Source organism: Bombina bombina, chromosome 2, assembly GCF_027579735.1.
Source record: "Bombina bombina isolate aBomBom1 chromosome 2, aBomBom1.pri, whole genome shotgun sequence".
Classification (NCBI taxonomy): domain Eukaryota; kingdom Metazoa; phylum Chordata; class Amphibia; order Anura; family Bombinatoridae; genus Bombina; species Bombina bombina.
In genome coordinates this window covers 1106809276-1106953454 of record NC_069500.1, presented here as the reverse complement: position 1 = coordinate 1106953454, position 144179 = coordinate 1106809276, and positions in this window count along the sequence as shown.

Below are 144179 nucleotides of genomic sequence, written 5' to 3'. Positions count from 1 at the left end.
GGGATGTTTGCTCACAGTTCTTGTGATCATTTTGACCCCACGGGGTGAGATCTTGCGTGAAGCCCCAGATCGAGGGAGATTATTAGTGGTCTTGTATGTCTTGCATTTTCTAATTATTGCTCCCACAGTTAATTTCTTCACACCAAGCTGCTTGCCTATTGCAGATTCAGTCTTCCCAGCCTGGTGCAGGTCTACAATTTTGTTTCTGTTGTCCTTTAACAGCTCTTTGGTCTTCACCATAGTGGAGTTTGGAGTGTGACTGTTTGAGGTTGTGGACAGGTGTCTTTTATACTGATAACAATTTCAAACAGGTGCCATTAATACAGGTAATGAGTGGAGGACAGAGGAGCCTCTTAAAGAAGAAGATACAGGTCTGTGAGAGCCAGAAATCTTGCTTGTTTGTAGGTGACCAAATACTTATTTTCCACCATAATATGCAAATAAATTCTTTCCAAATCAGACAATGTGATTGTCTGGATTTGTTTCCACATTTTGTCTCTCATAGTTGAGGTATACCTATGATGAAAATTACAGGCCTCTCTCATCTTCTTAAGTGGGAGAACTTGCACAATTGGTGGCTGACTAAATACTTTTTTGCCCCACTGTATATACACACACACATACATATACATCTTTAGACATGTATGTATCTCTATGTTAAAGCCCTTTGCCTGCTTTTTTTTTTACACCTGAGACCTCATATCTTTGAGCCCTTATAAGTTTTTTTGTGCAATATATATTTTTTTATCATTTTTATTAGATGGTGTTATTATGCACTTTCAAATGTATTTTTGATGTGTTTTGTGACACTTTTATGTTTTCCTGAACAGTTAACTAGAGCTGTGAGGTCGCGCTAACCTGACGGGTGTTAACTTCAATAGTTCTCAAGTGATCACCTTTGTGCGACGTGTGCAAACAAGCGCCATAAACCCTTTCTGCTTACGCATAACTGTTAGTACTCCACTCATAATCTGGCCTATAGTGTTTCTGATAGTAAGCAATCATAGTACCGTTAAAATGAATGTAGTAACTAAATTGTGATAGATTATGCTATTTATTGAAACCCCGCTTGCACACAAACTCCACTCGACTTCGGCTCTTTGCACGCGTTGGTTATTGCGTGTATTACAAGTTGAAAGTAAAGTTTTTCCGCTCGCGTGCTAACCTGAGTTGAAGTAAGAATATTGCAACCACATTAACATACTCACTCCATAGACTTAAAAAGAGAGGGAAAAGCGAAAAAAACACACAACCATACTTGCGCGCTAATCCGAATCGCCATAAGCCCCCTACTCTATTAACTCCTAAACCATCACACAGCCCACTACGAAGTACCCCACTACACTATTGCAAAATACCCACTAACATCTAAACCCCTTAACCATGTAACCCTCCTAAACTAAGTTACCAGAAAAAAACTAACATTGCATAAAAAAAAAATACCGTTACAGAAAATAAAAACATAACATTACAGATAAAAACAAATAAATTGCCAAAAATAAAAAAAATTAGTTATACTTATTCTAAAACTAAAGACCCACTTAAAAAAAAACACCCCAAAATAAAAACCCTATACTAACACTAAACTAAACTATAGCAATGGCCCTTAGAAGGGCTTTTTGTAGGACATTGCCCTACAGTGATTAAGCTTTTTTTCACAAAAAAATACAAACCCACTCTACAATACAAGTAACACCCCCCCCCCCCCCCCTCCAAAAAAAAAAAAAAAAAAGTTTATTTTTTGTAAAGGTAGCTTTTTTACATGTAATGTTATTTTAATTTTTTTCTTCATGTAATTGTATTTTTTTTTTCTTTCTGGTAATGTTAGTTTGTTTTTGTTTTTTGGTAATTTAGGGGGTGTTAGGTTAGGGGGAGTTAGCTGGTTAGGGGTTTTAGTTGTTACTGGTTATTGCGATTGGGGTTGTGGTGGTTTAGGGATTAATAATGTAGAGGGGTATTTTGGAATGGGGTTGTGATGGTTTAGTGGTTAATAGTGTAGAGGAGTATTTTATGATGGGGGTTGTGTCAGTTTAGGGTTTAATAGTGTAGAGGGGTAGTTTTCTATGTGGGCGTGAGGTGGTTTAAGGATTAATAGTGTAGTTAAGTGCAACTATTTCCTCTAGCCAAACTCTTTACACAAACGTTCAGGTCACATAAGTTTGAGTGTTAAGTGCATGATAAAAAGGAAATACAATAGCACTTGCTTTGAATTTCAAATGAGCAGTACATTTATTTTTCTGTTAAATTTAAAATGTAACTACATTTTCACTCCCCGGTATCATGTGACAGCCTCAGCCAAAGTAAATATAAAAAGATTGTGATAATTGAAATAAACTGGAAAGTTGTTTAAAATTGTATGTTCTATCTGAATAATGAAAGCTTAATTTTGAATTTAGTATCCCTTTAAGAGTTAAGGGATTGATTCTGTGTACATAAGTTTGCAGAAGAATAATGTGATTACAGCCTTTTTCTCAACTTTGTTTGTTTATTTCATAATTGTTTGTGCTGTGAAAAAGAGACATGGGCCTCTACTTATCAAGCCGTCAACCGCAAATACGCTGGAATTCCGCAGCGTATTTGTGGCGAGGCTGATTCGCCTTAGTTATCAAAGGCTAGAGACCGGCAAAAGTAGAATATAGTGACGTAAGCTTCGATCCGCCGGACTCAGTCCGACACAGATCGATTCTTATGTCACTACAGATGTTCCGAACGCAAGTTCGGCACAATCTGACTACTTTTGGTAGTTATCAAATAACTAGCAGGTACGCTCTGCACTATTCCGGCCCAGCGTACTTGGTTTTCAATCGCCACCTACATTATACCTATTAACCCCTAATCTTCCGTCCCCTATACCGCCGCCACCTATATTAAAGTTATTAACCCCTAACCTGCGGATCCCGGACCCCGCCGCAACTAAATTAAATTTTTAACCCCTAAAACGCCGTTCCCGGACCCCGCCGCCACCTATATTAAACTTATTAACCCCTAAACCTAAGTCTAACACTAACACCCCCCTAACAAATATTATTTTAATAAATCTAAATACATATTACTATTATTAACTAAATTATTCCTATTTAAAACTAAATACTTACCTTTAAAATAAACCCTAAGATAGCTACAATATAACTTATAATTATATTGTAGCTATTTTAGGATGTATTTCTATTTTACAGGCAACTTTGTATTTATTTTAACTAGGTTGAATAGTTATTAAATAGTTAATAACTATTTAATAGCTACCTAGCTAAAATAAATACAAAATTACCTGTAAAATAAATCCTAACCTAAGTTACAATTACACCTAACACTACACTATCATTAAATTAATTAAATTAATTAACTACAATTAACTAAAATTAAATACAATTAAATAAACTATAGTACAAAAAACCCCCACTAAATTACAGAAAATAAAGATTTTTTACAAGAAGTTTAAACTAATTTCACCTAATCTAAGCCCCCTAATAAAATAAAAAAGCCCCCCAAAAAAATAAAATGCCCTACCCTATACTAAATTACAAAGTAATCAGCTCTTTTACCAGCCTTTAAAAGGGCTTTTTGCGGGGCATTACCCCAAAGTAATCAGCTCTTTTACCTGTAAAAAAAAATACAACCCCCCCAACATTAAAATCCATCACCCACATACCCCTACTCTAACCCACCCAAACCCCCTTAAAAAAATCTAATACTAACCCCCTGAAGATCACCCTACCTTTAGCCATCTTCACCCAGCGGGGCCGAACTCTTCATCCAAGCGGGGCAGAAGAGGTCCTCCATCTGGTAGAAGTCTTCATCCAAGCGGCGTCTTCTATCTTCAATCATCCGGAGCGGAGCGGAGCCATCTTCCAACCAGCTGACGCGGAGCCATCTTCTTCCAACGACGTCCTAACACCGAATTAAGGTACCTTTAAGGGACGTCATCCAAGATGGCGTCCCTCAAATTCTGATTGGCTGATGGGATTCTATCAGCCAATCAGAATTAAGGTAGGAAAAATCAGATTGGCTGATTCAATCAGCCAATTGGATTGAAGTTCAATCCTATTGGCTGATTCAATCAGCCAATCGGATTGACCTCACATTCTATTGGCTGTTCCGATCAGCCAATCTGATTTTTCTAACCTTAATTCCGATTGGCTGATAGAATCCTATCAGCCAATCGGAATTTGAGGGACGCCATCTTGGATGAAGTCCCTTAAAGGTACCTTCATTTGGTGTTAGGACGTCGTTGGAAGAAGAATCTCTGCGTCGGCTGCATGGAAGATGGCTCCGCTCCGGATGATTGAAGATAGAAGATGCTGCTTGGATGAAGACTTCTACTGGATGGAGGACCTCTTCTGCCCTGCTTGGATGAAGAGTTCGGCCCGGCTGGGTGAAGACAGCTAAAGGTAGGGTGATCTTCAGGGGGTTAGTGTTAGTTTTTTTTAAGGGGGGTTTGGATGGGTTAGAGTAGGGGTATGTGGGTGGTGGGTTTTAATGTTGGGGGGTTGTATTTTTTTTTTACAGGTAAAAGAGCTGATTACTTTGGGGCAATGTCCTGCAAAAAGCCCTTTTTTAGGGCTGGTAGAAGAGCTGATTACTTTGTAATTTTGTATAGGGTAGGGCATTTTATTTTTTGGGGCGGGCTTTTTTATTTTATTAGGGGGCTTAGATTAGGTGTAATTAGTTTAAACTTCTTGTAAAAAAAAATTATTTTCTGTAATTTAGTGTTTTTTTTTTTTTGTACTATAGTTTAGTTTATTTAATTGTATTTAATTTTAGGTAATTGTAGTTAATTTATTTAATTAATTTAATGATAGTGTAGTGTTAGGTGTAATTGTAACTTAGGTTAGGATTTATTTTACAGGTAATTTTGTATTTATTTTAGCTAGGTAGCTATTAAATAGTTATTAACTATTTAATAGCTATTCTACCTAGTTAAAATAAATACAAAGTTGCCTGTAAAATAAAAATAAATCCTAAAATAGCTACAATATAATTATTAATTATATTGTAGCTATCTTAGGATTTGTTTTACAGGTAAGTATTTATTTTTAAATAGGAATAATTTAGTTAATAATAGTAAGTTTTATTTAGATTTATTAAAATAATATTAAAATTAGGGGGGTGTTAGTGTTAGACTTAGGTTTAGGGGTTAATAAGTTTAATATAGGTGGTGGCGGTATAGGGGGTGGCAGATTAGGGGTTAATAAGTTTAATATAGGTGGCGGCGGGGTCCGGGAGCGGTGGTTTAGGGGTTAAAAATGTAATTTAGTTGTGGCGGGGTCCGGGAGCGGCGGTTTAGGGGTTAATTAGTTTAATGTAGGTGGCGGCGGTGTAGTGGGGGGCAGGATAGGGGTTAATAAATGTAATGTAGGTGGCAGTGGGCTCAATTCCTTGGATATCTTTTTATATCCCTTACCTGTTTTATACAGTTCAACTACCTTTTCCAGTAGACCCTTTGACAATTCTTTTGCTTTCCCCATGACTCACACTAATTACAAGATAACAGATCACAAATGAGGATGGTTACCTTTAATAGCCATTCAAACCCCTTTGTGTCAACTTGTGTGCATGTTATCAGGCCAAAATCACCAGGGTATGTAAACTTTTGATCAGGGTCATTTGGGTAGTTTCTGTTGTCATTATGATTTAAAAAGAGTAAACACAGTTGATTGATAATAAATGTGTTCAGCCAAACACTAACCATGAAGGAAAGAAAAGTTTTTGTGTTATCATTCATATTCTCTGAAAAATGGCCAAGAAATCATAAATTCTGCAAGGGTATGTAAACTTTTGAGCACAACTGTATATATATATATATATATATATATATATATATATATATATATATATATATATATATATATATTATATATATATATATATATAATATATAGAGAAAATAACTAATTGTGTAAACCATTTACAAATCTAAACAAGTCAGAAGACTTGCTTTAAACCCAGAAACTCTCTGACTACACTGTTTCCAATGCAGCAAAGGAATCTGGGTAAGATATGCAAATGAGGTTCACAATGACTCACCTTATTACTATATTAATATATATATTCAGAGATAAGTAGATACAGTAGATACACACACACTAATTATTTGGCCTTTAAATCATGGTATTATGTATCCATACACTTTTATAATAATATATGCATTAATGAACTGCTTTCAGCAAGATTGTTTCATCCATAGCAAGTTTTCTCTCTGCATTCCTAAATGAAACCTTATCTTGTCGTATTCTCTTTCAGACCTAATATACTTCTTATCTTACTTATACAAACACGTTCCCTATATATGTAGTTGTTTATAGATCATTAGATGTTGCTTTACTTATTTCTGGTTTCCTGTGCTGTTGCATATGGAAAACTTCCTATGTAACACAGCAGTACTTTTCCATTTACTTGCAAAGTTTTATTATAAAAACATCCACTTTATACAGACAATGCTTCGATCACAACCACATAATGCATATTCTCTATTTAAATATATTCAAGGTACCACCCACTAATTACCTTTAACTCTTTATTGTATACATATTAAACTCTTTACATGTACTGGTGCCATCTACTTGTAAAGACCATATTAATTTATCAAAATTAAAAAAATTACATATCTGCAAACTCCTTTACCTCTTTCTAGTTGCATCACTGTAGAGCAGTGCTTTCCAAACTGTGTGTCGTGACACTTTAGTGTGTCGGCAGCAGTGTGTAGGTGTGTCCCAGCTTCAGCACAATTTTTTTTAAATTTATTTTGGTTTCCGACTTTACGCCTGCTTGCTATACATATCACGTAGTTGACACGTGATTGATACCTAGTGGGTCACAGATCATCTTAACCTATTGGTGCAGCTCAGTGGGAACTGAAACTATTCCCATTGGCGGCACATTCTCTCCTGACTGCACGTGTAGTCTCCTCAAATCGGCTTGTGATTGCATGTGTAGTCAGTGAGTGGGACAGCAGTGTGTTTGCAGCGCAGTCAGTAGTCAGTCGGACTCGCGGAGCTCTGAGGGCGGCAGCTTAAACGCTGAGCTGAAGTCAGAAGTCAAAGTATTTTTTGCAGCTAGCTCCCAGCAGTGCATTGCTGCTCCTGTTCTTGATATATGGATAGGAAGTTTAAAGTTTTAGTGGAAGCTTAAAAATGCTTGATGATGAAATGCGAGTGTCTATCTAATATTCCACCAAATATTCAGAAACTGTGTTCATCCCATCAACTTCATACATCCCATTAAAATATTAAGTAGCTATTGGTGATATTATTTTTTTAATTCTTGCACATACTTACATACTGTTACTTGTAAATACAGTTTGTTATTATATAATTTATGTATGTGTCCGTATATCTTAAAACAAATTAGTTTAACCTCCTGTTTGCTAGTACAACTGAACTACTGTGTCGCGAAATTATGTACGTCTAAAATGTGTGTCACCAACATGACAAGTTTGGAAAGCTCTGCTGTAGAGGATCATGTCCACCCGACATAACTAAATGCCGACAGCATATCTGATCGGGATGATTGCAGTCCGCCACCTCATCGTACATCGTATCATCGTATCATGTCCGCTCGCACTTTGATAAATTGACCTCTAAGAGGGGATAACCTCTAAACATACATACCAGGTTATACAAACCCATACCCTGCTACCTGCCTCTTATCACACCAGTCTTGTTATCTAAAGCCAAACTTGCCTCTGAGCCTTGTAACAGCTCGGCAGCTCAGAAGAAGCATAGTGTATGATCTGCTAAATGCACCACAATAAATACATATGATTATGCTTTACAAGCCAAATTGAATTCAAACTCAAACTATATTTTTCTTATGTCAACAGAAAACAATTCTTACACATTATAATTTCCATTTCTTGACCTATATTTCATTACATCATTCATCAAGTGAGATTGTTAAAGCGTCATAAAGATGTTTTTATGTGCACTGACTATATTTAGGGGCCGAATTATCAAGCTCCGAATGGATGCCCCTGTTTCCGTGTGAGCCTTTAGGCTCGCCAGAAATAGCAGTTATGAAGCAGCGGTCTAAAGACTGCTGCTCCATAACATGTCCGCTGCCTCTGAGGCTCCGGTCTTCAATCCACCCAATCCTATACAATCGGTCTGATTGGCACCCCCTGCTAGCGGCCATTCATATGCTGTCTGCGTTTATTGATGTGCAGTGGACATGATACGCTACATCGTATCATGTCCGCTCGCTCATTAATAAATAAGCCCCTTAAACTCTAGTTTGCAAATGTTCAATATACAAAGTAAAGGTTCAAAAATCCTTTAAGTTGTATGTTTTTTTCTCTCATCAGTCAAAGAGATGTGCCCTGGAAAAATAAAAAGCATCTTTGATATTTGTAACTTAAAGGGACAGTATACACCAATTTGCGTATAGCTGCATGTAATAGACACTTCTATAGAGAATAGTATGCACAGATACTGATCTAAAAGTCCAGTATAAAACCATTTAAAAACTTACTTAGAAGCTCCCCGTTTAGCTCTGTTTAAAAGGTAGCTGAAAAGCCCACTGCAAGTGGGAAATAGCAGACAATCCCCCCCTTTCTTTTCATATGAAAAGACCCTTTACACAAACATAAGCAAGTTGGAGTAGGTATACCTCAGTATTCTCCTAAAACTTTGGGGCTTGGCTAGGAGTCTGAAAATCAGAGCAATGTTATTTAAAAATAAGCAAAATTATACATTTAAAAAAAAAAAAAACTGTATGGGCTATATAAATGGATCATCTACAAAACATGTATGCAAAGAAAAATCTAGTGTATAATGTCCCTTTAAGGATTGAGCAGCACCCAAGAGGAAGCTTACATGTATCTGACATCACAGTTTGTTCTGAAGTGTGCAACATAGAATACAGAATGGCTTTCGAGACTGCAATTTTAGTTTTCTTGTTGTAGACAGATAAACAGACTGTCTATAAGAAAAATTAATAGAATATCTAAAAAGTGTAATCTAAGTAAACAGATATTCTTCTTGGAATAACTTGTTTTATAAAAATACGTAGGCATTTTACAAGTGTGCTGGTTCAAAAATAAAATCTCAGATGAATATATTTGAGCCAAAAATATTTGACAAAGGGTTAATCATAGCAAACATTTATGTTTCATCTACAAGAAATAAAGAAAGAAAAAAAAAGGTCTATCTGGATCGTTTTAGTATAAATTTATACTGTAATATATATAAATACTGTATATTCCAAATATATCAGAGAAAAATTATAGTGGGATGTTTTAACTCTTATGTACTGATGCAAGGATAGTATGATCTATTGTCAACGTTCTGTCTGTTTTTCATTTTTGTGATGGCAACCCAAAAAGTGGGATTTAACCCCTGGTGTGGGTATCTCATCCTTGATTTTAAATTGGTTACAAGTTAAGGCTTTGCGCTATTATTTTTTAATATTTTGCATAATAAGTATTATCATTGAAGCGTAAAAGGCGATTGCTCTAGCGCAATCACGATTTCGCTGCACTTGTAATATCAGTGGAATGAAAATGGCTTGCGAAAACACGATTGCGCTAGCACAAAACTGTTTGCACCTTACTTGTAATCTAGCCCAAAATGTATATCTTTATTAAGATAGACATTGGTTGTTTTTTTTTGTAGAGTTGTCTAAAAATCTCATATGGCCATTTAAACCTTTCTTGTCAGTAATTCAAATACTACTGAACACATTTGTTTAGTTTGTATCAGTGGTGGTCGTAGGGGTTGCTGGGAAGTGTTGTACGTCCATATACATTACAATAGGACTATTATACTACAGAAGTGCTGGCTGCCCTAAGTATGCAGGGTACAGATTGTTTTTATGTTTTCAGTATTTTTTGCAGATCAAGAAGAGAAAGAAGGGAGAAGAAGGATTTAAAATTAAAACAGGTAAGAATGTATGTCTTGCACCCTTGATATTTTAATTGATGGTCAAAGTTTTGCACCACAAATTTATGGTCTAGAACCACCCACATCCAAACTACAATGGTAAATTGCAGCTATTTAAAGAGGACAATAAATGTTTCTTGCTCTTATTTAGCTAACTATGCTTGATCCAAGGTTTCTAGAGAGGCCAAAATGCTAAGAATTTGCATAGATTTTAAAATCTAGGGTAAAAAAAAAATGGCTATTTAATTTGCAGCCTTATGAAAGCATAGGTTAGACACCTCTAGTGAGAGTGGAACAAGCACAATTTTGACATGCAAACGGGTTTTTTAATACACTTATTCCATTAAAAAAACCATAACAATTTGAAAATTTGCTTTTAAATGGATTTTTCTTACATGATTCAGATCAATTTAAAAAAAAAATGTTTCACACATTCTATTATCAAATTTACTTTGTTCTAATGGTATTATTTTTTTAAGACAATTTATTGGCCAGTAGTGTGCATGTGCATGGGGTATTGTATGATAGCAGAATGCTTTTAAGCACTTTGTGGTAGCAGTGTTTCCACAATGTATAACATTGTTGAAAATATTCTTGCAAACCAGCTGCCATATAGTGCTCCAGATATGTGCATGCTCCTAAACCTACCTACTTGCCTAACAAAGGATATCAAGAGGACAAAGAAAATGTAATAATATAATTAAATTTGATTTTTTTATTTTTTTTTAAATGGGTCCGCAAATACATTCCAATAAAAAAAAAGAAAAACTGCATAAATTAATTTACTGTTGATGAATGCTTTAGTATTAAGCTTGTGTAACCCAGATGATGACTAAAATATGTTTTCGTTTGATTCACACTGGGACATACATTACATCATGCACCATTACTTTTTTACATGCCCGCAATTTCAAGCCAATTTTATGTACTTTGTTATTATTACATTTCCTCAATTTGCTGAAAGCTAAAAATTTGTTTAAGGCTTTTATTTTTCCTTAAAGCTTTTTTTTTTGTGGCTGTGATCATATTTATTAACTGTTTAGCACATGCTTTCAAATGATGTGTCATGGTTTTGTCAATTATGATTCTATATTTTGTGTCTAATTATTTTTAAATTGTCAATCCCAAGTTTACATTTCAATTATCTATTTCAAATGGCATTAAAGGGATATAACATTAAATACATTTTTTTTTAAAATTAAGCAAAACTAATTGAATTACCTTTGTGAAACCATCACTGACTCCTTTTGAAAGGGCCATAATACCCACATTTTTAAACACTTGAAAGTGATGCAGCATAGCTGTAAAAAGAAAGATATTTTATCTCAAAAGTTCCTCAGTAGCCACATCCCATTGTAAAGGATTTCTAAGCAGCATATTAGTGTGTCTGTCCTGGGACAGCTGAAAGGATGAGCCTTGTGCACTCTCATATTAATTCCCTATTCAGATTAGGGAAGTTTACAATGAAATCTCATGAGAGTTAAGTCAAATCTCATGAGATCACAGTAAAAGAGTTCATGACCTCAGCACTGCTGATGCTGATTGGCTGCTGTTCATTTCTTCATTTTTTTTTTTTTTACCTGCAGCTGGGAGCAGCTGAGTATAACTTTTTACACAGAACTTACTCTGCTGAGCTGAGGAGATTGTGAGGTAAAATATCTTCCTTTTTTACATAAAGATGCTCAGGTGATATTTTCCTGTCAGCTTTTTGCAGTTATACTGCATCAGTTTCAAGTGATTTAGCATATGAATATTATGTCCCTTTATTAAAGACACTGCTGCATCTGCTCATTTCTGTTGTGCTTCAAATGTGTATGGTTATGAATCACTGTCATATCAGTCCTAAATTGGCCACAAGCTAAAGCAAACCTTGAGTGTTGCTGATTTAAGTGGTCAGTCCTGTAGAAACCAATGGACCTCATATTGATTCATATCACTATGAGCTTTACTGTGGCAACATCCATCATGAGTTAAAATATTATAAACATTTAGGGCCAGATTACAAGTGGAGCGGTAGTTAACGTATTACAAGTTGAAAGTAAATTGTTTTCGCTCGTGTGCTAACCGACGCGTGTAAAAATCAGAACTTAGAATATTGTGCGTGGAAGTCAATAGAACAAAAAAAGTGGAGAAAACATCTAACAACCTACGCAAAACAGATCGCATAGTCTCACGTGCGCTTTCGCAACATGAAAATATAAATATTTCACATTCCAATGTTCTTCCCATAGCACATTATGTTCTATTTATTCATAAATACATATTTATAGATACAGTATATCTGATTTTTTGTTGTTGTAAAAATACATATTTACACCTACTGTATATATACATGATTATATATAGGTATAGATATATACAGATATATATAGGGATATCTATTTTAAAAATAGCTAGCACATATTCTGTTATGTGTAGAACATTGGAATGTAAAATATTTACAGTAAATACACAGTATAACACTTTATTAAAAATGAATATTGCATGAATATGATTTTACATGTTTTCAGCCACTTAACTGCAAAGGGCTCCAATGCACTTATATATATATATATGTCTATATGTGTACATATGTCTATATGTGTACATATGTATTTATGTGTTTAATTGTGAATATGTGTCAGTAAATATATATATATATATTTTATATATATATATATATATATATATATATATATATATATATATACCGTTTATACACACATATAAATACATAAATACACATGTACATGCATATATACACACACACACACACACATATATATATATATACTGTATATATATATACATACATATACATATTTAGACATGTATATGTATGTATCTCTTTGCCTGCCTTTTCTTCTAACACCAGAGACCTCACATCTTTGAGCCCCTTTTTTGTGCAATATTTTTTTTATATATTTTATTAGTGTTATTATGAGTGTAACTGTACTTTGTAATGTATTTTTTATGTGTTTTGTGAAACTTTTTTGTTTTGTTAAACAGTGTTCCAGAGTTCCGAGAACGCACTATCCAGATGAGCATTAACTTCAATTGCGCTTAAACGATCGCGTTTACTTTCAATTGTAATACGAGTAAATAAAACGACACGCAAACATTCGTGATAGACCCCTTTTCGCTCTCACGTAACTGTTAGCGCTTCACTGGTAATCTGGCCCTTAATTAAAAAAAAACGGTGAAATTCCTTATGCATAGCTTATGATACTTAAATCTGGTGTGTAAACTGCAGATTCATCAGCAATATAAAGTATCCTTTAATTATATCTTGATAAAAAATAATGATATCTCTAGTAGTGCACAGAGCAGATTCTTTAACAGAAAGACTTGATGCATGTATTTTGAATACTATATTTATCAGAATAGCTATCATTAAAAAGTATAAAGATACATATTTTTAATTGATACATACTGATATTAGTTATTCCTGAACATATCTAAGATTGGAGTGTGAACAATATAAAGTAAACGTTTGCTGTATCTCTAGTAGTGTGTGACCATGGTCATTTGTCCTACATTTCTTGCAATGTTTTATCTTGATACAGAATGTGAGCTCAATCCTATTGGCTGATTGGATCAGCCAATAGGATTGAAGCTCAATCCTATTGGCTGATTGCATCAGCCAAAAGGATTTTTTACCCTTTAATTCCGATTGGCTGATAGAATTCTATCAGCCATTCAGGAATTCAAGGGACGCCATCTTGGATGACGTCATTTAAAGGAACCTTCATTCTTCAAGATCCATCGAAAGAAGAGAATGCTCTTCGCCGGATGTCTTGAAGATGTAACCGCTCCGCGTCGGAAGGATGAAGATAGAAGATACCGTTTGGAAGAAGACTTTTGCCCGCCTGGAGGACGACTTCTTTCCACTTGGATGAAGACTTCTCCCGGCTTCGTTGAGGACTTCTTGCCGCTTGGTTGAAGATTTCTCCCGGCTTGATGAGAATGGATGTCCGGTTTTCAAAAACTGTAAGTGGTTAGTGTTAGGTTTTATTAAGGGTTTATTGGGTGGGTTTTATTTTTAGATTAGGGGTTTGGGCACAGAAAAAGAGCTAAATGCCCTCTTAAGGGCAATGCCCATCCAAATGCCCTTTTCAGGGCAATGGGGAGCTTAGGTTTTTTAGATAGGATTTTTTGGGGGGGTTTGGTTGTGTGGGTGGTGGGTTTAACTGTTGGGGCATTGTTTGTATTTTTTTTTCCAGGTAAAAGAGCTGATTTCTTTGGGGCAATGCCCCGCAAAAGGCCCTTTTAAGGGCTATTGGCAGTTTAGTTTAGGCTAGGGTTTTTTTTATTTTGGAGGTTTTTTTTATTTTGATAGGGTTATTAGATTAGGTGTAATTAGTTTAAATATTTTAAATTTCTTTTTTCTTTTTTGTAATTTAGTGTTTATTTTTTTTTAATTTAGGTATTTGTATTTAATTAATGTAATTTATTTAATTGTAGCGTAATGTTAGGTGTTAGTGTAAGACAGGTTAGGTTTTATTTGACAGGAAAATTTGTATTTATTTTAACTAGGTAGTTAGTAAATAGTTAATAACTATTTACTAACTAATCTACCTAGGTAAAATAAATACAAACTTAGCTGTGAAATAAAAATAAAACCTAAGATAGCTACAATGTAACTATTAGTTATATTGTAGCTAGCTTAGGGTTTATTTTATAGGTAAGTATTTAGTTTTAAATAAGAATTATTTAGTTAATGATAGTAATTTTTATTTAGATTTATTTTAATTATATTTAAGTAAGGGGTGTTAGGTTTAGGGTTAGACTTAGGGTTAGGTTTAGGGGTTAATAACTTTAGTATAGTGGCGGCGGTGACGTTGGGGGCCGCAGATTAGGGGTTAATAATATTTAGATAGTGTTTGCGATGCGGGAGTGCGGTGGTTTAGGGGTAAATATGTTTATTATAGTGGCAGCGATGTCCGGAGCGGCAGATTAGGGGTTAATATTTTTATTTTAGTGTTTGCGATGCGGAAGGACCTCGGTTTAGGGGTTAATAGGTAGTTTATGGGTGTTAGTGTACTTTGTAACACTTTAGTTATGAGTTTTATGCTACAACTTTGTAGTGCAAAACCCATAACTACTGACTTTAGATGGCGAAACGAATCTTGTCGGTATAAGCTGTACCGCTCCCAGGCAAAACTCGTAATACCGGCGCTTATGGAAGTCCCATTGAAAAAGGACTTTTTGAAAGGTGCAGTAGTTACGTTGCGTTACGGCCAAAAAGGTGTGCGGTACAGCTATACCTACAAGACTCGTAATAGCAGCGGTAGTGAAAAAGCAGCGTTATGAGCCATAACTCGTATTGTAATAATTGTCACTATATTTAACGGCATACTTTTGATGTTCAAACAGATATCACCTCACACTAGCACCAAGGGGTTCCTAACAATATCTGACGTTCACTTTACATCCCCTTAATATACATGGCCCATTCTAAACACACAACTCCACGACAGTCAACCCTCATATATCAAAATACAAAAGGCCTAAACTCACCCCAAAAACGATCTAAAGTCTTATCAGATTTGGCTAAAAGACACGTTGACATTCTCTTCTTGCAGGGGACACATTTTAAATACAGCAAAGAGCCAAAATATTTTGGGAAAATCTTTACTACTCACTATCATACCTCTGGACCAATGGAAAAAGGAGGAAGAAGCATTTTAATAAATAAATCCCTTCCCTTCGCACTTTCACGTAGCATCACTGACAAGGAGGGCCGAATTTATAGGCCTAGTAGCTCTGTTGTATGGCAGACCTATAACGCTGATCAATATACTGTATATGCCCCAAACACTAACTAAGCCTATTTCTTTAAAAATATATTTATAGATCTTGCGACAGGCCCAGTATTCTTGGCTGAGGACTTTAATACTCTGCTGCAACCTATGCAAGACAGCTCCAACCCTAATATAAAAGTTCCCAAAAAAGTTACCACTACTCTATGGAATGGATTAAAAGACCTTAATCTATACGATACCTGGAGATACACCAAGACACTAGAGATTTTACTTTTTTTTTGCACCCTAATAAGACATATAGTAGGTTAGATTACATCTTTATGGACCAAAAAGACTTATTTCCAAATACATTGTTGCAAAATATCCCCTACTTCTTGGTCACACCACTCTGCAGTTAAACTAAAAAATATCCTGGCCACTGAACCATGCCTTTGGAAATTAGACGACTCACTCTTAGACTACTTGCACAACCACTAGCATAGCCAACACAATTACAGAACACTTCAATATCAATGTAAACTCAATCAATAATAATAACTACACTGTTTAAGAAGTGCATAAATGAATCAAATTTAAGGCTAAGCATCACCAAAAGTATCGTAAACAATATAATGACCTAACAGACCAATTCGCACTAGACCTTGCATTAAAAAAAGACCCAACTAATCCTACTATCATAAAAGAACTACAATCAGTACACACAGAACTAGATCACCTCTTAGACAAAGAATATCAGGCCCTACATAAGAAAACTAATAGTATGTTTTACTTTGAAAACAATAGAGCCGGGAAATTATTAGCAAGAGCACTGAAAAACTAAAAATTTATATATATACGAACTACGTATACCGCACAAAAAGCCTCTTAAAACAACAAAAGATATCTTACATTCTTTCCATGAATACTATACAGATTTATATTACTTAAAACAAGAACCCCCCTTCCAAGCTCATCTCTCTAATTTATTGACATATAGGGCTCCATGTACAAAGCAGCGAAAGCTGCTCTGGAGCCTTTGCGGGGCAGGTTCGCATATGCAAGCCTGCTTCCCGTAATGTAAGAAGCAGCGGTCATTAGACCGCTACTTCCTACACCCTACGCCACGCTCGCTCTCGGTGATTGACAGCCCCTTCAGTCGCGTGATTGTTCACGCGATTGAAGGGGCGGGCATTACACACTCCGATGAGTGTGTAATGATACATACGGGCAAGCAGATCAACAGATCCGCTGCCCGTGTGTAGCGGAGGCGGGAGGACAGCTTCGCTAGTTAAGAAGCTGTCCGCCTGTCGTTTAGTACATGGCGCCTATGATGACTGCAACCTCGGACCAACGGCAACAACTTAACAGACAGATCACTGTTCAAGAAACCATGACAGCAATTAAAACACTGAAAAATAGGAAGAGCCCGTGGATTCATGGCCAGATACTTTTGAACATTTTCCTCCATTCTAGCTCCCTTTCTTACCACAGTATTTAATGAAGCAAGTAATGACAGCCCATTCCTGCCCTCGATGCTAGAGGCACATGTAGTGGTGATCCCTAAACCAGGTAAGCCACCAACAACACACACACATTTTCAACCAATTTCCCTCATAAATACTGGTGTCAAATTATATGCAAAAATTCTAGCTTCTTGTATAAACTCGGTCCTCACTTTTTTATACAAATTAATCAAGCAGACTTTACCCCTACCACAGAGGTTAGAGATAATATGAATCAAAATACTAACCCTCATGGAATATGCAGACAGACAATGCATCCCATCAGTATTTCTCTCGATGGAAGCAGAAAAAGAATTCAACCGGCTAGATTGGCTATTTCTTAAACAAGCAATAATTACATTCGGATTTGACCAAGACTTTGTCAGAAAGATTTTCACCCTATACAACGCTCCCTATGCAAAAATCAGACTAAATGGCTCTTTTAATCTGTTCCAGATTTCAAATGGCACAAGACAAGGTTGTCCCCTGTCTCCCCTGCTATTTATAATTGCTATGAAAATCCTAGCCTCAACCATAAGACATAACCCGAAATATCAGGACTCACTATAGGCCCTACAGAATACAAACTCTCTCTTTACACCGATGATATATTTCTGACCCTGACAGAGCCTGAAAAATCAATACCTTCTCTCATCCAAACATTACACCATACGGCACATAGTTCAATTTTAGCATCAACATAATGAAATCAGAGCTGTTAAGCATTGGCTTATTACACCTGACAATGGACAATATTCAACAACAATTTCATTTTCGTACCCAATATAAAGCTATTAAATATGTAGGAGTCCATATGTCACTGCATAAAGATGACACAATATCTTTAAATTATACCACACTGGAAACCACCATGCAAAATACATTACGGTCTTGTGGAACCAAACCCCTTTTGTAATGAATAGACTGGTAACGTGAGAGTTAATCTTTAGTAAGTGGAATCTCAGCTGTAGAACTAATGTCTTGTGTTACTTGTAACTAAGTGGTTGATATGTATCACAGTTCACCAGAATGTTACAAAGTAGAATGTAACACCAATTAGTAAAATTGTGAGTTAGTCTGGAATATGTTGCAGTACTGATAGTGCAACACTTAACTCTAGCTATAGTATAAGGAGCTCTGTGGAATAGAGTCAGTATCTCCACAGTGTATACTATGTGAGTATCACTTGTACCCTAGTAATGCAGAGCTCTGAAAGAGAAGTATTCACAGTGGTGTCTGGAACCTGTTACGTCACAGGGGGCGTGGCTCTAACACGCCGATTGGATTACCAAGTCTCTGGCTATATTTGTCTTCTCTGGTATGTTTTATACTAGGTACTCACTGACAACTGCGTAGAAGGATCTGGCTGAGCCTTTGAGATGAAGGATACAGCTTATGCTGTGGAGTGACAGTGCCCGATACCTGTTACGTCACAGGGAGTGTGGCCTAATGTCGCCGTTTGTTTCAAACAAGATACGGCTTAGTAAGTGCAGTTACCACTTGAGCTGGAGTTGCTATGAGGTCCTTCAAATGCGAGAGGCAGTCTGTTTAGGGTAAGGAATCCGGTGGTGGAGATGTGAGTCAGAGAAGGTACATGTTACCCTGCTATCCAGTGAGAGGTGCTTGCTGCTGTGGTGAATAGCAAGGGGCTCTGGATGTTGTTCAGGGTAGGATAAAAAGGCAAAGGTAAATCCTTGTGGGTGTTTATATCCTATGCAAAGGAAAATTTATGTAGGTAGCTGTAGATCAGAACTTGTAAATTCACTTATGGAGAGATGTGCAGCGTCTAGCATATCTCAAGCAACAAAATACTAAGCACCTGTCTGGTGTTGATTGACAGGCTTTATAGAGGAAGTGGGTGGAGACAGGTAAAAGGTAGAACCCTGACATCACCCCCTCGTCAAAGAAGTGCTCCCAGAGCTTGAGGTCTAGGACGGTCATAGTGCCTACGGTGAAAAAGAGAGACCAGGGCAGGAGCATTCAAATGAGAGGAAGGTTCCCAAGAATCCTCATCGCTTGTGTACCCTTTCCACTTCACTAGATACTCCAAGTCTCCACTCCTATATCTGGAGTCTAGTAAGGTTTGGACTTCAAATTCCTCAGAATCCAGTATCTCCGAGGTAGGTGGAACCACGATGGTGGAATCTCTCATTCCGTGTGCCGGTTTGAGTAACAACACATGAAAGCTGGGATGTATCTGCATTGAGGCAGGTAAATCCAAGGTTACTGTGTTGGGGTTAATCACTTTGAGAATGGGGAAGGGACCCAAGAAGAGTCTACCCAATTTCTTGCTTGGGACCTGTAGCTTCAGGTTCTTTGTGGACAACCAGACAAGATCGCCTACCGCGTAAGTAGGTGGAGTACGATGTCTCAGGTCATAAAGTTGTTTTTGCGACTTTTGCGCTTGTTTGATGCTGGAACGGAGGTTCTGGAAAGTCTCTAATAAAGTATTAGTCAACTTGTCAACCTTAGGGGAGCTGGAGATTGTTCCAGGAGAAAACTGAATCGTAGGATGGAATCCATAATTGGCATAAAACTGAGTCATTTTTGTGGTTGCATTCACAGAGTCATTAAAGGCAAATTCCGCCATAGGGAGATATTGAACCCAATTAGTTTGGTGTTGAGAACAATAGCCATGGATGTACTGTTCCAGCCATTGATTGGCACGCTCTGTCTGGCCATTGGTTTGGGGGTGGAAAGACGTACTGTAACAATGGTCTAATTGTAAAAGGTTACATAGTTGTCTCCAGAACCTTGACGTAAATTGCGTACCATGATCCGAGGTTAGAACCCGTGGTACACCATGTAGCCTGACTATATGTTTTAGGAACAATTGAGCTGTCTCCGATGATGTTGGGAGCTTGTGGAAGGGGATAAAATGTGCCATCTTACTGAATAGATCTATTGCCACTAGGATGGTATTCTGTCTATCTAGAGAGAGGGAGTTCCACAATGAAATCTAAACCCACACGTTGCCATGGTTTCTCTTGAATCTGTATGGGCATGAGAAGTCCATAAGGGGATCTTTTTTCAGGTTTTGTTGTAGTACAAATGAGACAGGAATGGATATACTTAGAGACAGCGTCCTTCAGGTTTGGCCACCAGAATTCTCTTGCTATCTTTTCGGTGGTTAGATTAATCCCTTGATGACCAGAAGTAGGTGGATCATGTAAATGCTCTATCGTAGATGTTCATAGAGTAGGTGGTATGTAAAGCTTATCCCCATGGTAGTACATTCCATTTGGTCCTTTGGTGAGCTTATAGGTTGATAGCTGTTTGTCTTCTGCTAAAGCTTTCTTTATTTCCTTGGTAAAATTATCGGTTAGTCCAAGAAAACGTTCACTGGGAATTATTTGTCCTGTTGCTGTTGGTGTTACTGGTAAGGTGTTTTTACGGGACAGAGCATCCGCTTTGCCATTCTTCCTTGCAGGTTTGTAAGCAATGATGAAATTGAAACGGGTGAAATAGAGGCACCAACGGATATGTCTGGAGGATAGGGTCTTGTTTGATTGTAAGTATTCCAAATTTTTATGGTCGGTGTATATAGTTACAGGTTCTACAGTCCCCTACAGGAGATGTCTCCAGTGTTCCAGTGATCACTTGATTGCTAGAAGCTCCTTCTCTCCGATCGGATAATTCCGTTCGGCGGAATTCATGACCTTTGAAAAATACGCGACAGGATGAATGGGTTCAGAGAGTGATTGTCGTTGAAAAAGAATGGCACCAATAGCGTAATCTGATGAGTCAACCTCTAAGATGTAAGGTTGTGAAGGATCGGGGAAGCGAAGAATAGGTGTAGAGATGAATCTCAGCTTTAATGTATTGAAAGCTACTGTAGCTTCAGCGTTCCATTGGAAAGGGGTTGTAACCCCTGTGAGTCGAGTTAATGGTTTAGCGACTCGAGAGAAATTTTTTATGAACTTCCTATAATAGTTTGCAAACCCTAAGAAGCGTTGTAGTTCCTTCCTGTTCTTAGGTCGGAGCCAATCCCTTACTGTCTGAACCTTTGTATCTTCCATCTTTATTCCTTCTGGACTGATGTAGTAACCAAGATAGGATAATTCTTTTGTATGGAAGAGACACTTCTTAGGTTTTGCGTATAAGTGGTGTTCTCTTAATCTTGTCAATACCAACCTAACGTGTTTTATATGATCTTGTAATGTGTTGGAATAAATGAGAATATTGTATAGATAAATTACTATACAGATATCGAGAAGATCTGTGAAGACATCGTTGATGAAGTGTTGAAAAGTGGCAGGGGCATTGCATAGCCCAAATGGCATGACCAAGTATTCAAAGAGGCCATACCTAGTACGGAAAGCAGTTAGCCACTCATCCCCCTTTCTGATACGAACGAGGTTATACGCCCCTTGGAGATCCAGTTTAGTAAAGATCTTCGCTTGATAGAGTCTTTCGATTAGTTCGGGGATGAGTGGCAAAGGATATCGATTTTGACCGTCTTCTTGTTCAATTCGCGATAGTCAATTATCGGTCTGAGACTGGAATCCTTATTTCTCATGAAGAATATGCCACCACCTGCTGGGGAGGTTGAGGGTCGGATGAAGCCCTTACACAAATTGTAATCAATGTAGGACTTCAGGTGTTCTAATTCCGGCTGGCTAAGAGGATAGAGATGTCCGTAAGGTATCATTGCTCCAGGTTGTAGTTCTATGGGACAATCATACTCCCTGTGTGGTGGTAGGGAATCCGCTTCCTTTTTACTGAATACATCGGAGAAATCAGCGTATTCCTGAGGGAGAGTAGTGGTTGGATCAGTTACTTGTAAAAGGAGACCCCTGTGAGGGAAGCAAGTTTTGGTGCAATAAGGAAAACCCAAGGTGACCTGTAAAGCAGTGGCGTCACTAGGGGAGTGCGGGGGGTGTGGGCTGCACCTGGGTGACACCTTCCAGGGGGTGACACTACCAAAAAAATTATTATTTTTTTTTTTAATTTTATTGAAATTCAAAGAAATACATGTAGAGATGCATAGATTTTTTTTATTACAGGGGCAGGCACTTGTGAACATTAATGGGACTGGGGACTGCTAGCCTAAACCTGCCTGCCTATCTGTGCTCACTGCTCAGTGATGTGTGGAGCAGTGGAGTCACTCACTGCTGTGTTGTCTCTCTAAACGGGAACTGGGAAATCGTGAGGGGGATGCCTGGCACCTGACCGCATGACTGTCTGACAGTCTGTAAAGTGAAGGAGCCACGTATGATGCCCACCAGACCGTTACGGTCACGGTACACTAAGTGCACACTGAAGAGGTAGGAGGGGAGGTCGGGCGGCGGTCCGGGGGTGGGCAGAGTGCAGAGGTGATTGGCCACAAGAAGCGGTAGGCACGCGGCCCGGGGCTGTGCACTGACAGACTTGGAACTTAGTAAGAGAGCAGAATTTTCATAGTTTGCGTGCCTAAACCTTTTCTTTATTGGTTTATTTTAGAGTGCTCTGTTTATGTTTCATTTGATGCTCTGCTGAGCCAGGGAGCAGCTCTAGACATGAGCTTTATAATTAATGCAGTGCAGTTTACATATTTAGTATGTGTGTGTGTCTGAGTTTTTGTGTGTGCGTGTCTGAGTTTTTGTGTGTGTGTGTCATTGTTTTTGTGTGTGTGTGTGTCTCAGTGTTTTTGTGTGTGTGTCTGAGTGTGTTTCCAAGTGTTTGTGTGTGCGTCTGAGTGTGTTTTTAAGTGTGTCTGAGTGTTTGTATGTGTGTGTGTGCCTGTGTTTTTGTGTGTGTCTGCTTTCTGGGGGGGGGGGTGACACCATAACTTACCGCACCGGGTGACACCAACCCTAGTGACGCCACTGCTGTAAAGTCTCCCAGTTTATCTGGGGTTGGTGTAAACATAGCCAATTCAAGCCTAGAACAATTGGAAATAACGGGGAAGGTAATACATCGAAAGTTAACAACTCTGTATGTCCAACAGCTGTTGTGACCTGTATAGGAATGGTGTTGTGTGTGATCGGACCAGTGGTGATGGTGGACCCATCAATGACTCGAATAGAGACAGGGTTTTTTTTACACACCAGTGGTATTTTATTTTGTACAGCAAGGTTCTTATCTGTATAGTTGCCAAATGCTCCTGAATCGATAATGACTTCAGTGTTCAGACTGCTTAGCTCCCACTGCAAGAGTAAAGAAAGGTGACAATAAGTGGGTTGTTTTTCAATTGGATGAGTTGAAAAAAATTGGACTTACTTTTCTTGGAGTTAAGAAGGAGATTACAATCTTTCACTGTATGAGAGGGATTAGCACAATACATGCATAACTGGAAAGTCCTTCTTCTTTCTTCAGGATTTAAGTGGCCTCTAATTACTCCTAGGTCCATTGGTTCTGTTCCGGTTTTGTTAGGGATGGCTTGGTGATATTTTGGCTGGGTTGAGCTGGTAGAAGGTTCAGTGTAATTTCGTCATTTCTCCTCTCTCTTAGCCGTCTATCAATTTGGATGACAAGTTTCATCAAACCTTCAAGGGTTCTTGGTAGGTTGGTTCATGCCAATTGGTCCTTAACTTGGTCCGATAGTCCCAGGCGGAACTGATTTCTCAGTGCTATAGTATTCTACTGAGAATTTGTGGCATACTGCTTGAACTCTGTAATATACTCCTCCACTGCACGGCGTCCTTGCTTAAGACTTCTCATCTTTGCCTCTGTAGTGAGCTGAACATCAGTGTCTTGATAGAGTTCATCCATAGTTTAATAGAAATCATTCAATGAAGAGAGTATGGGGTCATTGGTCTCATAGCAGGTATCTGCCCACACTCTGGGCTCACCTCTTAAAAATGAGATTAAGGTGAGAACCTTTATCCTGTCGCTGTTATAGGTTTTAGGTTTCAAGTTAAACATGAGGTTGCAGGCATTCTTAAACTGCCTGTAGGACTTGCGATTCCCTGAGAATGGGTCAGGTAATGAGACCTGAGGTTCAAGCTGAGCACCCTTAGCAGTGATGGAATCCTTAATTATGGCACGTAGGGTTTGGTTCTCTATCTGTAGTACCCTGAGACCCTGACTTAGCTGGTCAACTCTCTGTGAGAGGTTACATACAATTTGTGGGAGTTCTGCTGGATCCATGGGGGCTTAGTATTATGTAATGAACAGACTGGTAACGTGAGAGTTAATCTTTAATAAGTGGAATCTCAGCTGCAGAACTAATGTCTTGTGTTACTTGTAACTAAGTGGTTGATATGTATCACAGTTCACCAGAATGTTACAAAGTGGAATGTAACACCAATTAGTAAAATTAGTAAAATTGTGAGTTAGTCTGGAATATGTTGCAGTACTGATAGTGCAACACTTAACTCTAGCTATAGTATAAGGAGCTCTGTGGAATAGAGTCAGTGTCTCCACAGTGTATACTAGTGTATACTCCACTTGTACCCTAGTAATGCAGAGCTCTGAGAGAGAAAGTACCTTAACACACAGTCTTTTACATGTCTTCTGATTATCGTACTAGTTGTCACTTTGTAATATATTTCTTATACCTTAGTTAACTAATGTGCTTTGTAGGGCTAGCTATGTGTCTTATCTAGAAATATATGAGAATAGCTGGTCATGGTGATCAATATGTTTAGTTAGTTATAATAGTATCCCATTGATTCAGTGCATCTTTGAAGCTCCTCCTCCATCTCAGCTCCATGAATCTAGTAGAGACCAATTTCACCCAGTTTCCCCCAAAGCTTCCCCTATACTGTACAGTGCCTATACCTGTTGGTCCAAGAGAGGCCATTGTTTATTATTTGGGGTATTCATATTTGATTCTTAGTTAAAAATGTTTAAGGGGACACTTACTCTCACATATAAGAAAAACTGATGTTTATTGATGCTCAATATTGTCATGTGTGCAGCACTATAGTATGACACCATTATTCCAATGTATTCCCCAACACCAACTTATTTATGTGTAATTACAACCTGGTTCACTGCTATGTCCTGTTGTATTTTGGCTTCATTTGTGACAATCCTGTATTGTTTTTGATTTTTAACCTCAATAAAAAATAATTATAAATAAGAAAGAGGCTTAAAGGGAGAGGTTTCCAGATTATCTATAATAGATTTAAAATGAAAATCATATGGAAAAAGGTGGCATAACTCTTAACCCATTAATTAACCAGTATCCAAAATGTTTTCTACTATGAGATGTATGCTGTGTAATATGTAGAATTGTAGTGATGCACAAGTTATTGGAAATAAACTACATACATTGTTTCATTAAAAAAAACCACATGCAAGTATCTACCATATACTCCCCATTAACTCCTTTATCAAGTAACCCTTCCTTCCTACTGCACACTCTCCTCCCTAAAACATCACTGCCAAGTATACATGGCTCAGTGCCACACCACATCTTATACCAAGATAACAAACTTAAACCACACACTAAAATTGTTCCATTACTGGGACCACATTTCCAAATCTAGTATACACATCTCCAACTATCACACTATTTATCGACCTGTCCTCACAAATCCCAAATTAGGCGCTCGTTGGCAAATTTTGAAAACATATGCTTCCACCCCAACCGAGCAAGGTAATATTGTCCCTAATACACAAACAAAGCTTATTATCTCACTCTACATCACATCCCACATATGTGAGTAAATGGGAATATGAAAGTGGACACTCCCTACCCCAAGCAGCTTGGGGGAACATTTTTAGAAACATAACCAAATCAACCTCATCAGTCTCAATATTAGAGAAACTCCTATGCAGATGGTACTATACACTAGCTAGTTTACATCTACTATTCCCTAACACATCGACTACATGCTGGAGATGTTGTCAAGATATAAGTACTTTCACACACATATTTGGTGGACCTGCCCACTCACTAAGGAATACTGGCTCTCCATTAAGATAGAGATCGAGAAAGTTTTGACCATAGCTCTTCCCTTAGATATATGGCTTTACCTATTTAATAACTTCCCAAAAATTAAATGTAAGTTTAGATTAACACTACTCACTATTATGATACACTCAGCAAAGAAACTGATTCCCCTGAATTGGAAAAAAGTAAACCTACTATCAATCGGAACTCAGAGTACTACTATGACTTATTCACTCCAACTTGAAAAATACCATTACACCCAATCCAAGCTCATAGATGACTACCATTCTATCAGTTTTATCTGGGAGGTATATTTAAATAAATAAACAAAACACACACCTCCCTATATGCCACACACCTAGTAACATGGTCAATTACATTTCAAAATTGTCCTACACCTGTAACTCACTGTCAATCTTATACCAATCAAAATTTCACTAATGCTTATTTTATTAAGAACTGTCATGCTTTATATCATCTATTACATTTCATGTACATACGTGATAAAAATAACACTTCTGATGAATGTTTTTCTTTTGGAATGATGCCATTTACAGTCATTTGCTTAATTCCCATGATATTCTTTGTTGAAGAGATACCTAGGTAGGCGTCTGGAGAACTACATGGAAGGAAATAGTGCTGTCCTCTAGTTCTCTTGCAAATGGATAACATTCTTGCAAAGCTGCTGCCATATAGTGCTCAAGAAATAGGCAGGTTTCTAAGCTCACATAAAATAAATATTGTTTGTCAGATAAATAGGTATTATAGATATAAAAGTAATATTGAATTATTTCCCATTTTTTGCATATATCAAAAAATGTTCACTTGCAAAATTGTTCAAATTGTAATTTACGATTTAGAAATAAACAAACATCTTACAAGCAATACGCTTTTTATTATAATTCGTAAAATATGTGTATTTCGGTATTTAAGTAATAAAGGAAGATTTAATGACTCACTATTCAGTTTCGTTTTCAGCAGATTTTGAGTGTAGAGGATACACTGCAGAACCCAGTAGAGAATCAAGCTTGAAACAAAAATGGATAGGCACTAAAATATTTAATAGATTCTAGCAGATATAATGGCCAATGCAAACCTGTCATGATGAATAGAAAAAATACTCTATTAAGCATTTAAAAATGTAATATTGCAGACAGGTACCTACACAAAGGCAAAACTATAGGGTCTCAAAAGATTTGTCTTTACAATATGGTCGCAGGTTTTCCAAGATGGTTGCCACAGTGTTGCTGTATAGAGAAAACAGCCACCATATTTGTACAGAAATTGCATATTCTGTGGTGTGGATTAAAGAAGGTGTAAGGATTACTCACAGTCAAAGAGAAGCTGCTCAGAAATGGGGAGCCCAACCACAGTCTTTGCCCTGGGGCCCAGTATGGAGCAGTTACACCCCTGTACCTATGGTATTTATTATTAATTATAACCTCAAAATGATCATTTTGTGATATCACAAAATGTGTAGGACAGTTTACCATTTAAATATTTCTCAACATTCTAATGTTCTAAATGCAGTTGTAGTTTCCTTATACTAACAGATTATTACATAGTTATCTATGACACATTTGTCTGTATGTTATTTATTAAATAATTGATTGCACAACCATAAAAGTGCAGAAATTACTTTTTATCTTTAAAGCAAGCAAATATCTCTGTTGCATACTTATCCTTTATTCACGGTTACCTAATTCCCAATGGTAAAATAGTCAAAGGAGAAACTAGGAAATGATCCAAAAGAAATAAATGAAAGTATTTAAAAATATTCGAAATTCCCTCTTTATGATGTGATTTTTTTTCTAGATCTGAAATAGTGGTAGTCTGGCCATACATAAATAAATAAAAACTTAGTAACTGACATAATTTTTACCTATTAAAATCCCATTGATACATTTTAATTTAATATGTTTTTAATTTAATGAATAAAAAAAATAGACAGAAACATAACAATATAAACATTTCATATGGGCATTTTGAATATACTTGACTTGAATTTAACAACAATGAATGACACCATATGCAAATGTTTCAACAATTACTAATCTAATGCATATTTTTTAAAATGACTACAAACATTCCATATCCCAAGCTATTGAGAAGGATTATGTCTTATTTATTCTTTCAATCTAATGAAAGAAGATCTATATATTACATTTATACACATATTAATCCTTAGGGTTTGCCATATGCCAGCACTTTAAAAAAAAAAAAATCTTTCAAAATGATTCCAAACCCTCTGTGTTATGATTTCATTTCATGAAATACAACACCTTTTCATTAAAACACATAAAACTAAATCTTACTGGATCTATTCCAGGCTTAAATAATAAGCAGTCATATTGGTGACATTTAGAACCGTAAAAATTGGCCCACTTTCAAACTGCATTGGTACTAATACTACAATAGTTTTTCTTATTAGAGGAAATGCATAATTAAACATTTATTAACCATAGGTTTGGTTAAATATTTAACTGTTTGCAAATATAACATTTAGGGAATTCATCTCAAAACATTATTTTTCAAAAAACCTGCAGAAAAAAAAGAATTTAATAAATATATATATATTTAATAATATTTTCAAGGGTTACAATACTGTGATGAAATAATATATGAGACTATGTGATGTATTCAAATAATCAAAAAAAGCTGTTCAAAGTGCTTTTAATAGGGATTTCAAATTTGAAGAAACTATGAAAACTCATATGGTTTTCAAGTGATTTTGCACCTTAAAGGGACACTCAAGTCAAAATTAAACTTTCACGATTCAAATAGAGCAGGCAATATTAAACAACTTTCCAATTTACTTCTATTAACAAAATGTGCACAGTTTTTTATGTTTACACTTTAGTCACCAGCTCCTACTAAGCCTGTGCAAAAATTAACAGAATTTTTGTATATGCATTTGTGATTGGCTGATGGCTGTCACATGATGTAGCGGGAGTGGACATAGACATAACTTTGAAATGTGTCAGAAAAAAATCTACTACTCATTTTAAGTTCAGACTAAGTGCATTTGTGCATACTTAGCAAACATTTAAATTAACAGATAAACTTCCTTGTTGATAATAAATAAAATAAATATATTTTTTTTAAAAAGTCCACAGATTTAATTCAGGAACAAAACATAAATATACTGTGAAAAATGTGCTTGCATCGGTCAATAATTCTTATATTATTTATGATAGTAATTCTGATTATTTTCTCCATATGAAAAACACCATTGATTGTACCCATGTGGTACTCAGGACACCCAAAAATATATAAACTTTTTCATAGACACTGCAAACAATTCCATTCAATCGCTATGTTAATAGTTGCATCAGTTTATCATGAATGCTTATGCAGCATTTCTAACAGTTACTGGGCGCGATCCGATATCGATCGCAGTTTGCGGCGCAAGCGAGGGAACCGGCGTCGCCCGCAGTTTCAGCTCGCAACTCGAGCCATCCCATATAGGTCGCCGTCAGATGCTAACGTGCCGTAAGTCTCACAAACCAGCGATGTCCAGAAATCTGCGTAAGTACAAATTTCTGGCGTCGCCAGTGACTTGCGGCACGTTAGAAACTGCCGGCGCCTATAAAACCTGACTAAAGTTTAAAACACCCGCACTGTCTAACACGCCTCCCTAACATAGCCCGCACTGTCTAACACGCCTCCCTAACATAGCCCGCACTGTCTAACACGCCTCCCTAACATAGCCCGCACTGTCTAACCCTCTATCCGCTATCCCCCCTCACTATCCTAACAATAAAAAAGCTATTAACCCCTAAACCGCTGCTCCCGTACCCCGCCGCCAGCTATATTATATCTATAACCCCCTAAAGTGAGCCCCTTACACCGCCGCCATCTATATTAAAATTATTAACCCCTAATGTAAGCCCCTTACACCGCCGCCATCTCTATTAAAATGATTAACCCCTAATCTAATCCCCCTATACCGCCGCCAGCTATATTAATATCATTAACCCCTAATGTAAGCCCCTTACACCGCCGCCATCTCTATTAAAATGATTAACCCCTAATTTAATCTACCTACCCCGCCGCCAGCTATATTATCTATATTAACCCTAAGTATATTATAGTTAATATAGGTATTACATTATATATATTAACTATATTAACCCTAATTATATTAGGGTTAATATAGTTAATATAGTTACTATAGTATTTATATTAACTATATTAACTCTATCTAACCCTAACTAAATTTATATTAAATTAATCTAATTCATTTATAAACTAAAATATTCCTATTTAAATCTAAATACTTACCTATAAAATAAACCCTAAGATAGCTACAATATAATTAATAATTACATTGTAGCTATGTTAGGGTTAATATTTATTTTACAGGTAAATCGTTAATTATTTTAACTAGGTATAATAGATATTAAATAGTTATTAACTATTTAATATCTACCTAGTTAAAATAATTACCCAATTACCTGTAAAATAAATCCTAACCTAAGTTACAAATACACCTACACTATCAATAAATTTAATAAACTACAAACATCTATCTAAAAATACAATTAAATTAACTAAACTAAATTACAAAAAATAAAAAAAAGATTACAAGATATTTAAGCTAATTACACCTATTCTAAGCCCCCTAATAAAATAATAAACCCCCAAAATAAAAAAAATTCCCTGCCCTATTCTAAATTCAACAAATTTCAAAGCTCTTTACCTTACCAGCCCTTAAAAGGGCCTTTTGTGGGGCATGCCCCAAAGAATTCAGCTCTTTTGCATACAACAAATACAATACCCCCCCCCCATTACAACCCACCACCCACATACCCCTATTCTAAACCCACCCAAACCCCCCTTAAAAAAGCCTAACACTACCCCCCTGAAGATCTCCCTACCTTGTCTTCACCACACCGGGCCGAACTCCTGATCCGATCCGGGCGATGTCATCCTCCAAGCGGCAAAGAAGAATTCTTCCTCCGGCGACGTCTTCCTCCAAGCGGCAGCAAAGTCTTCATTCTTCCGGCGGCATCTTCAATCTTCTTTCTTCGCTCCGCCGCCGCGGAGCATCCATCCCGGCCGACTGCTGAACTTGGAATGAGGTACCTTTAAATGACGTCATCCAAGATGGCGTCCGCCGAATTCCGATTGGCTGATAGGATTCTATCAGCCAATCGGAATTAAGTTAAAAAAATCTGATTGGCTGATTGAATCAGCCAATCAGATTCAAGTTCAATCCGATTGGCTGATCCAATCAGCCAATCAGATTGAGCTCGCATTCTATTGGCTGTTCCGATCAGCCAATAGAATGCAAGCTCAATCTGATTGGCTGATTGGATCAGCCAATCGGATTGAACTTGAATCTGATTGGCTGATTCAATCAGCCAATCAGATTTTTTTAACTTAATTCCGATTGGCTGATAGAATCCTATCAGCCAATCGGAATTCGGCGGACGCCATCTTGGATGACGTCATTTAAAGGTACCTCATTCCAAGTTCAGCAGTCGGCCGGGATGGATGCTCCGCGGCGGCGGAGCGAAGAAAGAAGATTGAAGATGCCGCCGGAAGAATGAAGACTTTGCTGCCGCTTGGAGGAAGACGTCGCCGGAGGAAGAATTCTTCTTTGCCGCTTGGAGGAAGACATCGCCCGGATCGGATCAGGAGTTCGGCCCGGTGTGGTGAAGACAAGGTAGGGAGATCTTCAGGGGGGTAGTGTTAGGCTTTTTTAAGGGGGGTTTGGGTGGGTTTAGAATAGGGGTATGTGGGTGGTGGGTTGTAATGGGGGGGGGGTATTGTATTTGTTGTATGCAAAAGAGCTGAATTCTTTGGGGCATGCCCCACAAAAGGCACTTTTAAGGGCTGGTAAGGTAAAGAGCTTTGAAATTTATTGAATTTAGAATAGGGCAGGGAATTTTTTTTATTTTGGGGGTTTATTATTTTATTAGGGGGCTTAGAATAGGTGTAATTAGCTTAAATATCTTGTAATCTTTTTTTTATTTTTTGTAATTTAGTGTTTGTTTTTTTTTGTAATTTAGTTTAGTTAATTTAATTGTATTTTTAGATAGATGTTTGTAGTTTATTACATTTATTGATAGTGTAGGTGTATTTGTAACTTAGGTTAGGATTTATTTTTCAGGTAATTGGGTAATTATTTTAACTAGGTAGATATTAAATAGTTAATAACTATTTAATATCTATTATACCTAGTTAAAATAATTAACGATTTACCTGTAAAATAAATATTAACCCTAACATAGCTACAATGTAATTATTAATTATATTGTAGCTATCTTAGGGTTTATTTTATAGGTAAGTATTTAGATTTAAATAGGAATATTTTAGTTTATAAATGAATTAGATTAATTTAATATAAATTTAGTTAGGGTTAGATAGAGTTAATATAGTTAATATAAATACTATAGTAACTATATTAACTATATTAACCCTAATATAATAAGGGTTAATATAGTTAATATATATAATGTAATACCTATATTAACTATAATATACTTAGGGTTAATATAGATAATATAGCTGGCGGCGGGGTAGGTAGATTAAATTAGGGGTTAATCATTTTAATAGAGATGGCGGCGGTGTAAGGGGCTTACATTAGGGGTTAATAATTTTTATATAGGTGGCGGCGGTATAAGGGGTCAGATTAGGGGATAGATAAGGTAGATGGCGGCGGTTTTAGAGGCTCACAGTAGGGGGTTAGTTTATGTAGATGGCGGCGGGGTCCGGGAGCGGCGGTTTAGGGGGTAATAACTTTATTAGGGATTTCGGGGGGGGGGGTCGCGGTTGACAGGGAGATAGACATTGCGCATGCGTTAGGTGTTAGGTTTATTTTAGCAGATCGCGGTTGACAGGGAGATAGACATTGCGCATGCGTTAGGTGTTAGGTTTATTTTCTAGTTCGTTTAGGGAGTTACGGGGCTCCAATAGTCAGCGTAAGGCTTCTTACGGCTGCTTTTTGTGGCGAGGTGAAAATGGAGTAAGTTTTCTCCATTTTCGCCACGTAAGTCCTTACGCTGCATATTGGATACCAAACTGCGCGGGTTTGGTATACCTGCCTATGGCCCAAAAAACTGCGGGCGACGGCAGAAATATACGGGCGTAACTTCTAGGTTACGCCGTATATGTGATACCAAATCCGCGCAAATATTGGCGTCGCCGGCTTTTGCGGGCGACGATTTATATCGGATCGACCCCCATATATCCTGTTTCACACTTACCTCTTTTACAAGTCATTTGGGGGAGTAAATACCTGCAATAATTGTTGTAGCCTATGTATTTTATGTTTATTATTAATGTATCTTACCTTCTGTGACTGTGTATGTTTTTAAATAAACACAAAGTGCCAAATTACAAGTGGAGTGGTAATTAATGCTCCCGCATGAGTGCTATCTCTGTTAGAAGTAAGTTTTTTGCACGTGTCAGGTAGCACCCGTATTACAAGTTGAAATTAAAAAGTTTTAGCTTGCGAGCAAACCGGACGTGCGTAAAAAGCCCAAGTTAGAATATTGTGCTCATGTTAATGTATTGTCCCATAGACGTCAAAAGTGGAAAAAAAACAACACCCTACTTGTGCAAACATGATCACATATTCTCAACTGTGCTAAAACAACAAAAATACCGTGAATGAATATTTCACATTCCAATGTTCTTTACACAAAATATGTTCTATTTATTTATAAGTACAAATTATATATATATATATATATATATATATATATATATATATATATATATAATGGTATTTTGGTGCAATATATATATTTATCTATAGCTATATATATAGATGATTATATATAGGTATAGATATATACTGAATATCTATTTAGAAAAGCTTAGAGAAGTCCACGCTTAGGTATAATGAATAAAAATATATCTTTATTGTCAAACATTAAAAACTTGACATAGCCGCCAAAAGGAAAAAGCTGAAAAAGAGTGCAGCATATACAGCTTACGCATTTGGGAAACTTCCGTACATAGCCTAATACATGCACGCTCTAGTTAGTTTAAAAAGTATTAAAAACCATTTGATTGGTTCTTGAGCAGCGCTACTCAGCTATCAACACCTGTGTTAAAGAAAAAGCTTAACCCTATGTGAACTCTCTATTGTGACGTTATGTCTCCTTTGATAATATATATTTTACTTTATTGTCACATAACTATGGAGTTCTTAACAATTGAGATGTATGAGGAACTTAACAGAAAAAAATAAATAAAAAAATAAATAAAAAGTAAAAAATAATAAGAAATAAACTATGAAATAAAGATAAAAAAGAAGAAGATAGAAAAGAAGAAGGGAACATAATCCAATAATTATAAAGTCACATGTCCAATTTTAGACATGTTTATATATATTGTCTATTATGTTTGTATAAAGGAATTCTAGTACTAGCACTAAGCTCACTCGTTGATACAATGGAATGTTTATTATCTAAAGAGACCAAAATTCAATGGGACTTATGGACTATTGATAGATATATTAAATCTAATATGATACCGAGGGGACTTTGCATATTTAAGTTTCCTACCTTTGAAGTGGACACTACTAATGATGCTGAGTTTATTGAAGCCTAGAATCAAGTTCTATCAGAGTGCTCTGCCAGACTAATATTATTATTGATTGATTACAAAACCAAAATGTTAATGATCATCAGGAAAGAGATAGAGATCACTCAAAGTGAAATGAACAAAAGATGTAATGATGTAGACTTTGCTAGATTTGATCATCTTTTAATAACCACACTAGCAACACTAAACTCTTATATAATGGAAAATAAACACATGAAGTATCTTAGAGATAAATCAGATTAGGAAAATAAATCTGTATATATTTGGAACAGAAAACAGAGAAATTACAATAGACGTAGCGTAAGAACAGACAACATCAATACTGACACCAATAAGAACAAAAATAAAAACAAGAATAAACATAATGCAAAATACCATACACGTAGGGGCAGTAATGGGGGCAAAACAGTATCATTCACGGATAGTGAAGGTGATCATTCCACAGATGATAAATCCTCAGGTAATGAGGATGATTCCAACTTACATCCAGTAATGCTTAAAAATCAAACAGCAGAATTACCTCAAGTAGTCAGACCAAAAGAAAAGACACAGACAGAACACAACCAAGATAGTAATAGGTATGTTCCCTCTGCCCCAGTTTCTACCAGGACAGACATTTCGGTTCTGGATCAGGTTTTTCCCTTAGGTCCAAACACCCAGGCACCGAATATACCCACGACACAAGGTCAAGAGAGGTATCAGCTACGGGGGACAAGGACAAATTAAAAATACAAATAGGGAATGTTATAAACCTATCTCACACAGAACTGACACATAAACAATATAGAGTTTGGAATACGGTCTGTATTTCTCTCCAACTGCAGATTTCAATGTTTTTCAAACAATTGTTGATGTAAACCGTCTGATCAGGAATATTACTCTAAAAAAACACTTTAGTGATACAACTCCTGATTCAGCGGAGACAGGTACATCAAGGGAATCTGACACTTTGGAGAAAGACAGACTGACTTTTAAATAATCGTGTGATGTTATTGCTTTACCAGAACTTTCAGCTAATACAGAAGGGGAACAGGGATTCATCAATAAAAGTGTCACATTCAAACCTGCATCCAAGTTTTATCCGATACACAGTAGGGGCGACATTATTGAAACTTTTTTCAAAAGGACTGAAAGGGACCTGGTGGAACTAAAATCAGCTTCCAAGTCTGTACAGCACAATTTAACTACAAAACAAAAATTAACCCTAAAGGCCCTACAAGACAATACCAATATAGTCATCAAGCATTCTGATAAGGGCGGCACAATTACAGTGCTTGATAAAACAGATTACATAACAGAAGCCCTCAGGCAATTAAGCAATCCAGTTAACTATCTGGTATTGTCAAGAGATCCTACTAGTGAGTTTAAGGAGGAACTTCTACATATGTTGGATGATGCTCTAGAGGAGGGATATATAGATGAAAATACTGCTAAATTCATCAATGTTGAATTCTCCAAAATTCCTCTCTTCCATCACCTTCCTAAAACTCATAAATCCCTACAAAATGTACAGGGACGCCCAATAGTCAGTGAGATAGGATCCTTGACAGAACACCTATCCCAGTGATTTGACTCCATTTTGCAACCAATGGTAGTTTCACTTCATTCGTATGTTACAGATACTAAACATATCCTCAACATACTAGAGACACAAAACTGGCAAGAATCCTATTGCTGGGTGACTGTAGATGCAGTATCGTTATATTCCTGTATACCCCACGAGGAGGAAATAAAAGCACTGGGCTTCTTTCTACAAATTTTTACGGATTATACCCCTGATTTTCAAAAATGTATTTTGAGGGTAGCTAAGTTTCTACTGACTAATATTTTTTTCAATTCCAAGGGGTTTTCTATCTCCAGAGGTGTGGAACTGCCATGGGAGCAAAATTTGCCCCATCGTACGCCAACCTATTTTTAGGTTGGTGGGAATTTTTCCACATCTTTGGAGATAGAAACCCATTCAAAGGAGATATTGTCATGTATCGGTAATACATTGACAATCTCCTATTTATATGGAACAGTCAGATGACAAACATTCCAATTTTTGTAGACTATCTTAAACAACAACCAGGTTGGACTTAAATTTACTTTTGAAGTTAATTCTTTAACTATAAATTATTTGGATGTGTCCTTAACCGATTCAACAGATGGCAGAATAACGACCAAAATTTATAGGAAGCCCATTGCAGGTAATTCCCTCCTACATGGGAAAAGTTGTCACCCTAGGCATACTGCAGCTGCAGTGGCCAAAGGGGAATTCACTAGACTCAAGAGAAATTGTTCAGAACAAGGTGACTATGATTTACAGGCAAAAGATCTAGAATGTAGATTCAAAGACAGAGGTTACTCTAAGAAAGTAATTACAACAGTCAAGAAACAAATCGAGGCCAAACAGAGAGGATCCTTACTAAAAAGTTGTAAAGGAGATAAACGCAAATTTGAAGGAATAAACTTTGTAACAGATTACAGTGAACAGTTTCCACAAATTGTTAAAATTGTTAAAAAAACATTTCCCCATCCTTGCTGCACACAATAAGCTAATAGACGTAGTACAAAAAGGAGTTAGATGTAGCTCCAGAAAATGCCCAACTTTGGGGTCTATACTATCACTGACTCAATTGAGAGAAAAGAAATCTAACAGTGGCTCGTGGTTAGCCAGCAGAGGTATGTACGGATGTGGTCACAGGAAGTGTAGACCATGTGAATACCTGGATAGGACAAAAGAGTTTAGCTCCTATGTCACAGGAGATGTTTTCCAAATTAAAACTCTTATGAACTGTATGTCCATCCAGGTAATTTAATTCCAGAGACATTAAGTCCAGGATAAGGGAGCATCTGTCAACACTTGGCAGGGGTAAATCAACTACCCCTCTGGTGTGGCACTTCCATGACATACATAATAACAATCTTAACACTCTTAAATGGTGTGCGATAGAAGAAGTAAAGGTGCCTAACAGAGGGGGTGACATTGATAAACTCCTAGCCAAGAGAGAGATCTTCTGGATCTTTAAATTAAGAACCAGACACCCTGAAGGCCTTAATTTAAGATACAACATTATTAATTTTTGGGAAGAGACATAATCTTTGAATATAAGTAATAATAGACCCCAGTATGTTATTGAATATAAAATTGAACATATACTATATGAGGTTATTTAGATAATACCATACCATCCAATATTTATAATATCATTCATAGAATTAGATTGACATAATTCCAAATTAGAGAGTAATTATATCTCACACTTCTTTAAGTATGATATTATACATATACAAACAGACTGGTAGCCTATTATGACATCCTTCCTTTTTTTTCTTATGTTGTAGTGTATTTACAACATACCTAAGCTTTATTTTTCTTACAATTTAATTTTCTTACAATTGGGGTTTATGCAAACATAATAAACAATATATATAAACATGTCTAAAATTGGACATGTGACTTTATAAGTATTGGATTATGTTCCCTTCTTCTTTTCTATCTTCTTCTTCTTTTTTATCTTTATTTCATATTTTATTTCTTATTATTTTTTACTTTTTATTTATTTTATTTTTTTATTTATTTTTTTCTGTTAAGTTCCTCATACATCTCAATTGTTAAGAACCCCATAGTTATGTGACAATAAAGTAAAATATATATTATCAAAGGAGACATAACGTCACAATAGAGAGTTCAAATAGGGTTAAGCTTTTTCTTTAACACAGGTGTTGAAAGCTGAGTAGCGCTGCTCAAGAACCAATCAAATGTTTTTTAATGCTTTTTAAACTAACTAGATCGTGCATGTATTAGACTATCAGTACGGGAGTTTCCCGAAACACGTAAGCTGTATATGCTGCGCTATTTTTTAGCTTTTTCCTTTTGGCGGCTATGTCAAGTTTTTAATGTTTGACAATAAAGATATATTTGTATTCATTATGCCCAAGCGTGGACTTCTCTTCTTCTACAAGCTATTTTAGGCAGAGGATCTATTCACTCCTGCAGTGATCAATGTATCTTGGAGGAGGGGCCACTACAGGAGCACGACTGACGTGCAGCTCGGCAAACGTAGGCTATAGCGTGTGAACACACGGAAGCCAAACAGCATAGGAGATGGAGAAAAGAGTACATCTGCAAAGAGGCCTGAAATCCGATACATACAGAATACGATAAATACAGTGACTCTGGCAAGGTACGTGCATAAAGCATAAACAGCAATATAAGCATGTTAAGTTTTTAAGTGTGAATTTATCCGGACCAGAAGGTTTTCCTTGTCCGTCACCTGACCTGCACTAAGTAAAAAGTGTGAGGAGGTAATATATACCGGGGTGAACACTTAATTTACTAACTTTATGGAGTCACTCATAAGCTGTAATAAAGTCACTAATAAGGGACTAAGAGAAATGTGTTGATTCTTTTCCTGCCCAGTCCGTTTAACGAAGGACATTGACCTTATATATAATAATTGACTTTTTGCATCTACCCCACATTTCTGAATCTTATTGTATTTTTTATCTATTTAGAAATACATAGAACATATTCTATGTGCAGAACATTGGAATGTCAAATATTTAAAGTATTAAACACATAGATAAAACCGTAACTAAATAGGAATATTGCATGCATAAGATTATTCATGTTTTCATCTAAGTAGAAAAGAGAAAATATTTTTTTCATGTAAAAATGAGAAAAATACTTTATTAAATGTCCTCTCTCACAACAAAAGCTTATTTTGAAACCCCTTTTAATTCTCGAAATATAATGGAAGCAAAATTGAGAGGTGAATGGCTAAATATTTCAGAATGGATTTGTTTGATATATAAAAGGGAAAATAGAGAATAGGAACATATTTGTTTACTTTCGGCTAGATTACGAGTTGTGCGTTAAGGTAAAAAAGTAGCGTTAAGAGGTCCTAACACTGCTTTTTAATGCCCGCTGCTATTACGAGTCTTGCAGGTATAGGTGTACTGCACACTTCTTTGGTCTTACCGCAAAACGACCTACGTAAACTTCGTTAAGTCTTTTTTCTATGGGACTTCCATAGCGCCGGTATTATGAGTCTTTCCTGGGTGGTCAAAAAGTGAGCGGTACACCCTACCCCGTCAAGAGTCCTAACGCATTTAAAAGTCAGTAGTTAAGAGTTTTATGGTACAACGCCGTAACATAAAACTCATAACTAGAGTGCTGAAAAGTACACTAACACCCATAAACTACATATTAACCCCAAAACTGAGGCCCTCCCGCATCGCAAACACTAAAATAAAATGTTTAACCCCTAATCTGCCGCTCTGGACACCACGCAACTATAATAAACATATTAACTCCTAAACCGCCGCACTCCCGCCTCGCAAACATTAGTTAAATATTATTAACCCCTAATCTGCAATCAGCCAATAGGATTGAAGTTCAATCCTATTGGCTGATCCAATAAGCCAATAGGATTGAGCTCGCATTCTATTGGCTGTTCCAATCAGCCAATAGAATGCAAGCTCAATCCTATTGGCTGATTGCATCAGCCAATAGGATTTTTTCTACCTTAATTCCGATTGGCTGATAGAATTCTATCAGCCAATCGGAATCTAAGGGACGCCATCTTGGATGACGTCACTTAAAGGAACCTTCATCGTCTTTCGTCGTCGGAAGAAGAGGATGCTCCGCGTCGGATGTCTTGAAGATGGAGCCGCTCCGCGTCAGATGGATGAAGATAGAAGATGCCGTCTGGATGAAGACTTTTGACCGTCTGGAGGACTACTTCGCCCGACTTAAATGAAGACTTCTCCCGGCTTCGTTGAGGACTTCGTTGGATGAAGACTTCTGCCGCTTCCTTGAGGATGGATGTCCGGTCTTCAGAACAGTAAGTCGATCTTCAGGGGGTTAGTGTTAGGTTTTTTTAAGGGTTTATTGGGTGGGTTTTATTTTTAAGTTAGGGTTTGGGCCTGCAATAGAGCTAACTGCCCATTTAAGGGCAATGCCCATCTAAATGCCCTTTTCAGGGCAATGGGGAGCTTAGTTTTTTTTAGATAGTATTTTATTTGGGGGGTTGGTTGTGTGGGTGGTGGGTTTTACTGTTTGGGGGGTTGTTTGTATTTTATTTTACAGGTAAAAGAGCTGATTACTTTGGGGCAATGCCCCGTAAAAGGCCCTTTTAAGGGCTATTGGTAGTTTAGTTTAGGCTAGGGTTTTTTTATTTTGGGGGTCTTTTTTTATTTTGATAGGGCTATTAGATTAGGTGTAATTAGTTTAACTATCTGTAATTTGTTTATTATTTTCTGTAATTTAGTGTTTTGTTTTTTTTGTACTTTAGCTAATTTAATTTAATTTAGGTAATTGTATTTAATTTAATTAATTTATTTAATTATAGTGTAGTGTTAGGTGTTATTGTAACTTAGGTTAGGTTTTGTACTATTGTACCTAGTTAAAATAAATATAAACTTGCATGTGAAATAAAAATAAAACCTAAGCTAGGTACAATGTAACTATTAGTTATATTGTAGCTAGTTTAGGGTTTATTTTACAGGTAAGTATTTAGTTTTAAATAGGAATAATTTAGTTAATTATAGGAATTTTTAGTTAGATTTATTTTAATTATATTTAAGTTAGGGGGTGTTAGGGTTAGGGGTTAATACATTTAGTATAATGGCGGCGACGGGGGCAGCAAATTAGGGGTTAATAAATGTAGGTAGGTGGCGGCGATGTTAGGGACGGCAGATTAGGGGTTAATAATATTTAACTAATGTTTGCGAGGCGGGAGTGTGGCGGTTTAGGGGTTAATATGTTTATTATAGTGGCGGCGACGTTGGGGGCAGCAGATTAGGGGTTAATAAGTGTAGGTAGGTTGCGGCGACATTGGGGGTGGCAGATTAGGGATTAATAAATATAATGTAGGTGTCAGGGATGTTGGGGGCAGCAGATTAGGGGTTCATAAGTATAATGTAGGTGGCGGCGGTGTCCGGAGCGGCAGATTAGGGGTTAATAAGTATAATAAAGGTGTCGGCGATGTCGGGGGTGGCAGATTGGGGTTAATAAGTGTAAGATTAGGGGTGTTTAGACTCGGGGTTCATGTTAGGGTGTTAGGTGTAAACTTACATTTTATTTCCCAATAGGAATCAATGGGGCTGCGTTTCTGAGCTTTACGCTGCTTTTTTGCAGGTGTTAGACTTTTTCTCAGCGGGCCATTGATTCCTATGGGGAAATCGTGCACGAGCACGTACGACCACCTCGCCGCTGACTTAAGCAGCGCTGGTATTGGAGTGCGGTAAGGAGCAAAATTTTGCTCAACGCTCACTTCTTGTCTTTTAACGCCGGATTTGTAAAAACCTGTAATACCAGCGCTGCAGGTAAGTGAGCGGTGAGACAAAACTGCTCGTTAGCACCGCACAGCTCAAAACGAAAAACTCGTAATCTAGCCGTTTTTTATATTTTGTATTTTATATTTTGTATTTTAATTGATTTTTCTTTTGCATGTTTTTACAGATTCGATTATATTCATCATTGTGAAAAACATATGAGTCTATTGAAGAAATACTTATTTTTTAAATTAATATTTTATATATTTTTTATTATACTTTGCTTAAATTAACTATAGTCATGAAAAGTGTACATGCTAGAGAATTGGAGTGGGAGTTTTTTTACTTTGTTTTTTTCTCTCCTATTATCACATATTGCAATCCTCATCATTTTACAGAGGATAATAAAGTGACACTAAGTTGTTTTGCGCTCCCTTCCACCCCCCATGTTCTTTTTTTTTTGTCTATCGCATTTTTATTAAAACGTTTTTTCCTCATACCATATTTTACTTTTCACAGGGGAATATAAAATAACCTTTTTTTTCCACTCTCTCACATATTGTAACCCTCTTTACATTTGCAGTCCCCCTTTTATTCTCACATATGGTAACCCTCATCACTTCATAGAGGATGACAAAGTCACACCTGGAGTGGTATTTGAGTGGTATTTTTGTTTCCTCTCTCTCTCCTATCCCTTTAGAGTAATGTTTTGGTTATTGAATCTTTACTTTAAAAGTAACTTAAATTATTTTAAAGGAAATGATACAAGAATTCTGTTTTAATTATGATTTTTTTATGTTTATTTTTCTCATGATATGTACAAAAAATATCTATTTCTGTTCAGATTAGCTTCATAAATAAAAGGGAAAAAAATAAACACAAAATTAACAATCCTGTGTGGTAGAAACACCCCAGCCTATGCAATACTGTTAAACAACGACAATCCTAACAACATAGTATCAATATTATCATGTTCTCAGTGGCCTCCCCATAAATTTCTTCTTGGTGAACACTTCCAGAAAGCCCACCGGTAATTTGTGGGTGGAACTTTGGCAGGAGTGCGAGACTGGGCATGTCACAGGCAGGGCTTGGCTGGATCTGTATAGCGGTAGAACAGAAGAGGGCGCCACAATAGTGCATCAGTTACTTGGTCTCAATACACGCAATACAATTTATACTTACAAAGTATAAAGCACTTGATAAGTGCCGCAAATGCCTGCTGGACCTTTATTAGCTGTCCAGAAAGCTATCCTCTTGATGTTGTTGTGCAGTAACCTGATCAAAGCAGTACTCTGATAGGGTCTGTAGAAGACACCCGTAGGACAAATACTCCAGGTTCTGTTAGATTCAGTAAGGAATTCTCCTCAATGTGCTGAGAAAAGGTTTTAAACAGTGGGTGGAAGCTAAACACTGTTAGCTATAGCAGATTCAAGAAAGTGATTATTAAAAGTCGTGAAACAAATGTCTAAAAACAATATAGACTTTAATTAAAATGTGCAAGTAACACACAACGCGTTTCCCAGTCATAGTGACCGTTTCATCAGGTATGTAAAAACATAAAATGATTCACGACTTAAAAAGCCCTGTTCGGTGTCTATAGCCATCTAGGGTGCATGCGTACGAATTTACCTACTGTCAATGAGCTGTCTAGCAATGACCGGCTTCTATGTTACTGGATATTAAGACAAATGTGTTACAATGATTAACACACCCGCAAAACTAATAGTAATGTGGAAAAAGATTAATTATGTTGCAAAATAAAGATTTATACTACGCATGTAGCCGCTATCTACACAGTTTGTGTGTCATTAAAGGAGCCAGCCGTAGCCAACAATACCATTGTAAAGAGGTACATTCATGTACATTACAATAACTAGAAAGTCCTATATCTAATCCTCATATATACAAATGCACATAAGTATAGGTTGCAAACAGAGATGGTAAATTGATGATAAAGTAATCTCATAGAATGGCCAATCAAGTTTTGATCTCCAATTATCCATGGAGCAAATATTAAATTAAATAAAATGTACCAATATTGTTACGCTAATAGTAAAATTCCAAACCTACAGGATAGTGGTTAAATTGACTATTTTAAGAGACTATAGAAAATTATAGATAACTAATCTAATACACTATATATCATTATTGATAATCGGTATAAATGAACTAAGTGAATCCTACATTAGAATTGTACATTACACAGCATAAGTGTAAAATATATCTATTTCTGTTCAGATTATCTTCATAAATAAAAGGGGGAAAAATAAACACAAAATTAACTTGGTTTCAATCCTGTGTGGTAGAAAACGACGACAATCCTAACAAAATAGTATCAATATTATCATTTTCTCAGTGGCCTCCACATAAATTTCTTCTTGGTGAACACTTCCAGAAAGCCCACCAGTAATTTGTGGGTGGAGTTTAGGCAGGAGTGCGAGACTGGGCATGTCACAGGCAGGACTTGGCTGGAGCTGCCACAGTGCTTGGGCAGAGTGGTGGTGGGAAGCCACCATTGGGAGGGGCACATGAGGGGAAATCCATTATGCTGGGGGGCTAGTACCCCTTCCCCTGGTCTCTCCCTGGTGATGCCGCTGTATGTGCTTAGCAGGCAGTGGCTCTTTAACTGCACAAAAAAGTATACAAGCAGAAATAAAAAAACATATTTTGATAAATAGCTATACATGGATACTTTAAACCCTATTAACTTTCTCAAGATGTAAAGTCTGCATGTTACTGGTAAATTTTAAAAACAAACAGCTTGTTTATTGAACCCTTTTCTGGCAATACTATGAAGAACATAATTTTACATATCCTTAGCACTGCCTTTCAGTATCTACCTCAAACATATGTAGGAATCACTGTTTGTTTTAACCTGTGACATGAACCCTGCAATATTTTCTCCCCTACACATTGGTTGAATATTTTTTTAAGTTCACTTGCAGTATCCACCTCCTTATTAGCTGTTTACCATGGTAAATGGTGTCCTTAACATATTTTAATACATATATACTATACACTATACTGTTACTGTGAAGCTTATAAGGATTCATTGCCTACTGTAACAAACAAACCATTTTCCTGTCTGGGACCACATATTCACCAGCATAAGGTGGAGTACAAAAGCTGGAATGAATGGCCGAGATACCCAACTCACTACAAACCCTTAAAGGGACAGTCAACACCAGAATTTTTGTTGTTTTAAAAGATAGATAATTACCCATTCCCCTGTTTTGCATAACCAACACAGTTATAATTATACACGTTATACCTCTGTAATCACCTTGTATCCAAGCCTCAGCAGACGGCCCCCTTATTTCAGTTCTTTTGACAGACTTGCATTTTAGTCAATCAGAGCTTTCTCCATGGTAAATTTGCGTGCATGAGCTCAATGTTATCTATATGAAACACGTGAACTAATGCCCTCTAGTAGTGAAAAACTATCAAAATGCATTAAGATTAGAGGCGGCCTTCAAGGTCTAAGAAATTAGCATATGAACCTCCTAGGTTTAGCTTTCAACCAAGAATATCAAGAGAACAAAGCAAAATTGGTGATAAAATTAAATTGGAAAGTTGTTTAAAATTACATGCCCAATTTGAAGCATGAAAGGTTTTTTTGGACTTGACTGTCCCTTTAATAGAGCATTGCAAGTGAAACACAGTAACCAAGGAAAAGCTTGGGGTAAGAAAGCAAAGAAATTAAACTTAGTAGCAGAACTCTAGTACTTTAGCACCTGCAAAGTAAAGTAATAAATAAGTAATAAAAAGTTAATTAATAATTCTTAATACCAAACTCGCATAGTCACCTTAATGCAGATCTCTTGAGAACAGTTGCATCCAAGGTAATAAGGCACTGGTGAATCAGGTAACAGCAGAAATAGTGCAGGGAAATAATCTAATACAAAAGCAAACTGCAAGTTATTTTGGTCAGGTAGATAATAAGGAAATTCAAAGTCAAACAGTCCAGGTCAAAGCATCACAGGGAAAAATAGCAAAACATAATTTAACAAATGCAAAGTCTAAAAACAAGCTAAAGTTAAAAGGGATTTTAAGCATTTATATTTAACTGGACAGTATATACAATTATTCTGCAAATCAGGGGCAGTTTCATTTATGAAATTTTATTAAGACACTTTATTTGTAAAATATTTACCATCTAGTGATGGTAAACATTGCACCGTTCCTCCGCCCGTGTCTCATACTTCTTTTAGCTGTGCGATGACGAATCTAGTTTCATCCAATCATTGTGTGCCCCTCATGATGTCCAGCTAAATACCAGCGTACGCTAGTGTGCTAGAAATTAGACAAACATCACAGCCAATATGTCCCAGATGACCAACTTGGCCTATTGGTTATTAGTTATTAGTTTATATCATGTCATAAAGGATGACTCAAGGCATGCTAACTATCATAATTGGGAAGTTTAAGAATGCCATCCTCAAGTGACATCCTGTCATAGGATTCCCTCACACAGTGGAAGCTTGGACTGATCTCAAGAGAGACTAAAAGTATATAGGGGGCATACCTAATGTGTGGGGGATAATACACTACCACATAGAACCAGCAAATAGTATATCACATCAGCCAGCACTTTCATTCTATCAGTGTCCATTTTTGGCAACATGCACATTATGAACATGTTTGTGGTGTATGCTGGATCCTGTCACAACTACCATATGCCCAGGCACTCGTCTATGTGGCCAAAGTTGGAGGCCACAAAGTGTCATCAAGCATGGATTAGTACTAATGCACAGCACGCATACATACATTTACAATGAATGGAACAGAATTGGAGGTCTATTTTAAATGCTCTCAGACATATGTGTATATTAAATATGTGCCCACCAAGCTTTATTTTGATCTTTGAAATGTCTTTAATGTTCTCTACATCAATAAGCACACTGACATGCAAGGTTCCTTGTTACATCCATGGCAGCACAGCTGCTCAGGGATTCTGTAGGCCCCGAGCACTGACAAATTCACTGTCAATCACTAACAGCACAAAAGGCCGGTGGCAGGGTCAGCAGAAACAGTAGCAGTATCTTCACATGGAAACTCCAAACATAGGACACTGACATTGGCAAACCTGAAGAGTGTTGACTTCATGAAACCAAAGACCTTCAGAAAATAAGCACAGTCTATTTATGTGTTTCACATGCATGCTACTGTATCAATGACATGACAGAGAATGACATTTGGGCAGGGGAATTGAGCCCAGGATTTTAGGGACTTTGTGCTTTGTATTGGAAGATTTAGTCATACATAAGTTTTTACATGTACATATATTACTTTTCAGTTAAGGTCAGACTTTGGTGGAAAGATGTTCACTGACAAAGTCTGCAATGGATCAAATTACTGAAAGAGACATATTGAGAAGATGTGGATAAACTAAGGGAAACATCTTTAGGGACAACTAAAAGGTATATGTTTTTGTAAAATTAGTATAGTTACAGAATGCATAACCCAGTGACTCATATGAACAGCTAGCACAAAAAACCCCACAAATTACAGTCATCTGTAAAATTAAAATGTGGTGCATGACATGAGATTTTTCCCCAGAATCACCCAAACAAATAAAGAAATCACTCCAAAGAAAGCATGATTCTTTTTTTTTTTTACTAAAGTGCTTGAAATATGACAAACATATTGGCAAAATAAAAAAAAGTTCATACAGTACTGACCCAAAATATGCACTATTAGCACTTCTGTTTCCCTGCTATATCATCTGTCACCTAGAGGTAGGAGTGTGTCAAAATAAAATATAACCTTTATTGGAAGATATTAAAAACAAATAATGCGTTTAAAAAAACAAGACTGGTGCCTTCTTTTTTTTTTTTAAATTTCCTACTTATGCACAGCACTCTAGCCCTAACACAAGTTTTAAGATAAGAATTTCAATTAAAGGGCATTCCCACCTATACCAGTGTAGTGCTATTGCTTCTTTCTTTCATGACAAAAATATTGTTTATAAAAGAAAAAACATAGTTCTACATAAACACGTCATGATTTTAATTTTCTAAAAGGAAGAAATCTACTGCAAGTCAACCACAAACATACTTTTTTAATCAGTGCTCTAGAGGATTGCACAGTATCCAATACAAATTGAAGTAACTGAATTTGCCTACTTTGATTTTTAAGGATTCTTTTGAAATGATGTTCTCAACAAATATTTCTTGCATAGCTGTAAAACTTGGTTCAGATTCTGTACACACATCACATTTTGTAGGCTCAGCTTGAATGCCCAGGACCTCATCCTTTTTCACAACATCTGCAAATGTTAAACAATGTGTTAATGTCATATTTGTATTACTTTTAAAAGCCTTATCAAAAGGCTGCTCTTCATCTATTAATTTGTAGAATTTCTCATTGATTGGAACAGCCAATAGAATGCGAGCTCACTCCTATTGGCTGATTGCATCAGCCAATAGGATGGAAGTTCAATCCTATTGGCTGATTGCATCAGCCAATAGGATTTTTTCTACCTTAATTCCGATTGGCTGATAGAATTCTATCAGCCAATCGGAATCTAAAGGACGCCATCTTGGATGACGTCACTTAAAGGAACCTTCATTCGTCAGGTAGTTGTCGGATGAAGAGGATGCTCCGCGTCAGATGTCTTGAAGATGGAGCCGCTCCGCTTCGGATGGATGAAGATAGAAGATGCCGTCTGGATGAAGACTTCTGCCCGTCTGGAGGACCACTTCGCCCGGCTTGGATGAAGACTTCTCCCGGCTTCTTTGAGGACTTCGGCCCGGTTGGATAAAGACTTCTGCCGCTTCCTTGAGGATGGATGTCCGGTCTTCAGAGCTGTAAGACGATCTTCTTTTTTTTAAGAATGTATTGAGTGGGTTTTATTTTTAGGTTAGGGTTTGGGCCTGCAAACAAGCTAACTGCCCTTTTAAGTGCAATGCCCATCCAAATGCCCTTTTCAGGGCAATGGGGAGCTTAGTTTTTTTTGTTAGGTTTTTATTTGGGGGGTTGTCTGTGTGGGTGGTGGGTTTTACTGTTGGGGGGGTTGTTTGTATTTTTTTTACAGGTAAAAGAGCTGATTACTTTGGGGCAATGCCCCGCAAAAGGCCCTTTTAAGGGCTATTGGTAGTTTAGTTTAGGCTAGGTTTTTTTTTTATTTTGGGGGGCCTTTTTATTTTGATAGGGCTATTAGATTAGATGTAATTAGTTTAAATATCTGTAATTTGTTTATTATTTTCTGTAATTTAGTGTTTTGTTTTTTTTGTACTTTAGCTAATTTAATTTAATTTATTTAATTGTATTTAATTTAGTTTATTTAATTATAGTGTAGTGTTAGGTGTTATTATAACTTAGTTTAGATTTTATTTTACATGTACTTTGGTATTTATTTTAGCTAGGTAGTTATTAAATAGTTATTTATTTAATAACTATTCTACCTAGTTAAAATAAATACAAACTTGCCTGTAAAGTAAAAATAAACCCTAAGCTAGATACAATGTAACTATTAGTTATATTGTAGCTAGCTTAGGGTTTATTTTAGTTTTAAATAGGAATAATTTAGTTAATTATAGTAATTTTATTTAGATTTATTGTAATTATATTTAAGTTAGGGAGTGTTAGGGTTAGGGTTAGACTTAGTTTTAGGGGTTAATACATTTAGTATAGTGGCGGCGACGTTAGGGGTGGCAGATTAGGGGTTAATAAATGTAGGTAGGTTGCGGCGACATTGGGGGCAGCAGATTAGGGGTTAATAAATATAATGTAGGTGGCGGCGGTGTCCAGAGCGGCAGATTAGGGGTTAATAAATATAATGTAGGTGTCGGCGATGTCGGGGGCGGCGGATTAGGGGTTAATAAGTGTAAGATTAGGGGTGTTTAGACTCGTGTTAGGGTGTTAGGTGTAAACATAAATTTTATTTCCCCTTAGGAATCAATGGGGCTGCATTAGGGAGTTTTACGCTGCTTTTTTGCAGGTGTTAGACTTTTTTTCAGCCGGCTCTCCCCGTTGATTCCTATGGGGAAATCGTGCACGAGCACGTACGACCAGCTCAACGCTAACTTAAGCAGCGCTGGTATTGGAGTGCGGTAATGAGCAACATTTTGCTCAACGCTCACTTCTTGTCTTTTAACAACGGGTTTGTAAAAACTTGTAATACCCGCCACGCATGTAAGTGAGGCAAAACTGCTCGTTAGCACCGCACAGCCTCTAACGCAAAACTCGTAATCTAGCCGAATATTTCTCCTTTTTATACATGGCAGTTCTGACTTTCTTTGAAAGGGTTAATAATAACCGAAGTTGTTTTGCAAATGAGGGACATGCATTTAGAAATAAGTTAGGGTACTTTTCCATTTTGTTTCATTATTGCCAAAGTAGAGTAGGAGCTGAAATTACCCCATCTCATCTCTCTTTGTTGCTTCCGTCTGGGGGATTCATGGAGGGGTAAAGCATCAATTCAAGACTTTCACTTGGGGTCGACACCAATCCTCTGGCACCCAACCTAAGTGAAACTTGTGGATTGACGCTTTGCCCTCCTTGAATCTCCCAGAGAGGGGAGATGGGGGAATTTCAGCTTTTTCAGTACTTTGGCAATAATGAACAAGAAATCTATAGCGCGATTTTCTGGCAGTGGCAGTCCGGTAATGGAAAAGTTCCCTAAATTATATATTAGAAGTATATAGGTAGTATAGATAAGGTAGTAGTTAATTTATATTAGTAAATAGTTAATAGTTAAAAGTAAGTTTTTCATAGGATTCTATCAGCCAATCGGAATTAAGGTAGGAAAAATCCGATTGGTTGATTTAATCAGCCCATCGGATTGAACTTCAATCCGATTGGCTGATTGGATCAGCCAATAGAATTGACGTTGCATTCTATTGGCTGATCCAATCAGCCAGTCGGATTGAAGTTCAATATATTACAATATATTGTAATATTTTTTTATTTTTTGTAATTTAGTGTTTGTTTGTTTTTGTAATATAGTTTAGTTTATTTAATTGTATTTTATATTAGATAATTGTAGTTAATTTATTTAATTAATTTATTGATAGTGTAGTGTTGTAACTTAGGTCAGGATTTATTTTACAGGTAATTTTGTAATTATTATTGTTATTATTTTAACTAGGTAGCTATTAAATAGTTATTAACTATTTAATAGCTATTGTACCTAGTTAAAATAAATACAAAGTTACCTGTAAAATAAATATAAATCCTAAAATAGCTACAGTGTAATTATTAATTATATTGTAGCTATTTTAGGGTTTATTTTATAGGTAAGTATTTAGTTTTAAATAGGAATACTTTAGTCAATAATATTAATATTATTTAGATTTATTATAATAATAATAATAATAATAATTAAGTTAGGGGGTGTTAGGGTTAGACTTAGGTTTAGGGGGTAATATATTTTTTTTTTATAAATCAAAGATTTTTATTGAGGTTTTTATACTCAAGCAAAAATATGAACACACATATGTTCTTTCACATATACAGTCATTACAAAGATAACATGTAAAAGTACACAAATGAGCAATGCTATCTACATACCCATCAGAACATAAATATAGAACCTCAGTTTTTAAGATTAATATACCTCCCAACAAAATTATAGGTCACTTCCGAACCTATACCCAATAGTATGCATCTCGAGAGGGGGCTAGGGTGATATAGAGCCACTCTTGGGCATGGTGGACAAATAGAGTCCAGTTAGTGAGGAGCGGAATTAATACCGCTGAAGAAAAAAAAAATTCACCACGTTGGGTGAATGGTTAATATTACCCCCCAGGGACTGACGTTAAACCGTGGGGGGGGGGGGAGGTGGTTTAAATATATAGTCAGTGCAGGACAGCTATCTTCTTTTCTACAGAATGACTCTATGTATGCTCATTTACATCATTTTGACACATAAATGCTGCGCCTAAATACTAGCGGGGCCTTTTTATACTTATTCCTTCATTTAATCTAAACCCACTTGTTAAAGTAACAGCTCTATAATATAGAAAGATTAATCTAAACATTCAGCCTTCAGTAATGTGGGTTATTTTTACAGTAGCTGGAGCTCAGATGAAATGGGTACCCTAATTAATATGCAGTATCTGCATATTACACAATGATAAAAGATAAGGTAACCTGCATATTATCTCTGGTGATCTCCCATCTCCCCCGCCGGCTGAGGGAGATAAAAGGTACAGCGGATCAATGCTTAAGAGGTACCCCCACATATTTATATATATACACATATTCCCCCAAGAGTCAATTTGTTTCAATAAGTAACTATCTGTTCACATAGAAATGAATGTTAGACTAAGCAGCCAGGAAATAGTATAGCTTCAACATTAGTATGACAACCTATTGTGTAAATTCCACCGATAACAGTATAGGTAATAGTGTAGGGTCTTCATATTATCTAGAAGCTTTGTGGGTAATAGCCTGTGCGCAAACTAAAGTGGCAAATGTCTGAGCTATCTTATCAGTGATTAGAAGGGTTAAATACTGCGGTCCCCAACATATCCATGCATATCATATAGCTATGGAAAGGATTGTCTAACTGTGGAGGCAAGCATATATTGATATTAAAACCTATCATATCTAGGAAAGCTCTAAGGAGGTAAGATTATTATCTTTAGACATAGTAGGAACAAACACAGCGTGGTGTGATGCGAAACCCATGGGTCGCTACAGAACAGTGGCATATAAACAAGAATCACAAGAAATAAGTGAGTGATAATAAACACACAATGAGACATAGTTTACATTATAAATAAGCTGCTGAGTCAATAAGCACTGTGTAAGGAATCACTAGCATATCGACTTCTTTCAGTAATGAAGGCTGAGAACAGGAGAGCTTATATTGAGGACAATTACCACCAGCTGGAAGGACTGCGCAGGTATCTTAGTTCCTCTGTATGGGATTTAGCAGAGGAAAGCTAAGGTCACTATTGGCATCCACATTGTAAACCCCTGATGTATGATACAGATACTCTAAAAACACAACCAAAACCACAAACTCTGTATATTACAACCCTCGTGTACTTTTAAATGGAGAAGCATAACATAACATGTGCAGATAATGTAATATTAAAATAGTTTACACTGCAGACCGCTGTATACTCATTAAAACAGTTCTCTAAGTACTATAATAAAGAAAAGCAAAACTGTTAGACATACAAACTTATAATGAACAGCAAGCATTGGTGAGCTTCAACCAAAGTCCCGAATATGCACTAAAACTCTGATCTGTAAGTGTAGAGATAAGAGTTCACTAATTTAGGTCAGAATTTTCTCTACCCCACACCCACTCTGGAGCAGCCTTCTCTAATGGCGTCAGGCTGAGTGATGTGCTGATACATTAGTGCGCTGCAATTAATTTTCAAGATAGGGATGCCACTGATTTCTATTAGCAGAGTGGTGATTTCTTGATGAAAAGATAGGTAAGGATTTCCAGCAGATTTCATGAATCTCCGGAGGTCTGGACCCAAGAGAGATATGTTGGAAGCTGTTTGATGGCTCGATGGCTAATGTGAATCGGTCGCTTCATCAAGGGATTAAAAGTTAAATCTTCTGAGTCTGCCATGCAAACCGGGTGCGCTTCAGGTTTCACGTTGTTGTCGGTACATGCCACCTCCAAACCCGGGGTAACTCCCCTACTCTGGCGTCTGCTCATCTCAGCGTGCTCCTCAAAAGCCGCAGTAGAGAGACCAGCTTGTTTCTTCTCCCCTTGTAGGCTAGGGAGACTTTTAGTTAAGGTACCGGTATCTTCCTCTTCATAGAAGCTGCAACCCTCGACCTCTAGTATTCTTGTAAGAGAATGGTAGTGCGCATCCATCTTGCTTGCCAGCTGTAATAGGAGATCTGTAAACTCCATTGTAAGTTTGATCGGAATTATGCTAGTTGGTTGCAAAATACCTCCTTTTCTTTGTGAATATAAGCATTTAGACTAGCAAATATAGAGTTCACTTATCTTCCGAGTACACTGTGTAGAATCAACTCTAGACGCGCCATGTGGGTCCCAGTAAACAGTGTTATTATGCAGTGTTCTCCGGGGAAATACGAGTCATGAGAGAGAAGAGCTGAGGACTCCACTAACTCCCTTGATTACCAAACTCATTGGAGATGTCTTTTAAAGGAGATAATATATCATTTTAGACTCTTTACATCCAGTTTATTACCAGAGCTCAGGTTAGATGCGACTGCTCCCTTCAGCTGTAGGCTCCGCCCCCCCGGGGTAATATATTTAATGTAGGTGGTGGCGGTGTCGGGGGATCAGATTAAGGGGTAATATATTTAATGTAGGTGGCGGCGGTGTAGGGGGATCAGATTAGGGGGTTAATATATTTAATGTAGTTGGCGGCGGTGTAGGGGGGTCAGATTAGAGGGTAATACAGTTAATGTAGGTGGTGGCAGTGTAGGGGGATCAGATTAGGGGGTAATACATTAAATGTAGGTGTCGGCGGTGTAGGGGGATCAGATTAGGGGGTAATACATTTAATGTAAGTGGCGGCTGTGTAGGGGGGTCAGATTAGGGGGTAATACATTTAATGTAGGTGGCGGTGGTGTAGGGGGGTCAGATTAGAGGTTAATACATTTAATGTAGGTAGCGGCGGTGTAGGGGGGTCAGATTAGGGGGTAATATATTTAATGTAGGTGGCGGCGGGGTCCGGGAGCGGCGGTTTAGGGGTTAATACATATAATGTAGGTGATGGCGGGGTCCGGGAGCGGCGGTTTAGGGGTTAATACATTTATTATTAGGAGTGAGAGGGGGGATTGCGGATATAGGGGTATACGTGCCGGGATGATGTTTGGGAGGCATGTTAGACAGTTTAACAACTGCCGGCGGGGTATATTGGATACCCTGATGTGCAAGGTGAAACTACGAGTGGTGCAGGTTCCCTAGCTGTAAAAAATCCTAAGCTACTCATTGCCCCTAAAGGGGCATTTGTATGGGCATTGCCCTTAAAGGGGCATTCAGCTCTTTTTCACTGCCCTTAAAAGGGCATTCAGCACTTTTATAATTGCCCAAAGCCCTAATCTAAAAAATAAAACCCACCCAAAAAAAAAAACCTAACACTAACCCCATAAAATCTACCACACGGTTCCTGAAGTCTAGACCCCATAAAATCAACTCACGGTTCCTGAAGTCCAGACATCCATCTTTATCCAGGCGGTGAGAAGTCTTCATCCAGGCAGTGACACCATCCATCTCGTGGACGTCTTCTATCTTCATCCCGGCGGTGCGGAGCAGAGCTATCCGGGAAGACATCCTGCACAGAGCGTCCTCTTTATACGGTCACCGCCGTACACTGAAGTTGAATGCAAGGTAGCTGTTTCAAAATAGCATACCTTGCATCCCAATTGGCTGATTTGATTCTTCAAATTCAGGCAATAGGAAGAGAGCTTTTGGAAATCCTATTGGCTGTTCAAAGCAGCCAATAGGATGAGAGCTACTGAAATCTTATTGACTGTTCAAATCAGCCAATAGGATTTCAGTAGCTCTCATCCTATTTATTTTTGATAATTTAATTTATTATTTTTTGTGATCTTAATGTTTTTAATTTTTTGTAATTTTAGTGTTGTTGTTTTTTGTAATGTTAGATTTTTTTTAATTTTTCATAGGATTAGTTTTTTTTAAATTTGTAATTTAGGATTTTTAATTGGTAGTTTCTTTTTTTTATTAGAATAGTAATGTTAGGTTAATTTATAGTTTAATATTAGGTTTCTTTTTTTTACAGGTAAGTTTTTATTTATTTAAATATAGTTATATTGTAATTTTAATTTAAAGTTGGGGGGTGTTAGGTTTAGGGGTTAATAGTTTAATTTAGTGTTTTGCGGTGATGTGGGAGGCAGGAGGTTTAGGGTTTAATATCTTTATTATAGTGGCGGCAATGTCGGGGAGCGGTGGTTTAGAGGTTAATATATTTAATATAATTAAATAGTGTTGGCGAAGTGGGTGGGTGGCAGATTAGGGGTTAATACATTTATTTAATAGTCGCGATGTGGGCGGCAGATTAGGGGTTAATAAGTTTTAAATAGTGTTTGCTATGCGGGAGGGTGGCAATTTAGGGGTTAATAGGTAGTTTATGTGTGTTAGTGTACTTTGTAACAGTTTAGTTATGAGTTTTGTGAAACATTTTTGTTTTCAAAATCCATAACTACTTGCCTAAGATGGCAGTATGGATCTTGTCAATATAGGCTGTAACGCAAGCATTTTAGCATTTTTGAGTGCGGAATAAGCTATACCGCCGCGACTCGTAATATACGTTCCTGGCCATTCCACACGCAATAGTCAATTTTTCAGTGGTAAAGCTGTACTGAAAACCCCATAATCTAGCAGAATGTTAATTAGAAAATATCCATATCCACAAAATTAATACATTTATATTTTTATTTGTAAATGTTTGACATTTTACATTACAAATATTTAATTAAATATCAAGTTACCTAGGGAATCCAATATCAGTATAATAAAATCTTGCATTTCTGGCACAAATAAGTCTTTAAAATTATTGCTATAATCTAGTGTCTGAAATACAAGTTAAACATTTTTTGTAGTCAAACGATTTGTACATAATTTGACATATTGAAAAAATGATCTTACCTGCTGAACTCTCATCTTTGCCATGTACATTTTTTTCAATATTTGTGGGATGGGAGGGGGACACAGAACCCACATAAAAGGGATGTGATGGGTCTTCAGAACAAATAATAATCAGTTGCGAAACGTCAGAAACAATTTTCCTACCTTAAGAGGTTCAGGAAATCTTTTTCATACTGTTTAAATTTTGGTTGCCAAATTATTCCAATTATGTTCTTAGCTTTTAGTTTTTTTTAAATTTGCCTAATTGTTTTTCTTCCTTAAAACCTTTCCTTTTGAAGTCGGAAATTCTTTTGCGACATTGCGGAACAAATTTTTCATTCTGCGCAGTCAAGTTGACAATATCTGGGATGTCACTCCACATAAGATCCCTTTCATGTGGGTTCTTCGTCCTCCTCCTCAATCCCATTAGGTAGATATATTGTGGCTTCTAAGGCGGTCACAAGCACTTAATTTTCTTCAAAAGTAAATCGTGATGCCATAATGGCAATATTTGTCAAGACTAATGAGATTTTAACCCTTCCTGCTAGAACTCATTCGTCTACATCTGAACAAAGTACAAATGTAAACAAATGAGTACAAATTTAAATCAACGATCGTTCATGCACGTTGATTTAAATTATGCGATTGGGTCAGGGGTGGAGTGCCTATGAAGCTAGGCATGCCCCCAGTCCACGATCCTATATATGAAGCAGGTGTGGTTTCCGGACAGCCAAATGGTTAGGACGTTTGATACCATTCAAATGGCGCTAAATCCCAGCCCAATTAGAATACCGTAGAACGTCCTAACTGCGGGAAGGGGTAAGGAAGCGGTACAATTTATATATATTTTTTGTTGTGCAATTAGTAAAATGTGTTATAAATTCTCATTGGCTGTTAATATGGATGATAATTCTTTTTGTGGTGAAATAAACTTTGCATTGAATTATGGTTGATGTGTGTGTTGTTTAAAAAACTGTGATTGGTTGAAAAGTGTGGCACATTTAGAATTGTTTTACATTATGCATATGTCAGATATGTATAGACTGACCATATACATTATTAGTGAAGACAACAAAAGACTCCATACAAAAAGCCACAAAATAGGAAATACAGATGATTACCAAGTACATCAAATGTTATTTATGAGTCAGAATTGATTGTCTAAAAATGCACGTCTGTCAAAAGAACTGAGATTGGGGGCAGTCTGCAGAGGCTTAGGTACAAGGTTATAACAGAGGTAAAAAATATATTGATATAACTGTATTGGTTATGCAAAACTGGTGAATGGGTAATAAAGGAATTATCTTTCTTTTTAAACAATACAATTCTGGAGTAAACTGTTAGAGGGTAGCATATTCAGAAGAAATGTGAGGAATCATGGGGGTGTTGGATTCATGGAATAAACTTTCCATTGAGGTTGTAAACACAAAGACTGTAAATGAATTCACAAATGCCTGGTACATGTATAAGGCTATCCAAAGAAAAAGTAACATGTAATATGAGTAGACTTGATGGGCCCTTTTGGTTCTTATCTACATCAAATTCTATGTTTCTATGTCCCTTTAACATTGCACATGCAACCCCCTGTTTTCTGGTGGCCAGTCAACCAGCGAATGTCTTTAAACCTCTGCTACTTAACTATCATTTCAGTTGGGCCTGAAATGATAGGACCCTATAAGTTGTTTAAAATTGCATGGTCTAGCAGCTAATTCATGAAAGAAAAATTTGAGGTTTGTATCCCCTTAAAAGGACACTCAAGTTAAAATTAAGCTTTCATTATTCAGATAGAGCATGCAATTTTGAACAACTTCCCAATTTACATCCATTAACAAAATGTGCACAGTCTTTTTATATTTACATAATTTGAGTCATCAGCTTCTACTGAGCATGTGCAAGAATTCACAGCATATATGCATTTTTGATATTTTACAGGGTGAGTGGAAATAGACATAACTGAAATTTGTCAGATAAAAAATCTACTGCTCATTTGAAGTTCATACTACTTTGTTGATTATGCAAATCTAGTGTAAAAGTATAATGATATGTATTAAAGGTAGTGAAAGGTGAAACAGTATACTGGGTCTGCACAATATAAAGCCATAATATATTATTTGAGTGTAATTTGCATAATAGGTGGATTAAAAAGGCTGCTAAAGCAGTTCTTAACATCACATTTGGCTATTGCACTTGTGTCTAGTGCTAGTCTTGCTGCCCACACAGCCTCAGACAGGTATGTACAAACTGTTTGTTTGCCTATAAATCCTGAACATGACTATTACATTTTTACGTTTCTTTAACAGGTTTTTTTGTAATAAAACAAAAATTAAATCTCTTATATGGTGAGCCAGGTGTCTATTTTAAAAGGCTATACTTTAGGGATAATCTGACAATTGAATATCTGCTATATAAAAGGGACAATCTACTCCAGAATTTTTATTGTTTAAAAATATATACCATCCCTTTATTACCCATTATGCAGTTTTGCATGACCAGCACTGTTATATTTGTACACTGTATACATTGTACACTAGATTTTTATTTGCATAAATGAGTTGTAGATGATCCATTTATATAGCCCTCTGGGAGTGTTTTGTAACAATGTATAGTTTGGCTTATTTTTTATTAACATTGTGATAATTATCAGACTCCTAATCAAGCCCCACATTGTCAGATGTATACATGCGTTTACAGACTCCTGTTGGCTCCTGTTTATGTTATCTGTCTTTTCATATGCAGGGAAGGGAGGAGGGTCTGCACTTATTGTTTTTTTCAGCCCCTTTCACTGGGTGTCCCAGCCTAACCTCATCAACAGTGCTAAACTGGGAGCTTCTAAGTAAGTTTTTAAAAAGTTTTATACTGGATTTTTAGATCAGTATCTGTGCATATTCTTCTTCATAGTAGTGTCTATTATATGCAGTTATATGAAAATTGGTGTACACTGTCCCTTTAATATATTTTTTACCCCTGTGATTACGTTCTAAGCCTCTGCAAACAACCCCTTATTTTAGTTCTTTTTACAGACTTGAATTTTAGCCAGTCAGTGCTGACTCCTAGGTTACTCCACCGGAGTGAGCACAATGTCATCTAAGTGCCACAAATAACCTTGTGCTGTCTAGCTGTAAAAAATTATCAAAATGCCCAGAGATAAGAGGCAACCTTAAAGGGCTTATAAATTAGCATATGAACCTACCTAGGTTTAACTTTCAACAAAGAATACAAAGAGATCTATCTATCTATTGGGTTCTTGCAAAGCGCGGCTAATCACCCGTGAGGGTCTCAAGGTGCTGGAGGATGATGAAGTTAAGTCAAAGAGCCAGGTTTTGAGGTCCTCTCTGAACTTGGGTAGGGAGGTGGCTTGTCTGAGGTGCAGTGGGAGAGTGTTCCATGTCTTGGCTGCTAGATGAGAGAAGGATCTGCCTCTAGCTGTGGTTTTCCTGAAGCGGGGAACGATTGCGAAGGCTTGGTCTGCCAATCGAAGCTGTCTGGCGAAGGTGTAGAAGGTGACGCAGTGGTTGATGTATTCGGGACCGATGTTGTGGAGGGCCTTGAACACATGGGTGAGAAGTTTGAACGTGATCCTTTTGTTGATGGGGAGCCAGTGCAGGTCCTGCAGGTGTTTGGTGATGTGGCATTGGCGAGGCATGTCGAGGATGAGTCTGGCCCAGGCGTTCTGGATGCGCTAGAGCCTCTTTTGGAGCTTGATGGTGGTGCTAACATAGAGTGTGTTGCCGTAATCTAGTCGGCTGCTGATGAGGGCATGGGTGACTGTCTTCCTGGTGACGGTTGGGATCCACTTGAAGATCTTTCACAGCAGGTGGAGTATGTGGAAGCATGAAGAGGAGACAGTGTTGATTTGTCAGTAAATGGAGGAGTCCAGGATGACGCCTAGATTTCATGCATGGTCGGTAGGGGTTGTCGGGTGTCCGAGGGCTGTGGGCCACCAGGATTCATCCCAGACGGATGTGGTGGGTCCGAGGATGAGGACTTCGGTCTTGTCTGAGTTCAGCTGGAGGCAGCTGTCTCTTATCGAGGCAGCGACTGCTGTCAGAACAAAGAAGAGAACAAAGCAAGTTTGATGGTAAAAGTAAATTGGAAAGATGTTTAAAATTGCATGCCCTATCTGAATCATGAAGTTTAATTTTGACTAGAATGTCCCTTTAATGAAAATCCAAAGAGACTATACTTCCCCTCTTTCTCTCCTCATGCATGTTCTCTGCTTTAATAGTCATTGCCAGTGCAAATACAACGGGGGGATTTGCGCTCTACCTGTAGAGTAAAACCTCAAGTATACCATATGTCATATGTAAAACCTCAAGTATACCATATGTCATATGTAAAACCTCAAGTATACCATATGTCATATGTTAAACCTCAAGTATACCATATGTCATATGTAAAACCTCAAGTATACCATATGTCATATGTAAAACCTCAAGTATACCATATGTCATATGTAAAACCTCAAGTATACCATATGTCATATGTAAAACCTCAAGTATACCATATGTCATATGTAAAACCTCAAGTATACCATATGTCATAAACCAGTCTAAATAGTTACCACAAACATGCAAAGCTTTTTGGCAACTGGAATTTCTGTAAGACAAAAGCAAAGCTGAAAAATTTACTTTTTTCTAATTTTATTTTAAACTAGCTGACTCATTTTCACCTGCAATATTTGTGACTCAAAGAACATTGCTAGCTGTGCTAGAAATTTTTTTGCCATGTCAAAGCTTATTCAGCTGCAAGAATTAAAAGCATTTTTTTACAGGCTAAAGAAAATTCCCTCAAGTCTTTAAAGTGCGTTTAATGCCATTAACAGATGTCAACCAAGTTTGCTGAGTAGTCTGGTCTGTGCAATTCATTGTAATGACTATGGAACAAGTCTTTTGCCTGAGAAAAGCAATGAGAAGTAAAGATTTTAATTATTCTATTTTTTTGTTAGAAATATTTGGACGTTGCTGAGCATTTTCGGTGATTAATTTTCTTAGGTTAATAAATAATTTGTTCATATTATTAAAGATGCTGTCGGCATTTATCGATGTCTGGCGAACATGAATGCTACAGCGGATCATGTCTGCCAGACACACGATAAATCAGTCCCATTGTGTAATTTCTTGTACCTAAATAATGTGAGAAATTTTTCAATTAAAATTTTATACATAAATTTGTCATCATTTTGCTATATGTGTTTAGTGCTCTTTAAAAGGAATCATTATCTTCATTATTCGATGTGCCTTTTTAGGCTACTTCACTGTTGAAACATTCTTTGTGATATTTTTTTTTTTTAAACTTTTATTTATGACCAATAGAGGGCGCAAGGTTACAAATTACATTCTCTGCCCACCACGCAGGGTGAGCCAAAAATGGAAATGAGACATTACAAGAATTTGTGATTTCATACAGTAATACACATGTCAGACGGTGCTATAATAGGTAAGGATTTGCACCACAGTATTGTTTTTTTTTCAACATTGTTAACAAACAAACAAACAAACAAACAGACAAACCTCAGGGGAAAATAGGAGGGGGGGGGAAGTGGAGAGAGTCAGGGGAGAAGGAAGGGCAGAATGTGAAGGAATGGGGAGCACAGCAGACAAACAAACAGACAAATAGGGGAAATAGGAGGAGGGGGAGGGAAGAGAGTCAAGGGAGAGGGAAGGGCAGAATGGAAAGGAATGGGGGAACACAGCAAATGTAAACGGTTATATCAATCACGTTTCTACTAGTCTCGCAGGGCGATCCATGAAATGGCAGGCTCTCAATGATCGATTCATATAAAATGACAGTATACATTGCTGGGGCTATAACCATGCAAAATTATAATAAACCATGATAAACCAAAATCCACTACAGCCAGTACCGTCTCCCACCCCATGCAGACATCATTCTGTGCAATATATATTGAGAACAATTGTTTTTCAGAGAGGTTTAGCTTTACACTGGATTGTGCAGTCATGGGAGCCTTATTCAGAGCGGGATACATAGTGATATGCAATGCGAATGAGGAGTTATCTAGTATTCTTGTTTTGTGGGTTATCTAATTGTTCCGGTCAGGGTTTAGGGATTATAGTATGAGAGTAAAAATAGTTCTGGAGTGGCGGTTAAAGGGAGACATCTGTGTCACCTTGGTCTAATAATAAGTAGAGTAGTGGTATTCTAGGAGTTAGTGGCATGTATTTAGTTATGATACCTCAGCATTATTTGGGGTATTTAATTTCAAATGCTGGAGTGTTTGCTGTAGGTGCTGAGTATGATGTATGTTATAGGGTAATAGTTGTGTAAAGGCCGAAGACCCATTAGAGTAAGAGTTGGGCTGTGAACCTACGGTGTAAAACAGATTAAACAAAGAGAACCGGGTAAACAGCTGAGAGATCTGAAAAAGTGAACTAGTATCTCAAGATTACCCCTACCTGCCTGTAATAAACATTTTGCAGGACTGTATGCAATTTGACAAAAATTAAGTTCAACACTGTGATCTATTCTACTGAGTGTCAGCGTTCCTTGTGACAGATGACTGTGCTAAAGTATCCAGTTTCTACAGAATAATGAGACAGCTTTCAATTTATGATCCCCATAAGAGTGAGCCTGCTACAGAATGGAGCCCCAGCTCAGTCAGTATACATCTTATACAATACCCTGCAGTTTCTAGAGTCCTTATAAAGTGTGGCAAGTTCTGTTCTAGTGTTCTCCCATCGTGTCATATGTAGTAACACAAAAAGATAATACAAAATGGAAGTGGCTATGAGTAAGTTAATATAAAACCATAGCAAAGCAGATATAGAAGCACTATGGTGGCCTAACGTCTTTGTCCATGTGATTTGCCTAAAAAGATTACCACCATTCTCTTAACCATTGCTATGTTCCGGTAGTGTTGTTTCTTTGGCATCAAACAGCTGAGATGAGCTAATCGTCTGTTAGCCCCAGGAGCACACACCAAGGGGCTGTGGCCAGCGATCGATGTATGGGAGCAATTAGCTAGTTCAGCCAATGCCCCCACGGGTAGAGAGATAGAATTATGTCCCAGCGGGCGATTGCAGCCCCTCACCGCCACTACAGAGTAAGAAGCGTTACCAGTAGACCTTTCCACTAACTCTGGGATGGGATCCGTATCTGAAGCTAGGATAGTCATGCTCATCAAAAGTCCCAGTGGAGCGCAATCTGCCCGTCAGGGACAACAACCACCATCCTGCTTTCTGTCATCAGGGGAATAGACGTTGGCGACCAAGTGCAAAACCTGCACAGAGACAGCGTACTGTGGTGGATCAGGCGCAGCTGTGTTGTTACAGTCTTCTTCTCGTACGTGTGTCGCAGGTTGAAGATTCATATTCCCGGGGGTTGTGTCCCTGTATGCCGCCGCCTGTACAAGATATTGTGCAGCTGTATTCTCCAGGCCTAGTGGAGGGGTGATAACCTGAGGGCGGGATCAGCATGTCAGCAACCAATGCATCCGTTGTCAGAGGGATTCCGGCCATCCTTGATTTGTCCGGCAGGCCCTGCCGGGGCTCAGGTATGCAAAGTTTTTGTGTTTCACAGAGGAGACCCTCCATGGCAACTGTGAGGGCGTGCAGCGATGGGGCAAAGACCTCAATGAGAGCTGCGGTGAGTTGTTCCATGGCGAGTGCGTCTAGGCTGGTTTTGGTAGTGTCAGTATGGGGTGCAGCCAGTTAAGAGGGTTCTGGGTTCCAGCATCAATTGTAATGCAGCTTTAGCAGTGCCCGATTTAGCTGAACTGGTGTGCCAATATGGCGGACCACAAGGGTTTCTTGAATTGCTCCCGGGGGCTAGGGCCGGTGTAACGCCCTTCACTTGCAAAAAGTCGGCTAGCGATGACTGTTTCAAAGTCTCCTAGCAAGACAGATAATGTGGGGGGCTGGATGGCGGTGTAAATTGCTAAAAGAAAGCGTTATTTGTATCTCAGACTCACAGAGCTCTGAGCCCTTGCTTCCATCCAGTAATCCCGCCCACCGGAAGTCTCTTTGTGATATTTTATTTTAAAGTAATGCAGAGATTATGATTCTGTTCATTGAATGTTTGTTTTCCTCTAAACTGAACTTTTATAGTGACAAAATGTTATACTTGTCACCCGCATTGACCCCTAGATATAAATAGGGAGTTTTTACAAACTTTTTATCTGCTGTAGTTTATGGTAAGAGACTACAGCCTCTATTTAACAATGACTGGATGGACAAGGGCGAACATCTCTTCCCCTGCCTACCTGGCATGGAGCCAAGCCACTGCTTGTGAAATACCACCACACCGAACGGTACAAGCAAGGCTATCAATCACCCTGGTTGGAAATGTCTGGGGGAATTGAGAAACACCATTTTAGAGTTGACTTAGTAGGTTAGGAAGCAGTGGTCTGATGATGCGAGCCTGCAACCAAAGGTACTCAAAAACTGCATTTACAGCTTCTTAATTGGAGCCCAACATTTCTAAAGCATTATCAAAGAACTCTCCAATCAGAAAAAAAGATAAGATGTTTCCCCTCTAGGGACAGTACTCTGAATTCTTATCTGAATATCTTTACCTTTCACTTAGATTGTAAGCTCTGTAAGTCACAGGGCCATGTATTCCTTCTGTCCCAGACTGCCATCCCTGTCTTGTCTATTTTACTACTTAACCTGATGGCGCATTACAAATAAAGATAAAATAATAATAAGCTAGGACAGTGTGTCAAAGCCATTATGAAAATGAGAGACAGAAAATGTTACATATAAATTATTTGTAATTGTAACATATTCCTGGCTAGTGGTGTAATGAAGGGAAGTAGCTCCCCCATGTGCCCCCCAACTATAATCCTCCTTGCTTTCCCACCACCGCTCTGCCAATAGCTTCTCCAGCCCCACCTAGTCCCTGACTAAACCACACTCATGCCACGCCTGGTCCGCCTCTCCCATTGTGGCCCTACATGCGGAATGCCCTGTCCCGCCCCTCCTGTTGTGGCTCGACCTGTGGCATGCTCTGTCCCTACCCTCACATTGTGTCCTCACCCCCAAATAGGCCTCCAACAAATGCCCACCATTATTACTTTCTGTTGACACCACTGTCCCTGGCTAATAAATAAAAGGTGTATAGGTATAAGCCAGTAATTAATTTAAAATCAAGTCCTTTGTTTCCTTCTATTAATCAGTTAAGGTTACCAAAATTTGTCAACGTTATATGTGACTAACAACTGTTTCATATATTTACTTTTAAAATGACTTAAAGGGATAGTAAACACCAAAAATGTTATTGTTTAAAAAGATAGATAATCCCTTTATTTACCATTCCCCATTTTGCATAACCAACACTGTTATAGAAATATACTTTTTACCTCTGTAATTACCTTATATCTAAGCTTCTACAGACTGCCTCCTTATCTCAGACAGACTTGATATTTTAGCCAGTCAGTGCTGACTCCTAGGTAACTCCACGAGCGTGAGCACAATGTTATTTCTATGACGCACATGAACTAACGCCCTCTAGCTTCGAAAAACTGTCAAATTCATTCAGATAAGAGGCGTCATTCAAGGGCTTAGAAATTAGCATATGAGCCTACCTACGGTTAGCTTTCAACTAAGAATACCAAGAGAACAAAGCAAATTTGATGATAAAAGTAAATTAGAAACTGAAACATGGATGTTTAATTTGGTCTTTACTATTATTTTAAGGGTTAATAATCTATTTTTGTTTTTTAATAATTATCACTATAATAACCACTGCCAATTAATCTTTTTCACATCAGCTTCAGGGATGATAATTAATGTTGAAGTATACTCTTCTCATGAGGTTTTAAATCCAACTTGTAAATCTACCCAGGGTGGTGTACTATATTTATATTACTATATTGTTTCCGTACATTTTATTTATCTTTTAATGTTTATCTAAAAATATATATTTATAGACATGGACATATTTACAGAGCTGTTTTTTTTTTTTTTTTTTACATATTGAATTCTACAGTTAAAAGTCTTTAATTAACCCAGGACAATACCTTTCAAATTTTATAACAAGTACCCCAAAAAGTTTGCAAATAGATTGTATGACATTAGGAAGTTAAGAGAGCACTTTTGTACTAATACATTAGTCACTCAATAGTCTAGAAAACACACATGCCTACTATAGATAACACCTTTGTTCAAATCTCTTAAAAGACATACCCACCTCTCTATGGTTTGGAGCACAGCAGGTTAAATGCACACATGCCACCTGTTAGCTTTACTACAAACTATTAAAAGGGATCATCAAAATCCAGTTATCTGCCGAAAACAATCACAAGATTGTGACCAAACCCAGCAGTTATTATGGAACATGGATGTAATAATTACATTCTTTTAACATAACAGAAAATGTACAGCTAGATTACAAGGTTGGCGTTATGATTGAAAAAGCAGCGTTATGGCCCATAATGCTGCTTTTTCCCTAACACTGCTATTACAAGCCTTGTAGGTATAGGTGTACCGCACACCTTTTAGCCTTTCACGCAACGTCAGTACCGCACTTTAAAAAAAAGTCATTTTTCAATGGGACTCCCATAGCGCCGGTATTACGAGTTTGGCGGGAGGCCAAAAAGTGAGCGGTACACCCTATACTGACAAGATCCGTACCGCCATCTACCGCCATTTCCCTATATTAAATTAAATAAAAACTTACCTGTCAAATTAAATAAATTAATTTTAAAATAACAATTAAACTATGATAATTATTAAACTACAATTAAACTAACTACCAATTAAATTAAACTAATCTACACATTAAAAAAATCATAAAAGTATCTAATTACAAAAAATAAATAAATAACTAAATTACAACAAACCCCCTCCCCCAATAAATTACGATAAATAAGAAACAAATTATCAAAAATAAAAAAGAATTACACCTAATCTAATAGCCCTATCAAAATAAAAAAGCCCCCCAAAATAAAAAAAACCCTAGCCTACAATAAACTACCAATGGCCCTTAAAAGGGCCTTTTGTGGGGCATTGCCCCAAAGAAATCAGCTCTTTTACCTGTTAAAAAAAAACACCCCCCCCAACAGTAAAACCCACCACCCCACAACCAACCCCCCCAAATAAAATAACTATCTAAAAAAACCTAAGCTCCCCATTGCCTGAAAAGTGCATTTGTATGGGCATTTCTCTTAAAAGGGCATTTAGCTCTTTTACATGCCCAGACCCTAAACTAAAAATAAAACCCACCCAAAAACCATTAAACAAACCTAACACTAACCCCCGACGATCCACTTACAGTTATTGAAGTCTCGCTGGAAGGATCCATCCAGCCGGCGAAGTCTTCATCCAGACGGCATCTTCTATCTTCATCCATCCGGCGCAGAGCAGGTCCATCCTGAAGACATCCGGCACAGAGCATCCTCTTCATAGGGTCGCCGTCGTAAACTGGAACTTCAATGCAAGTAACGTCATCCAAGATGGCGTCCTTTGCATTCCTATTGGCTGAAAGATTTCAATCAGCCAATAGGATTTGAGCAGCTCTCATTCTATTGGCTGTTCCAATCAGTCAATAGGATAAGAGCTCAATCCTATTGGCTGATTGGAACAGTCAATAGGATGAGAGCTGCTCAAATCCTATTGTCTGATTGGATCAGCCAATAGGATTTTAGCAGCTCTAATCCTATTGGCTGATTGAAATCTTTCAGCCAATAGGAATGCAAGGGACGCCATCTTGGATGACGTCACTTGCATTGAAGTTCCAGTTTACGGCAGCGACCATATGAAGAGGATGCTCAGTGTAATTCTTTTTTATTTTTTATAATGTGTTTCTTATTTTTTGTAATTTAGTGTTTGTTTTTCTATGTAATTTAGTTATTTTTCGGCTAGATTACGAGTTGTGCGTTAGGGTAAAAAAGCAGAGTTAACAGGTCCTAAAGCTGCTTTTTTACGCCCGCTGGTATTACGAGTCTTGCAGGTTTAGGTGTACCGCACACTTCTTTGGCCTTACCGCAAAACGACTTACGTAAACTTCGTAAAGTCTTTTTTTCTATGGGACTTCCATAGCGCTGATATTACAAGTCTGTCCTGGGAGGCCAAAAAGTGAGTGGTACAGCCTACCCTGTAAAGAGTCCTAAAGCATTTAAAAGTCAGTAGTTATGAGTTTTACACTACAACACCATATCATAAAACTCATAACTAAAGTGCTAAAAAGTACACTAACACCCATAAACTATCTATTAACCCCTAAACCAAGGCCCTCCTGCATCGCAAACACTATAATAAACTCATTAACCCCTAATCTGCCGCTCCGGACACCGCCGCCACCTACATTATATTTATGAACCCCTAATCTACGGCCCCCAACATCGCCGACACCTACATTATATTTATTAACCCCTAATCTTCCGCCCCCAATGTCGCCGCAACCTACCTACACTTTTTAACCCTAATCTGCCGCCTCCAATGTCGCTGCCACTATAATAAACATATTAACCCCTAAACCGCCACACTCCCGCCTTGCAAACATTAGTTAAATATTATTAACCCCTAATCTGCCATCCCTAACATCGCCGCCACCTACCTACATTTATTAACCCCTAATCTGCCGCACCCAACGTCGCCGCCACTATATTAAAGTTATTAACCCATAAACCTAAGTCTAACCCTAAACCTAACACACCCTAACTTAAATATAATTACAATAAATCTAAATAAAAAAAAAAATGTAATTTTATAGACAAGATTGTATTTATTTTAACTAGGTAGAATATTTATTAAATAGTTATTAAATATTTAATAACTACCTAGCTAAAATAAATACAAAAGTACCTGTAAAATAAAACCTAACCTAAGTTACAATGACTCCGAACACTACACTATAATTAAATAAATTAACTAAATTAAATACAATTACCTAAATTAAATTAAATTACCTAAAGTACAAAAACAAACAAACACTAAATTACAGAAAATAATAAACAAATAACAGATATTTAAACTAATTACACCTAATCTAATAGCCCTATTAAAATAAAAAAGATCCCCCAAAATAAAAAAAAACCTAGCCTAAACTAAACTACCAATAGCCCTTATAAGGGCCTTTTGCGGGGCATTGCCCCAAAGTAATCAGCTCTTTAACCTGAAAAAAAAAAAATACAAACAACCCCCCAACAGTAAAGCCTACCACCCACACAACCAACCCCCCAAATAAAATACTATCTAAAAAAATGTAGCTCCCCATTGCCCTGAAAAGGGCATTTGAATGGGCATTGCCATTAAAAGGGCAGTTAGCTCTACTGCAGCCCAAAGTCCCTAACCTAAAAATAAAACCCACCCAATACATCCTTAAAAAAACCTAACACTAACCCCCTGAAAATCGACTTACCGGGAGAAGTCTTCATCCAAGCCGGGCCGAAGTCCTCAACGAAGCCGGGAAAAGTCTTCATTCAAGCCGGGCGAAGTGGTCCTTCAGACGGGCAGAAGTCTTCATCCAGACGGCATCTTCTATCTTCATCCATCTGGTGCGGAGCGGGTCAATCTTCAAGACATCCGACGCGGTGCATCCTCTTCATCCGACGACTAAAGCTGAATGACGGTACCTTTAAGTGACGCCATCCAAGATGGCGTCCCTTAGATTCTGATTGGCTGATAGAATTCTATCAGCCAATCGGAATTAAGGTAGAAATATCCTAAGGGCTGATGCAATCAGCCAATAGAATTGAAGTTCAATCCTATTGGCTGATCCAATCAGCCAATAGGATTGAGCTGGCATTCTATTGGCTGTTCCAATCAACCAATAGAATGCGAGCTCAATCCAATTGGCTGATTGGATCAGCCAATAGGATTGAACTTCAATCCTATTGGCTGATTGCATCAGTCAATAGGATTTTTTCTACCTTAATTCCGATTGGCTGATAGAATTCTATCAGCCATTTGGAATCTAAGGGACACCATCTTGGATGACGTCACTTAAAGGTACCTTCATTCAGCTTTAGTCGTCGGATGAAGAGGATGCTCCGCGTCGGATGTCTTGAAGATGGACCCGCTCCGCGCCGGATGGATGAAGATAGAAGATGCCGTCTGGATGAAGACTTCTGCCCGTCTGAAGGACCACTTCGCCCGGCTTGGATGAAGACTTCTCCTGGCTTCGTTGAGGACTTCGGCCCGGCTTGGATGAAGACTTCTCCCGGTAAGTCGATCTTCAGGGGGTTAGTGTTAGGTTTTTTTAAGGGTGTATTGGGTGGGTTTTATTTTTAGGTTGCAATAGAGCTAACTGCCCTTTTAAGGGCAATGCCCATACAAATGCCCTTTTCAGGGCAATGGGGAGTTTAGTTTTTTTTAGATAGTATTTTATTTGGGGGGTTGGTTACGTGGGTGGTGGGTTTTACTGTTGGGGGGGTTGTTTGTATTTTTTTTTACAGGTAAAAGAGCTGATTACTTTGGGGCAATGCCCCGCAAAAGGCCCTTTTAAGGGCTATTGGTAGTTTACTTTAGGCTAGGGGGTTTTATTATTTGGGGGGGGCTTTTTTATTTTAATAGGGCTATTAGATTAGGTGTAATTAGTTTAAATATCTGTAATTTGTTTATTATTTTCTGTAATTTAGTGTTTGTTTGTTTTTGTACTTTAGTTAATTTAATTTAATTTAGGTAATTGTATTTAATTTAGTTAATTTATTTAATTATAGTGTAGTGTTAGGTGTTATTGTAACTTAGTTTAGGTTTTATTTTACAGGTACTTTTGTATTTATTTTAGCTAGGTAGTTATTAAATAGTTAATAACTATTTAATAACTATTCTACCTAGTTAAAATAAATACAAACTTGCCTGTAAAATAAAAATAAACCCTAAGATAGCTACAGTGTAACTATTAGTTATATTGTAGCTAGCTTAGGGTTTATTTTACAGGTAAGTATTTCGTTTTAAATAGGAATAATTTAGTTAAAGATAGGAATATTTATTTAGATTTATTGTAATTATTTAAGTTAGGGGGTGTTAGGGTTAGGGTTAGACTTAGGTTTAGGGGTTAATAACTTTAATATAGTGGCGGCGACGTTGGGGGCTGCAGATTAGGGGTTAATAAATGTAATTAGGTTGCAGCGACATTGGGGGTGGCAGATTAGGGGTTAATAAATATAATGTAGGTGTCGGTGATGTTGGGAGCAGCAGATTAGGGGTTCATAAGTATAATGTAGGTGGCGGCGGTGTCTGGAGCGGCAGATTAGGGGTTAATAATATAATGGAGGTATCGGTGATGTCGGGGGCGGCAGATTAGGGGTTAATAAGTGTAAGATTAGGGGTGTTTAGACTCGAGGTTCATGTTAGGGTGTTAGGTGTAGATATAAATTTTATTTCCCCATAGGAATCAATGGGGCTGCGTTAAGGAGTTTTACGCTGCTTTTTTGCAGGTGTTAGACTTTTTTTCAGTTGGCTCTCCCTGTTGATTGATATGGGGAAATCGTGCACGAGCATGTATGACCAGCTTACCACTAACTTAAGCAGCGCTGGTATTGGAGTGCGGTAATAAGCAAAATTTTGCTCAAAGCTCACATCTTGTCTTTTAACGACGGGTTTCTGGAAACTCGTAATACCAGCGCTGCATGTAAGTGAGTGGTGAGTGAAAACTGCTCGTTAGCACTAAACAGCCTCTAACGCAAAACTCGTAATCTAGGCCTTAATTTTTAGTAATTTTAGTGTTTATTTTTTTTGTAATTTTAGGTTTTAGTGTAAGGCAGGGTTTTATTTCACAGGTAAGTTTGTATTTATTTTAACTAGGTAGTTAGAAAATAGTTAATAACTATTTACTATCTATTCTACCTAGTTAAAATAAATACAAATTTACCTGTGAAATAAAAATAAAACCTAAGCTAGATACAATATAACTATTAGTTATATTGTAGCTAGCTTCGGTTTTATTTCACAGGTAAGTATTTCGTTTTTAATATATATTATATATTATATTATTATTTAGTTAATAATTGTAACTTTAGTTTAGCTCTCTTTTAATTATGTTTAAAGTTAGGGGGGTTAGGGTTAGGTTTAGGGTTAGGTTTAGTGGTTAATATAATTTAATTTAGCTTGTTGCGATGTGGGGGGGCTTACGGTTTCGGGGTTAATAGGTTTATTTAGTTAATAATTTTAAATTTAATTTAGCTATATTTTTATTATGTTACAGTTAATGGGTGTTAGGGGTAGGATTAGGGTTACATTAGGGTTAGGGTTACGTTAGGTTTAGGGGTTAATGGATTTATTTAGAGGTAGTAATGTGGGAGGCCAGAGGTTTAGGGGTTAATAACTTTAGTATAGTGGTGGGGACTTTGGGAGCGGCAGATTAAGGGTTAATAGTTTTATGTAGGTGGCGGCGATGTTGGGGGCGGCAGATTAGGGGTTAATAACATGTAGGTTGCGGCGATGCTTGGGGTGGCAGATTAGGGGTTAATAACTGTATGTAGGTGGCGGCGATGTTGGGGGCAGCAGATTAGTGGTGTTTAGACTCAGGGTTTATGTTAGGGTGTTAGGTTTAAACATTATTTTCTTTTTCCCCATAGACATCAATGGGGCTGCGTTACGGAGCTTTTGTTTCCACGATCGCAGGTGTTATTTATTTTTTTTGCCTGCTCTCCCCATTGATGTCTATGGGGAAATCGTGCACGAGCACGTCAAAGCAGCGCTTGTTTTCGGTGCGGTATGGAGCTCAATGCAACAATTTCACCCGCACAAGCTTGCTTTTCCAAAACTTGTAATCTAGCTGGTAGTTAGTTATGTGTTTTTAAAGCAAATGGAAAATCATAAATACCAAACTACTGGCAAAAAAGCCACTCACTTATATACTCACTGAAGCCTATACTTTCTCCTAGAATTCTGTGATTTTATAGTGTTGTGTGAGTGTATAAATGAGGGAATAAATTTCCCCATGGAGTACCAGTTTCTAATTATTTTAATGGTAATGGTTTTAATGACTGGTATTAGACACTGCAGTAATATTTTGAAGAAACATCCTAAAAAATTCCAAAGTTTTCTCCCATTTGACACTTCTAGTTTCAGATATGAAATACTTCATTATCCAGTCTTTGACGTGTTGCCCCAAATGCACTAACCACGTTACTTGCTGTCAGTAATTTTTATTTTTCTAACATTACAATCCAAAATGCATATGATAAGATTTAATAAATGGGACTTCCGGTGGGCGGGCGCTGAGTGTGGATGCAGGGAAAAGAGCTCCGGTACCTGTGGCTCCTCAAACTTAGCTAAAAAGCAACTAAATAGCCCGAAAAAGCTGATCTCCGTGACAGGAGGGAGTACTACCTGTCTGGAGCATAGCCAGCACGGAATCCGTCATCTGATTCCCCCACCGCCATAGTCGCTGGAAACAGAAGGAGGAGAGCGGCTAAAGAAAAGGAGCGTCGCTAAGAGACAGACCCGGTCTTGAACCGGGGTGGTACAGAGAGAGACCAGGAAGATTGTGGGTGCCCACGGCAAGCTTCGAGACGATTTTGAGAGCAGAGGGGTGAGTCTGGCCTCTGGCGGGAAACCGCCATCTTAGCACTCTGCAGGGGGACAAGAAGTGCAACGCACATAACTGCAGCGCTGCACATACTACACAGAAAAATACATAAGGGAGAGAGAAATTCCTAATACTAGACCCACATCACAGATAAGAGCTGACTGGGTGGAAAGACCGGATTGCGCCCCTTCTGTGCCTCACTACCGGACAGGAACTGCCTCTTACTATAGCCCCCCATAACAGGAGCTAGGTAGAAATTGGGAATCCGGGCATAATTTTATTATACTAGCCACTGGGACTGTGGCAATCAGTGGGTGCACGCAATCCACCCTATTTAACAACTGACCCACGACCACAGAGAGTGCACGTCTCATCGCACACTGCAGACCCCAGCCTTTAACAACCAGAGAATCTGGGTGACCGGCAAGAACGTTATTATACAACAGTGTTATCTATATCCTTCCCATCCAGACCCGTTGCACAACCCTGGGTTTAAATCTCCTCCCCAGCCTAGTACAGCAATAATACGCTCCCTGCCAACCATAAATTTTAAAAGGGTGCCTTTTTCTTCTGCAACCTGACAAATAATACAGCGCAACCGATAGCACAATAGCTATTTCTCCAGTTACCTCAAGCCTCACTCCAGGGGATAACTCTCATCTACACATAGAGAAGAGACACACAACGTTACCCTCTATGAAAGTAGACAAGTATTTCAAAGTGTCAGCATCACAAGCCATACCTATCATGGCAGGCAAGCAAAAATCATCAGACAAGAACAAGAAACAAGCAGCAGCGATACAGCCAGAGCCAACCACCCCTGCCCAAAGGGACATTAGCCTAGAACCACCACCAGACTTACTTCAAGACCTCAAGGCTTTTTTCCTCCCCAAAATGGATACGTGACAGGCGGTAATGGACACTCTCACTACTGAGATACGCCAATACTCCACCAGACTTCAACATGCAGAGCAAAGGATATCGGATGTAGAGGATTCTCAACACACTTCTTCCATAGCTGTACAACGCTTCGAACGCCAGAATTCCTTGTTACAAGACAAGCTCGAGGACCTCGAGAATAGATCCCGACGCAACAATTTAAGGATTGTAGGGGTCCCAGAATCGATCAAAAACAAGGATCTTTTGGAATTCACAGCTTACACACTACCTAAGTTGTTGAAGATGGACCAAGAAACTATGCCTCTAGACATAGAACGAGCACATAGAATAGGGCCTGAACATCTACCTGCCAGACCCAATCAAAGACAGAGACAAGTCATCTTCAAGTTACTCAGATATCAAGAGAAGATATCAGTTCTAAAAGCATACAGATCCCAACCCGACCTCCTCTTTGAAGGCCACAAGCTCCTCCTCTTTCAGGACTTTTCTGCTGAGGTGGCTGGAAAACGGAAGGAGTTTGCTCCCCTTTGTTCTAAACTTCACTCCATGGGCCGTCAGGCCTCACTTCTCTACCCTGCTAAGTTGAGACTGACATCACCTGGGGGTGCCAAGTTCTTTACGACCCCGCAACAACTACAGGAGTTCCTTGATACGGAAGCCCGCCATGAAGAAGGCTGAAAGGAATACGCAGTCCAATGTTTTCCACCTCATCCTGTCCATTTGATAAAATGGATGCCGGGACATTAAGATCACTGATGTTACTCAATCTAAAGTCTAACGGCTAGATTTAGAATTTGGCGGTAGCCGTCAAAACCAGCGTTAGGGGCTCCTAACGCTGGTTTTGGGCTACCGCTGGTATTTAGAGTCAGTCAGGAAAGGGTCTAACGCTCACTTTGCAGCCGTGACTTTTCCATACCGCAGATCCCCTTACGTCAATTGCGTATCCTATCTTTTCAATGGGATCTTTCTAACGCTGGTATTTAGAGTCGTGGCTGAAGTGAGCGTTAGAAATCTAACGACAAAACTCCAGCCGCAGAAAAAAGTCAGTAGTTAAGAGCTTTCTGGGCTAACGCCGGTTCATAAAGCTCTTAACTACTATGCTCTAAAGTACACTAACACCCATAAACTACCTATGTACCCCTAAACCGAGGTCCCCCCACATCGCCGCCACTCTATTAAAAATTTTTAACCCCTAATCTGCCGACCGCACACCGCCGCCACCTACGTTATCCCTATGTACCCCTAATCTGCTGCCCCTAACACCGCCGACCCCTATATTATATTTATTAACCCCTAATCTGCCCCCCCCAACGTCGCCACTACCTACCTACACTTTTTAACCCCTAACCTGCTGACCGCACACCGCCGCCACCTACGTTATCCCTATGTACCCCTAATCTGCTGCCCCTAATACCGCCGACACCTACATAATATTTATTAACCCCTAATCTGCCGCCCCCAACGTCGCCTCCACCTACCTACACTTATTAACCCCTAATCTGCCGACCGGACTTCACCGCTACTATAATAAATGTATTAACCCCTAAAGCTAAGTCTAACCCTAACACTAACACCCCCCTAAGTTAAATATAATTTAAATCTAACAAAATAAATTAACTCTTATTAAATAAATTATTCCTATTTAAAGCTAAATAGTTACCTGTAAAATAAACCCTAATATAGCTACAATATAAATTATAATTATATTGTAGCTATTTTAGGATTAATATTTATTTTACAGGCAACTTTGTAATTATTTTAACCAGGTACAATAGCTATTAAATAGTTAATAACTATTTAATAGTTACCTAGTTAAAATAATTACAAAATTACCTGTAAAATAAATCAGATTCAAGTTCAATCCGATTGGCTGATCCAATCAGCCAATCAGATTGAGCTCGCATTCTATTGGCTGTTCCGATCAGAATCCTATCAGCCAATCGGAATTCGAGGGACGCCATCTTGGATGACGTCCCTTAAAGGAACCTTCATTCGTCGTCTAGTCGTCGGAAGAAGAGGATGGATCCGCGCTGGAGGTCTTGAAGATCAGCCGGTCGTCATCGGATGGAAGAACATAGAAGATGCGGCTTGGATGAAGATGTTTGCCGGTCCGGATGTCCTCTTCTGCCCGCTTGGATCAAGACTTCAGCCGGAGGATGGATGTCTTCAGCACCCCGCTTGGGCTTGGATCAAGACATCGGAGACTGGACGGATCGCTGATACCCGGTGTGGTGAAGATAAGGTAGGAAGATCTTCAGGGGCTTAGTGTTAGGTTTATTTAAGGGGGGTTTGGGTTAGATTAGGGGTATGTGGGTGGTGGGTTGTAATGTTGGGGGGGGGGGTATTGTATGTTTTTTTTCCAGGCTAAAGAGCTGAATTATTTGGGGCATGCCCCGCAAATGGCCCTTTTAAGGGCTGGTAAGGTAAAAGAGCTTTTCTATTTTAATTTTAGAATAGGGTATTAGGGCATTTTTTTATTTTGGGGGTCTTTGTTATTTTATTAGGGGGCTTAGAGTAGGTGTAATTAGTTTAAAATTGTTGTAATATTTTTCTAATGTTTGTAAATATTTTTTTATTTTTTGTAATTTAGTTCTTTTTTATTTTTTGTACTTTAGTTAGTTTATTTAATTGTATTTAATTGTAGGAATTGTATTTAATTAATTTATTGCTAGTGTAGTGTTAGGTTTAATTGTAACTTAGGTTAGGATTTATTTTACAGGTAATTTTGTAATTGTTTTAACTAGGTAGCTATTAAATAGTTATTAACTATTTAATAGCTATTGTACCTGGTTAAAATAATTACAAAGTTGCCTGTAAAATAAATATTAATCCTAAAATAGCTACAATATAATTATAATTTATATTGTAGCTATATTAGGGTTTATTTTACAGGTAAGTATTTAGCTTTAAATAGGAATAATTTATTTAATAAGAGTTAATTTATTTCGTTAGATTTAAATTATATTTAACTTAGGGGGGTGTTAGTGTTAGGGTTAGACTTAGCTTTAGGGGTTAATACATTTATTAGAGTAGCGGTGAGATCCGGTCTGCAGATTAGGGGTTAATTATTGTAGGTAGGTGGAGGCTACGTTGGGGGCGGCAGATTAGGGGTTAATAAATATAATATAGGGGTCGGCGGTGTTAGGGGCAGCAGATTAGGGGTACATAGGGATAACGTAGGTTGCGGCGGTGTACGGAGCGGCAGATTAGGGGTTAATAATAATATGCAGGGGTCAGCAATAGCGGGGGCGGCAGATTAGGGGTTAATAAATATAATATAGGGGTCGGCGGTTTTAGGGGCAGCAGATTAGGGGTACATAGGTATAATGTAGGTTGCGGCGGTGTACGGAGCGGCAGATTAGGGGTTAATAATAATATGCAGGGGTCAGCGATAGCGGGGTCAGCAGATTAGGGGTTAATAAGTGTAAGGTTAGGGGTGTTTAGACTCGGGGTACATGTTAGGGTGTTAGGTGCAGACTTAGGAAGTGTTTCCCCATAGGAAACAATGGGGCTGCATTAGGAGCTTAACGCTGCTTTTTTGCAGGTGTTAGGTTTTTTTTCAGCTCAAACAGCCCCATTGTTTCCTATGGGGAAATCATGCACGAGCACGTTTTTGAAGCTGGCCGCGTCCGTAAGCACCGCTGGTATCGAGAGTTGCAGTGGCGGTAAATATGCTCTACGCTCCCTTTTTTGGAGTCTAACGCAGCCATTCTGTGAACTTTAAATACCAGCGGTATTTAAAAAGTGCGGGGGGGCAAAAGCCAGCGTAGCTAACGCACCCCTTTGGCCGCAGAACTCTAAATCTAGCCGATTGTATTTGTTTTTATATGTTTTGTTTTTGTCTGTATTGCTCTCTCCTCTTGCTATTGTCATACCTTCCAAGTTGTCCATACTTGAATCCCACAAGAGACTAAAGTCAATTTTCCACCTACCCCATAGATGCTGTTCTATCTTCTCAACTCTGAGTGTGACCGACTTGTCCTGCCCTTCCTTCTTTCCTCCCCCCCCATCTCACCATGTTATGTATGACGTTATTTGCAAAGTTGCCAAAGGTTCCCAGTTAGGCCATCCGGTGTTTAAGTATTTACTCTTAAATGTTTCGGTTTCTTTCCCCATTGTTGTTACATCTTCAAGAATGTTTATACTTGAATGTCATTTGGGTTCAAAACCAACTCGTCACCCCCCCCCCCCCATGAGTGCTGCCTTACCCACTTAAACCTGCGTGTGTTTGATTTACGCTGCCCTTCCTTTTCCTTTTTCTCTCCCCACCCACTGCATTATGTCTTGTATACTGTTACTGTCAAACTTGCCAGAATATCACAAATGTACTGTTTTACCTCCCTAGATCATTTGAGGAAGCACCCGGATTCTGCCCAGACACCTGAGTGTGGAACGCATGGATAGTAAGTCAATATCACCCCGCACAAACATACCTCAGCTTCATATACCTTGCCTTGCTGTACCTCCTTCTCTAACCTCGACTCCCCCTTCTGACGTCCTCACCACCTCCAACCTTCATGACCAGAGACAGTATAGCTCCACAACTTATACACCCACTACTAAGTATCTATCACATTTACCCCTTATCTATCAGCACCATGCCACATTTGCTTAAGATAATTTCTTGGAATGTGGGAGGTATTACCTCCCCAGCCAAACGTAGCATGGTGTTACAGCACCTGAGGCGCCTCCGTGCGGACGTTGCCCTCTTACAAGAGACACATCTCACGGAACCTGAGCATGAGAAATTGCAGTGTCGTTGGGTGGACAAAGTCTTCTACACTCCCACCGAGGGAAGGAAGAGAGGAGTAGCGATACTTGTCAGAAAGGGACTTTCAGTACAAATCCACCCTATTACAATAGATCAGGGAGGAAGATACATTATAGCCAGCCTGTCCGTAGATGATCAATCATACATTTTAGTTAACATCTATGGCCCTAATCAAATAAACCCCCAATTTTGGCACACCCTTCAGACCATCCTAACTACACATGCAGACAAACCATTACTGCTAGGAGGGGACTACAACCTGGCACAGGACTTACCACTGGACCGTAGGGCTGACAACCACACAAAACGACAGGAAAAAATCAATGCTAAAAAAAGGAAAAAGGAGACGGCAATTATGGCCGCCTTCAAGACCTAACTAGGCCTCATAGATCCATGGCGCTCGCGCCACCCAACTAGGAGAGATTTTACATGTGTCTCAAAAACGCACAAAACGCTATCACGCATTGACTATTTTTTATGTTCTAAACAATTATACACGCAAATACAAAAAACGGACATCTCGGACATCATAATTTCGGACCATGCACCCATTTGGCTGCAACTTGGCCCTAGACCTAACACTCACACCTATGAGAATTGGAGATTCCCTACCTATTTATATAACAATACCGAATTCAGACAGCATTTAAAAACTCACTGGGAGGATTACTACAATTTCAATATAAAACAATTTAACAATCCAGGGGTGTTTTGGGGAGCATCCAAGGCGGTTATGCGAGGCCAAATCACCAGTTTTACAGCGCACTACAACGCCAAGCGGAAAAAGTTAGCAACTGTTACCGCAACAGAAGTTACAATAGCATATAACCAATATTTGACGAACCCCTCCTCCAGACATAGACACAACTACTATGAGAAAAAGAAGCTAAGAGAGGATGCCCTGGTCCAACAGGACCGCCTTTTCCAGACATATAGAAAAGGCAGGTTTTATAGATTTGGGGACAAAACAGGGAGACTGCTAGCCAACATGGTTAAACTGATCAACCCGAAATCAATCATCCCATCCATACAAGTGCAAGGGACATACCGTTCAGACACCCACTCAATCACAAATGAATTTTTAAACTTCTACTTCACACTCTACACAGCCCAACCAAGCACACAGAGTGACAAGGAACATTTCTGGGATAAAATTACTCCCCCCACCCTTAGTCCAGAAAACCTAGAGAAACTTAATGCCCCAATCCAGGCGCCAGAAGTCTTAAGAGCAATCAAGAAGACCAAATTGGGAAAAACTCCTGGCCCTGACAAATTGCCAGTTGAATACTACAAACTACTACAGCAGGAACTTAGTCCCCTTCTGGCACAAACTTTCACGGCATACTTGCAGGGTTCACTGATGCCCCCAGCTGACTTCGCGGATGCACTTATGTGTCTAATCCTGAAGCCAGGTAGAGACCCGACGGTTCCAACATCATACAGGCCAATAGCACTCTTGAACAATGAATACAAATTATTCACCACAGTTCTGGTAACTAGACTAGCGACAGTATTAGGTACGGTCATACACAAAGACCAAACAGGTTTCATGAAACACCGTTCTTCGGTTGTCAATATCCGCAAAACCCTGTTGGTTATAGATCATTACTGGCGGGAGAGACAGGGGAGTAACGATGGCAACCAAACTGACCCTGAGACACCTCGAGAGGCGTGCCTCCTCTCTGTCGATGCCGAAAAGGCGTTCGACAGGGTGGAGTGGGATCATCTCCTGATCACTATGGAAAAATTTGGCATAACTGGAAGCTTTCATAATCTTATACAAACACTATACCATAACCCACGCACTTCAATAATAGTAAATGGCTCGGTATCTCACCCCTTCTATCTTGGATGGTGAACTAGGCAGGGATGTCCTCTTTCCCCTCTTTTATTCAATTTAGCCATAGAGCCCCTAGCTATATATATAAGAAACATGATACCGCCACTGCAGATAGGATCCCACTCAATGCACTTATCACTATATGCAGACGACCTACTCTTATACGTAAATAATCCGACCATTAACATCCCTAAACTGATCTCCATATTCCATCAGTTTGGAGTTATTTCAGGGTACAAAGTAAACCTGGACAAATCAGAACTGACTTACCTCACCAGAACATGCCCCTCCACACCAATGCCAGATAAACTCAGGGTCACAGATGGCTCATTCAAATATTTAGGCCTCCGCTTGCATGTCAACCCGAATTTAATTTACAAATTAAATATCTCACCAGTGATTACGCAGATCAGAGCGCTCTTAAAGAGGTGGGCTAAATTGCCAATTGCCTTGTCGGACCGAGTGAGCTTAATTAAAATGATAGCAATGCCCAAACTTTTATACCCTCTACAACTGCTTCACTTCCTGCTAATGCGGAAAGACTTAGGGAGCATCCCTAGCGCTTTTGACACATTCGTGTGGAACTCTAAGAAACACAGAATCAGCAGAATGAAACTAGCCCTACCGTTTGACAAAGGGGGACTGAAACTCCCGAATGTAGAGTGGTATAACTGGGCGACGTTAGCAAAACTTGTCTTTGACTGGTTGGCACGTACATCAGTTTTTAATGATGAACACCTTGAGAGATCATTAGCGCATCCGCTTCACTTAGCATTCCTGCCACATGCCCCCTTACACACTCTTCCTGACCATATCAGAGACAATATTTTATTCAAAGACCCGCTTAGAGCCTGGAAAAAATTATGCAAACACTGGAAACTCCCTCCTCAAATTACTAAACACCTTCCACTACAGGGCAACCATACCTTCCTTCCGGGTATGACCCCCTAGAACCTTTGCCATATGGGGAGATAGGGGATTAACTGCAATCTCACAACTGATTGATCCGCTCGCGAAAAAGGTATTCTCACTAACCCACTTACAAGACAGATTTGACCTTCCAAGACATAGCACATTTGCATACCTTCAGGCAACTCACTACACGCATAAGTTGCTTTCTGAAGGGCTTTGTGGCAAAACTACTACCCTGATTGATGCTCTGCTCCCTGACTAAACAAGGGCTGCATTCTATCTCATACATTTACGGTTTAATCTTGGAGGGCAAAACCACTGAGAACTTACAACACCTGAGTGCTAAATGGAAATAACACGCCGACATCTATGTCACCGAGGACATGATCTCGGATAGCTTTAAACTAGTAGCGAAAACTACCCTTGCAACCTCATATAGGGAGATGCATCTTAGATTTATACACCTAAGTTACATAACCCCCCATTTGCGGGCCAAATGGGTCCCGGAGGCATTAGACATATGTCTCAAATGCTCCTCACCTAGACCAGATGTTAAGCATCTATTCTGGAGCTGCCCTAAAATAGCTCAATACTGGGGTAGAGTCCAGTATTGGCTATCAAAGATCTGTGGCACAGCTATAGTCCTCACGGTTCAGGACACCTTCTTTCTTAGGGGACACACACAGAGCACCTCACATGACCGCTTCCTAAACACCACCATATTGATAGCTAAAAAACTAATCTTACGACAATGGGCCGCGAGCAAACCACCCCACATCTCTCAGCTTACTAGCGCCCTACACGCACAAGTACTGATCGAGCAGGCAGACGTCAAAGGAGACCTAGAGACACGAATCAAAGCCTTCTGCACAAAATGGCAACCTTATCTACTGTCCTTGTCTGCTAATAGATACACCCAGATATTGGCATCCTTCACCAACAGCACATATCTTATGACAGAGAGGCTAAGGGGAAACTGGCCTGTGAGAAACCTGAATAACACCTGATTCCGAAGATACTCCCCCTTCCTCTTTTTCTTTTCCCCCCTCTACCCTACTCTACCTCTCCATACTAAGAGATTTGCTCATACGGAGTGCTTTAACACCTAGCACTTAACATGCTTCACAGAGGGCGGACCGGGTGTCTCCTCCACTCATACTCATCATGCTCATCAGGTTTGGGAGAATACTAAGTATACCATCTTTATTTTTAAGAGTTATGTGCCTTGTTGCCTTGTTATCTTGTTTTGAAATATAATGCATGATTGTATAGCCCTTCTTAAAATACTCAGGTGGGAGGGTGGCGCGACCTCTCTCCCTCCTTTTTCCTTTTTCCCCTTAACATGTCTCCCTCCTTTCCTTCCTTAACACACTCCCTCCCCCCCCTCTCCTTTCATCTTTGCCCATCCCCCCCTCCCCTCCCATCTTTTCTCATCCCCCCCCCCCCCTCCCCTGGTTTATTTAAAAAAAAAAAAAAAAAAAAGAGTGCCTGGATGGGTGTTTCTCACTTCAGGAACATATCAGACCTATATGTATCCTATGATGTAGATTTATCACTATCTTGCCGATGCTATGTAATTTAAACTGTTGATACTCATGTATTTATTTCTACCTGTTGTGGTGCACCCGTTGGGGGTTTTCTCAATAGATAAAGATATATATAAAAAAAAAAGATTTAATAAATAGAAGCAACTGTTTATTTGTATTTCCGTTGTTAGCCAAAATTGTTTTTCTGCAATACACATTATTAAAATGCATTAATCAATTCAATTAATTGTTTAATTTAAGATCATGCCAGGGATAGGACTACAAGAAAAGTAAAAACAAACATAAGCAAGAGTTTTAACAAATCAGGAACTTTGTTTTAAAGGGAAGTTAAAAACTTTTGGCTCCATTTATGAAACTACAGATGCAGCTTTGGGCCTAAATATTTCAGGCTCTTGCAAGTGGGCCTGAAACTCCAGCTAAGTATCTGCAGTCTTAAGACTCTTTGCCACCACAAGGCTTGTGGAACGGAGTTAAATCATTCCAAGCTCTGCTCTAGCGCAATTGGTTGCACTAAAGCAGGGGACACAGCTGCACAAGCAATACTTGTGCAATGTTAAATGCCAGACGGACACAATTCATGAGAACAAATTAATAAATTGGGGTCTTTGAGATTTTAATATAAAATATTCAGATATGCTTTCATTATGTATGTTGCCCCCTTTTCGTGTAATTTAGCTCTCAAAATTGTGGTGTCTCTAACTCTCATATCTGTTAAAGTACCTTGCAGACTTTTCAAACCTTGCTACATATGTTTCCCTATTTGACTTTAACAGATGTGATCTACAAAACAATGGATTTTATACTTATACACAATATGACTGTGGCTAGGCTTGTTGGCTGCAGACTCAATCCAGGATTGGATTCTCCAAATAAGTCAAGCAGTGGATGGAGTTTGGCTTTTGTTAACCAATGTAGAACATTAGATGTTAATTTGTTTTAAAAATGTTTAGACTTGGCTGCTGTTATTTTATAGTAGACAACTGAAATGTCTTGTAATTACAAGGTTTATACTTGTATAAGACATACAAGTTAATTGTATGCTGTGGCTTGAAAGTATTTTTAATTGGAATGGTAATATTGGTAAATATACTTTTTACACCGTGCAGTAGCAGATACCTCACACTAGTTGTAATGCTCGTGGGATATTTCCCTATCAGACCAAACTTGGCCAGTAGTCTTCTTATCCCGGTGTCAAGTGGAAGGATAAGGAAATATCCCAGAGCAAAGTGAGTTTAAGAAATGAGGTAAGCAGTACTCAAGGTAGACAAGGTAGTCCTTCACAGCAATAAGGGTAAGGCAGAGAATGGTCAGAGACAGGCAGAGTTTGGCAACAGAAAGGCAATCCAGCAGTTCAGGGGTTATCCAGTAAGATGGTCAGAGACAGGCAGAGTTCAGCGAAAGAAAGGCAATCCAGCAGTTCAGGGGTTAACCAGTAGAATGGTCAGAGACAGGCAGAGGTCAGCAACAAAAAGCTAATCCAGCAGTGCAGTAGTTAAGGGGTAAACTAGTAGAATGATCAGGAACAGGCAGAGGTCAGCAACAAAAGGCAATCAGCAGTTCAGAGGTTAAGTAATAGAGTAGTCTTGAAACAGGCAAAGTTCAGTAACGATAAGGTAAGCAGCAGTTCAGCAAAATATAAGCACCCAGGAGCACACACAGAAACACCTATACTTGGGCAAAGATGTAAGCAACTGAGGTACTTACATAGAAGCAGGATTCGCTCCAAGGAGAGCACAGGTGAGATCTGGACCGGCATCAGGGGAAAACAGGGTGTGCGCGGATGATGTCATCACTGTGCACCTGAAGCAACCACTGCATTCATGGCAATGGCCATGACAACGGATCGGAGTGGCATGACATAACCCCCCACTAAAGGGTTTCCTCCGGGAACCAGAGTCGGTTTCAAAGGATGAGCAGCATGGAATTTGGAGACCAAATATGGAGCATGCACATCACGGGCAGGGATCCAGGAACGATCCAGCACAGAGTAACCCTTCCAGTGAAAGAAGTATTGGAGCTGCCTGCGTTTAATTCTGGAATCCAGGATCCTAGCAACCTCATGCTCCGGCTCCCCTGAATCACGAGTGGAGAAGGAGGATGTTTGAGTTGAGTATATTTACTTGTGATGTAGGGTTTGAGCAGGGAGATGTGGAAGACCGGGTGAATGTGTAAGGTCTTAGGCAAGGCCACTCTGTAGACAACAGGAGAAAGTCTCTTGAGAACTTTATAAGGACCAATATACCGAGGCCCTAATTTGTGACAAGGTTAACATAAGCGTATATGTCGGGTAGAGACCCAGACATGATCACCTGCAGAAAAGGCACGAATAGCAGCTCGATGATGATCAACAAAGCTCTGGAGACAGCTGAGCGTAACTAAGAGCATATTCATTGCTAATGGGTAGTGAGGTCAGTGAAGTGACATTCTGCAGCAGAAACTCCTGTAGACTGAGCAGAAAGATTCGTTTCGGATTGATTCAGAAATTCGGAAAATTCAGTAAATTCGGAGATTCGGATCGATTCGAATTTCCGAATTAAAATACTGCCGAATCTACCGAATGAATCCGAATTAGCTGCCGAATCTACAGAATAAATCCGAATTAGCTCGGTAAATTCGACATTCCCCCATAGGAAACAATGGGGCAGTTTCGGCTGAAAAAAAACTAACACCTGCAAAAAGCAGCGTTCAGCTCTTAACGCAGCCCCATTGTTTCCTATGGGGAAACACTAAGTCTACACCTAACACCCTAACATGAACCCCAAGTCTAAACACCCCTAATCTAACACTTATTAACCCCTAATCTGCCGCCCCCGCTATCGCTGACACCTGCATTATACTATTAACCCCTAATCTGCCGCTCCGGACACCGCCGCCACCTATATTATCCCTATGAACCCCTAATCTGCTGCCCCCAACATCGCCAACACCTACATTATACTTATTAACCCCTAATCTGCCCCCCCTAACGTCGCCGCAACCTAACTACAAGTATTAACCCCTAATCTGCTGACCGGACCTCGCCGCCACTATAATAAATGTATTAACCCCTAAACCGTCACACTCCCGCCTCACAAACACTATAATAAATTTTATTAACCCCTAATCTGCCCCCCCAACGTCGCCGCAACCTAACTACAAGCATTAACCCCTAATCTGCCGACCGGACACCGCCGCCACCTACATTATAGCTATGAACCCCTAATCTGCTGTCCCTAACATCGCCGACACCTATATTATATTTATTAACCCCTAATCTGCCCCCCCATGTCGCCGCCACCTACTTACACTTATTAACCCCTAATCTGCCGACCGGACATTGCCGCCACTATAATAAATGTGTTAACCCCTAAACCGCCGCACTCCCGCCTCGCAAACACTATAATAAATTTTATTAACCCCTAATCTGCCCCCCCAACATCGCCGCAACCTAACTACAAGCATTAACCCCTAATCTGCCGACCGGACACCGCCGCCACCTACATTATAGCTATGAACCCCTAATCTGCTGTCCCTAACATTGCCGACACCTATATTATATTTATTAACCCCTAATCTGCCCCCCCCCAATGTTGCCGCCACCTACCTACACTTATTAACCCCTAATCTGCCGACCGGACATCGCCACCACTTTAATAAATGTATTAACCCCTAAACCGCCGCACTCCCGCCTCGCAAACACTATAATAAATTTCATTAACCCCTAATCTGCCCCCCCCCAACGTCGCCGCAACCTAACTACAAGTATTAACCCCTAATCTGCCAACCGGATATCGCTGCCATGATAATAAATGTATTAACCCCGAAACCGCCGCACTCCTGCCTCGCAAACACTATAATAAATTGTATTAACCCCTAATCTGCCCTCCCTAACATTGCTGCCACCTACCTACAATTATTAACCCCTAATCTCCCACCCCCAACGTCGCCGCTACTATAATAAAGTTATTAACCCCTAAACCTAAGTCTAACCTTAACCCTAACACCCCCCTAAGTTAAATATAATTTAAATAAAACGAAATAATATTACTATAATTAAATAAATTAATCCTATTTAAAACTAAATACTTACCTGTAAAATAAACCCTAATATAGCTACAATATAACTAATAGTTACATTGTAGCTATTTTAGGATTTATATTTATTTTACAGGCAACTTTGTATTTATTTTAACTAGGTACAATAGTTATTAAATAGTTATTAACTATTTAATAACTACCTAGCTAAAATAAATACAAATTTACCTGTAAAATAAATCCTAACCTAAGTTACAATTACACCTAACACTACACTATCATTAAATTAATTAAATAAATAAATCCTATTTAAAACTAAATACTTACCTGTAAAATAAACCCTAATATAGCTACAATATAACTAATAGTTACATTGTAGCTATTTTAGGATTTATATTTATTTTACAGGCAACTTTGTATTTATTTTAACTAGGTACAATAGCTATTAAATAGTTAATAACTATTTAATAGCTACCTAGTTAAAATAATTACAAAATTGCCTGTAAAATAAATCCTAACCTAAGTTACAATTAAACCTAACACTACACTATCATTAAATAAATTAACTACAAGTACCTACAATTCAATACAATTAAATAAACTAAACTAAAGTACAAAAAAACCCCCACTAAATTATAAAAAATGAAAAAATATTACAAGAATTTGAAACTAATTACACCTAATCTAAGCCCCCTAATAAAATAATAATAAAAAATAATAATAAAAGTCCCTACCCTATTCTACATTACAAAGTAATCAGCTCTTTTACCAGCCCTTAAAAGGGTTTTTGCGGGGCATGCCCCAAAGTAATCAGCTCTTTTAGCTGTAAAAAAAAATACAACCCCCCAACATTAAAACCCACCACCCACATACCCCTATTTTAACCCACCCAAACCCCCCTTAAATAAACCTAACACTACCCCCCTGAAGATCTCCCTACCTTGAGTCGTCTTCACCCAGCCGGGCGGAAGTCTTCATCTGATGGGGCAGAAGAGGACATCCAGACTGGCAGAAGTCTTCATCCAAGCGGGGCAAGAAGAGGTGTTCCATCCATCAGAAGTCTTTATCCAGGCGGCATCTTCTATCTTCATCCATCTGGAGCGGAGCGGCAGCATCCTGAAGACATCCGACGCGGAGCATCTTCTTCTTTCTTGATCCGACGACTAAATGACGGTACCTTTAAGTGATGTCATCCAAGATGGCGTCCCTTGAATTCCGATTTGCTGATAGCATTCTATCAGCCAATCGGAATTAAGGTAGGAAAAATCTGATTGGCTGATTCAATCTGCCAATCAGATTGAAGTTTAATCCAATTGGCTGATCCAATCAGCCAATCAGATTGACCTCGCATTCTATTGGCTGTTCCGATCCGCCAATAGAATGTGAGGTCAATCTGTAATTATAAAAAATAAAAAATAAAACAATATTACAAGAATTTGAAACTAATTACACCTAATCTAAGTCCCCTAATAAAATAATAATAAAAAATAATAATAAAAGTCCCTACCCTATTCTACATTACAAAGTAATCAGCTCTTTTACCAGCCCTTAAAAGGGCTTTTTGCGGGGCATGCCCCAAAGTAATCAGCTCTTTTGCCTGAAAAAAAATACAACCCCCCCAACATTAAAACCCACCACCCACATACCCCTACGCTAACTCACCCAAACCCCCCCTTAAATAAACCTAACACTACCCCCCTGAAGATCTCCCTACCTTGAGTCGTCTTCACCCAGCCGGGCCGAAGTCTTCATCTGATGGGGCAGAAGAGGACATCCAGACTGGCAGAAGTCTTCATCCAAGCGGGGCAAGAAGAGGTGTTCCCTCCATCAGAAGTCTTCATCCAGGCAGCATCTTCTATCTTCATCCATCTGGAGCGGAGCGGCAGCATCCTGAAGACATCTGACATGGAGCATCCTCTTCTTTCTTGATCCGATGACTAAATGACGGTACCTTTAAGTGACGTCATCCAAGATGGCGTCCCTTGAATTCTGATTGGCTGATAGGATTCTATCAGCCAATCGGAATTAAGGTAGGAAAAATCTGATTGGCTGATTCAATCAGCCAATCAGATTGAAGTTCAATCCAATTGGCTGATCCAATCAGCCAATCAGATTGACCTCGCATTCTATTGGCTGTTCCGATCAGGGGGCTGTTAGGGTTAGGGTGAGACTTAGGTTTAGGGGTTAATAACTTTATTATAGTAGCGGGATATTAGGGGTTAATAATTGTAGGTAGGTGGCGGTGATGTTAGGGAGGGCAGATAAAGGGTTAATAAAATGTATTTGCGGGTTAATAAAGTGTTTGCGAGGCGGGAGTGCGGCGGTTTAGGGGTTAATACATTTATTATCATGGCGGCGATGTCCGGTCGGCAGATTAGGGATTAATACTTGTAGTTAGGTTGCGGTGATGTTGGGGGGGCAGATTAGGGGTTAATAAATGTAATATAGGTGTCGGCGATGTTAGGGACAGCAGATTAGGGGTTCATAGCTATAATATAGGTGGCGGCGGTGTCCGGTCGGCAGATTAGGGGTTAAATAATTTTATGATAGTGTTTGCGATGTGGGGGGCCTTGGTTTAGGGGTTCATAGGTAGCTTATGGGTGTTAGTGTACTTTGTAGCACTGTAGTTAAGAGCTTTATATTCCGGCGTCAGCCCATAAAGCTCTTAACTACTGACTTTATTCTGTAGATTCGGATGGCCGTGTATTACACTAGTATTGTACAGTATATTAGGTTATATCACTCTGCTATGGGTTACACCTAATATACAGTACATAATACTAGTCTCATACACAGCATATCCCACCTAACACATACCGAAATTCCGAATTTCGGAACCAAACCGAATCAAACCGAATTCAGCCACATTTATTTGAATCCGAATAAATCCGAAACAAATTCATTCAAATTTTGCCGAATTCAAATCGATCCGAACTGAAATTCAAAAAAATCCGAATCAATCCGAACCAAAACTAAACAAATTTTTCGATCATGCACATATCTAGGAAAAACACAAGGTTGATAACCAGCTGCAGCTTGGAAAGGAGAGCATCGTAGACAAGAATGCCAATGAGTATTCTTTGCCAGTTCAGCTAGGGGTAACAACCCAGACCAATTAGTATGCTGTCAATTGACATATGTTCTGAGATAAGCTTCAAGATCCTGGTTGGTTCTCTCCGTCTGCCTGTTAGTCTGGGGGTGATAACCAGAGGACAAAGAAACAGTGGTTCCAAAAAATTTGCAGAAGCTTCTCCAAAAGGTGGAAATAAATTGAGGTCCTCTGTCAGAGACACTATTTACGGGTAAACTGTACCATGGAGGCGTACCACGAGTAACAGAAAAAGAGTGGACAATTCTTGGGCTGTAGGTAACTTAGGTAAAGGTACAAAATGAGCAAGTTTGGAGAACCGATCCACCACAACCCAGATGACTGTATGATGGTCAGAAGGAGGGAGGTCTACAACAAAATCCATGGCTATGTGTGTCCATGGTTGTTTAGGTATAGACAATGTTTGAAGTAGGCCATGAGGTAGGGAACTGGGGGGTCTTATTAACAGCACAAGTCTGACAAGCCTTGACATAACCCTGAGAGTCTGACTTTATGGTAGGCCACCACACGTGTTGGGTAAAGAGTTTAAAGGTTCTTGTCAAACCAGGATGACCTGACAGCTTGCTGTCATAAGCCCAGGAGAACACAGGAGAGCAAAGAGCTTGGAGGGACATAAAGAATCTCAGGGGCCGCAGAGGCTTCTGAAGGTTTTCTTGATTGGGCACGTTGCAGTCTTTGAAGAAGAGAGGTGTTGAACTGAGCAACCACACAGGAGGGAGGTATGATGTTTTCTAAAGGAATTCAGAAGAGTCGTTAGACTGAGGAAACTGACGGGAAAGGGCATCAGCCTTTTTATTCTGGGTCCCAGGAAGGTAAAAGACTATAAAGTTAAAACAGGAAAAGAATAAGGCCCACCTGGCATGTCGAGGATTGAGTCGATGAACAGTCTCTAGGTACGTCAGATTCTTGTGGTCAGTGAGAATCTGAATGGGGTTGGCGGTACCCTCTAGCCAATGACGCCATTCAGTCAGGGTCATTTTAATGGCTATGAGTTCACGATTACCGACATCGTAATTCCTCTCTGCAGGAGTAAAGCGTTTGGAAAAAAAAGCTACAGGGTGCAACTTGGAGGGTCCCTTTGGTTTAAGACTGCACCAGCTCATATCTCGGAGTCATCAACCTCTAGAGTGAACTGAAGGTTAGGATCAGGATGGCGGAGCACAGGAGCAGAACAAAATACCTTTTTTCAGATGAGAAAAAGCATCCACAGCTACAGGAGGCCAATTCTTGCAGTCTCTGTTTCGTTTAGTCAGCTGAGTGAGTGGAGCAACAATTTGGGAGAGGTTCTTTATAAACCTGCGATAATAGTTGGAAAACCCCAAGAATCTCTGTAGTTCCTTTAATGAGCTGGGTTGGGGCCATTCCAGTACTGGGGTTAGCTTTGTTGGATCCATGGCAAAACCCTCCTTTGAGATGACATATCCAAGGAACTGGATCTGGACTTGATCAAACTCACATTTCTCCAGCTTGGCTACCAGAGAATTGTTTCTGAGGTGAAGAAGTACCTCTTTTACATGTCCATGATGCTCCTCAAAGGTGGAGGAGAATATGAGGATGTCATCCAAATAGATGATGACAGTGCTGTTAAGGAGGTCACGGAAGACATCCTTGATGAATGCTTGGAAGACAGCAGGGGAATTGCACAACCCAAAAGGCATTACAAGGTATTTGTAATGCCCTGATCTTGTGTTGAAGGCAATCTTCCACTCATGTCCTGGGAAGATAAGAATGAGATTTTACGCCCCACGTAGATCCAACTTTGTAAAGTAGCAAGCATTTTGGAGCGAATCATATAATTCAGTGATCAAAGGAATAGGATAAAGGTTTTTGATTGTAATGTTGTTAAGGGCTCTTTAGTCGATACAGGGTCTGAGACCACCATCCTTTTTACTGACAAAAAAGAAGCCAGCCCCGGCAGGAGAGGATGAAGGGCGAATAAAGCCTTTAGCTAGGTTCTTTTGGATATATTTCCTCCATGGCCTTGGTTTCAGCTTTGGAAAGTGGATAAGTCCTTCCTTTAGGAAGTGGGGCTCCAGGAAAGAGGTTAATTTTGCAGTTGTAAGGATGGTGAGGTGGCAGCACATCAGCTGCTTTCTTTTTAAAGACATCCATAAATAATGCATATACTGAGGAAAGATTAGAAGGGGTCAGAAGGCTGGCTATAGGAATGTGATGCAGCAGAGTAACCTTAGCCAGGCAGGAGTGAAAACAGGATTTACCCCAGGAGGCCAACTGTCCCTCAGTTCAGTCGAATTGAGGAATGTGTTTACGTAGCCAAGGAAGACCAAGGATAACTGGTTGTGCAGGAGAATGAATGACATCGAACTGCAACTGTTTGGTATGTAGGACTCTCACAGACATGGTTAGGGGTGCTGATTCAAAATGGATTAAGCCGGATCTAAGGGGAGGGCCCTCCAGAGTGGTTATTTTAAGATATTGTTTATTCTGAAGAAGAGGCAACCCTGCGTGAATCATGAAACGGTGATCTAGGATATTTCCAGCTGCCCCTGAATCAATAAAGGCTTGAGCGTGGACATAATTCTGAAGAAAGATAAAGGTAACAGGTACCAGGAACCAAGAAGAGTGAGGGGAATTAGTATTGGCCAGGCTTAGAGGTACCCCACTGTTATCCTCTAAGTGTTGGCTTTTCCCGACAGTATATCAAAGTTGAGTTGGTGTGAATTAGAACCACAATAGAAACACACGGCTAGATTACGAGTTTTGCGTTAGGCTTAAAAAGCAGCCTTAGCCGGTCCTAACGCTGCTTTTTAATGCCCGCTGGTATTATGAAGGTACAGGCTCACCGCTAACTTTTTGGGAGACCCGTAATACCTGCACTATGCAAGTCCCATTGAAAAAAAGAGGATATGCAATTTACGTAAGTGGATTTGCGATATTTCCAAGTCTGGCCAAAAAAGTGAGCAGTGAGCCTGTACCTTCAAGACTCATAATACCAGCGGACATTAAAAAGCAGCGTTAGGACCGGCTAAGGCTGCTTTTTAAGCCTAACGCAAAACTCGTAATCTAGCCGTGTGTTTCTATTGTGGTTCTAATTCACACCAACTCAACTTTGATATAATGTCGTGAAAAGCCAACGCATAGAGGATAACAGTTTTATAGGTAAATGCTTACCTATAAAATAAACCCTAAGCTAGCTACAATATAACTAATAGTTTATTTATTTTTATTTTACAGGCAAGTTTGTATTTATTTTAACTAGGTAGAATAGTTATTAAATAGTTATTAACTATTTAATAACTACCTAGCTAGAATAAATACAAACTTACCTGTAAAATAAAACCTAACCTAAGTTACAATTACACCTAACACTACACTATAATTAAATTAATTCCCTAAATTAAATACAATTAAATACAATTAAATAAAATTAGCTAAAGTACAAAAAAACACACTAAATTACAGAAAATAATAAACAAATTACAAGACTTTTAAACTAATTACACCTAATCTAATCCCCCTAACAAAATAAAAGAGCCCCCCCAAAATAAAAAAAGCCCTACCCTACACTAAATTACAAATAGCCCTTAAAAGGGCCTTTTGCGGGGCATTGCCCAAAGTAATCAGCTCTTTTACCTGTAAAGAAAATTACAAATCCCCCCCAACATTAAAACCCACCACCCACACAACCAACCCTACTCTAAAACCCACCCAATACCCCCTTAAAAAAAACTAACACTAACCCCTTGAAGATCACCTTACCGGAAGAAGTCTTCATCCAACCAGACCGAAGTCCTCAACGAAGCAGGGAGAAGTCTTCATCCAAGCCGGGCGAAATGGTCCTCCAGACAGGCAGAAGTCTTCATCCAGACGGCATCTTCGATCTTCATCCACCCAGCGCGGAGCGGGTCTATCTTAAAGGCATCCGACAGCTAACACTGAATGAAGGTTCCTTTAAATGACGTCATCCAAGATGGCGTCCCTTCAATTCAGATTGGCTGAAAGAATTCTATCAGCCAATCGGAATTAAGGTATAAAAAATCCTATTGGCTGATGCAATCAGCCAATAGGATTGAAGTGCAATCATATTGGCTGATCCAATCAGCCAATAGGATTGAGCTGGCATTCTATTGGCTGTTCCAATCAGCCAATAGAATGCCAGCTCAATCCTATTGGCTGATTGCATCAGCCAATAGGATTTTTTCTACCTAATTCTTATTGGCTGATAAAATTCTATCAGCCAATCGGAACTGAAGGGACGCCATCTTGGATGACGTCATTTAAAGGAACCTTCATTCTGTGTTAGCCGTCGGATGAAGAGGATACTCCGCGTCGGATGCCTTGAAGATGGACCCGCTCCGCGCCAGATGGATGAAGATAGAAGATGCCGTCTGGATGAAGACTTCTGCCCGTCTGGAGGACGACTTCACTTGGCTTGGATGAAGACTTCTCCCGGCTTCGTTGAGGACTTCGGCCCGGTTGGATGAAGACTTCTCCCGGTAAGGTGTTCTTCAAGTGGTTAGTGTTAGTTTTTTTTAAGGGGGTATTGGGTGGGTTTTAGAGTAGGGTTGGTTGTGTGGGTGGTGGGTTTTAATGTTGGGGGGATTTGTAATTTTTTTGCAGGTAAAAGAGCTGATTACTTTGGGGCAATGCCCCGCAAAAGGCTCTTTTAAGGGCTATTTGTAATTTAGTGTAGGGTAGGGCTTTTTTTTATTTTGGGGGGGCTTTTTTATTTTGTTAGGGGGATTAGATTATGTGTAATTAGTTTAAAAATCTTGTAATGTTTCTATTATTTTCTGTAATTTAGTGTTTCTTTTGTACTTTAGCTCATTTTATTTAATTGTATTTAATTTAGTTAATTTATTTAATTGTAGTGTAGTGTCAGGTGTTATTGTAACTTAGGTTAGGTTTTATTTTACAGGTACTTTTGTATTTATTTTAGCTAGGTAGTTATTAAATAGTTAATAACTATTTAGTAACTATTCTACCTAGTTAAAATAAATACAAACTTGCCTGTAAAATAAATAAATAAATAAATAAATAAATAAATAAATAATAAATAATAAATAATAAATTTAGTTAATGATAGGAATATTTATTTCGATTTCTTTTAATTATATTTAAGTTAGGGGATGTTAGGTTTAGGGTTAGACTTAGGTTTAGGGGTTAATAACTTTAATATAGTGGCGGCGACGTTGGGGGCGGCAGATTAGGGGTTAATAAATGTAGGTAGATGGCGGCGATGTTAGGGCTGGCAGATTAGAGGTTAATAATATTTAACTAATGTTTGCAAGGCGGGAGTGTGGCGGTTTAGGGGTTAATATGTTTATTATAGTGGCGTGACATTGGGGGCGGCAGATTAGGGGTTCATAAGTATAATGTAGGTGGCGGCGGTGTCCGGAGCGGCAGATTAGGGGTTAATAATTATAATGTAGGTGTCGGCGATGTCGGGGGCGGCAGATTAGGGGTTAATAAGTGTAAGATTAGGGGTGTTTAGACTCTGGGTTCATGTTAGGGTGTTAGGTGTAGACATAAAATGTATTTCCCCATAGGAATCAATGGGGCTGCGTTAAGGAGTTTTACGCTGCTTTTTTGCAGGTGTTAGACTTTTTTTCAGCTGGCTCTCCCCGTTGATTTCTATGGCGAACTCGTGCACAAGCACGTACGACCGGCTCACCGCTGACTTAAGCAGCACTGTTATTGGAGTGCGGTAATGAGCAAAATTTTGCTCAACGCTCACTTCCTGTCTTTTAACGACGGGTTTGTAAAAACTCGTAATACCAGCGCTGTAGGTAAGTGAGCGGTGAGGGAAAACTGCTCGTTAGCACCGCATAGCCTCTAACGCAAAACTCGTAATCTGGGCCACAGTCTTTTTTTTTTTTTTTTTAGATTTATTTATTTATTTATTTATTTATTTAAACCAACATAGGGTACAAATCATTCAGGTCACAAAACAATGCGCCACACAGGGTGAAGTGTCATAATATATAGTGTACAAATGAATAAAGAGTCCACACAATCAAATAGGTGACAATAGTATAGTAGTAGTCTATGATGATACAATGGCCTCTATTTATCAAGCTGTCAACTGCAAATACGCTGGAATTCCACAGCGTATTTGTGGCGAGCCTGATTCGCCTTAGTTAACAAACCCTACAGACCGGCAAAAGTAGAATATAGTGACGTAATATATGATCCGCCGGACTCAGTCCGACACAGATCGATGGTTACGTCACTCCAGATGTTCCAAACACAAGTTCGGCACAATCTGACTACTTTTGGTAGTTATCAAAGAACTACCAGGTACGCTCGCCACTATTCCGGCCCAGCGTTCCTGGTTTTCAATCCGCCGCCCTGGAGGCGGCGGATGCCATAGGAATCAATGGGAGTCTGACAGCAGCGAAAGCTCATGTTCGATGCTGCCAGATATCCCATTGATTCCTATGGGAACGTTTACACCTAACACCCTAACATGTACCTCGAGTCTAAACACCCCTAATCTGCCGCCCCCTACACCGCCGCCACCTACATTATACTTATTAATTCCTAAACCGCCGCTCCTGGACCCCGCCGCAACTCAATAAACTTATTAACCCCTAAACCGCTGCTCCCGGACCCCACCGCCACCTACATTATACCTATTAACCCCTAATCTGCCGCCCCCTATACCGCCGCCACCTACATAAAGTTATTAACCCCTATCCTGCCGACCTCTAAACCGCCGCTTCCGGAGCCCACCGCCACCTGCATTATATTTATTAACCCCTAATCTGCCCCCCCTACACCGCTGCCACTATAATAAACATATTAATCCCTAAACCTAAGTCTAACCCTAACACCCACTAACTTAAATATAATTTAAATAACTCTAAATAAATATTACTATCATTAAATAAATAATTCCTATTTAAAACTAAATACTTACCTATAAAATAAACCATAAGATAGCTACAATATAACTAATAATTACATTGTAGCTATCTTAGGGTTTATTTTTATTTTACAGGCAACTTTGTATTTATTTTAACTAGATACAATAGTTATTAAATAGTTATTAACTATTTAATAATTACCTAGTTAAAATAAATACAAATTTACTTGTAAAATAAAACCTAACCTAAGTTACAATTACACCTAACACTACACTATCATTAAACTAATTAAATAAATTAACTACAATTAAATAAAACTAATTACAATTAAATAAAATTAACTAAAGTACAACAAAAAATTTTTTTACAGAAAATAAAAAATAATTACAAGAATTTTAAACTAATTACACCTGATCTAATCCCCCTAATAAAATAAAAAAGCCCCCCAAAATAATAAAATTCCCTACCCTAAACTAAATTACAAATAGCCCTTAAAAGGGCCTTTTGCAGGGCATTGCCCCAAAGTAATCAGCTCTTTTACCTGTAAAAAAAAATACAATACCCCCAACATTAAAACCCACCACCCACACACCCAACCCTGCTCTAAAACCCACCCAAACCCCCCTTAATAAAACCTAACACTAACCCCTTGAAGATCACCCTACCTTGAGCCGTCTTCACCCAGCCGGGCACAAGTGGACCTCCAGAGGGGCAGAAGTCTTCATCCATCCGGAGCGGAGCGGGTCCATCTTCAAGACATCCGACGTGGAGCATCCATCTCGGCCGACGACTAACGACGAATGAAGGTTCCTTTAAATTACGTCATCCAAGATGGCATCCCTTGAATTTGGCTGATCCAATCCGCCAATAGGATTGAGCTTGCATTCTATTGGCTGATTGGAACAGCCAATAGAATGCAAGCTCAATTCCATTGGCTGATTGCATCAGCCAATAGGATTTTTCCTACCTTAATTCCGATTGGCTGATAGAATTCTATCAGCCAATTGGAATTCAAGGGACGCCATCTTGGATGACGTCATTTAAAGGAACCTTCATTCATCGTTAGTCGTCGGCCGAGATGGATGCTTCGCGTCGGATGTCTTGAAGATGGACCCGCTCTGCTCCGGAAGGATGAAGATAGAAGAAGCTGCCTGGATGAAGATGTCTGCCGGTCTGGATGTCCTCTTCTGTCCCATCGGTGGCCGGCTGGCTGAACACGGCTCAAGGTAGGGTGATCTTCAATGGGGTAGTGTTAGGTTTTTTTAAGGGGGGATCGGGTGGTTTTAGAGTAGAGTGTGTGGGTGGTGGGTTGTAATGTTGGGGGGGATTGTATTTTTTTTACGGGTAAAAGAGCTGATTACTTTGGGGCAATGCCCCGCAAAAAGCCCTTTTAAGGGCTGGTAAAAGAGCTGATTTCTTTGTAATTTAGTTTAGGGTAGGGAATTTTATTATTTTGGGGAGCTTTTTTATTTTATTAGGGGGCTTAGATTAGGTGTAATTAGATTAAAATTCTTGTAATATTTTTTTATTTTTTGTAATTTAGTGGGGGGTTTTTTGTACTATAGTTTAGTTTATTTAACTGTATTTTAGTTTAGATAATTGTAGTTATTTTATTTAATTAATTTATTGATAGTGTAGTGTTAGGTGTATTTGTAACTTAGGTTAGGATTTATTTTACAGGTAATTTTGTAATTATTTTAACTAGGTAGCTATTAAATAGTTAATAACTATTTAATAGCTATTGTACCTAGTTAAAATAAATACAAAGTTGCCTGTAAAATAAATATAAATCCTAAAATAGCTACAATGTAACTATTAGTTATATTGTAGCTATATTAGGTTTTTTTTTATAGGTATTTAGTTTTAAATAGGATTAATTTATTTAATTAAAGTAATTTTAGTTCATTTTATTTAAATTATATTTAACTTAGGGGGGTGTTAGGGTTAGGGTTAGACTTAGGTTTAGGGGTTAATAACTATATTAGTAGCAGCGACGTTGGGGGCGGGAGATTAGGGGTTACTAATTGTAGGTAGGTGGTTAGGGAGGGCAGATTAGGGGTTAATAAAATTTATTATAGTGTTTGCGAGGCGGGAGTGCGGCGGTTTAGGGGTTAATACATTTATTAAAGTGGCGGCGATGTCCGGTCGGCAGATTAGGGGTTAATAAGTGTAGTTAGGTTGCAGCGACGTTGGGGGGGGGGCAGATTAGGGGTTAATAAATATAAAGTAGGTGTATGCGATGTTAGGGACAGCAGATTAGGGGTTCATAGCTATAATGTAGGTGGTGGCGGTGTCCGGTCGGCAGATTAGGGGTTAAATAATTTTATTATAGTGTTTGCGATGTGGGGGGGCCTCGGTTTAGGGGTTCATAAGTAGTTTATGGGTGTTAGTGTACTTTGTAGCACGGTAGTTAAGAGCCTTATGTTCTGGCGTTAGCCCATAAAACTCTTAACTACTGACTTTTTTATGCGGTAGGAGTCTTGGAGGTAGAGGCTGTACCGCTCACTTCTTCCAAGACTCGTAATACTGGCGTTAGACAAATCCCATTAAAAAGATAGGATACGCAATTGACGTAACAGGATTTGCGGTAGCCTCGAGTCACGGAAAAAAAGTGAGCGGTACACCTGTACCTGCCAAACTCTAAATACCAACGGGCGTTAAAAAGCAGCGTTAGGACCCCTTAACGCTGCTTTTTAAGGCTAACGCAGAACTCTAAATCTAGGTGATAGATTTTTTATTGTTTAAAAAATAGGTAAGGTATTTTATTACCCTTTTCCAGCTTTTTATAACCAACACTGTTTTATTAATATACTTCATAACCTCTAAGTTGGCCTGTTTTTAATCCTCTGCAGGCCGCCTCTTATCTCAGGGCACAAAAGCTATACAGTGCTAGTTTATATGTGCCATATTGTGCTCACTTCCTTTGAAAATGCTATTGGTTGTACAAGAACCAGCACTGATTGGCTAAAATACAAGATTGTAAAAAGCACTGAGATAAGAGGCAGTCTGTATGGGCTTAGATATACAGTAGGTAATCATAGAGGTTAAAGTATATTAATATAACAGTGTTGGTTATGAAAAACTGGGGAATGGGTAACAAAGGGATTATCTAGCTTTTAACCAATAACTTTCTTATGTCACAACACCCATGTGTGGTGATGTCACCAGGATCCCTGAATTCCTTTGGCAATGCAGATACTCTTGGCTACCTTGTAGTGCCCTGCACTAAAAGTTTTAGGCACATGACCACCATGTGTCATAATACGCAGTAAATGGGTTAAATAATTTATCTTTACCTCAATGTGTCCACTACAAAATCTCTACTCTAACAGTTAAAAATAATTGGAACTAGCACAACTTACTATTAAAGGGACAGTCAACACAAAAATTGTTATTGTTTAAAAATATAGATAATGCCTTTATTACCCATTCCCCATCTTTGTACAAAAAAACATGGTTATATTAAAATACTTTATAACCTTTAAACCTCTAAAATTCTGTCTGTTTCTAAGTCCCTAAAGACAGCCCCATGATCACATGCTTTTGTATTTGCTTTTCAAATCAGGGGAAGCTAGTTCATGTGAAACATATAGATAACATTGTGCTGATGTCCGTGGATTTTAACAGCACAGCACTAATTGGCTTAAATGCAAGTCAAAAGATAAAGTCATGTGATTAGGGGGCAGTCAGAATATGCTTAGAAACAAGGTAATCACAGAGGTAAAATGTATATTAATATAACCATGTTTTCTGTGAAAAACTGGGGAATGGGTAATAAAGGGATTATCTATCTTTGAAAACAATAAAAGCATTTAAGTTGACTGTCCCTTTAAGTTTTTGGTTCTTCTAATAGAAGCACTAAACATGGAATAGCACATGTCTGAAGAGATACAATAATTGACTTATTATCTATAATGTATATATCTGGATAAGTGATTTATGGAAATACTTAATACTGATGCCAAATCTGTAGAATTTATGACTTTTAACAAAAGCTCCTAATTTTAGACAAGTTTAAAGAAAATATTGAGAATGAGTCATGGCCATTAGAATAGATAATGCAAGTCCATAGAACAGCTAAATATATAGCTCTAAATTAACATAATATACATAAAATTTAACAAACTCTGGAAGAGGTGAATGACATATGATTTCCAAAGAACTATTAGTCATAGATGAAGTTTATGCACTCCAAGCCTTTGTAATTACACAATGATTAGAGCCAGAACATGAAACATGTCAAAGGAACTATACAGAAAGGATAACGTTGACCTTACAAAACCCCAATACTAATAATGTAATTCATTTCTAAAATAAAGTTCCCTATTGTTTAAGGAAGTGAAATTTAAGAGCATGCAATTTCAAGAGATGTTTTTATGTACTTCTAGTATGATATATACTGTACTTTGCTGTTTTTATATACTCTGTTGAAAAGAATGTACAGGTAGACACATGAGCAGAGATGCAATACTAGGAACTAGCTGCTGATTGGTAGCTATGTACATATGCATCTTCATTGTCTAAACAGATGTGTACAGCTAGTTGCATTCAGTACATGGCTGTTATGGAGCTGCTTTTAGCTATATTATTAACCCCTTTTTACAAGGGATTGATTCCAGTCGTGTTGTTCGCGTTTATCGGTTGTTTTTCAACTCCTGATGAAGAATGATCACAATGCAAACCATAAAACCATTTCCATATTTTAAAAAGGTTTTTTTGGATATTGGAAAAGTCACCAATTCAATGGGGCATATTTATCAAGCTCTGTATGGAGCTTGAGGCCCCTTGTTTCCGGCCCGCTGCTCCATAACTTAACCGCTTGAGGCGGCGGACAGAGATCAACCCGAACGAATACAATCGGGTTGATTGACACCCCCTGATAGCGGCCGATTGGCCGCGAATCTGCAGGGGGCGGCATTGCACAAGAACTGCTGGTGCAATGATAAATGCCGACAGCTTTTATCGATGTGCAACGACATGATACGCTACTTCGTATCATGTCCGCTCGCGCATTGATAAAAATACCCCAATGTGTGGAGCTCATAATACATTTTTTCAATACTTATTGAATCCCACACCTAAAGGGACTTTTTCAATATGTTTGTGAGTATTTTGCCATTTCGTCTTTTATTGACAACCAAGGTCTTTACACAGTTTTTAACGGAAAACAGATGCGTAAAAAAATAATAGTGTTTTGAAAAGTTGCTGTAATAGAAATACGGCAAAGACAAACCTCATTTTGTACAGTGAGGTTTGGAATCCATATTTAAACCTTGTACTGTATCAGTTTTACAATTTACAGTATGAGAAAATCCTAATACAGAGGATGATATCCTCTGTATTAAAATCCTAATTTTAAAATCCTAATACAGAGGATGATATAAATTGCAGCCACTTTCTTCCTATGGAAAATAATTTTCTACAGTGTTCTTCTTGATTTCAGATGAAAATCTTGCCATATTAAAAAACAAGCGCCTAGATTACGAGTTCTGCGTTAGCCTTAAAAAGCAGCGTTAAGGGGTCCTAACGCTGCTTTTTAACGCCCGCTGGTATTATGAGTATGGCAGGTACAGGTGTACAGCTCACTTTTCTTCCGCGACTTTTGGCTAATCCCCTTACATCTATTGCGTATCCTATCTTTTTAATGGGATTTGCCTAACGCCGGTATTACGAGTCTTGGAAAAAGTGAGCGGTACAGACTCTACCTCCTACCGCATAAAAAAGTCAGTAGTTAAGAGTTTTATGGGTTAACGCCGGAACATAAAGCTCTTAACTACCGTGCTACAAAGTACACTAACACCCATAAACTACCTATTAACCCCTAAACTGAGCCCCCCCCCCCCCACATCGCAAACCCTATAATAAAATTATTTAACCCCTAATCTGCCGACCAGACACCGCCGCCACCTACATTATAGCTATGAACCCCTAATCTGCTGTCCCTAACATCGCCGACACCTATATTATATTTATTAACCCATAATCTGCCCCCCCAACATCACCACAACCTACCTACAATTATTAACCCCTAATCTGCCGCCCCCAATGTCGCCGCTACTATAATAAAGTTGTTAACCCCTAAACCTAAGTCTAACCCTAACCCTAACACCCCCTAAGTTAAATATAATTTAAATAAATCTAAATAAATTTACTATAATTAAATAAATTATTCCTATTTAAAAATAAATACTTACCTATAAAATAAACCATAAGATAGCTACAATATAACTAATAGTTACATTGTAGCTATTTTAGGATTTATATTTATTTTACAGGCAACTTTGTATTTATTTTAACTAGGTACAATAGCTAGTAAATAGTTAATAACTATTTAATAGCTACCTACTTAAAATAATTACAAAATTACCTGTAAAATAAATTAATGCAAGGTCAATTCTATTGGCTGATCCAATCAGCCAATCGAATTGAACTTCAATCCGATTGGCTGATTACATCAGCCAATCGGATTTTTCCTACCTTAATTCCGATTGGCTGATAGAATCCTATCAGCCAATCAGAATTCAAGGGACGTCATCTTGGATGACGTCATTTAAAGGAACCTTCATTCGTCGTTAGTCGTCGGGAAGAAGAGGATGCTCCGCGTCGGATGTCTTGAAGATGGATCTGCTCCTCGCCGGATGGATGAAGATAGAAGATGCCGCTTGGATGAAGACTTCTGCTGGATGGAGGACCTCTTCTGCCCCGATCGGATGAAGACTTCTGCCACTCTGGATGTCCTCTTCTGGCCCATCGGTGCCCGGCTGGGTGAACACGGCTCAAGGTAGGGTTATCTTCAATGGGGTAGAGTTAGGTTTTTTTTAAAGGGGGATCGGGTGGGTTTTAGAGTAGGGGTGTGTGGGTGTGTGGGTGGTGGGTTGTATAATGTTGGGGGGGTCTTGTATTTTATTTTACAGGTACAATAGCTGATTACTTTGGGGCAATGCCCCGCAAAAAGCCCTTTTAAGGGTTGGTAAAAGAGCTGATTACTTTTGTAATTTAGTACAGGGTAGGGAATTGTATCCTATGGGGAAATCGTGCACGAGCACGTTTTTCCAGCTTACCGCTACTGTAAGAAACGCTGGTATTGATGGTAGAAGTGGAGCTAAAGTTTGTTCAACGCTCACTTTTCTGAGGCTAACGCAGCTATTCAGAAAACTCGTAATACCAGCGTTGGCTTAAGGGAGCGCTGGAAAAAAAAGGAGCGTTAGCTCCGCAAGTTTTTACCGACAAAACTTGTAATCTAGGCAAAGGGTTTCTCAATAAATGATTAAAAATTAAAACATTACATTTGAAATCTATATACATATCAGGTAATTTGTGTTGTGAGATCTCTGGTTCTACTTACATATTAAAATATCTGGTGTGGGCTTTTACCCATAGTCGAGACAAACAATTGTTTATGCTACCCCCTTACTTGGGAATTGTTACAACTGTTATATTAGTCCTCATGTTTATTAAGGCAAAGTAGTATCTTAAGATTGTCAGCGCTCTAAGGGTACAGATATGAGGTCTACTGTCAGGTGAAGAAATATATAATTGAATTAGGGACAATTTTTGTGTCTTGTCTCCTTTAGAAGGGAACCAAGACATATATACAATCTTTCTAGAGATTACTGAATATATGGGGAAATTTGTTATGATATATAATGCACAGTAGTTTACATAGTTTTGTTCAACTTTATAGTTAGCTGAGTCTTGGCTGAAGTACCTAGAGTCCCAGACCTATTAGATGTCCTCCAGCAAGATTTCATAGAAGTTACAACTTATAAAATTATAATACAGTAGTATTAGTTGACTTATGAGGTCTGTTTCATACATAAGATCACTGCACAGAGTCTTCTGTATTTATGCATGTGCAAATCTCTTCACAGTGATTACTTTATACGTCTTACTATTGAGAAGTCATTGTCTGGCACCAACAAGTTGGTTTGTTAATTGCAATTGTCATTATGTTGTGTATATGACCCACGAGTGGCCTATAAGGTTTTCTTTATATATACAAAGAATATAAGGTTCTACCTCCAGATGGGATCCAAAAGTGGTTCCCTATCCACCGACAAACTCCCACATCACAATAAACCTAATTAACCTATTAACTCCTAAACTGCCAACCCCCCACAATGCAAATAACTATTTTAATTACTAAGCCTCCTAACCTAACAACCCCTAAATTAACCCCAATTACTAAAAAAAATCCTAACATTAAATTACAAAAAAATGAATCTAACATTACAAAAAATAAAAAAGTCTAACATTACAGAAAAACAATAAAGAAAAATATCAAAAATAAAATTAAAATAAACCTAATCCCTATGAAAATAAAAAAGCTTCCCAAAACACACCCCCCTATTAATCTAAACTAATCTACCATTGCCCTAAATTAAACAGCTATTTTATGTTTAAAAAAGACTAAGTCCCCCCTAACAGTAAAAAAAAAACAAAATAAAAAACCTAATACTAAAAAAACCTAAACTACCCATTGCCCCTAAAGGGGCATTTGTATGGTCATTGCCCTTAAAATGGTATTCAGCTCTTTTACTGCCCCTAAAAGGGCATTCACCTCTTCATGCGATAGTCTGTCACACACTGATGATTGAATGCAAGGTACCCCATATTTAAATTTTTAAATCAGCCAATAGGACGAGAGCTACTGAAATCTTATTGGCTGATTTGAACAGCCAATAGGACTTCAGTAGCTCTAATCCTATTGGCTGATTTAAAAATGTCAGCCAATAGAAATGCAAGGTACCCCAAATTGATTGCGATACCCAATATTCACGGGTACACCGGAGATCGGATGAAGAGGAGCCTCCACGCCACTGAGGATCACCACAGCTGAGGACTGCCACTGAAGATTGCTGCTCTGGATCCGTGCATCAGGGAAGACCGCTCTGTGCCGCCTTTGCACAGGATGAAGATACAAGATGATGGAGCAGTCTGGAAGAAGACCGTCTCCGTCGGACTTCAGGAATGGTGAGTACCTATTTGGGGCTTAGTTTTAGGAAACAAAATTTTAAGATTAGGGATTTAATAGGCTGTTAAAGAGCTGATTGCCCTTTTAAGGGCAATGTCCATACAAATGCTGTTTAACTTTAGGCTATTGGTAGTTTAGTATTAGATTGGGGGGGGGGGATTTTGGGGGGACTTTTTATTTTTATAGGGGTATTAGTTTAGGTTTTTTTTTTTTTCTTTTGGATAGCTTTGTTTATTTTTTTCTGTAATTTTACATTTTGTATTTTTAGTAAAATTAGCATGAGGATTTGGAATTTTGAAACATAGACTGCTCTCTAGGCAGGCTTGTCGCCTAGTAAATACATATGTACACATATGTAGACATTTATATATTCATATACACCTTTAGACATGTATATTTATGTATCTCTATGTTAAAGCCCATTGATATGAGACCTCATATTTCTGAGCCATTATAACTTTTTTATTCAATATTTTTTTAGAAATAATTTTAATTAGATGGTGTTATTATGAGTGTAACTGTACTTTGTAATGTATTTTTTAATGTGTGACACTTCTTTGTTTTGCAAAACAGTTAACCACAGCTCTGAGGACGCACTTTCAACCTGTAATACCATTGCAATTTAACCTGCGTGCAAACGAATGCGAAAACCCGATATCGCTTGTGCACAAACGTTTATGCTCCTCTCATATTCTGCCTATATAAAAATTGAAAAGTATTTCACGTCCTTTTAAGCTCTGTATTGTAAATATCAAATAAATCTTAGTAATCGTTTATGTGGACAATGACAATTATTTGATTGATTTAAGGAATTAATAGTTTTGCCTCTAAATTATTATCTTGTGTTTCTATGTATGCTTTAAACTCCCTAAAGTTATGTATTTCCAAATATTGAAGACATGAAGGGGAAAATTGCCTATGTTGTATTCATAAAATTGCATGTTATCTTGTGAAACGATGAAGCAGATTTTTTTGGCATGTGCAGGTTAAAGTAGACATGTAATCCAATTCGGAAGAAAGAAATAAAATCGCTCATTTTGCTTTATCCTTTGTATTTGTTTGAAAACACAAAGCAAGTTTCCTTGGTAATGAATAAGAAAATTAACAAATGCATGAGACACAAACATTTAGGGCTAGCTTAAAAGTGGAGCGCAAAGATTTTAGCACTGTTGAGCACTAGAAGCGCTTAAAGGGACAGTCTAGGCCAAAATAAACTTTCATGATTCAGATAGAGCATGTAATTTTAAACAATTTTCCAATTTACTTTTATCACCAATTTTGCTTTGTTCTCTTGGTATTCTTAGTTGAAAGCTTAACCTAGGAGGTTCATATGCTAATTTCTTAGACCTTGAAACCCACCTCTTTCAGATTGCATTTTAACAGTTTTTCACCACTAGAGGGTGTTAGTTCACGTATTTCATATAGATAACACTGTGCTTGTGCACGAGAAGTTATCTGGGAGCAGGCACTGATTGGATAGACTGCAAGTCTGTCAAAAGAACTGAAAAAAGGGGCAGTTTGCAGAGGCTTAGATACAAGATAATCACAGAGGTTAAAAGTATATTATTATAACTGTGTTAGTTATGCAAAACTGGGAAATGGGTAATAAAGGGATTATCTATCTTTTAAAACAATAACAATTCTGGTGTAGACTGTCCCTTTAATTTAACTCAATAGCGCAAAATGTTAGCTAGCAAGGATAAGACTCAGATGAGCTAACATCTGATGGTTGGATAGCATGGTTGCACTAACTTCCTCTCCCTTAGACTTCAGTTGGGTGCTCTACAAAAGTATTTTCTTTTTTTCGCTCACCCAAAGGAGTGCTATGACATCTGTACTAAAGCTGAGGGTGCATTAAGAATACTTGAAATACCTTTGTTCTTTACTCAGTGTGCACATACATAAGTACACAAATTTAAACACATATAAACACAAATATACATACACATATACAAATATATAAACATATCTATAAACTTCTGAGCCCTTCCCACTCAAGCACCTTGACAAATACCATATCCCTTTTAAACACTTTTTAAAGATTTATTTTAATAATAAACTCATATTCTACATTGAATATGTATAAATATGAGTGTAATACTTTATTTTAATATGTTTGACATGTTTTTATTCTAGCCCTTTATTTCAGGTCTCAAGTCATAGTACATTTTTTCGTGCTTTTATGTATTGCGCACAAGCATAAGAAGTAACTTTCAACTTGTAAAAAAGAAGGAAATTATACCATACAACACCGTGCACTATAAGGTCATGGGATAATATTTAAACGGTGATCTTCTTCATACCTCAAAGAAAATGAAGAGAAACTTTCATAGTGTTACACCATATGATGATATCCATTTAAACACAATAGGAAAACTACTCACACAATTTTGAGCTACTATAGCTCTAAGTGAGGCGCTCAGTACAAAAGGATCCAAGTATCTGTTGTAGGGGGTTCCAATATTTAATGAAAAAATACAAACGTGTTAAAAACAACGATTCTTTAAAAAGTAAAGTCCTTGCAAAATAAAAAGGCAATAAATGTCTATCACTCTGGGGTCCCAGCGGCTATCAACAGGCAACACTTTCAGACCTCCTTCCTAGATAGATATCAGAAGGGTCCGATGCGACTTGATTTCAATATGCCTGTCCCTTCTTGTGACTTTGCCTTTGTGACTGATGAAAGTCACATGGAGGGGCAGGCCTATATTGGCTCAACAAACTTACTCAAGTGAGACAGTTTGTTGTGCTAATATGGATTGAATACAAAATCCTTAGGCACTAGGATGAGAAAGGTATCTAGGGTAAGATAGTGCCTATCATATTTCATTTGCTGAAAACTAAAGATACAAGTGTCAATACCTGAACTCAAATATTAAAACTGTAAACATCTTCCACAATCATGCAAGAGAGATACCAATGCTAAAATGTTTAAACTTCTCAATGCTCTCAGTGTTCCTTTTTATCTTGTGCCACCTCTCCTTATTACTCATTCCAATCCATTGAAGTGTGCTTTGCTTGAATGTTGAATTCAGTTCATGTCGTTTTTGTTTTCCTTTTCTATGGAATTCCAATCCATTAAATAAAGCATCATTTGAATTAGTTATGCCACCAAATTTTATAAATCTCCATACACTTATTTGCATCCATAAATTAACATTATGATGACCATATTTTAGGTGTGTGCAAGTTTAAAATAGTGATCTCAGCTATATATTTTTTACTTTTTATTAAAGGAACAAGAAACTAAACTCTTCCACAACTTAAAATAATAGACAGACAGACAGACAGATAGTGATAAAAAATATCCCTCTAGTTGAGATTTTGTCGCAGGATCAGCTTTAGCACACAGTCTTTTACAGAAGAAAATTAGAACTCCACAAATTGGTTTATGCACTTAATATAAAATATAAAGCAGAACTAATTGAAGTTGGGTAGCTGTTCCACATCAGCTACAAAACTTAAAAGCAGATCTATAAACTTACAGGCCTACAACCTTTAGACAACAGATCAACATGTTTTCTAATTACCAATTGCAGCTGAGTGAAGTTCAACCTGTAGGGGAAACCTGAACTGGACTTCTCACCTACAACTCCCTGCCAAATCACAACTGTAAAGTGGATTTCTGGCAATTTGTACAACTTCATCTTCAAAACAAAAATGCTGACATCCTGTGTTCAAAAGTGTATAACAGTGTTGCAAAACTGCTGTCAAATTGTACTCCAGAAATATGCAAGTTTCTCAGCCTATCTAGATATGCTTTTAAACAAAGGATACACATACATACACATACATATAAATACAAACATATATATATATATATATATATATATTTTTATATATATATATATTTATATTTATATATATATATATATATATATATATATATATATATATACAAACATATACACATGAAATTAAATTTATACAGGGAGATATAGTATCAGACCATATATTGATGGTCTGATAAAGTAAGGGAAATAAAGGCACACAGAGATTTTATTTCATACCAAAGATAAATTTATTAATTATAATCCCTTGTCACATTTCGTGAGAAAACCTCTGCATTTGACTCAAACCAACACAAAATAAGGTAAACACCATATATATACAACACCTTACATCTAAGGTAACAATGCCTGCAGGATATCTATAAAGCATACGTATGCTGCTAAGTCTAATAATATCTAAGACACACATTAATCAGGTTGCTAGATTGTATATAGACCTAAAATAGAACAATTATTCACGTATCCTAATAGTAGTTATAACATGTCTAAAGCAGTGTGTCTGGACTCCAGGCAATAAGGAAATTTTTGGAAATTTTTGGAAACAAAAGGTCCCCTGTTCTCAGAACATTCTGAGTTTGTTATTTCTTTACTTAGATTTGTCCTCCAGAATAATGTATTTACGTTTGACGGACAGATCTATAAACAGATACGGGGAACAGCTATGGGGGCAGTGTGTGCTCCCACCTACGCCTGCCTCCATTTGGGGGCCTGGGAGTCAGATATTTTTGAACGACACAGTGACACCTTTAACAATAAGGTGTTAATGTGGGTGAGATATGTGGATGATGTTCTTGTCCTATGGGATGGGAGTGTAGAAGAATTTCATGATTTTGTTCATGAACTTAACCATAATGACAGGAACATCATCCTCACATCAGAGACAAACAAGACCGAACTAAACTTTCTTGATATTACTATCAAGAAGGAAGGCTTGAAGATCGTGACAGAAAATTTCAGGAAAAAGAATGCCACTAACAGCATCTTACATGCTGATAGTGGTCATCCTGTCCATCTGATTAAGGGTATTCCGTATGGACAGTTCCTCCGGCTTAGGATAAACTGTTCATCACTAACAAAATTTGATACACATGCTGCCCTAATGAAAGAAAGGTTTCTCAAAAGAGGATATTCCAATAAATGTCTTAAAAAAGCTTTGTGGAAGGCACGAATGACTCCTAGAGACCACCTGCTGTATAACAATAAATCAAAGCCCAAAGAGACGCAAATTAGATTTATCACTAAGTTTAATAAGCAATGGTCCAATATTAGATCAGCACTAGCTAATAACTGGCATATACTTACCTTGGATGACAAGGTTAGAGATTCGATTGGTGAAAAACCACTACTAACAGCTAGAAAAGCACTAAGTTTGAGAGATCACTTAGTTCAGAGTCATTTTGTGAGAGGCCCCTCTAATGCAGACTGGCTAAGAAGGGACAAGGGAATAAAAGGTAGCTATCCATGTGGGCACTGTGTGTACTGTGCCCACATGGATAGCACCAAACAGTTCTTCACTTCATGTGATAAGGTTTTTGACATTAAATTCTTCTTCAACTGCAAATCTGAAGGGGTAATCTATCTTCTTCGCTGCTCGTGCCCGGTCTTTTACGTTGGAAAAACCAAGAGGTTAGTAAAGGACCGGGTACAGGAACATCGGGACGATATCCTTCATGAAAATGACACAAATGTGGCAAGACACTTTGGCATGTTCCATAATGGAAGTGTAGAATCTTTGAAATTTACTATCATAGACAAAGGGATAACTAATGGTAGAGGTGGCAATAATGACAAAGTTCTATTGCAGAAAGAAACAAAATGGATCTATAAACTTAATACTAGATACCCAGTAGGACTTAATGATAAATTGGAGTATGCTAGTTTTTTATAGTCAGTGGACTCTCCCCTTTTCAGACAAGACATGTGCTATATTCGTAAGGTGTCATCATTTTTTGTTGTGGCAATAAGTGTTAGAAAGCTGAGGAATTAGGCTTTTACTTTCCCTAGGATTTTAGTGTATAACTAGAATCTTCACAACTTTACACATAAGGTTTTTGTATTTTGATTATATGCATCTCTAAACTGGAATATGTTTTCTTATGTGAACACACCTTTAATTAACTAATTACCCCAGGTGGGGGAAGCACACCTGAGGAATGTCAGGTGAGCTTTATCTTAAGAGGAAATCCGGTAAGGATTCATTCAAGCCCTGATGAACCCCTGTGAAACACACTGGATGTGGGGGTGAAACGATTGTTGGTTTGTGTTTTTAACACTGAAGTGTTTTATTCAGGAGCAGGTCGACTAACTCCTGTGTATAAGAACTGTTTAAGGTTCTAAGGTCTATGGGACACGCATAGCCTTTTATACCTTTTTACTGCCTGCACTTTATCTGCATACCTGTTTTATGTGCTGACTTTAAAGAAACATGCTGCAAAAAAACATATGGTCTGTGCTACTATAAGGACTGTTTGGTGTTTCATCTGTTGCCCTGTGAAGCGAATACAGGACTTGGAAAACAGGCACCTGTGGAGTCTAAGTAAATGCACGTAAGCTAAGAGCGAGAGGAACATACATATGGTATCCACCTGAGCAAGTTTGCGTATATCCTGACGTACGCTCCAATGCTTTTGATCTATCAGCCTAGGGAAAGCCTGGTTCTTTCTCGGTGCGGCGGATGCCGGTACAGCTGATCACTACTACACACGGAAAGTGCACTTTACCTACAAGTCCGATTGGAAGAGCTTGCAAGCTATACCACTCCCCCCCCAGTGACATCAGACGCCACAGAGAGAGCGGTCTGCTTCTTTGAAAATCTCCTGGGACACAGAGCTAGTTTGTTTCACTGCTGCATGCTCTATCCTGGCAAGTGATTTAAAATCTTACTTTTGGGAACAGATCACAGTAAGAACTAATACGTTTACTTTACCTTTTGCATAAAGGACTGTATTTTCACTTTGCATTTTCCTGGACCGAGTGCAGGATCTAACTGTGCTTCCTCCTAGCTTCTGAGAGAGATTTTTCTCAGCGGTTTATTTTATCTTTTCCATTATGTTATGTTTTGACACACTGCTTTAGACATGTTATAACTACTATTAGGATATGTGCATAATTGTTCTATTTTAGGTCTATATACAATCTAGCAACCTGATTAATGTGTGTCTTAGATATTATTAGACTTAGCAGCATACGTATGCTTTATAGATATCCTGCAGGCATTGTTACCTTAGATGTAAGGTGTTGTATATATATGGTGTTTACCTTATTTTGTGTTGGTTTGAGTCAAATGCAGAGGTTTTCTCACGAAATGTGACAAGGGATTATAATTAATAAATTTATCTTTGGTATGAAATAAAATCTCTGTGTGCCTTTATTTCCCTTACTTTATCAGACCATCAATATATGGTCTGATACTATATCTCCCTGTATAAATTTAATTTCATTACTGATTAAGGGTGGCACCAGAATCTAGATTATCAGCAATATTTCCCATTCTCTCATACACCCCCATTTATAAACATATACACATATATATATTTATATATATATATACAGTACATATACACACACACAGCATCTTACAAAAGTGAGTACACCTCTCACATTTTTGTAAATATTTTATTATATCTTTTCATGTGACAACACTGAAGAAATGAGACTTTGCTACAATGTAAAGTAGTGAGTGTATAGCCTATATAACAGTGTAAATTTGCTGTCCCCTCAAAATAACTCAACACACAGCCATTAATGTCTTAACCGTTGGCAACAAAAGTGAGTACACCCCTAAGTGAAAAATGTCCAAATTGGGCCCAATTAGCCATTTTCCCTCCATGGTGTCATGTGACTTGTTAATGTTACAAGGTCTCAGGTGTGAATGGAGAGCAGGTGTGTTAAATTTGGTGTTATCGCTCTCACACTCTCTCATACTGGTGGTCACTGGAAGTTCAACATGGCACCTCATGGCAAAGAACTCTCTGGGGATCTGAAAAAAATAATTGTTGCTCTACATAAAGATGGCCTAGGCTTTAAGAAGATTGCCAAGATCCTGAAACTGAGCTGCAGCACGGTGGGCAAGACCATACAGCGGTTTCACAGGATAGGTTCCACTCAGAACAGGCCTCGCCATGGTCGACCAAAGAAGTTGAGTGCACATGCTCAGCGTCATATCCAGAGGTTGTCTTTGGGAAATAGACGTATGAGTGCTTCCAGCATTGCTGGAGAGGTTGAAGGGGTGGGGGGTCAGCCTGTCAGTGCTCAGACCATGCGCTGCACACTACATCAAAATGGTTTGCATGGCTGTCATCCCAGAAGGAAACCTCTTCTAAAGATGATGCACAAGAATGCCTGCAAACAATTTGCTGAAGACATGCAGACTAAGGACATTGATTACTGGAACCATATCATGTGGTCCGATGAGATCAAGATAAAGTTATTTGGTTCAGATAATGTCAAGCGTGTGTGGCGGCAACCAGGTGAGGAGTACAAAGACAAGTGTGTCTTGCCTATAGTGAAGCATGGTGGTGGGAGTGTCATGGTCTGGGCCTGCATGAGTGCTGCCGGCACTGAGGAGCTACAGTTCATTGAGGGAACCATGAATGCCAACATGTACTGTGACATACTGAAGCAGAGCATGATCCCCTCCCTTCAGAAACTGGGCCGCAGGGCAGTATTCCAACACTCCAAACACACCTCCAAGACCACCACTGCCTTGCTAAAGAAGCTAAGGGTAAAGGCGATGGACTGGCCAAGCATGTCTCCAGACCTAAACTCTATGTGCATCTGTGGGGCATCCTCAAATGGAAGGTTGGGAGCGCAAGGTCTCTAACATCCACCAGCTCCGCAATGTCATCATGGAGGAATGGAAGAGGACTCCAGTGGCAACCTGTGAAGCTCTGGTGAACTCCATACCCAAGAGGGTTAAGGCAGTGCTGGAAAATAATGGTGGCCACACAAAATTTCCACTTAGGGGTGTACTCACTTTTGTTGCCAACGGTTTAGATATTAATGGCTATTTTGATGAGAATATGTCCACTATAACACATTATAGCAATCATCACACCTGTGGGTATAAAGCAAATGTAAAGAACAGTTTGATGTGTTTTATATACAAATATGTTTGTATGGTCAGAATGTGGTTTTTAGAGCATTTGAATTAAAAAAATAAGATTTTATTGTCTAGAGGAGGAAATTAAAGAAAATATGGAAGTGTACTGAGTTCAGTTAAGCTCATGAAATTTGATACATTCACGAGATGTGAGAAAACTGCATTATATATTAATATAGCTACAAATGGATAACTGATAAAAACAGTTAGAGAGAGTAACGTTTTAATTGCAATCTATATAATTCAAGCAGGCAAGATCATTTATGCACAAGGGGAAAAGCTGATGAATGTTTTGGTTTGCAGAGAACTGGAAAGTAAGTGGGTTAGAGAATTCCAGACTAATACCTCCCGTAGCTTTATGACTAGAGCAAGCATTTCTCAAATGAGAAGGAAATGTGCCAGTGGTAAAAGAGAGGTCACCTTCTGCCAATTCCCCAGGTTTCTGTTTTGCTAGTCCAGCAGAAGGATATAGTTTAAACAACTAGAACAGCTACTGTCAGAGTTGGTGCAATACTGTTTAGTGTGATGAAGACATATTTTGCCACCCCTTGACAAATGCACTCCTTAATCTTACATCTAAGTTTAGCATATACACATAATTATTAATTAATATAGTTTTGTAGGAACCTTGAAAAGGTTTTGTATTTTCCTCAATATTTTAGATCATTACAAAGATATCTCATATAAAACTAATTACTAATTCCTCAGAGTGACATGTTTTTGGTAGTAAAATTTGCAACATGAGAACATTCTGGGCTTTTGACTTCTCACAAGTTAAGCAGGTTCTAAAATCAGTGACGCTCATGAATTAAATCCCTTACATTAGGCAATGCATTCTGAGTATTGAATGTAACAACATTGAGGTGCAAATTATTTATCATTACTTAAAGGGACACTGAACCCAAATTCTTTCTTTTGTGATTCAGATAGAGCATGCAATGTTAAGCAACTTTCTAATTGACTCCTATTATCAAATTGGCTTCATTCTCTTAGTATCTTTATTTGAAATTCAAGAATATAAGCTTAGATGCCGGCCCATTTTTGGTGAACAAACTGGGTTGTTCTTGCTTATTGGTGGTATAATTCACCCACCAATAAACAAGTGCTTTCCATAGTTCTGAACCAAAAAAATAGCTTAGATGCCTTCTTTTTCAAATAAAGAAAGCAAGAGAACAAAGAAAATTTGATAATAGGAGTAAATTAGAAAGTTGCTTAAAATTGCATGCTCTATCTGAATCACAAAAGAAAAAAATTGGGTTCAGTGTCCCTTTAAGTGAAATAAATCATATTAAAAATAACACACCAACGCATTGCATTAAACAGGTGCAATTTTGCAGTCATCCAATCAAACTACAGACCAGATTAATGGTGCATTAGAGGACAGTCATTGTGAATTCATTTCTGTAAAAAAAGTGACTCCGTTACCAGATCTGTCATCCTTTAATAAACCAACATCCTGAATCTGCAAAAGCCACATATATGACAACAGTTCAGATTTATACTTCCTCTACACACAAGATTTTATAAACATTGGTGCAGCAGATCAGTGCTCAGACCAGATTAGTGTATCCTTTATATACCTACAATTACTGCAGCAGACCCCCTTACATCAGTAATGTTCCTCTTACCAGATGCATACTCCCCTTGCAACCCGTATGCTATAATGTGCCAGCATCTAACCACAGAACAAATGCGTGGCTCCCTTTAACCCCTTATGCTAGTATATACCAAAATTAGACCTATGATAATATACACTTTGCTTTTCTTTTTTAATTGTAAGCTTATTATAAGATTTTATATATATGTCTGTAAGCATTTTGAAAAGTTGCTGTTTATTTTATCCCATATATAATTTGAATTTTTGTAATTTTATTGTTTATTACACAGGTTTGTTCCACTTGTAGTTGTAATAAATTTTTAAAGGGAATAGAGCATGTAATTTTAAGACACTTTTAAATTAATTTCTATTTTTAAATGTGCTTCGTTCTTTTGGTATCCCTGGTTGAAAAATAATACACACATATCCTTCACTAGTAGTAGGAACTAGCTGCTGATTGGTGCCTGCACACATTTGTCTCTTGTGATTGGCTAACTAGATGTGTTCAGCTAGCTGCCAGTAGTGCAATGCTGTTCCTTCAGCAAAGGATAACAAGAGGATGGAGAAAATTTGATAATAGAAGTAAACTGGAAAATTGTATTTTCTATTCAAATCATGAAAGTAAATGTTGGTGTTTCCTGTCCCTTTTATCTGTGATGTTTATTAATCTTGTAACTTTGAGAAGGGTATGCACTGTACGTCACATAGTCATGTGCTTTAAAGCTTTAACACATATACTTCCAGACAGTGTACAGACCTGTGTATTTCTCAGTACAAATAGTGCAATATTACACGTGCATGCAGCTGACTGACTCCCTGTCTTGCTGGTTAAACGGTTTTCTTCAACAGTTTGTATATGGAAATGTATCATGCACACAATTTTATAAAAATACTAATAGTGTATGCAGATTAATATTGCTTCTTGCTTTTACCCCATGTGATACTGAGAATATTAGGGTTTTGGCCGTAAACACCCTACATACCAGAGGCGGGCACCCTGTAAGTTCAAAGGGCAAGAATTTCTGAGAACAACACCAACAATCAGCGCACCCAGTAAAGCTGAGAAAAGCAAACGATGGTAAGCAGTGGAATACCTGTTTATTGTTTAGCTCAAACAAATGCTCAATATGATAGGTAAATGTCCATACATTGCCAAAACAGGTAGAAAAGGCTTAAGTGGTAAGTGACAGGCAAAATAAGGCAGGAAAAAATAGGTCAGACGCGTTTCCTATGTCATAAGCATATTTTTCCTCAGTGACCATACTTAATACCCACAACACACTGCTTTATAAACCCTTTAGCCGGACACTCCCAATAAATGGCTGACCTATTTTTTCCTGCCTTATTTTGCCTGTCACTTACCACTTAAGCCTTTTCTACCTGTTTTGGCAATGTATGGACATTTACCTATCATATTGAGCATTTGTTTGAGCTAAACAATAAACAGGTATTCCACTGCTTACCATCGTTTGCTTTTCTCAGCTTTACTGGGTGCGCTGATTGTTGGTGTTGTTCTATTAATTGAGCGTGGATGGAAGCGCTCTTTTCTCCGCACCAGGACAGCTGAGTATTCTGAGAATACGTCACCACTATGTCACGGGGGTGTGTCTGACTACGTGAAGTGCACTGATCGTCGGGGACTTTACTCACAGCCAGTGTTTGAATGTTTGAGCGCTTCCCGGTTGTTGCATACATTTGGATATTCCATCATCGGAGCGGGTAAGCGGCACTAACATTCATTTGAACTGTTATTCATTTATTCACCATATTGGATACATGATTATTTACAAGTGCTTTAAGTCGTAGTACACCCTGAAGTGGAATATAATTACTAACGGAATTATAAGCAGTTGTTATATATTTTTTGAGCTAAGTGTGTTGTGACATGGCAGCAGGGGGATTTGTTTTACAGCAATTTGCTGAGGATGTTAGTGACAGTGAGGATCTATTTAACACTGACACTATGGAACAAGAGGCTAATACTAATCTGGACAGTTTATTCTTTAAAATGGACACTTTATTGAAGACTGATACTAGAATTGAAATGGATATAAAGAGTTTCCAGATGTATAAAAAGGCACAACGTATACCACGCGGCCTACGCATCAGAAAATTTCCCTCTTTCCAGGTGACAAATCAGTCTTTCATAGATAAATGGAATAAAGTGCTTACAGAGTGCTCTTTAGCACTTATTGATCTGCTTATTGAATATAAAAAAACATTACGTCAGGAACTGAGTAATGAAAAGTCAAAGTTGCAGTCATATTTACGCCCCTTGAGTGAGAATCCAGATTTTGTTAAATATGACACCAAATTACATAAGGTTATTACTGATTTTAAAAACAACCTTTGGAATTTTAAAAAACAAAAAATAATGAGAGACAAACAGGATTATGAACTTAATAAAGTGTATAAATGGACCGTGACAGACACAAGAAGGAGATATAAGAGTTCATATAAAGGTCGAGCCTCTGATTATAGAAGAGTAAGATTTGCAGAGACTGACACTGAATATGATTATGACTCTTCAGATATTGAGACAACTGTAGACACTTCTCTGGCTTCTGAGGCATCACCATCTTTTGCACTTAATATTGAGGATACTTTTCCTTCCACCTCAAGTGTTTCACAGTCAAAAAACGAGAAAGGACAGTTGAAACATACTGCAAGAAAAAAACACGCAGAGGGGGGCGTGGAAGGAAACCGAAGTCAGGATCCAGAGACACTGAACCCCAGACCACGGCGGTATCCACAGAGGAGGAGAGCCACACAATTTCAAAAATATGCATGAATTACAAAAATGTCGTTAATCTTTCATCCTTTGTTTTATCTAGGACACAGTTAGAGGTCCTGTCTTTGGGTCTTGGTTTTTCTCCTACCACACACTTTAACCTTTTTGACACAGTAGTTGATCTGAACAGATTTGTCAGATCTCTTGTTCTAAAGAAACATTTTTTGGGTGCTGTAGATACTGGTCAAGGTGTAACTAGTAGAGATAAACCAACTCCCATTAGATGTGGTTTAGATTTTTCTGAGGAATGTTCAATTTTAGACCTCATTGCATTGGATAGAGATAACTTAAATTTGCACTCTTGTGCAGTTGGGGATACACAAGATTTAACTAAAATGAAATTGAAATCTAAATTTTATCCTGTTAAATCTAGATCCAGTTCAATAGAGGTGTTCCAGAAGACAGTGGAACAGGAATTAAGGAAACTTAACTCCACTGAACCCAATCGACAACATAAAAATGATAACCTATCTAAGGCACAATATTTGTCAATTCAAGAACTTAAGAATAACCATGAGCTTGTCATACGTAACTCAGACAAAGGTGGTAAGGTGGTAGTTCTTGATCGACAGGACTATTTACAGGAGGCATTTAGACAGTTATTGGATGTCACAGTGTATGAGAAACTCAGGAACAATCCTGTGTTTGTGTACAAATCACAATTGAAAAGTATTTTAGAAAGTGCACTACATGATGGTGTCATCACACAGGCTAATTTCGACTTTCTCTACACTGAGCATCCAATTACAGCAATTTTTCACTACTTACCCAAACTTCACAAGCATGATACCAATCCACCTGGTAGACCCATCGTGGCTGGAATTGGCTCATTGAATGAGCCTCTTTCTGAGTTGATAGACGGGTATTTACAACCCTTTGTTTTGGGTCTTATGAGTTACATTAGAGACACATCTGATGTTATTACACAGATAGAAAGTGTGGTTTGGCAAGAAAAATTTATTTTTGTGACCATTGATGTTGTCTCACTGTATACCTGTATACCCCATGACAAAGGAAGTTTGGCAATTGAGTTTTTTCTGGACACATCAGACTATGATGATGCTGTTAAGCGGTTCATCAGGGTTTCTCTGGACTACCTTCTAACGCATAATTTTTTCATGTTTGAGGGGGAATTCTATCTCCAGAGACGTGGGACAGCAATGGGGGCTAAGTTTGCCCCCTCCTATGCCAACCTCTACTTGGGTTGGTGGGAGCTGTCCCACGTCTATGGAGATGGGAACCCATACAGAGAGTACATACAATTTTACGGTCGCTACATCGACGATATTTTGTTGATTTGGAAGGGTCCGGGGAACCTTCTTGAACCGTTTCTGAACTATTTACAAGACAATTCTTTAAATCTCAAATTTACCATGGAGTACAGTAAAACCTCAATTCCATTTTTGGATATTGAGTTACATCCCAATAGAGAAAGTTCATGTATAGAGATTGAATTGTTTCGCAAAGTGACTGCTGGAAACACTATCTTAAATGCTAGATCATGTCATCCTAGACATACCTTTTCATCTATCCCTAAAAGTCAATACATTAGGGTAAAACGTAACTGTACCACTAATCAGAGTTACTCAAAACATTGTAATGATTTAACTGACAGATTGGTCCATAGAGGGTATTCAAGGCAAGCTCTTGATACTATTAAGAGTGAAGTTGATCTTTTAGATAGAAAGGATCTCTTTTTGTCTAGTGGAAACAAGGATGTTGATAAATTTAATAAACCAAAATTCATCACTTCTTATAGTGTTGAATATGGTCAAATTTGCAACATTATACGTAAGGCTCTTCCAATTTTGGCTACTGACGACAGTCTGGCAGGCATCATTAAGCAAGGTATTTGCTTTGTATCACGCAAAGCTCATACTTTTGGCAACTTACTGTCACCCTCAATGCTGCCACGGACACAGTCTAACAAAAATTGGCTTTCTATTAAGCCAGGATTCTTTAAGTGTGGGAGCAGAAAATGTAAATCCTGCTCCTATGCTTCTTTTGGTACAAATTTTGTATCTACCAAGAATCAAAAACACTTTGAAATTCGGGAGCATATGACTTGCAACTCTTGCTACGTCATATATCTTTTGTCCTGCAGGGGCTGTTTCAGGCAGTATGTAGGACAAACGACACGTGCTCTTAAAGATCGTTTTCTTGAGCACTTACGTTCAATTGAAGATTCTGAGTCCACAACTCCCATCTCCCTGCATTTCAAACAACATCACAATTCTGACAGCTCCCTGCTGACATTCCAAGCGATCCAACTGATTCCAAGGCACCCAAGGGGTGGTAATAGAGGTATAACTCTCAGTAAAAGAGAAGTTTATTGGATTTTTCAGTTGGATACTAGAATGCCAGATGGGTTAAATTCAGAATGGGATGTGAAGTTATATGTAGATCAATAAGTCATTATTTCTTTCCTCTTTTTGCATTGTTTTTTTAAAACAATGTCTCTTTACATCCACAGCATTATTGCATATATTCGATATATTTCTAATTAAATATTTTTTTTCACTGGTCAAGTATAATTGAATTTGTACATTGTGATGTCAGTTTACTTATGTGATTACTTACGTGTTTAACTTGGTCAGTTAATGTATATTAAATATTTTGTTTTTTTAATTTCTCCTTTTTTCTTTTCCTTTTCCCCCCTTCACTTTGCCCTCTGCACACTGCTTTTGTAACGGATTGGCTTTTGATTGGACAGCCATTTATTGGGAGTGTCCGGCTAAAGGGTTTATAAAGCAGTGTGTTGTGGGTATTAAGTATGGTCACTGAGGAAAAATATGCTTATGACATAGGAAACGCGTCTGACCTATTTTTTCCTGCCTTATTTTGCCTGTCACTTACCACTTAAGCCTTTTCTACCTGTTTTGGCAATGTATGGACATTTACCTATCATATTGAGCATTTGTTTGAGCTAAACAATAAACAGGTATTCCACTGCTTACCATCGTTTGCTTTTCTCAGCTTTACTGGGTGCGCTGATTGTTGGTGTTGTTCTATTAATTGAGTGTGGATGGAAGCGCTCTTTTCTCCGCACCAGGACAGCTGAGTATTCTGAGAATACGTCACCACTACGTCACGGGGGTGTGTCTGACTACGTGAAGTGCACTGATCGTCGGGGACTTTACTCACAGCCAGTGTTTGAATGTTTGAGCGCTTCCCGGTTGTTGCATACAAGAATTTCTGAGCCTGCCTGTGATGGTCTCTTGCGGTTCACTAGATATCACACCAATGTTGTATTCTTTGTGTTTTCAGAAGAAAGCATTTTGAACATTGATTTTATGTCTGGAAGGAGTATCAGCTAAAAATATCAGGGAAATTGCTTTGAAGTAGATGCGAGTTACAGAAATAAATATATACTGCCTATGCAAGTTTTCTGAAAGTCTATACAGTGGCCCCAAGTTATCAAGGTCTGTCGGACCTGATCCAACAGTGCGGATCAGGTCCGACAGACCTCGCTGAATACGGCGAGTAATACGCTCGCCGTATTCAGCATTGCACCAGCAGCTCACAAGAGCTGCTGGTGCAACGCCGCCCCCTGCAGACTCTCGGCCAATAGGCCACCAGCAGGGGGGTGTCAATCAACCCGATCGTACTCGATCGGGTTGATTTCCGGCAATGTCTGTCCGCCTGTTCAGACCAGGCGGACAGGTTATGGAGCAGCGGTCATTGTGACCGCTGCTTCATAACTGCTGTTTCTGAAGAGTCTGAAGACTCGCCAGAAACAGGGGACATCAAGCTCCTTACGGAGCTTGATAACTAGAGGCCAATGGCTAAATTATACATCAAAAAGAAAGTATATGATATATATATATATTAAAAAAAAAAATGTTACTTTTTATTTTATTTTTTATTAAGTTGGCTTGTGTAATCATGCCCTATATTTTAACAAATTCTTCTTATGACAACTCCAGTGTGTTGTGAGTGTCTGTGACTCAGTAACATGAGGCATATATGTGCCGACACTGAGCAGATTTTAAGCCTACCGAGGATATCCTTTTCAACAGAGGATACCAAGAGAACAAAACAAATTAAAAAATAAAAGTAAAGTGGAAATGTGTGTAAAATCACATGCTCTTTCTGAATCATAAAAGAAAAAAATTGTGTCCCATGTCCCTTGAAGATGGAGTATATCCAATTCTAAAACTTGAAGAAGCTGTAGTCAATCTCTCAAATAACAAACTAGTAACATTTTAGTAACATTTTAATTATACAGGGAGTGCAGAATTATTAGGCAAGTTGTATTTTTGAGGATTAATTTTATTATTGAACAACAACCATGTTCTCAATGAACCCAAAAAACTCATTAATATCAAAGCTGAATAGTTTTGGAAGTAGTTTTTAGTTTGTTTTTAGTTATAGCTATTTTAGGGGGATATCTGTGTGTGCAGGTGACTATTACTGTGCATAATTATTAGGCAACTTAACAAAAAACAAATATATACCCATTTCAATTATTTATTTTTACCAGTGAAACCAATATAACATCTCAACATTCACAAATATACATTTCTGACACTCAAAAGCCTGCCATCCATGGATTCTGTCAGTGTTTTGATCTGTTCACCATCAACATTGCGTGCAGCAGCAACCACAGCCTCCCAGACACTGTTCAGAGAGGTGTACTGTTTTCCCTCCTTGTAAATCTCACATTTGATGATGGACCACAGGTTCTTAATGGGGTTCAGATCAGGTGAACAAGGAGGCCATGTCATTAGATTTTCTTCTTTATATCCTTTCTTGCCAGCCACGCTATGGAGTACTTGGACGCGTGTGATGGAGCATTGTCCTGCATGAAAATCATGTTTTTCTTGAAGGATGCAGACTTCTTCCTGTACCACTGCTTAAAGAAGGTGTCTTCCAGAAACTGGCAGTAGGACTGGGAGTTGAGCTTGACTCCATCCTCAACCCGAAAAGGCCCCACAAGCTCATCTTTGATGATACCAGCCCAAACCAGTACTCCACCTCCACCTTGCTGGCGTCTGAGTCGGACTGGAGCTCTCTGCCCTTTACCAATCCAGCCACGGGCCCATCCATCTGGCCCATCAAGACTCACTCTAATTTCATCAGTCCATAAAACCTTAGAAAAATCAGTCTTAAGATATTTCTTGGCCCAGTCTTGATGTTTCAGCTTGTGTGTCTTGTTCAGTGGTGGTCGTCTTTCAGCCTTTCTTACCTTGGCCATGTCTCTGAGTATTGCACACCTTGTGCTTTTGGGCACTCCAGTGATGTTGCAGCTCTGAAATATGGCCAAACTGGTGGCAAGTGGCATCTTGGCAGCTGCACGCTTGACTTTTCTCAGTTCATGGGCAGTTATTTTGCGCCTTGGTTTTTCCACACGCTTCTTGCGACCCTGTTGACTATTTTGAATGAAACGCTTGATTGTTCGATGATCACGCTTCAGAAGCTTTGCAATTTTAAGAGTGCTGCATCCCTCTGCAAGATATCTCACTATTTTTGACTTTTCTGAGCCTGTCAAGTCCTTCTTTTGACCCATTTTGCCAAAGGAAAGGAAGTTGCCTAATAATTATGCACACCTGATATAGGGTGTTGATGTCATTAGACCACACCCCTTCTCATTACAGAGATGCACATCACCTAATATGCTTAATTGGTAGTAGGCTTTCGAGCCTATACAGCTTGGAGTAAGACAACATGCATAAAGAGGATGATGTGGTCAAAATACTAATTTGCCTAATAATTCTGCACTCCCTGTATGTTACTCTAAGGTATACTGATGTATAAAAAGAGATATTTATGTTAGTGATTATCCAGAAGGCAATTAAGATTCTTCTGTAGCTGAAGGCAAAAATTTATCTTGCATATATAGTTACAAGGAGAATGATATAGTTATTAAGATAATGTGATTAAATATAAGAATATGAGTGAATTAAGAAAATAAAACACAGGGTGTTACCTTGTAGAAATAGGACTTGTCATTCTTTCATGTATTACAATTTACATGACTTCACTCATGTAATAAAGGACATAAGACACATTTGAAATGCTAAACCGAGCATTTGAAAACATCTTACAATATGTTTTATTTGCTAAAATTGTTTTGTTAAAGAATATCATTGCTTACATGGTAATGTTTAGGTGCACATAACCCACTGCACTGATTCTGTAAATTGCACACATTATGAAAAGTATTAGTGAGAGCCAGTATGCTCCCCATTCCAGACCATCAGGATTCTAGTGTGAAAACATCACATGGCAGCACCAGTTTTTTGTGCTGTCCTCTTCAAGGTCATTCCAATCTATTAGAATAGCAGTTGGAATTAGTAAAAAATAATATAACAGCAAAATCTAGTTAAAAGGATAAAAAAATAAACTATAAGAAACAAAGGTATCATAGACTTTTTAATGGTATTTTTAAAAGGATTATTCCATACCTTCACAGTAACATGATAAAACATAAACCAAAGTGAAAGTAGAAATAGCAGCTAATTAATTTGATTACACGTTTCAAAGTTTCAAAGTTTGATCTGAGTGATATTTTTAAATGTATGACAACAAAATAAAAATAATAAAACTGGCATTACCATGTGAACTGAGCATGCACAAAAACGTTTACATTGAAAAAAGGTGTGCAGGCTTCAAAAACTGACACATCATCAATGGAATTTTGAAAGTTCAAAAATCATGTTGAAAACTGCTGGAAATTTGTTTTCTATTGGATTGGAATACTGCTGTTGAACTCTCCCAGTAAAGGGTATAGCAGGTATCATTGTACTGTTAAGTTTGTCAAAAGGAATGGCATTAAATCTGAAAATGCTAAAACCCTTAGGCCTAGATTTAGAGTTCGGCGGTAAAAGGGCTGTTAACGCTCCGCGGGCTTTTTTCTGGCCGCACCATAAATTTAACTCTGGTATCGAGAGTTAAAACAAATGCTGCGTTAGGCTCCAAAAAAGGAGCGTAGGGCATTTTTACCGCAAATGCAACTCTCGATACCAGAGTTGCTTACGGACGCGGCCGGCATCAAAAACGTGCTCGTGCACGATTCCCCCATAGGAAACAATGGGGCTGTTTGAGCTGAAAAAAAACCTAACACCTGCAAAAAAGCAGCGTTCAGCTCCTAACGCAGCCCCATTGTTTCCTATGGGAAAACACTTCCTACGTCTGCACCTAACACTCTAACATGTACCCCGAGTCTAAACACCCCTAACCTTACACTTATTAACCCCTAATCTGCCGCCCCCGCTATCGCTGACCCCTGCATTACACTTTTAACCCCTAATCTGCCGCTCCGTAAACCGCCGCAACCTACGTTATCCCTATGTACCCCTAATCTGCTGCCCTAACATCGCCGACCCCTATGTTATATTTATTAACCCCTAATCTGCCCCCCACAACGTCGCCGACACCTACCTACACTTATTAACCCCTAATCTGCCGAGCGGACCTGAGCGCTACTATAATAAAGTTATTAACCCCTAATCCGCCTCACTAACCCTATCATAAATGGTATTAACCCCTAATCTGCCCTCCCTAACATCGCCGACACCTACCTTCAATTATTAACCCCTAATCTTCCGATCGGAGCTCACCGCTATTCTAATAAATGTATTAACCCCTAAAGCTAAGTCTAACCCTAACACTAACACCCCCCTAACTTAAATATAATTTACATATAACGAAATAAATTAACTCTTATTAAATAAATTAATCCTATTTAAAGCTAAATACTTACCTGTAAAATAAATCCTAATATAGCTACAATATAAATTATAATTATATTATAGCTATTTTAGGATTAATATTTATTTTACAGGCAACTTGGTATTTATTTTAACTAGGTACAATAGCTATTAAATAGTTAAGAACTATTTAATAGTTACCTAGTTAAAATAATTACAAATTTACCTGTAAAATAAATCCTAACCTAAGATATAATTAAACCTAACACTACCCTATCAATAAAATAATTAAATAAACTACCTACAATTACCTACAATTAACCTAACACTACACTATCAATAAATTCAATAAACACAATTGCTACAAATAAATACAATTAAATAAACTAGCTAAAGTACAAAAAATAAAAAAGAACTAAGTTACAGAAAATAAAAAAATATTTACAAACATAAGAAAAATATTACAACAATTTTAAACTAATTACACCTACTCTAAGCCCCCTAATAAAATAACAAAGCCCCCCAAAATAAAAAATTCCCTACCCTATTCTAAATTAAAAAAGTTACAAGCTCTTTTACCTTACCAGCCCTGAACAGGGCCCTTTGCGGGGCATGCCCCAAGAAGTTCAGCTCTTTTGCCTGTAAAAAAAAACATACAATACCCCCCCCCCCAACATTACAACCCACCACCCACATACCCCTAATCTAACCCAAACCCCCCTTAAATAAACCTAACACTAATCCCCTGAAGATCTTCCTACCTTGTCTTCACCATCCAGGTATCACCGATCGGTCCTGGCTCCGATATCTTCATCCAACCCAAGCGGGGGCTAGACATCCACTGAAGAAGTCCAGAAGAGGGTCCAAAGTCTTCCTCCTATCCGGCAAGAAGAGGACATCCGGACCGGCAAACATCTTCTCCAAGCGGCATCTTCGATCTTCTTCCATCCGGTGCGGAGCGGGTCCATCTTGAAGCAGGCGACGCGGATCCATCCTCTTCTTCCGATGTCTCCCGACGAATGACGGTTCCTTTAAGGGACGTCATCCAAGATGGCGTCCCTCGAATTCCGATTGGCTGATAGGATTCTATCAGCCAATCGGAATTAAGGTAGGAATTTTCTGATTGGCTGATGGAATCAAGTTCAATCCGATTGGCTGATCCAATCAGCCAATCAGATTGAGCTCGCATTCTATTGGCTGTTCCGATCAGCCAATCGGATTGAACTTGATTCTGATTGGCTGATCCGCGTTGCCTGCTTCAAGATGGACCCGCTCCGCACTGGATGGAAGAAGATCGAAGATGCCGCTTGGAGAAGATGTTTGCCGGTCCGGATGTCCTCTTCTTGCCGGATAGGAGGAAGACTTTGGACCCTCTTCTGGACTTCTTCAGTGGATGTCTAGCCCCCGCTTGGGTTGGATGAAGATATCGGAGCCAGGACCGATCGGTGATACCTGGATGGTGAAGACAAGGTAGGAAGATCTTCAGGGGATTAGTGTTAGGTTTATTTAAGGGGGGTTTGGGTTAGATTAGGGGTATGTGGGTGGTGGGTTGTAATGTTGGGGGGGGGGTATTGTATGTTTTTTTTTACAGGCAAAAGAGCTGAACTTCTTGGGGCATGCCCCGCAAAGGGCCCTGTTCAGGGCTGGTAAGGTAAAAGAGCTTGTAACTTTTTTAATTTAGAATAGGGTAGGGAATTTTTTATTTTGGGGGGCTTTGTTATTTTATTAGGGGGCTTAGAGTAGGTGTAATTAGTTTAAAATTGTTGTAATATTTTTCTTATGTTTGTAAATATTTTTTTATTTTCTGTAACTTAGTTCTTTTTTATTTTTTGTACTTTAGCTAGTTTATTTAATTGTATTTATTTGTAGCAATTGTGTTTATTGAATTTATTGATAGTGTAGTGTTAGGTTAATTGTAGGTAATTGTAGGTAGTTTATTTAATTATTTTATTGATAGGGTAGTGTTATGTTTAATTATATCTTAGGTTAGGATTTATTTTACAGGTAAATTTGTAATTATTTTAACTAGGTAACTATTAAATAGTTCTTAACTATTTAATAGCTATTGTACCTAGTTAAAATAAATACCAAGTTGCCTGTAAAATAAATATTAATCCTAAAATAGCTATAATATAATTATAATTTATATTGTAGCTATATTAGGATTTATTTTACAGGTAAGTATTTAGCTTTAAATAGGATTAATTTATTTAATAAGAGTTAATTTATTTCGTTATATGTAAATTATATTTAAGTTAGGGGGGTGTTAGTGTTAGGGTTAGACTTAGCTTTAGGGGTTAATACATTTATTAGAATAGCGGTGAGCTCCGATCTGAAGATTAGGGGTTAATAATTGAAGGTAGGTGTCGGCGATGTTAGGGAGGGCAGATTAGGGGCTAATACCATTTATGATAGGGTTAGTGAGGCGGATTAGGGGTTAATAACTTTATTATAGTAGCGCTCAGGTCCGCTCGGCAGATTAGAGGTTAATAAGTGTAGGCAGGTGTCGGCGACGTTGTGGGGGGCAGATTAGGGGTTAATAAATATAACATAGGGGTCGGCGATGTTAGGGCAGCAGATTAGGGGTACATAGGGATAACGTAGGTTGCGGCGGTTTACGGAGCGGAAGATTAGGGGTTAAAAGTGTAATGCAGGGGTCAGCGATAGCGGGGGCGGCAGATTAGGGGTTAATAAATGTAATACAGGGGTCGGCGGTGTTAGGGGCAGCAGATTAGGGGTACATAAGTATAACGTAGGTGGCGGTCGGCAGATTAGGGGTTAAAATTTTTAATCGAGTGGCGGCGATGTGGGGGGAGCTCGGTTTAGGGGTACATAGGTAGTTTATGGGTGTTAGTGTACTTTAGGGTACAGTAGTTAAGAGCTTTATAAACCGGCGTTAGCCAGAAAGCTCTTAACTCCTGCTATTTTCAGGCGGCTGGAATCTTGTCGTTAGAGCTCTAACGCTCACTGCAGAAACGACTCTAAATACCGGCGTTAGAAAGATCCCATTGAAAAGATAGGATACGCAAATGGTGTAGGGGGATCTGCGGTATGGAAAAGTCGCGGCTGCAAAGTGAGCGTTAGACCCTTTAATCACTGACTCCAAATACCAGCGGGCGGCCAAAACCAGCGTTAGGAGCCTCTAACGCTGGTTTTGACGGCTACCGCCGAACTCTAAATCTAGGCCTTAGAATTTTGATTAAATTAATGATTCTAACGATATTTGAAATGCACAGAAGTGTATAGATTATATGTATCGTCAACATTAAATATACACAATTTCCTGGAGTATATTAAATTATTTACAAATAATTTATTGTTATTTAATGCTATGGGGCCTATCTATCAAGCTCCAAATGGAGCTTGATGCCCTGTGTTTCTGGCGAGCCTACAGGCTCACCAGAAACAGCAGTTATGAAGCAGCGGTTACAAAGACCACTGCTCCATAACCTGTCCGCCTGCTCTGAGCAGGCGGACAGACATCGCCGGAAATCAACCTGATCGAGTACAATCGGGTTGATTGACACCCCCCTGCTGGCGGCCCCTTGGCTACGAGTCTGCAGGGGGCACCAGCAGCTCTTGTATTCAGCGAGGTCTGGCAGACCTGATCCACACTGTCGGATCAGGTCCGCCAGACTTTCTTAAATAGGGGCCTATGGCTCTAGCTATAACTCCGCTAGAATTAAGGTTTTTGCGCGCTTCGGTTTTGCTCATATTACAAGTTGAATGTAAACTGTTTTCACTTGCGCACTAACCCAACATGCATATAAAGCCGAACTTAGAATATCGCATGTGAGATAAGCTACTCGACCATAGAAGTCAATGCAGCAAAAAGTGGGGGGAAAAACTAAAACTCTTCTACTATGTTTACAGATTTCGGGGCTGAATTAACAAGCACCGAATGGAGCTTGATGGCCCTTGTTTCCGGCGAGCCTTCAGGCTCGCCAAAAACAGAAGTTATGAAGCAGCGGTCTAAAGGCCGCTGCTCCATAACTTGTCCGCCTGCTTGACACCCCCTGCCTGCAGCCGATTGGCTTGTGCAATGATAAATGCTGACAGCGTATGCTGTCGGCATTTATCAATGTGCAACGGACATGATACGCTAAATCATATCATGTGCGCTCGCACTTTGATAAATATGTCCCTTAGACATGTATATGTATGTAAAATTTACACAAAAATTACTGCGCTTGCTGTCTGTACAATTGGTCAACAAATAATAATTAATTAATTCACCCCAAAGGGACTGGTGGTGAAAATACAACTTCAATATGAGTGTACAATACTATAAATGTCAGTATTGGAACTTCTAATATCAAAGTTAGACTTCTAATATCAAAGTTAGACTTCAAAACACACTCTATATTTATAATGGATATCACAATCAATATAGTAGCTATTAAATGTGTTTATGATAAAAAAGAAGAACCAACAGGCATATCTTTCATGACTTAAGGAGTAGGGTAGAAATACCAATAATGTTACTGCCAATAGGACCTCTTCAATCCTCCCAGTAGATTTCTCCTTAGTGATCAGAGTGGTGGTGCTGCTCCTTCACACAGGGCACTCAGGGGTGCGCTGATTATAAAAACTGGAACGAGAAAAGCACAGAGCGCATCCACGACTCAAGGTGAATCAAAAAACAATTTATTCCAAGCAATTAATATATTGCACTTACAAGAAGTATTAAAAAGTGACGCCTTAAACAAACACTCCAACTCGTTAGCTCAATGAACTTTCTGCAGTACTTATCAGCCGGATACACTGCTCACACTCAATATCAATATTGAGTGTGAGCAGGAGGACGGAGGAGCAGCCCGTCATTGGTCATCACTATTTCCGGCAGCCGCATTGGAATTCAGAACAAGCCGAGACAAGCCGGGAGAAACAGCCCGCCAATAGCGAACTATTGATATTGAGTGTGAGCAGTGTATCCGGCTGATAAGTACTGCAGAAAGTTCATTGAGCTAACGAGTTGGAGTGTTTGTTTAAGGCGTCACTTTTTAATACTTCTTGTAAGTGCAATATATTAATTGCTTGGAATAAATTGTTTTTTGATTCACCTTGAGTCGTGGATGCGCTCTGTGCTTTTCTCGTTCCAATGTATATGTATGTATCTCAAAGTTAAAGCCCTTTGCCAGCTTTTTTTTTTCTAACACCTGAGACCTCGTATCTTTGAGCCCTTATGATAACTTTTTTGTGCATTTATTTTTTTTTAAATTTCTTATTAGATGGTGTTATTATGAGTGTAACTGTAATGTATTTTTGATGTGCTTTGTGACAATTTTTTGTTTTACGTAACAGTTAACCAGAGCTCCGAGGACACGCTGTCCTGATGAGCGTTAACTTCAATTGCGCTCAAGTGGTAACATTTCAACTTGTAATACGAGCTATATATATGTGTACATATGTATTGATGCATTTATATGTGTGTACAGGGAGTGCAGAATTATTAGGCAAGTTGTATTTTTGAGGATTAATTTTATTATTGAACAACAACCATGTTCTCAATGAACCCAAAAAACTCATTAATATCAAAGCTGAATAGTTTTGGAAGTAGTTTTTAGTTTGTTTTTAGTTATAGCTATTTTAGGGGGATATCTGTGTGTGCAGGTGACTATTACTGTGCATAATTATTAGGCAACTTAACAAAAAACAAATATATACCCATTTCAATTATTTATTTTTACCAGTGAAACCAATATAACATCTCAACATTCACAAATATACATTTCTGACATTCAAAAACAAAACAAAAACAAATCAGTGACCAATATAGCCACCTTTCTTTGCAAGGACACTCAAAAGCCTGCCATCCATGGATTCTGTCAGTGTTTTGATTTGTTCACCATCAACATTGCGTGCAGCAGCAACCACAGCCTCCCAGACACTGTTCAGAGAGGTGTACTGTTTTCCCTCCTTGTAAATCTTACATTTGATGATGGACCACAGGTTCTCAATGGGGTTCAGATCAGGTGAACAAGGAGGCCATGTCATTAGATTTTCTTCTTTTATACCCTTTCTTGCCAGCCACGCTGTGGAGTACTTGGACGCGTGTGATGGAGCATTGTCCTGCATGAAAATCATGTTTTTCTTGAAGGATGCAGACTTCTTCCTGTACCACTGCTTGAAGAAGGTGTCTTCCAGAAACTGGCAGTAGGACTGGGAGTTGAGCTTGACTCCATCCTCAACCCGAAAAGGCCCCACAAGCTCTTCTTTGATGATACCAGCCCAAACCAGTACTCCACCTCCACCTTGCTGGCGTCTGAGTCGGACTGGAGCTCTCTGCCCTTTACCAATCCAGCCACGGGCCCATCCATCTGGCCCATCAAGACTCACTCTCATTTCATCAGTCCATAAAACCTTAGAAAAATCAGTCTTGAGATATTTCTTTGCCCAGTCTTGACGTTTCAGCTTGTGTGTCTTGTTCAGTGGTGGTCGTCTTTCAGCCTTTCTTACCTTGGCCATGTCTCTGAGTATTGCACACCTTGTGCTTTTGGGCACTCCAGTGATGTTGCAGCTCTGAAATATGGCCAAACTGGTGGCAAGTGGCATCTTGGCAAGCTGCACGCTTGACTTTTCTCAGTTCATGGGCAGTTATTTTGCGCCTTGGTTTTTCCACACGCTTCTTGCGACCCTGTTGACTATTTTGAATGAAACGCTTGATTGTTCGATGATCACGCTTCAGAAGCTTTGCAATTTTAAGAGTGCTGCATCCCTCTGCAAGATATCTCACTATTTTTGACTTTTCTGAGCCTGTCAAGTCCTTCTTTTGACCCATTTTGCCAAAGGAAAGGAAGTTGCCTAATAATTATAGACACCTGATATAGGGTGTTGATGTCATTAGACCACTCCCCTTCTCATTACAGAGATGCACATCACCTAATATGCTTAATTGGTAGTAGGCTTTCGAGCCTATACAGCTTGGAGTAAGACAACATGCATAAAGAGAATGATGTGGTCAAAATACTCATTTGCCTAATAATTCTGCACTCCCTGTATATGTATTTACAGACATATGTACACACATTAATACATATGTACACACACATATATATATATATATATATATATATATATATATATATTAGGGTTGCACCGATACCGATACTAGTATCGGTATCGGTACCGATACCAAGTATTTGCATGAGTACTTGTACTTGTGCAAATGCACCGATACTTAAACCGATACCTCCACTTCCTATCCATATGCTACCTTGTGGCGTTTTTTCAAATTGCATGTTCCCATTTCATTTTAAACTGGAGTGTAGACTAAACTAAAAATTGTTTACTACTTTTCTGCCAATACAAATTGCTGTTATTTGTATTATTGTAGTAGAGATCACTGTACCTCGTTCAGACAAACCCCTGAAGTACTGGGCAGTTAATAAACAGATTTCCAGCTCTGGCTAAAATGGCCCAAAAATATCTTTCTGCCCCATGCAGTATGGTGGAAAGTGAAAGACTGTTCAACTTAGAGTCAAACCTCCATAAAAATGTCAGATTGATGTTATATAACAGCCCTACAACCCAATTGCATCACCCCTTTAAATTTAATATTTTATTGTAATTTTTTTTTATTTATAAACATGTTCAGTAAACTTTTGACAAATAAAACTATAATTATAAAGGACTGTAATTTAAAAGACATTATGAAATAATAAAACAAAGAAGGAATCTTAAATAATTAGTCTGTATTGTGCTTGGTAAACTGTCACATGACATTAAAAAAAGTATCGGTAATTGGTATCGGCGAGTATTTGAAAACAAGTATCGGTACTTGTACTCGGTCATAAAAAAAATGGTATCGGTGCAACCCTAATATATATATATATATATATATATATATATATATATGTGTGTGTGTGTGTGCATTGGAAACCTTTGCAGTTAAGTAGATGAAAACATGTAAATACATATTTATACAATAATCATTTTTAATAAAGTGTTATTCTATGTATTTACTGTAAACATTTCACATTCCAATGCTCTTCATGTAGCAGAATATGTTCTATGTAATTATAAATAGAAATTCCTATATATGTATATATATCTGTATATATTTATACCTATATATAATCATGTATATATATATATATATATATATATATATATATATATATATATATATATATATATATAAAAATATAAGTATAAATATATATTTTACCAAAACAACATCAGATATACAGTATGTAGAAATATTTATTTATGAATAAATAGAACATATTCTGCTAGGTGAAGAACATTGGAATGTGAAATATTCATATTTTCATGTCGGGTTAGCTCACTTGAGAATATGCAATTGGGTTTGCGTCCGAGTAGGGTGTTAGTTTTTTTGCTCCATTGACTTCTATGGGTGAATAGGTTTTCACGAGCGATATTGTAAGTTCTATTTTTTACGTGCATCGGGATAGAGCGAGCGAAAACTGTTTACTTTCAATTCATAATACAAGCTCAACCCGACGCTTGCTAAAAGCCTACGTCTTGCGCAGTTACCACTTGAGCGGGAGAGTTAAATAGTACTCCCCTTCTAATCTAGCCCTTTACAAACTAACGGCTAGATTACGAGTCTTGCGTTAGCCCTAAAAAGCAGCATTGAGAGGTCCCAACGCTGCTTTTTAACGCCCGTTGGTTTCACGAGTCTGGCAGGTACAGGTGTACAGCTCACATTTCTTCTGCGACTCGAGCTTACCGCAAATCCCCTTACGTAAAATTGCGTATCCTATCTTTTCCATGGGATTTGGATAACGCCGGTATTACAAGTCTTGGATAACGCCGTAACATAAAACTCTTAACTACAGTGCTACAAAGTACACTAACACCCATAAACTACATATTAACCCCTAAACCGAGCCCACATCGCAAACACTTAAATAAAGTTTTTAACCCCTAATCTGCCGACCGGACATCGCCGCCACTGTAATAAATATATTAACCCCTAAACCACGCACTCCCGCCTTGCAAACACAAGTTAAATTTTATTAACCCCTAATCTGCCGTCCCTAACATCGCCGACACCTATCTACATTTATTAACCCCTAATCTGCCGCCCCCAACGTCGCCGCTACTATATTAAATTTATTAACCCCTAAACCTAAGTCTAACCCTAAGTCTAACCCCCCTAACATAAATATAATTTAAATAAAACAAAATAAAATTACTACAATTAAATAAATTAATCCTATTTAAAACTAAATACTTACATATAAAAAAAAACCTAAAATAGCTACAATATGAATAATAGTTACATTTGTATCAATCTTAGGGTTTATATTTATTTTACAGGCAACTTTGTATTTGTTTTTACTAGGTACAATAGTTATTAAATAGTTATTTAATAAATACCTAGTTAAAATAAGTACAAATTTACCTGTAAAATAAATCCTAACCTAAGTTACAATTACACCTAACACTACACTATCATTAAATTAGTTTACTTAATTACCTACAATTAAATACAATTAAATTAAATAAACTAAAGTACAAAAAAACCCCCACTAAATTACAGAAAATTAATTTTTTAAACTAATTACACCTAATCTAATCCCCCTAATAAAATAAAAAAGCCCCCCAAAATAATAAAATTCCAATCAGCCAATTGGAATTAAGGTAGGAAAAATCCTATTGGCTGATCCAATCAGCCAATAGGATTGAGGTCGCATTCTATTGGCTGATTGGAACAGCCAATAGAATGCGAGCTCAATCCTAATGGCTGATTGGATTCTATCAGCCAATCGGAATTAAGGTTGAAAAAATCCTATTGGCTGTTGCAATCAGCCAATAGGATTGAACTTCAATCCTATTGGCTGATCCAATCAGCAAATAGGATTGAGCTCACATTCTATTGGCTGTTGCAATCAGCCAATAGAATGCCAGCTCAATCCTATTGGCTCATTGCAACAGCCAATAGGATTTTTCCTACCTTAATTCTGATTGGCTGATAGAATCCTGTCAGCCAAACGGAATTCAAGGGACGCCATCTTGGATGACATCATTTAAAGGAACCTTTATTCTTCGCTTGGACTTCGTTTGAAGAGGATGCTCCGCGTTGGCTGGATTGAAGATGGACCCGCTCTGCTCCGGATGGATGAAGATAGACGATGCTGTCTGGATGAAGACTTCTGCCGCTTGGAGGACCTCTTCTGCCTGGATCGGATGAAGACTTCTGCCCCTCTGGAGGTCCACTTGTGCCTGGCTGGGTGAAGATGGCTCAAGGTAGGGTGATCTTGAAAGGGGTAGTGTTAAGTTGTTTTAAGGGGGCATTGGGTGGGTTTTAGAGTAGGGTTGGGTGTGTGGGTGGTGGGTTTTAATGTTGGGGGGTATTGTCTTTTATTTTACAGGTAAAAGAGCTGATTACTTTGGGGCAATGCCCCGCAAAAGGCCCTTTTAAAGGCTTTTTTTAATTTAGTATAGGGTAGGGAATTTTATTATTATGGGGGGCTTTTTTTATTAGGGGGATTAGATTAGGTGTAATTAGTTTAAAAAAATTGTAATTATTTTTTTAGTTTCTGTAATTTAGTGTTTTTTTTCGTACTTTTGTTTATTTAATTGTAGTTAATTGTAGGTAGTTTATGTAATTAATTTAATGATAGTGTAGCGTTAGGTGTAATTGTAATTTAGGTTAGGATTTATTTTACAGGTAAATTTTCTATTTATTTTAACTAGGTAGCTATTAAATAGTTAATAACTATTTAATAACTATTGTACCTAGTTAAAATAAATACAAAGTTGCCTGTAAAATAAATATAAATCCTAATCTAGCTACAATGTAACTATTAGTTATATTGTATATAGCTTAGGGTTTATTTTATAGGTAAGTATTTAGTTTTAAATCGGAATAATTTTTTTAATTGTAGTTATTTTATTTAGATTTATTTAAATTATATTTAAATTAGGGGGTGTTAGGGTGAGGGTTAGACTTAGGTTTAGGGGTTAATAACTTTATTATAGTGGCAGCGACGTTGGCGGCGGCAGATTAGGGATTAATAAGTGTAGTTAGGTTGCGGCGACGTCGGGGTGGCAGATTAGGGGTTAATAAATATAATGTAGGGTTCAGCGATGTTAGGGGCAGCAGAATAGGGGTTCATAGGGATAATGTAGGTGGCGGCGGTGTCCGGAGTGGCAGAGTAGGGGTTAATAATTATAATGTAGGTGGCGAGGATATCGGGGACGGCAGATTAGGGGTTAATAAGGGTAAGATTAGGGGTGTTTAGACTCGGGATTCATGTTAGGGTGTTAGGTTTAGACATAAAATTCCTTTCCCCATAGGAATCAATGGGACTGCGTTAGAAGCTGAACTTTGCTTTTTTGCAGGTGTTAGTTTTTTTTTCAGCCGGCTCAGCCCCATTGTTTCCTATGGGGAAATCGTGCACGAGCATGTTTAGCCAGCTCACCGCTACCGTAAGCAACGCTGGTATTGAGGTGAGATGTGGAGTTAAATTTTGCTTTACGCTCATCTTTTTGTGGCTAACACCAGGTTTAAAAAAACCTGTAATACCAGCGTTGTCTTAAGGGAGCATTAAAAAAAAAAGGCTCGTTAGCAACGCACCCCTGTTACCGTAAAACCCGTAATCTAGGTGTAACAGAACAATTAAAGATACATCAAAGAAATATAATATTGCATATTTTGCAATAATAACAACAACAGAAGTACACCATCTGGCTTTACAGTGTAAAATAAGAATGGCATTAAGGGCCTGGTTCTGAGTTGGTGCAGCATTATGATTTGTCCTGCAGAATGTTTTTATCTGGCCATTTGCTTTCCCTTGTATAGAATCCAGCTATAAGTTACATAAGCTTTGAGAATTCAGACATATGTTTAGCATTGTTAAAATTGTCATAACTTGTTTTCTGATTATAATTGTGAGACATCCTAATTGTAAAACCAGGAACTAAACGTGTGCATTATGATCTGAATGCGGAGAAGGCAACTGCAACTTCTTGTGAAAGTTCAACACATTAAGATCTGTGCAAATCCTAATCTTAGTGTGTGAAACTTTCACAAGAAAAATCTGTCTCCAGAAACAGACGAATGCCACAAGCGCCTGCCTTCTTCTGCTTTTGGATTGTAACAAAGTATCTGAATTCACACGTTTATCAGGAACACTCATGAAACTCCCATGAAACACCAACTTTTACAATATTGCAGTATTCTGTGAGGAATATTTGAATCATATTTAAGAATATGTTTTTGAATTTAATTTAATATGAAATATTTTATAAAAAAAAATATGCTACCTGTTAAATATGTTTAATGTACAATTATTCTGCAAAGATTAAAGATTAAGGCCCCTATTTACCAAGCCATCAACCGCAAATACGCTGGAATTCCGCAGCGTAATTGTGGAGAGCTTGATTTGCCTTATTTATCAAAGGCTACAGACCGGCAAAAGTAGAATTTTGTGATGTTACATACGATCTGCCGGTCTCAGTCTGACACAGATCGATGCTTACGTCACTATAGATGTTTCCGAATGCAAATTCGGCACTATCTGACTACTTTTGCTAGTTAACAAAAATCTACCAGGTACGCTCGCCACTATTCCGGCCCAGCGTACCTGGTTCTCAATCATGGCGGATGCCATATAAATCAATGGGAGTCTGAAAGCAGTGAAAGCTCATGTTCGCTGCTGCCCGATATCCCATTGATTTCTATGGGAGAATAAAAGTTATGTTTACACCTAACACCCTAACATGTACCCGAGTCTAAACACCCCTAATCTGCTGCCCCGACATCGCCACCCCATACATTATACTTATTAACCCCTAATCTACCGCCCGACACCGCCGCCACCTAAATAAAAGTTATTAACCCCTAATCTGCCACTCCCGACACCGCCGTCACCTACATAAAGTTATTAACCCCTATCCCTCCACTCCCGGAGCCCACCGCAACTAAATAAAGTTATTAGCCCCTAAATCCCCGGCCTCCCACATCACTAGCACTTACTAAACCTATTAAACCCTAAACCCCCACATCGCCATAAACTAAATTAAACTGTTAACCCCTAAACCTAACAACCCGCTAACCTTACATTAAATATTAACTCATCCCTATCTTATAATAAATTTAAACTTACCTTTAGATTTAAATTAAACTATATTAAACTATTAATTAATCTACCCTAACTGTTATACTAAAATTATATTAAACTATATTAAACTAATTAATTTAATCTACCCTAACTATTATACTAAAATTACAATAAACTATATTAAATTAATAATTAACCTACCCTAACTTTTAAACTAAAATTACAATAAACTACAAATTAAATTAACTATATTATATATTTAAACACCTAACCCTACTTAAATAATTTAAATCTACACTAAAAAATTACAAAGTTACAAAAAATAACAAACACTGTCGGCTAGATTACGAGTTTTTGTCGGTAAGGCTTGCGGGGCTAACAAGCCTTTTTTCCCCACCGCTTCCTTAAGACAACGCTGGTATTCCAGGTTTTTTTAATCCTGGCGTTATCCGCAAAAAGGTGAGCGTAGAGCAAAATTTATCTCCACATCTCACCTCAATACCAGCGTTGCTTACGGTAGCGGTAAGCTGGCTAAACGTGCTCGTGCACGATTTCCCCATAGGAAACCATGGGGCTGAGCCGGCTGAAAAAAACCTAACACCTGCAAAAAAGCAGCGTCCAACTCCTAACGCAGCCCCATTGTTTCCTATGGGGAAAGGAATTTTATGTCTGCACCTAACACCCTAACATGAACCCTGAGTCTAAACACCCCTAATATTACACTTATTAACCCCTAATCTGCCACCCCCGCTATCGCTGACACATACATTATATTATTAACCCCTAATCTGCCGCTCCGGACACTGCCACCACCTACATTATCCCTATGAACCCCTAATCTACTGCCCCCAACACTGCCGAACCCTACATTATATTTATTAACCCCTAATCTGCCCCCCCCAATGTCGCCGCAACTATATTTAATTTATTAACCACTAATCTTCCGACCCCAACGTCGCTGCTACTATATTAAATTTATTAACCCCTAAACTTAAGTCTAACCCTAACCCTATCCCCCCCTAACTTAAATATAATTTAAATAAAAACTAAATAAATTTAACATAATTAAATAAATTAATCCTATTTAAAACTAAATACTTACCGGTAAAATAAACCCTAAGCTAGCTACAATATAACTATTAGTTACATTGTAGCTAGCTTAGGATTTATATTTATTTTACAGGCAACTTTGTATTTATTTTAACTAGGTACAATAGCTATTAAATAGTTATTAACTATTTAATAACTACCTAGCTAAAATAAGTAAAAAATTACCTGTAAAATAAACCTTAACCTAAGTTACAATTACACCTAAAACTACACTATCATTAAATAAATTACCTAAACTACCTACAATTATTTACAATTAAATTAAATAAACTAAATTTTGGGGAAAAAACACAAAATTACAGAAAAAAAAAAAGATTTACAAGAATCTAATACCCCTAATAAAATAAAAAAATAATAATAATAATAATAAAATTCCCTACCCTATACTAAATTACAAATAGCCCTTAAAAGGGCCTTTTGTGGGGCATTGCCCCAAAGTAATCAGCTCTTTCACCTGTAAAAAAAATACAATACCCCCCCAACATTACAGCCCACACACCCAACCCTACTCTAAAACCCACCCAATCCCCCCTTAAAAAAACCTAACACTACCCCCCTGAAGATCTCCCTACCTTGAGCCGTCTTCACCCAGCCGGGCACAAGTGGACCTCCAGAGGGGCAGAAGTCTTCATCCGATCTGGGCAGAAGAGGTCCTCCAAGCGGCAGAAGTCTTCATCCAAGCAGCATCTTCTATCTTCATCCATCCATCTTCAATCCAGCCAACGCAGAGCCATCCTGATGTCCTAACGAAGAATGAAGGTTCCTTTAAATGACGTCATCAAAGATGGCGTCCCTTGAATTCCGATTGGCTAATAGGATTCTATCAGCCGATCGGAATTAAGGTAGGAAAAATCCTATTGGCTGATTGGATCAGCCAATAGGATTGAGCTTGCATTCTATTGGCTGTTCCAATCAGGATTTTTCCTACCTTAATTCCGATTGGCTGATAGAATCCTATCAGCAAATCGGAATTCAAGGGACGCCATCTTGGATGACGTCATTTAAAGGAACCTTCATTCTTCGTTAGGACGTCGTTTGAAGAGGATGGCTCCGCATTGCCTGGATTGAAGATGGACCCGCTCCGCTCCAGATGGATGAAGATAGAAGATGCCGCTTGGATGAAGACTTCTGCCACTTGGAGGACCTCTTCTGCCCGGATCGGATACTTCTGCCCCTCTGGAGGTCCACTTGTGCCCGGCTGGGTGAAGACGACTCAAGGTAGGGAGATCTTCAGGGGGGTAGTGTAGGTTTTTTAAGGGGGGGATTGGGTGGGTTTTAAAGTAAGGTTGTGTGGGTGGTGGGTTTTAATGTTGGGGGGTATTGTATTTTTTTTACAGGTGAAAGAGCTGATTACTTTGGGGCAATGCCCCGCAAAAGGCCCTTTTAAGGGCTATTTGTAATTTAGTATAGGGTAGGGAATTTTATTATTTTGGGGGGCTTTTTTATTTTATTAGGGGGATTAGATTAGGTGTAATTAGTTTAAAATTCTTGTAAATCTTTTTTTTCTTCCCTGTATTTTAGTGGGGGTTTTTTTTGTAATTTTGTTTATTTAATTTAATTGTAAATAATTGTAGGTAGTTTAGGTAATTTATTTAATGATAGTGTAGTGTTAGGTATAAATGTAACTTAAATGCCAACAAACATTTATAGCACCTGCTGTATCCGTAATACACACATATATCAAGTGAAGAAAGCCTTCATGTCATACCCCTTTTAACGGCTCAACCACAACAACTCCCCTCCACAAAGCCAAGCTTTCAAATAATGCCTCCGTTAGCCAGGATAAAGTCACACACAGAGTAAGGTATATATTACACTTACGTCCAAATAATGCATACTGCCAGTCCTGGGGATCTGTGTCAACACTCGGCTGCTTATCTGCCACCTCTTGACAGACCTCCGTAACGGGAATCCCTGTGGCGCTGTAGCGTGTGTGTGTGAAAAACTTCCTCCTTCTTCCGGATTCCGGCTAAGTCGGCGTGTGACGTATGTCGGGAGGGAGGGGGGCGGGTAAACTTGGGGAACTATCCGCTTGCGTCCCCAGATGCCGTTCTTCTCGGGGGACACGATATGCCGCTGTATCAAGGAAAGTTCATCTGTGCCTTGCTCATGTCCTCAGCATCGACCAAACAACAAAAATGAAGCTGCAGGCACCAGTGTGAACAATTATACGATCCTTTATTAGTCAATAAAATTACATGGAAATAACGGGTTAACAATCCTTTAACCCTTCAGGCATCAAAGTGGATGGTGGTACTACATGTACCCTGACGCTGACGCGTTTCGGCTGTTGCCGTAATCGTAGCAACAGCCGAAATGCGTCAGCGTCAGGGTACATGTAGTACCACCATCCACTTTGATGCCTGAAGGGTTAAAGGATTGTTAACCCGTTATTTCCATGTAATTTTATTGACTAATAAAGGATCGTATAATTGTTCACACTGGTGCCTGCAGCTTCATTTTTGTTGTTTGATAAATGTAA